At 40.9% G+C, this 116,339-nt stretch overlaps 2 protein-coding genes across 2 annotated transcripts; both read left to right on the top strand.

Moving 5' to 3' along the window:
- The first annotated feature begins 9,733 nt into the window (after nt 1-9,733).
- thap11 (THAP domain containing 11) lies at nt 9,734-13,015 on the top strand. Its single transcript, XM_063067429.1, has one exon. The coding sequence runs from the start codon at nt 9,966-9,968 to the stop codon at nt 10,614-10,616; it is 651 nt and encodes a 216-aa protein (XP_062923499.1). The 5' UTR covers nt 9,734-9,965; the 3' UTR covers nt 10,617-13,015.
- A 35,287-nt stretch (nt 13,016-48,302) lies between these two features.
- Nucleotides 48,303-111,739, top strand: nutf2 (nuclear transport factor 2). The gene is made up of 5 exons (XM_063066788.1): nt 48,303-48,419; nt 78,618-78,738; nt 89,401-89,472; nt 93,189-93,287; nt 110,807-111,739. The coding sequence occupies exons 2-5, from the start codon at nt 78,640-78,642 to the stop codon at nt 110,918-110,920; spliced, it is 384 nt and encodes a 127-aa protein (XP_062922858.1). The 5' UTR covers nt 48,303-48,419; nt 78,618-78,639; the 3' UTR covers nt 110,921-111,739.
- The last annotated feature ends 4,600 nt before the right edge of the window (nt 111,740-116,339 follow it).

The raw sequence follows: 116,339 nt of genomic DNA, 5'->3' as shown, positions 1-116,339 counted from the left end.
AGTAAACAGTTAATGTTTGGGACCAAGACGTTGACTGCTTACTCTTTTCCATAGATGCTGGCTGGCCTGCTGAGTTCCTCCTGCATTTTGTGTGTGTTGCTTTCATCCATATACTGGCAGGTTTTCACCTGGGTTCCTCCGCTGATGCAAAGACTTCTTGGGCCAAGAGATCTCCTTCCATTCCGCAAACTTTCTGTGATGGGTTTAAGCAGACTGGCCATTGTAGGAGTGGGCCAGTGCAGGAGTCAGAGGTCCGAGGCGTTGACTCAAGGGGCAAGGTGAATAGCAGGTAAGATGAGATAAGGTTCTTTTAAAAGGTAGTTAACTAATATAGATACCAAATTACAACTAAGTAGATAAAGTAGGGATGCAGGATCAGGTGATGTGTTGTAGCTGCATGATGTAGGAGCTGGTGGACCTCTTTGTGGATCCTGATGACCACATCTGTAACAAGTGGTGACTGCTCGAGGATGTCAGGCTCAAAGCTGATGACTTGGATACCAGCTTTAAACTCTGCAATGCATCAGGGAGGCGCAGAGTTACCTGGACAGTATGTTTAAGGAAGCAGTCACGCCCATTTGATTAACTATTTCAAATTTAGTCTGTGGCCAGGGACAAGAGGGTGTGACTGTAAGTGAGGTGTGTAGGGGGATCTGAGAGATAGTGCTTTTGGAGCCTCAGCCCCTGAACTTGTCCAGTAGGTCAGAGATCACTGCTCCCTGTGAGGAAGAGAGTGGGGCCGTAGGAAGGATTAACAATTCAACTGTGGCACTGTGGTTCAGAGAGCCATTCAAGAGGATGGAGGGAGAGAAGAGAAATGTAGTTGTAGTTGGGGATTAGTAAAATCAGGGAATAAGCACAATGCTCTGTCTCAGGGATCAATTGTCCCAAAGGCTGTGTTATCTGCCTGCTGCCTGAGTTTGGGATATCTCATCTGACCTGCAGAGGAATTTGGAGTGGGAGAGAAAAGCTCCTGTTCTTGCAGTCCATATGGGCACCAATGACATGGGGAAAACAAGGAAAGAGGTTCTGCTGAGGGATTTGAGCATTGAGAGACTAAATTAAAATGCAGAACCAAACAGGTAATAATAAGATTGTTACCTGAGCCAAATGCAAAATGGCACAGGGTTAATAAGATCAGAGAATTAAAATATGTGGCTCAAAGATTGGTGTGGGAGAAATGGGTTTGAATATGTGGGATATTGGCACTAGTATTGGTAAAGAGGGAGCTGTACCAATGGGGCAGGCTCCACCTGAACTGTGATGGGACCAGCGTCCTAGTGAATAGCATAATTAGGGATGTGGAAAGGCCTTTAAACTAAATAGTAGGGGGCTGGGTTCGACAGCTTGGAAAAGTATGGATAAACTAAAAGGTAAAGAGAATGCAGGAGAGGTTACTGAAGTATCTGGGATAAAAAAGCCAAAAAGTTTAGGAATGGCTAAGATTTTAACTTCAGGTAACACGGAGACAAAATCGAAAAACTTGGTAAATACAGGACTGATTGTCATATATCTGAATGCATGCAGTATTTGTAATAAGCAGATGATCTTTTAGTACAGCTAGAAATTGGCAGGTATGATGTTCTGGGTATTACTGAGTCATAGCTGAAAGATCACATCTTGGAGCTCAGTATCAAAGATACACATCACATCTAAAAGACAGGCAGATAGGTGGGGGTGGGTGGGTCTATCGGTAAAAAATTAAATCATATCTTTAGAAAGAAGTGACATAAGATCAGAAGCTGTAGAATCCTAGTGAATAGAGTTAAACTGAAAGGATAAAAATACCTCTTGGGTGTTATATAAAGAGCTCTGAACTGTAGTCAGGATGTGGGATACCATTTACAATGGGAGACAGAAAAGGAATGCAAAAAGGACAATGTTACAATAGTCATTGGGGACCTCAATATGCAGGTAGATTTGGAAAATTAGGTTGGTACTGGATTCCAAGAGTGGGAATTTGTAGAATGCCTATGAGATAGCTTTTTGAGCCTACTGGAAAAAAAAGGCAGTTCTGGATTTGGTGTTGATTAATGAATCATTCAGTTAGAGACCTTAAGGTAAAGGGAACTTTAGGAGGCAGTGATCATAATGAAATAGAATTCACCCCACAGTTTGAAAGGAAGTAGCTAAAAATCAGATATATCAGAATCACAGCTGAGTAAAGGTAACTACAATGGCACCAGGGTGGAGCTGACCAAAGTGTATTGGAAGGAGACACAAGCAGGAATGATGGTAGAGAAGCAATGTCTGGAGTTTCTGGGAGTAATTCAGAAGACACAGATCAGTTCATTCCAAAGAAAAAGAAACATTATAAAAGGAGGACAAGACAACCATGGCTGACAACAGAAGCAAAAAGAGAAGGCATACAATCTTGGAAAATGTAGGGAGAGGCTAGAGAATTGGGAAGCTTTTAAAAACCAACAGAAAGAAACTAAAAAGGAAATAAGGAAAATAAAAGAAGGCGAGTCAGTAGACGTTGTTTACTTAGATTTTCATAAGGCCTTCAACAAAATGCCACACATGTGCTTGCTAAACAAGATCAGAGCCCATGGTATTAGAAGAAAGATACTATTTGAACAGAAGATTGGCTGCAAAAGGCAGGGAGTAGGAATAAAGGGGCCTTTTCTGGTTGGCTGCTGGGTCTGATACTTTTCACATAATACATTAATGATCTGGATACAACACTTGTGAGTCCCAGTGCAGGATTCCCTGAAGGTTAACTTGGAGATTGAGTAGATAGTAACAAAAGCAAATGCAATGTTAGCATTCATTTGGAGGAGACTAGAAAGTAAAAGCAAGGATGTAAAGCTGAGGCTTTATAAGGCATTGCACAGACCACATTTGGAGTATTGTGAACAGTTTTTGGCTCCATATCTAAAAAGGATGTGCTGACATTGGAGAGGGTCTAGAGGAGGTTTACAAGAATAATTCTGCGAAAGAAAGGTTTAACGTATGAGGAGTGTTTGCAGGCTCAGAGCCTGTACTTACTTGAGTTTAGAAAAATGAGGGGGGAGGGGATCTCATTGAAACCTCCTGAATATTGAAATACAAGGTAGAGTGAATATGGAAATGATGTTTCCAATAGTGATAGATTTCGGGACCAAAGAGCACAGCCTCAGTATAGAAGGATATCCCTTTAGAACTGAGATGAGGAGGGATTTATTTAGCCAAAGGGTAGTGAATCTGTGGAATCAAGTCATTGAATATTTTTTAAGTGGATAGGAATAGGAATAAGGAACCTTGGTTCTCAACGGATATTGCAACTCTGATAAAGAAGAAGAGGGAGTTGTATGACATGTATAGGAAGCAGGGAGTAAATAAGGTGCTTGAGGAGCATAAGAAGTACAAGAAAATATTTAAGAAAGAAATCAGGAGGGCTAAAAGAAGACATGAGGTTGCCTTGGCAGTCAAAGTGAAGGATAATCCAAAGAGCTTTTACAGGTATATTAAGAGCAAAAGGATTGTAAGGGATAAAATTGGTCCTCTTGAAGATCAGAGTGGTCGGCTATGTGCGGAACCAAAGGAAATGGGGGAGATCTTAAATAGGTTCTTTGCGCCTGTATTAACTAAGGAAACTGGCATGAAGTCTATGGAATTAAGGGAAACAAGTAGTGAGATCATGGAAACTGTACAGATCGAAAAGGAGGAGGTCCTTGCTGTCTTGAGGAAAATCAAAGTGGATGAATCCCCGGGACCTGACAGGGTATTCCCTCGGACCTTGAAGGAGACTTGTGTTGAAATTGCAGGGGCCCTGGCAGAAATATTTAAAATGTCGCTGTCTACAGGTGAGGTGCCGAAGGATTGGAGAGTGGCTCATGTTGTTCCGTTGTTTAAAAAAGGATCGAAAAGTAATCCGGGAAATTATAGGCCAGTAAGTTTAACGTCGGTAGTATGTAAATTATTGGAGGGAGTACTAAGAGACAGAATCTACAAGCATTTGGATAGACAGGGACTTATTAGGGAGAGTCAACATGGCTTTGTGCGTGGTAGGTCATGTTTGACCAATCTATTGGAGTTTTTCGAAGAGGTTACCAGGAAAGTGGATGAAGGGAAGGCAGTGGATGTTGCCTACATGGACTTCAGTAAGGCCTTTGACAAGGTCCCGCATCGGAAGTTAGTTAGGAAAATTCATTCGCTAGGTATACATGGAGAGGTGGTAAATTGGATTAGACATTGGCTCAATGGAAGAAGCCAAAGAGTGGTAGTAGAGAATTGCTTCTCCGAGAGGAGGCCTGTGACTAGTGGTGTGCCACAGGGATCAGTGCTGGGTCCATTGTTATTTGTCATCTACATCAATGATCTGGATGATAATGTGGTAAATTGGATCAGCAAGTTTGCTGATGATACAAAGATTGGAGGTGTAGTAGACAGTGAGGAAGGTTTTCAGAGCCTGCAGAGGGACTTGGACCAACTGGAAAAATGAGCTGAAAAATGGCAGATGGAGTTTAATACAGACAAGTGTGAGGTATTGCACGTTGGAAGGACAAACCAAGGTAGAACATACAGGGTTAATGGTAAGGCACTGAGGAGTGCAGTGGAACAGAGGGATCTGGGAATACAGATACAAAATTCCCTAAAAGTAGCGTCACAGGTAGATAGGGTCGTAAAGAGAGCTTTTGATACATTGGCCTTTATTAATCAAAGTATTGAGTATAAGAGCTGGAATGTTATGATGAGGTTGTATAAGGCATTGGTGAGGCCGAATCTGGAGTATTGTGTTCAGTTTTGGTCACCAAATTACAGGAAGGATATAAATAAGGTTGAAAAAGTGCAGAGAAGGTTTACAAGGATGTTGCCGGGACTTGAGAAACTCAGTTACAGAGAAAGGTTGAATAGGTTAAGACTTTATTCCCTGGAGCGTAGAAGAATGAGGGGAGATTTGATAGAGGTATATAAAATTATGATGGGTATAGGTAGAGTGGATGCAAGCAGGCTTTTTCCACTGAGGCAAGGGGAGAAAAAAACCAGAGGACATGGGTTAAGGGTGAGGGGGGGGGAAAGTTTAAAGGGAACATTAGGGGGGGCTTCTTCATACAGAGAGTGGTGGGAGTATGGAATGAGCTGCCAGACGAGGTGGTAAATGCGGGTTCTTTTTTAACATTTAAGAATAAGTTGGACAGATACATGGATGGGAGGTGTATGGAGGAATATGGTCCGTGTGCAGATCAGTGGGACTAGGCAGAAAATGGTTCAGCCAAGATGGGCCAAAAGGCCTGTTTCTGTGCTGTAGTTTCTATGGTTTCTATGGAGGTTGATAGGTACTTGATTAGTAAGGGCATCAAAGGTTACAGAGAGACGGCAAGAGCAGGGGGTTGAGAGGGAAGAATAAATCAGCCAGGATTGAATAGTGGAATAGATTCGATAGGCTGAATGGCCTAATTCTGCTCCTATATCTTAGGGTCTTATCATCACGTTATACAGCACAGAAATGGGCCCTTTGGCTCCACTGGTCCATGCTGATCAATATGGGATTGTACCTGTCCAAGTCTTTTAAAAGTTGTTATTGTATCTGGCACTACCACTTCCTCTGGCAGCTCGTTACAAGTAGAGGTATCACTCTATATGTAAAGAGAATTGCCCCTCAAATTCCATCAAAGCATTCCCTTTCACTGGAAACCCATACCCTCCTGTTTCTGACTCCCGAATCCCGGGAAATATACACCCTCAAAAGGTTTGCATAGTTATCTGAAGAATTTTTCAGAGCTATGTGAATGATTGGACTGTATGAAAAAAGCAGACATTAACTCAACACAAGGAAAGGACAATCTCTGTCTTGTAACAGAGATGCATTTCTATGGTGAAACAGGCTCCCTTTTAACAATGAGCTGTGTAAAGAACAAGTCTAACTTTCCTGTTTCTGAATACTTATTTGTAACTTATTATTATTTTAGAAAAAATCTATTGCCAGATCAGTCATCTACATTTTAAATTACAATTACAAAAAAGTATAGAATACTCAAGACACACAATTTGAGGGTTATCAGTTTTGTTTGAATGTATTTCTGGGGGCTTCATTCACTGTATCCATCTGCCCCAATCAGTGAACTTTTTCCCTCATCTTCCGTATTTTACAATAAATATATGAAAATGTCAAGCAAAATGAAAAAAACGTCAATTTTTTCTAATGAGCTATGAAATTATTTTTCAATGTTATTGTCAACGATCTCAAGATCGCTTAATTCTTGAAGGGTTTTGACCTATTCTGCTGCCTTCTAAAAAAAAATTCCACTGAAAGGTATTGACCTGGGACATTAGCTCTATTTCCCCCTCCACAAATTCAGTCTGATCTGATCATTATACCCTTTATTTTTACACCACTTTTTGTTAACAATTGATACTTAAGTTTGTGAAAAAGGAGAAGTTTAATTCTCCTTGAATTTAATTGAATTTACTTAATTATATTTGGTACAAATCACTAGTGTGAGTTTCTTCTTCCTTCAGTCCAATAATCCTGACTTGGCAGAAGTACATTTCCAGTTAGCTAATCTCGGCTACAGTTTGGCCAAAATAAGATACTTTCTTAATAGCATGCGCCAACTGCAACATGCCAGCCGATCTAGTCCAGAACGATGTAATTGTAGTTTAGTGCTTAATTTCTTTCCACAATAGCATTGCAAAAGATAAAGGTTTAGAAATGCATTATTGGACTATCACAGTCTTGGTCCAAATGTTGGTCAGGGTTGAGTTCTTGAAGTGAACTGCCTTTGATATCAAGATAAGATTTATACTTTTTATACTTTATTGTCGCCAAACAATTGATACTAGAACGTAACAATCATCACAGCGATATTTGATTCTGCTCTTTGCGCTCCCTGGAGTACAAATCAACAGTAAATATTAAAAATTTAAATTATAAATCATAAATAGAAAAGGGAAAGTAAGATAGTGCAAAAAATCCAAGAGGCAGGTCCGGATATTTGGAGGGTACGGCCCAGATCCGGGTCAGGATCCGTTCAGCAGTCTTATCACAGTTGGAAAGAAGCTGTTCCCAAATCTGACTGTATGAGTCTCCAAGCTCCTGAGCCTTCTCCCGGAGGAAAGAGGGACGAAAAGTGTGTTGGCTGGGTGGGTCGTGTCCTTGATTATCCTGGCAGCACTGCTCCGACAGTGTGCGGTATAAAGTGAGTCCAAGGACGGAAGATTGGTTTGTGTGATGTGCTGGGCTGTGTTCACTATCTTCTGCAGCTTCTTTCGGTCTTGGACAGGACAACTTCTATACCAGGTTGTGATGCACCCTAGAAGAATGCTTTCTACGGTGCATCTATAAAAATTGGTGAGGGTTTTAGGGGACAGACCAAATTTCTTCATTTTTCTCAGGAAGTAAAGGCACTGGTGGGCCTTCTTGGCAGTGGACTCTGATTGGTTGGACCCAGTCAGGTCATTTGTGATATTGACCCCGAGGAACTTAAAGCTTTTGACCTGTTCCACCTGCGCACCACTGATGTAAATTGGGTCGTGCGGTCCACTACTCCTTCTGAAGTCAACAACCAATTCCTTTGTCTTGCTGACATTGAGGGATAGGTTATTGTCTTTGCACCATGCCACCAGGTTCTTAATTTCCTCTCTGTACTCAAACTCATCATTACCCGAGATACGACCTACAATTGTGGTGTCATCAGCAAACTTATACATTGAGTTCGATGGAAACTTGGCTACACAATTATGGGTGTACAGATTTGACCAAATGTATTATCAAGGTACCCTGGTAACGTTGAAAACTATTACAATGGATACTGGTCTGTCAAACTCTTGTGTTGAACCTATCTTGGTCACAAAAGAGGAAACCTGCTCAGTGGGAGAGTACAGCTGTGATCTGTTTTAAAAGAAATGCTCTTTGGAATCCTTAATTTCCCTTGCTTCAACCGTTTGCTTCTGCATTGTGGCAATAAGAGAGAGCTCTGTAGTCTCCAGAAAGATTCTCACAGATTATTTTTAAAAATCCTGCAGAAGACTCTTATTTTTTTTTGTTTCATATGAAGACAAGGATTGCTGATTATCGATACTGGTCTATATGTTACCCCAGGCAAGTGCAAACTGACTTGCTATTGTGTAATAATCTCTTTCATATATTTTACTGCAATACTTAATGAGGTAGAGCATGAAATCTCCAATGCAAATTTTTGCAGTAAAATTGTTAATCAATAGCCATTAATGTCATCAACACTCCTTTGTGCTGTAATAACTGCAATAAATAAACCTTTTTGGAGTGTAACATATATACATTCTCAGAATATTAGGCAATGCTTGCAAAAATGGTCTATTTTATTTATTTATTGTTACCCAGAAAGTTTATTTTGTAAGCCATTCATCATTATCTTGAAACCACTAAGCTTTAAGAACTAAGTAGAGTATACTCTAGGTTTTATACAGCAAACCAGCAAAACTATTTCATCTGTTCTTTAACCACCAATTACCAGAGTAACAACATTAATTTTCCAAATTAGCTGTAAAGTGTTTCCAAATCACAACTTCCATGTTGTTAATATGGTGCCTTGATTACAAAACTCAGGATGTTCCAATGATGATGTATTTTCCTATGGAATGGATGTTTTCTATGGTGTCTAAGACCAGAGGACACAGCCTCAGAATAAAGGGGCATTCTTTTACAATGGAGATGAAGAGCAATTTCTTTAGCCAGAGAATGGTGAATCTGTGGAATTCGTTGCCACAAGCAGCCGTGGGGGCCAAGTGTTTATGTATATTTAAGGCAGAGGTTGATAGATTCTAAATTGGTCAGGGCATGAAGGGCTGTGGGGGGGGGCGGGAGCAGGAGACTGAGGCTGAAAGAGAAAATAGATCAGCCATGATGAAATGGCGGAGCAGACTCGATGGGCCAAATGGCCTAATTCTGCTCCTATATATAAACTTAAGTAACCAGTTTGTTTAGGATGCTCGCCTTGTAATGCTGTGTTTTCTTGTGAAATGAACTTATAAAACTATACTTTGAACACCCTTGACTTTATATTAATTCTATAATTTTCAATTTCTATTAATTCTGCTGAATCATAGGTAGATGTAAAATGGTGGAAGATGGCTAAAATAATTAAAATTTGCAGAGTTCATTTGACTTGCGAAATATTGTGTAAAACAAACAAGCATAAATGCTGTTTTGGTAGAACAAGAATGAATGTATTTTTATTACTGTATATCAATCTAATCATTTGTTTTCAGATGACATCTTCAGGAGCAACTCATCCATGTTCTCATTTTGGTGCACTGAAGATATTTTTGTAACTGCTGATAGAGGTGCGTTTTGTAATTTTATAGGGATTTCAAATATTAATATTTTAATTGAAATTATACTGCTTTAAAACGTGACCCAAATTTTTATTTTAAAAAATCATAATTTGTAAAAGTATTTTTAATGGTCACTTGTCATTAATGTGCTGCAAAATGTAAATAAAATCGCATTTCAGTTTAAAACCTGGTCTTAATAGTGATTTCGGTGAACTTGTTTCGTCGGAAGCTTCCAGCATTTTCTCAATGAGTAAGTACTTTTAAACGTGTTAGTGAAACCACTGAACATACTTTGTGCGTATACTGCAGTCAAATTGAACCATAAACTTGCAAAAATTCAAACAGAAATTAGTGCAGACTTTGCTGAAGATATAAGATTTTGGGTCAGCTATAATTAGGTAGCATTGATAACACAGTGTTTATTTTTAGAAAATAAGTTTATTGCCCTAGTATCGTAACTTTGAGGCAGAAAAGGGAGTTGTTTGACCGGAAGTAGCCGTGCAGGGCGCGTGGCATTGTGGGGGATGTAGTTCCGCCGCGCGGCCCGGGCTTCGCAACGAACTCAACGTTTGGGGAAAAAATAAATAAACCGGAAAGTTGCGGGTGAGAAAAACAAACTTCGTGAATAAGAGAGGCGGGGAGGCCGAGACGACGGGGAAGGAGCGCATCCAGGCGGCAAAGGAGGCGGCGGCGACGGTGCGGGCCCCGGGGATCGCGGCGGGAAGATGCCAGGCTTCACCTGCTGCGTACCCGGCTGCTACAACAACTCGCACCGGGACCGCGACCTGCGCTTCTACACCTTCCCCAAGGACGAAGAGCAGCGCCGGGTGTGGTTGCAGAACATCTCCCGTACTGGGGTGACAGGCTGCTTCAGCACCTTCTACCCCACCACCGGGCACCGGGTGTGCAGCGCGCACTTCCCGGGCGGCAGGAAGACCTACTCCATCAACGTGCCCACCATCTTCCCGCTGAGAGGAGTCAACGAGAGGAAGATCAGGAGGTGTCGCAAGAAGGTGCCCCAACAAGCCGGGCCCGACGACGTCAAGCCCATCGACCTGTCCGGCACCTTCTTCTTCTCCTCCTCCTCATCGTCCTCGCCCTCACTCCCCGCGGCGCCAACCGCCGCCTCCGCTCGCCCCGAGGCTCCCGAGTGCTTGGATCATTCCTACTCACTGTCCTCCACCACCACCTCTGAGGAGCTGCTGAGGAAGCTCAACGAGCAGAAGGACATTATTGCCCTCATGGAGGTGAAGATCAAGGAGATGAAAGGCACCATCCGGCAGCTGAAGGTCAGCGAGGCGATCCTGCGGGAGGAGCTGAGGAACAAGGAGAAGTTGCTGTCCATGTCGGTGATCAGAAAGAAACACGGCATGTGACTGGTTTTACTCTGACAGATCGCAACGAACGACTCGACCCGACGAGCAGGAGAGAAAGAACACATATACCGGATCACGACCCCTGTTTGCACGGGATGTCAAGACTATTTTTGAGTGTGATGTTTGAAATCCGGTATAGTTCAGTTTTATACACGTCCATTGAAACCACTTGCATAATTTCTGTGTTTGTTCCGATGGACTGCATCTGTGGTTATTGATTATTTCACTCGACAGTACAGACTTGAGGTGCAAAATATACCTAACATTAGAAGTTGTGAAACAACAGGAAGCAGAGGAAGATTCATTTATCGGCGCAAGTATTTGTTACATAAATATATGTTGTGAATCAATGCGTTCATTTCATTATAATGATGCTATAACTTTAGTGTCTCTACATAGTTTGTATGTTGCCCTCTTCGTGAAGTTACTGTACAACAATAACCATAAAATATAATAATTCTAGTCATGGTTATACTTTGTAAATTGGTTTCATAAGATTGATTTCTTTAAGTGTTTCACTACAACTTTAAGAATGAGGCCTCTGTTGGTCGGGTCGACCATGGATGTTGCGTCTTAGCTGCCTAGTACTGTACATGCAAGCTGGAACACAGGCCAGGACAGTGTGATATGGAGAGCAACCTGTTTCCCATGTAACAGGCTCCCCCTTCTCCACGCAGCTGATGAATACAAGGGAACGGCAGAGACCAATACAGTGGTGTCAGAGGAGTTACCAGTCAGCATTGAGCTCAATGTTGGACTGTCTTAGGGAGTCCAGCTCTGGAATTTTCCTTGAGGTTTACTCCTGAAGCCTTCCTCATGAGTTGGTGTAGAGTTTTCCTTCTCCAAGTTGAGCTGCCAGCTGTGGCTGATGAACCCCATCCCCCTGGAGGCAACTGGCTTTAAGGTGTAAGCAACCTGCCTTTGCCTTTTCTGTCAGTACAAACCGTTCTGCTGGGCTTAGTAGCTAAGGCACATGTGAAGAACAGGAGCTAGACTTGGTTGTCTGAGGCTGTTTGTCGCTACCTTCAAAACCTACCAATGACAAAATTTTGCTCATCCTTCCTGCTATCTTCTTTGACTCTGTATCTATTCATTAGGACTTCTATCCAGCACCTCTTGACATCTTATTCAGTAATATCTCTCTTCCTTATTTCCATTGTTCTAGGCATGATTTAAGAAAGCACAAATCCACACCTGCCATTTGAATGCTAATATTTATGTTATAATTTGAGGAAAAAACAGTCATTTTCAGTCTAATCTTTACAGAATATTATGGAATTCACAGGTAGCAAGTTTATGTAAACAATTCGTTAATGGAACCTTTATTTTGGTGTTAAAGCCTATTCTGGAAATAATAACAAAATGCTCAAGTCTTGTAAATGGTCACCAAATATTTTTATAGTATATAATCTGGTTTGTGAATGTGTTGTATTATATGATTAAAATATATTTTACATGAAATTTATAAACAATTTCTCAATAAGCCTCCCGAATATATGGAATAATGGATGCTCACTGGAGTTACAAAATAATCTTGTTAATAATTCAGATCATAAACCCAAACAAATTTCAAGCAGTTAATACTGCCTCATATTGGATATGAGTTACTTAGGGAGAGAGAGTTTTTGAATTATAGATTTTGTTTGAGTTTATGTTGCCAGCAGTTTTCAGTACAAAGAAATAGTTCTTTTTTTAATGTAAATACCAGAAATAGTACCGGATAGTGTCAGTTTTGAAGATGTTTCTGCTCATTAAATTGTGTTGGTCTGTTTCATCTTATTCAGCATGGTTACTGACTCACAATGATTATTGCAGACCAGAAGAAGAAAATATATGAATTGCCTCCCTCTGTGCACATACAGAATTCTGCATTTTTAGAATGTTCTATTTTTATTTTTTTAAATTTTATGTCGATGCTAATTAAAACAATTGTTATGGAAGTTAAACTGAAAGGTTAATGGTTGCACCTCAAATACTGAGAGTATGACTTAAGTTTTAATTGGTTGCTTGAGCACTCTACTTTTGACATAACTATTACAATAGGCTGTGTGTTATACCTAAACCATACTCCCTCATTCTCAGCATACTGGTCATTGCTTGCAAACTACTGCAGAATATCCTCTGCACATATTAAAATGCTCCACAAGTTTTTCATGCTATTTAATCAATACCAATAAATCAAATTGATTTCATGTTGTTGTTAGCATGTTAGAAAAATAATTGTTGCTGCCAGTTTATTGAATTCAACTGCAGTGCCTCAAATATTAATGAAACACTCAAACATTGGTTAAATTAAATACATTTCAAATTAAATAGTGTGTTAAGTCACTGTCAATTCTTTCTTACTCTATTTGTAATAAAAAATGTAACCTCTTCCACTTTACAACTGTGATCACACAATAAAGTGCAACATAAAATGAAAATTTAAACAAGAAACACGTTGGTAATTGCAACCTTCCTTCAGTTAGACCTGACGAAGGGTCTCGGCCTGAAACGTCGACTGCACCTCTTCCTACAGATGCTGCCTGGCCTGCTGCGTTCACCAGCAACTTTGATGTGTGTTGCTTGGTAATTGCAAATTGTTTTGATACATGCTTTGGCAATGATAAATATATGCTTATAAAATGTACAGAAGGGTATTTTTAGGGTGTGATACAGTAATACTGATGATGAGTACACTGTTTCTGTAATATCCCAAAACACAACACAATGTCTGCAGCAATATTGCCCTAACTGCGAACTTCAAAGTGTCAGCTGAAGGAAACATTGAATATTGCAAGCTCATTGAGCATTGCATTTCAATGGTACAAAGAACACAGGTAAACCTGAGCAAGTGAGGGACAGTTTTTTAAGATCTATTTTAGTTTTGTTAGAAGAAAAAGGGGTTTTATTTTGCTTTGTCATTGAATGGATATCAACACTTAATGCCAAATTTAAAATTGCTCGAAGTTTCATAAAGAGAGTCTACAGAACTTACAGAGTAATTAGGATACTAAGTTAAATTCAGGAATCAAATTGGGTAAACCATAAGATATAGGAGCAGAATTAAGCACAGAATATCCACCAGTTCTCATTTGTCTATTCTGCTTGTTACTTCTTCAAAGATTTCCAATAGATTCATCAGGAAAGTGTTTCCCTTAAGGAAACCATGCTGACTTCGGACTATTTTATCATGTACCTCCAAGTCCCCCAAAATCACATCCTTAACAATTGACTCCCAGCATCTTCTCAACCACTGAAGTCAGACTAACTGGCCTATAATTTCCTTTCTTCTGCCTTTCGCCCTTCTTGAAGAGTGGAGTGACATTTGCAATTTTCCATTCCTATGGAACCATGCCAGAATCAATGGATTCTTGAAAGATCATTACTAACGCCACCACAATCTCTTCAGCCACCTCTTTTAGAACCCTAGGGTGTACATCTAGCCCAGGTGTCTTATCTACCTTCAGACCTTTCAGTTTCCCAAGAACCTTTTCCCCAGTAATGGCAACGTCACATAATCTTTCCCCTGTCACTCTCAAACTTCCAGCATACTGCCAGTGAATTCCACAGTCAAGACTGATGCAAAAATACTTGCTCATTGCTTGTCTGCCATTTCCCTGTCTCCTATTACTACCTCTTCAGCATCACTTTCTAGCAGTCCAATGTAAAAGCCCTCTTTTACATTTTTTGTATCTCAAGAAATCTTGAGATCCTCTTTAATATTATTGGCTAGCTTAACTTCATCTTCCACCTTTTCCTTCTTTATGACTTTTTTTAGTTGCCTTCTGTTGGTATTTATTCCAATCCTCTAACTTACCACTGTTTTTGAGCTATTAATATGCCATCTCTTTGGCTTTTATGTTGGCTTTGACTTCTCTTGTTAGCCACGGTTGTGTATCATCTTGCCTTTAAAATCCTTCATCTTTGGGACGTATATAGTCTGTGCCTTCTGAATTGCTTCCAGAAATGCCAGCCATTGCTGCTCTGTCCATCCCTGCCAATGCTCTTTTCCATTCAATTTTGTCCAGCTCCTCACTCATTCCTCTGTGATTCCCTTTACTCCACTGTAAAACTGATACATCCAACTTTAGCTTTTCCTTCTCAAATTACATGGTGAAATCTATCACATTATGATCACTTACCGCTAAGGGTTGCTTTACCTGAAGCTCTAATCAATTCTGGTACTTTACACAACATCTAATCCAGAATAGCTGATTTCCTAGTGGGCTCAACCGCAAACTGCTCTAAAAGGCCATCTCGTAGGCGTTCTAGAAATTCCTTCTCTTGGGATCCAGCACCAACCTGAATTTTCCCAATGTACCTGTGTTTTGAAATCCTCCATAACTATCGTAACATTGCCATTTTGGCAAGCATTTTCTATCTCCCATTACAATTTGTAGACCATATCCATACTACCATTTGGTGGTTTGTATACATCTCCCATCAGGGTCCTTTTACCCTTGCAGTTCCTTAGCTCAACCAACAACAATTTGTCACCTTCAGACCCTACGTCACCTCTTCCTAATGATTTGATTTCATTTTTTTTTAACTAACAGAACCACCCCACCCTCTCTGCCTGTCTGTCTGTCCTTTCGATACAATGTGTATCCTTGGATGTTAAGCTCCCAGCTATAATCTTCTTTCTACCACCATTCAGTGATGCCCACAACATCATACGTGTCAATCTGTAACTGATTCATCTACATTATTCTGTACACTGTGTGCTCTCAAATACAACACCTTCAGTCCTGTATTCACCCTTTTCAATTTGGTCTGCCTTTTTCATTGCAACTCATTCTGTTGACTGCAATTTTGCCCTATCATCAGCCTCTCTTTGCTGGGAGTCTCTCTACACACAGCCTCTGTTAGTAAACCAACTACCTCATCCTCAGCACTATCATTCTGTTTCCCATCCCCCTGCCAAATTAGTTTAACCTCCCCCCCCCACCCCCACATAGCTCTAGCAAGCCTGACTGTCCATGAGGATACTGGTCCCCCTCGGGTTCAGGTGTAACCCGTCCCTTTTGAGCAGGTTGCACGTTCCCCTGCAGAGATCCCAATAATCCGGAAATCTGAACCCCAGTCTCGCATCAGTTCCTCAGTCACACATTTATCTGCCAAATCATTCTATTTTACCCTCACTACAATGAAAGTTACTCAATCCTCTTATATTCAGTTGCAATGTATTACTGCTGTAGATTTCTCTTCTGTTTACCCTGCCAAGCTATAGATCTCTCCATTAGGGGACGCAGTGTAGAATTGACATGTTGGCCCAGGAAGATCTTGAATCATGGGTGGCTTGTTCTCAAGTAGTGGGCAAACCGAAAAATCTTGTATAGTTGGCCGCGCACTGCAATCGTGGGTCTTGGTTGCTACAGCGCTGGCCCTTTCACTGAGCTTGCTTGTGCTATGCTGACTGGGTACAAGGAGATTTAGGGCCTATGTGAGGATGCTTAGTAGCCTTAACTCTGTTGCTGACTCAGCTGTCAAAATCTGCAAATTGCACCTGCCACACCACTTGCTGCAGTAATACCACCCAACCGTATACTCACCAGTGTAATGAGCATTTTCTCGTACCGTTAATACCATGCAGAGGGTGTCTATTGCTGCTTTAGTTCTTGGCTCTCAGATGCTTGGTAGTGGTATTTCAGTTCAGGAGAGCTTACCGTGCTATTCCACACCCTCACTTTGGGAAGTTTGACCATCTAGCTGTACTTCTACTCCCTGAGCATAGGCAGAGACTAAAGACTGCAGCACCAGTAGTGAGGACCAAGAAGGTATGGACAAAGGAAGCACAGGACTCAAAGCCCCTGCAGGACTGCTTTGAATCGGTGGACTGGACTGTATTCAGGGAGTCAACTTTGAGCCTGGATGAGTATGCCACAGTTGTCACTGACTTCATTAAAGCCCATGTGGATTAGTGGGTGCCTATGAAAATTTACTGTACATTCCCAAACCAAAAGCCGTGGATGAACCAGGAGGTTCATAGACTGTAGCATTTAAGTCTGGCAATCCAGGTCAATAGACAATAGACAATAGATGCAGGAGTAGATTCTGCAGTCCTGATCACAATCAGTACCTCTTTCCTGCCTTCTCCCTTTATCCCTTCACTCCGCTATCTTTAAGAGCTCTATCTAACTCTTTTTTGAAAGAATCCAGAGAATTGGCCTCCACTGCCTTCTGAGGCAGAGCATTCCACAGAACCACAACCCTCTGTGTGAAAAAGTTTTTCCTCAATTCTGTTCTAAATTGTCTACCCCTTATTCTTAAACTGTGGCCTCTGGTTCTGGACTCCCCCAACATCGGGAACATGTTTCCTGCCTCTAGCGTGTCCAATCCCTTAATAATCTTATATGTTTCAATCAGATCCCCCCTCGTCCTTCTAAATTCCAGTGTATACAACCCCAGTCTCTCCAATCTTTCAACATATGACAGTCCCACCATCCTGGGAATTAACCTCATGAACCTACGCTGCACTCCCTCAATAACTAGAATGTCCTTCCTCAAATTTGGAGACCAAAACTGTACACAATATTCCAGGTGTGGTCTCACCAGGGCTCTGTACAACTGCAGAAGGACCTCTTTGTTCCTGTACAGTACTCAATTCCCCTTGTTACGAAGGCCAACATGCCATTAGCTTTCTTCATTGTCTGCTGTATCTGCATCTGTACCTGTACCTTGGTCTGTCTAAGAAAACCAAGTATGACTTGTGCAGGGCTATTTCAAGAGCCAAGAAACAATTCTGAGTGGGGTTAGAGGCGACATCTAACACACAGCAACTCTGTCAGGGTTTATAGGACGTTACTTCCTACAAAGCAAAACCCACCATCATGAAATGCAGTGATACTTCATTACCAGATGAGTTCAATGCCTTTTATACTTGCTTTGAAAGGAAGAATGAAACCATAGCTATGAAGATCCCTGCAGCATCCGATGACCCTATGATCTCTGTCTCAGATGCCGACATCAGGCTGTTTTTCAAGGTGGCAGGGCCTGATGGAGTACTTGGTAAGGCTCTGAAAATCTGTGCCAACCAACTGGTGGGGGCATTCAGAAACATTTTCATTCTTCTACTTCTACAGTGGGAACTTCCCACTTACTTGAAAAGGGCAAGAATTATACCAGAACCAATGAAGAGCAGCATGAGCTATCATCTGGTAGCTCTCACATCTACAGTGATGAAATGCTTTGAGAAGTTGGTAGCGGCTAGAATCAACTCCTGACTCTGGAAGGACCTGGATCCACCACAGTTTGCCTATTGCCACAATAGGTCTACAGCAGACGCAATCTCAATGGCTCTCCACACAGCCTTGGACAATGCAAATACCTATGTCAGGATGCTGTTCATTGACTACAGCTCAGTATCTAACACCATCATTTCTGCAGTCCTGATCAAAAAGCTACAGAACCTAAGCCTCTGTATCTCTCTTTGTAACTGGATCCTTGATTTCCTAACTGGAAGAACACAATCTGGGCAGATTGGAAATAACATCTCCACCTCACAGACAATCAACACTGGTGCACCACAGGAATGTGTACATAGCCCACTGCTCTACTCCCTTTAAGCCCATGACTGTGTGGCTAGGCATATTTCAAATACCATCTATAAATTTGCTGATAATACAACCATTGTTGGGAGAATTTCAGATGGTGACGAGAGGGTGTACAGGAGTGAGATATGCCAGTTAGTTGAGTTTTGTCACAGCAAGAACCTTGCGCTCAACGTCAGCAAGACCAAAGAGTTGATTGTGGACTTCAGGAAGGGTAAAGTAAGGTAATACAAACCAATTCTCACAGAGGGATCAGAAGTGGAGAGAGTGAGAAATTTCAAGTTCCTGGGTGTCAAGATCTCTGAGGACCACATGGATGCAACATATTGATGCAGCCATAAAGAAGGCAAGATAGTGATTATACTTCATTAAGAGTTTGAAGAGATTTGGTTTGTCAACTAAACTACTTGAAACCTTCTACAAATGTACCATGGTGAGTATTCTGATTGACTGCATCACCATCTGGTATGGGGGGTGGGGTACTGCACAAGATTGAAATAAGTTGCAGAAATTTGTAAAATTAGTCAGCTCCATCATGGGTACCAGCCTCCGTAGTGTCCAAGACAACTTCATGGAGTGGTGCCTTAGGAAGGTGATGTCCATCATTAAGGATCCCCACCACCCAGAACATGACCTCTTCACACTGTTGTCGTCGGGAGGGAGGTACAGAAGCCTGAAGGCACACACTCAGCGATTCAGGAACAGCTTCTTCCCCTCTGCCATCCGATTCCTAAATGGACATTGAACCCATGAACACTACCTCACTACTTTTTAACTTCTGGTTTTTTTTTTACAGAACTTATTTTAACTTAACTATTTAATAGAAGTATATATATTCAATGTAACTCTGTTTTTTTCTTTATATTTATTTATCATGTATTTCATTGTATTGCTGCCGCAGAGTTATCAAACTGAATGACATAAGCTGGTGATATTAAACCTGATTCAGAGAATATGCAAGCTGTTGACATATCTTGGCTAAAGGCAGTTTGTGGTTCAGCAGTGGGTCATCTTTGGTTGCTTGAACGGAATGTTTAGACTGGAAAAGCATACTTAGCACGGAGGTAACTCGGGCAGGGCACTGACGTTTTAAAGTAGGTGGGTGTGCCCTCACCACTTTTAATTTACAAGCTTGAAAATGATGTTATTTCTGACATAGACTTTTCAATCTTGTTAAAGTGACTGTTCTAAGTCAGCTTTCAGTCCAGAGTCACTCCAAGGCCAGCTGGTGAACGGTGTGGGCGTCCTAGTTGAGCTCAGCTTTTCAATTGTTTCACATTTTGCAGCGGTGACAGCTTGAGTTTTGTTTCAGTCGATTAGGAGCAAAATTGTGGCTCTTTAAACCTACTTTACAGTTAATTCAATAGATTATGAAATATTATTGATGATATTATCAGAATATGAAAATGCAAAAAGACCTTTAATTTTATTTAGATCATAAAATAATTTGGTTCCTGCTTTAAAGTCTAATCTGCCAATGTGGGCAAAGATACAGAGAGGTAATGCTGCTGTTCTCAAAACAAGGATTTCCAGGAGCATCTGTATTGCTTATTGATGGGTATCTATAACTATTGCCTGTATAAGTATCCCAAACCAAACCTCACATCCAGCCAATTTTCCCATTGGTCTTACCCTTTCCTCTTCATGGAATAATCCTATTCTTCAAGTTCTCCAGGTCTACTACTGACAAAAATGTATGTGTCTTACCAACATTTATCAAGTGAACTGTCTTATAACCTACAATGTGACAAAACGAAGCACAAAAGTAATGGGGATGTTTATGGGAGATTTGCAAGGCAGCTTTCTTTTTTAAGAGTGGTAGGTGCTTGGAATGCACTGGCATAGGTGGGGTGGAAGCAGCTTCCATAGTGACATTTATCAGTCGTTTGGAGAATAGGGAGATAGGCTTCATATTCTGATAGATGGCGTTAGTTTAATTTAGCATTATGGTTGGCACCTTGGGCCGAATGACCTTTTTCCTCTACTGTACTGTTCACTGCTGAATTTCATTCAAATAGTCATCACAAAATGGATGTGGCACTGGACAAATAAGAAAAGAAAATCACTAATTCTACTAGACTGGCCAATTTCAAAGCATTTCTTCTAAAGTGGTAGTAAAACACAGTAATTTTTGATTTGACACTACAATTATAGTGGTAATTCCAGACTAGTAGTGTGCATAAATTTTAATTTCCTTATGTATTATGATAAGGAATTTCACCATTTGCTATTAGTCATAGTCATAGTCATACTTTATTGATCCCAGGGGAAATTGGTTTTCGTTACAGTTGCACCCTAAATAATAAATAGTAATAGAAATACTACTATTAGTAAATAGTAAATAGTAATAGTCATGGAAATAATAAATAGTAATAGAAAAATAGTAATAAACAGTTAAATAGTAATATGTAAATTATGCCAGTAAATTATGAAATAAGTCCAGTACCAGCCTATCGGTTCAGGGTGTCTGACTCTCCAAGGGAGGAGTTGTAAAGTTTGATGGCCACAGGCAGGAATGACTTCCTATGACGCTCTGTGCTGCATCTCGGAGGAATGAGTCTCTGGCTGAATGTACTCCTGTGCCCACCCAGTACATTATGTAGTGGATGGGAGACATTGACCAAGATGGCATGCAACTTAGACAGCATCCTCTTGTCAGACACCACCGTGAGAGAGTCCAGTTCCATCCCCACAACATCACTGGCCTTACGAATGAGTTTGTTGATTCTGTTGGTGTCTGCTACCCTGAGCCTGCTGCCCCAGCACACAACAGCAAACATGATCACACTGGCCACCACAGACTCATAGAACATCCTCAGCATCGTCCGGCAGATGTTAAAGGACCTCATTCTCCTCAGGAAATAGAGATGGCTCTGACCCTTTTTGTAGACAGCCTCAGTGTTCTTAGACCAGTCCAGTTTATTGTCAATTCGTATCCCCAGGTATTTGTAATCCTCCACCATGTCCACACTGACCCCCTGGATGGAAACAGGAGTCACCGGTACCCTAGCTCTCCTCAGGTCTACCACCAGCTCCTTAGTCTTTTTCACATTAAGCTGCAGATAATTCTGCTCACACCATGTGACAAAGTTTCCTACCGTAGCCCTGTACTCAGCCTCATCTCCCTTGCTGATGCATCCAACTATGGCAGAGTCATCCGAAAACTTCTGAAGATGCAGTAGTTGAAGTCCGAGGTGTAAATGGTGAAGAGAAAGGGAGACAAGACAGTCCCTTGTGGAGCCCCAGTGCTGCTGATCACTCTGTCAGACACACAGTGTTGCAAGCACACGTACTGTGGTCTGCCAGTTATTCTCCAGTTATTCCATGTTCATAGAGACAAAAATGTTTTAACTGTAAACACGTGTGGAATTATATTGGAAAAGCATGTCAACCACATTTTCAATTTCCCGTCTGCCATGAGGTCTGAATATCACAGAAAATCAATGTTACTGCCCTTGGACATAAATTAATAAATTGCAGCTGAAAAGCTCGCTCTGTACCAGCCATCGCAGAGGTCAGCTGTACCTAACCTCTCTGCAGAGTGTAATTGAAAGTGTCACTGCACGTTGTACGAGACATGTATCATTCTGAGACCAGTAATGTCAATCATTTTCCATTGGCAATATGGAGGCAATATTCTCTTCAGAAGTAATCTAAATAAATATGAAAAGTCTGAAGGAAAATAATGTTTTATTTCTACATTAAAAATGCTGCAACATAATTGTGGCTGGAGAACAAGAGCAAGAATTATTTGGTGAAATATTAGTGTTATATCCTCCTGTTCACATCTATTTATATCTGAGAATGCCAACAAAGATGGAAGTATTCATGCCCAGTGGCTTCAGGCCATGTTTGTACATAGAGCAGTGGCGATACTGAAGGTACATCACTGCAGGAGACTACCCCACCTTTTACCCCCTCTCACACAAGTTACCATTTCCCAGAGTCACGAAGGCTGTTTTGTGAATGGAAGTTTAGAAATTTGAACAAAGTACAAATTAGTCACACGGTGTCAATGACCAAAATGGCACACGATATTCCAGGCACAGTCTCACCAGAAAATGACACAGAAAACACCGTGGCTGCTTGGTATCTAAAATAAAAGCAGAAGATGCCGGAAGTACTCAGCAGGTCAAGTGCCATCTATGGCCAGACAAGCAAGGTTACTGTTCCGGGCTGAAGATCTTTATCAGAACTGCGAAGGGGGCAAAAGAAGCTTATACAGCTGCAGGGAGAGTGGGCGCTTTATTATGTAACACACAGTACCGCTCCATAAAACAAGCAATTTCACAATGTCTGCCAGTGATATTAAAACTCATACTGATGCTGATTCAAGGTTATGTCCCTGAAAGGGTAAAAACAAGGCAAAAAGCTGTTAACGAGGTTATCTGGTTAATGACTAAAATAGTAGCACTTAGACAGTGAGAACATGGTTAAAAGTAATCCAAGAACTGCAAAATACAGAGCTGTTTTCCACTCTTTTTTTAAAATTTTCTCTCTGAGAATGAAGGGAATGCCAGCCTACTTGCTAAGCAAGTCCTCCAACTCAGCATTTTACAAATCCTACATTCTTTGTCCATGTTCTTTTGTCTGTGTTGATTAAAATAACCTTAGCTCTCCTCAGGCATCATCTCACAGATAACCAGTCAACTCCTAGCTTACTGAAGCCCCAAGTGTGGTGCGGCAGGGGCTGGTCGGTATAGGACATGTGTCTTTCAAATATTGAGTGTAAGGGCCATCGGTAAAAGTGTCAATGACGGCTGAGAGCTGCACCTCTGGGCGTGCACAAGTGCAAACATTATCTCCGTATTGCATCTTGATTGTTGAGGTCTGGGTCACCTTGTTCCTGGCATTCGGTTGCCATGGTTTGAACAACTCCTTGTTCATTCTGAAGATTAGCTCAATCCCTACAGGAGAACTGATGGAATTGAGATACTTCATTATGGCAAGGAACACTGAGAAATGGGACAATGACACAGTCTTGTTTTACACTGGTCTTCGCTGAGAATAGTTCTGTTGTAGACTCGTTGGCTAACATAATGGCTTGCAAGCTGGTGGAGTAACCATAAGATAGAAACAAATTTTTATGAGCAGCTGAATTTGAGGGGCATGGGCATTAAACAGCCCCTTCATTTAATTGACCCAAAGGCTTTGGGTAGGTTGAGAAAGGCCATGGATACTGACTCATGCTGCGCTCTATGTTTTATTTGGAGCTGTTACCCAGTGAGGATCTTGTCCCTGGGTGGACTCATTTAGGGATTTCACACAAGAGTACTCAAAGTGGAGAAAGAGCATTTGGAATGGAATTGGTAAACTTAAGGTCGTGTATGGAGAGCCCACACCTAAGTGCTGGAAGGAGTGGATCACATTACAATCTACAGACCGTCTGTCAGGGATGATGTGTAAGCATGTCTAGATGGCCTTAGGATTGACTTCAATGCCACACCAATGGCTTTTGGGACCATCTGGTGAATGAAGCCATTGAAATAAAACTGGAGGAAAAGAATTTTAACAAAGACAGAGGGTCTTGCTCTAAGTAAGACTGGAATTCAATTGTAAACAAGGTGGAACAGCAGAAACCTGATTGGATGACGACTAACCAATTAGGAGGGACAGATGATGGGGGTATAAATACCACTGGACTAGACATGCCTAGGTATCGTTCCTAATGAAGATGGCAAAGTCTGTCATTGAAATTGTCAGTTAAAATCGATACTTGTACCGGCTGGAAGCCCAAGAAAAGTTTATTAGCAATACTATGTTGGCTAGTGGTGCAAGTCTCCATTTTGTCTAAGTAACTCAATTTAGAAAATCAGACACACAACCTTCTTCTGTGAGCTTAGAAGAGAAAACAGTTTGTGATTGCTTGTCAAAATCAGCCAAAGAACAAATGTCTTGAATTGCATTTCACACCAATGTTTGTTGTTGATTGACTTGCTGTGTAACCCAATTTCTTTTATAAAGCCAATCTCTTAAACTTTGATACCCTTACTAATCAAGAACTTGTCAACCTCTTCTTCTAATATTCCAAATGACTTGGCCTCCACAGCTGTTTGTGGCAATGAATTCCACAGATTCTCTACCCTCTGGTTAAAGAAATTCCTTTTCACCTCTTTTTCTAAAGGGATGCCCTTCCACTCTGAGGCTGTGCCCTCTGGTCGTGAGCTTTCCCACTATTGGAAATATCCACTCTGTCTAATCCTTTCCCCGGTCAGGAGGTTTCAATGAGATCCCCCTTCGTTCTTCTAAATTCCAGCAAGAACAGGCACAGAGGTATCAATCGCTCTTCACATATTAAACCTTCCATTCCTGTGATCATTTTCATAAAGCTCCTCTGAACCCTCTCCACCTTATCTTTTCTTTAATCTCTGTAGCATCTGCAAACCATGTAACAAAACCATCAATTCCATTATCCAGATTATTAACATATAATATGAACAGTAATGGATCCAAAATTGACCTTTCTGGGACACCATAGTCACTGGCAGCCAACCAGAAAAGGCCCCTTTTTTCCCCACTCTTTGTCTCCTTTCTGTCAACCAACCTTCGATCCATTCTGGTATCTCTCCTGTAATAACCTGGGCTCGTATCTTCTTCAGCAGCCTCATGTGTCTATCCTGCCTGTTACTTCCTCAAAGAATTCCAACAGATTTGTCAGACAGGATATCTCTTTATGGAAACTATGCTGACCTTGGACTTATTTTATCATGCAGCTCCACGCATCCCGAAACCTCATCCTTAATAATTATAATGAATATCTTTCTAACCACTTAAGTCAGGCTAAATGGCTTATAATTTACTGTCTTTTGTCTCTCTCCCTTTTTGAAGAGTGGAGTGACATTTACAATTTTCTGGTCCTCCACAACCATTCCAAAAGATCACTACTAATGCCTCCACAATCAGAACCCTGGGGTGTTGTCCATCTAATATAGGTGACTTCCTATGGTTGCCTCATTCTCCCTTTAGAATTCTTCTTCTTTGTGATGAACCAATCCTGTGTTTTCCAAACTGCCACAGAAACTCTAGCCATTGCTGTTCTACTGTCATCCCTACTAATGTACAGTATATAATTTATCATGTATCTAAATTCATTGTATTTTTAATATTATTATTGTGTTCTTTATCTTATTGTGTGTGTGTTTTTGTGCGGCATCGAAGCCAGATTAACAATTATTTCATTCTCCTTTACAATTGTGTACTGGAAATGAGATTAAACATTAAACAATCTTGAATCTTGCCTTATCTTCTGAGTATTTCCAACACTTTCTGTTTTTCTTGCTGGTTTCCAGAATCTGAAGTTTTTTTTGTTTTTTCTTTTGATGAGAAACCGTTTCTTTTATCCAGAAAGACATGAAAAGGACAGCAAAAAAAAAAGGGAATGGAACTAGATATGATAGTTACAGATAACTCGCACCATTTTCAAAATACAAGGGCATCCCTATAGAATAGAGATGAGCAGGAATTGCTTTAGCCAGAGGGTGGTGAATTCTGTGGAGTTCTTTGCTGCAGTTGACTGGAGGCCAAGTCAATGGGTACATTTAAAGTGGAGGTTAATAGGTTCTTGATCAGTAAGGACATCAAAGGTTATGGTGAGAAGGCAGGAGAAAGGGGCTGTGAAGGACAATAAATCAGCCAGGATAGAATGGCAGAGCAGACTTGATGGACCGGATGGCCTAATTTTTGCTCCTCAGCTGTACACTTAGTTTTCTTCTCCCTTTGGTCCCCTTTACCATTCCTTCCTTCCACAGGCCCCATCTGCCCATTATCTCCTCCTCACCGAGTTCCACCTATCGCCTACCTGTCTTTCTCCCACCCTTCATTGCTCGATACTGCCAACCTTTCCTCTTCCCTTTCAGTCCTTACACAGCATCTTGACCTGAAACATTCACTTACTCCTTTTGCTTCCATAGATGCTGGTGACCTCTGGGTTCTTCTAGCTTCTAGTTTCTTTGGTCTGGATTTAACACTAACATTTGAATAAATATTTGAATAGATAAAAATTACAGATCTACGGGAAGAGAGTAAGAGCCAAGAAACAAGTGAGGGGCACAGATGCAGAATGATATTGTTTGGAACTGGATCCATCTACGATTCAGTGATTGTGTGGCATCTAACGATTGTACAACATAAAAGCCTGACCAGCCTATTTTTGAAGGTGTACAAATGCAAAGTCTTCCCCTCTTTAGGACATTATTGTCATGCAGGTAAACTTGTAATTAGCATAAATGTCAGGAGGAAAATTCACTCATTGAGATTGAGAGAAGAAGAGGGAGAAATTTTAATGGATGAGCCAAGTCTGGAGAGGGTTGAAAATGCTTGAATGAGGAACTGTAGTGAAATGAAGATTCAGCATTGGAGTATCTCAACAAGGTACCGATGCCCTCAGGAACACTAGAGTGGTTCTGGTAGTGAAGAATGTGAACACAAGTACACAAAATGTAAGAGCTGCTGTCGGCTAAGCAGCCCCTCAATGGTGCTCAGCCATTCGATGATATCACAGGCTGGCTTTAGTTCCACTTTTCTGCCTTAACCCCTGAATCTGGTGGGAGCAAAGGGAGTTGGGAATGGTGAGGGTGGAGTGGCAAGGGAGGGGTTGGGGGGATGGTGGCAGAGAAGTAGAGTCATGGGCTGGGGGTGGCATGGGTGCAGGCACAAGACGAGATCATTTGATTCCAAACGTTTAGTTTATTGATCATTGCAGAACGTCTCTCTGGTGCTTTCTTCTCTCACCCCTATACCTTCCCCTTTACATAACCATGATTCCCCTCTCCCTGCCTCCTTCCAATTCTCAGTCCACAATAAAGACCCATCAGGTTTATCATCACTCACATATGTCAAGAAATTTGTGTTTTTTAGGTCAGCAGTACAGTGTAATACAGAAAAATGCTGCAGTACTGTGCAAAAATCTTAGGTACCCTAGTCATGTGTGCCTAAGACTTTTGCATAGCACTGTAAATTTCAATATTAAATAATATTTCACTTATTGCTATCAAAATGGATAATTTCAGATTCTACCATGTTATACCTTATCTGCTAAATTTTGTCTACTCACTTAACCAATCTACATTTTCTGAGCCAAGATCGTTATATGGCTTCCTGAATGAGCAGAGCCCCTCCCTGACACCACTTTATAGTAATGGGTCTACCTTTCTGAAATGTTAAGGACCTAGAATATTTGGGTCCCAGCCTTATCCAGAATGCACCCAAGCCTCTGCAATGGCTGTCACGTGTGAAAGTCAGTGAATCTCTACATACCATATGCTACAACTAACCCTCTTTGTTTAAATACCTTGTGTATTCACGTTGTCCATTAACTTTGACTTCCTGCGACATTTCCCTAATTTGATTCCAATTTTTATACTCCTGTTATATTAGACACTTTCCCTTCTTGTTACACTAACAAGCTTTTTAATTGAGGGATCATACCTTAATACCACAAAACAATAAGCCATAGGAGCAAAATTAGGCCATTTGGTTCGAGTCTGCTTCGCCATTCCATCATGGCTGATTTATTATTCCTTTCAACCCCATTCTCCTGCCTTCTCCTCACACTGACTAATCAAGAACCTATCAGCCTCTACTTCAAATACACCCAATGACTTGGCTTCCACAGTCGCCTGTGGCAATGAATTCCACAAATTCACCACCTTCTGGCTTAAGAAATTCCTCCTCATCTCTCTGCTAAAGGGACAGCCTTGTTATTGTATTACAAAAGCAATGAAAAAGGCAAGAATTTTATCATTGACTTAGACTGAAGCTTTTGAACCATGAAGGGACTAAATATGATTCAGTCAGATAGAATACGAGATTAACATAAAAAGATCAGAAGGCCCAAAGGCCAAACCTGTATCCAAAGAGAAAGGTTCAATGCCAAAAAGTCTTTTATTTCCAGAGCCATCCTTCCCTGGACCAGAATCGGAATCAGGTTTTGTTGTAGGGAGAAGAATAATGGGTTAATAACTTGTCAATAAGGATGTGGATTGTGTTAATGTGGAAATAGGGAACCGCAGACAGAGTCTAGAAATAGAGACATGGAATGCAGCAGAAGGGACCGAGTTGCAGAAATGTTACTGGTTGTGTTACAGCATGCACCTATTGGTGTAATATAAAACTGAATTTGCTGTTAGACCTGTGGATCATCATTTTATTTTGTAATCAGGACCCAGACTGCTATGTAATTAAGTTTTCCTAGTGCCAAACACACACCCGCCCTCTGCTGTCATTCGTGTTAACTTCAGCCTTGCTTGGCGCCTCAATTGGAGTGAAGCAATGCACTCGATTATGGGCTTGCGTCTCCAGGCCGTGCACTCCACTCCCTGCCTCAGTGAACTCACTCAGAGACAGCAAAGAGCCAGATTGCATAATTGTCCCAAAAACACACAGTCAAAATATAAATCACAGGCTCCAACTGCACGCAGCTCAGTAGTAGAATCATTTTTGAAAGAAGTAAAAGAAATAGTTTCGTGAACTATCTGTAGGACGTCGCTATTAGTCGCTGGCGCCATCTAGGATGAGACTTGATATTCAGTGGGTACTTCAAAGATTACTGAGCTGAAACATTAATTATAGAATAATAAAATTAAGGAAAATATATGACCCAGAGGGAAATTATCTGACCCATTATGCTGGTGCTAGTCAAAAAGACCCTATCCAACCTAATCTCAACTTCTAGCAGCAGACCATTGCCCCACAGGTCAGGTACCTCATGCACACATCCGAGTCTGTTTCTCTCTCCACAGATATTGCCTGCTGTGTTGAGCAAACCTGGTACTTTCCGTTTTTAAATTTTATTTTAGACTTCCGGCAGCAGCAGTGTTTTAATTTTGAATCCCTCAGAGTCCGTGTTCTGCTCTTGGTGAGTCAGGAATTGACTTGATTGCATGTGCCTTAGGCTGATGGGAGTATTATACTTTTCATTGGTGATCACTTCTGGGTGAAACTGTACACATTGCATTGAACTTGGTAACTCTAGGTATAGTTTATCCTGGGGACCTGATTTTAGTTCTGATGTCAGACATTACGTACAATTGTTTCTGGATGCCCACCCCATGTTCCCACCTTTACCAGCAGGAGTGTAAGCTTTCGTGTGTAACCTATGACCTTGCTGAAGAGTCAGAGTACAACCAATGATTCTTTGTGTTGTTTTGCTGTATTGCGACCATTTAAAGGAAAACTGTTTTGATGTTGGAGACATAACTGGGCAATATCAGAACTACCAGCCTTTCAGGCACCTTCCAATATTTGCAGAATGTGCTTATGTTAATTGGGAGTACTTCTTTCAACATTTGGCTGCTGACATATCCAATGTGTTTCTCAGTAGCAAGTTCACTGGCAGCATACAACTGGCAACCACATTGGTGTAATTTACCTTTAACTATTAAACACAATTTTCCTGATAATACTTTATAACAGCGGCAAATCTAGACATGCATTAAACATAACATATTTCAGTTAAGTAAAATAACCTAGTGCCTTTCCAATTTAACAAACTCGTATTTTTTAACTACAACATCACAATTTCCCCTGGACAGCTGGAGTCCGGCTGTTGGAAGACTCTCCCTTTCACTGAGAGTCCATTTTGATGTTCCTTGACAAACCAAAGAAGCTCTTGCCCCGGTACAGAGAACGGATTAAAGACCTCTAATTGCGTTGCCCGAGAAGCAAAACTGGGAGGTGACTTGGTGCTTTTGTTTAGCCTGTAAGCACAGAACTGAGTTGACAACAGATCCCAAATCATATATGTTTGCTCCCTGAGCACAGCATCTTCTGTGGTTACCTAGTATGTGGGCAGCATCACACCTCTTTTACCAATGCGAACAATGCAAAGGAAACCAATCTACAATACTCTAAATCTAAAGCATGGGGAAAATATGATTCACTTGACGCTCATCAACACAGAAACAACTTTTATCCGTCAACCAACATCTTTTGATGCTCCAGAAAAACCTACAGAATGTAGCTATAACAGAGGTGTGGCACCTTAGTTCATGATTTAGCTTGTAAAGAAGTTGTTTAATTCCGAAATACATCTTAGCTCAATTTGCTTAACTTGAAATGGCCTAACATGGCACATTGTTGCAACAATATGTACTCGATTAAATTAAAATGAATTCTGTTGCAGTTTTCAGGACCTCCAGCGTGCTTTTTAGCTAATTAAGCACTAGATGACTTTTTAATTAAGAACCGATTTAACATGGATCAAAAAGTATAAATGAACCTGGAACATGTAAAGTGCAATCTCAAATTCTGTGATCTCACAAAAAGCGTAAGGACAGAATTAGTCCATTCACCCCACTGTTCTGAACATGATATGACTCCGAATTTCACGTTCTTGCCTTTGTTCCATATCTCTTGATATCATTACCCAGCCAAGTTTCAACTTCTGCCTTTCTTTGAACTGGAAAAGGATAAAAGAGTAAAAGCCCAATAAATGGTCATACAGTAGATTCAATGGTGCAAGAGCAGAAATCAGTAATTAGTCACAGATCAATACCTTTTCTGATTTATACAGTTGGCTCCAAATAGAAGGCATTTGCCAGTAAAGATTGATTGATATTGAAACATGTATTTGTGTAAAAGCCAATTTCAGATCCTGTGTGATTCTTTGATTAGATGATCATAAACCCTATTTATGGGTAAGATACCAGATTCGGTGATAACTTGAATTAAATTAATAATATAACACACAATTCATTAAACTTTAATTATTTCACAGCTTCAGCAGAGACACTGAATGAAACATGATACAGTAAATGTTGCTGTGGGTCGAATTCTCATTCTTCTCAGATGATGATGTCCGAGATTGGTCCACCAGGTCTTGGGTACAAGAAATAGTCAACATCAAGTGACCTGACAAAATTCACAGGTAAAGCATTCTGCAAAGCTATGGTTCTCATAACAGAAGGGTTATTAATAAAATTGCTGTGGTTTTCTCCTATGATTTCACTAAACGGCTGCTACCCTTGGAACAAATGATGCTTCCAAAAGTGAAGCATTGTTTGTGAGCTGATTTTAACTGTACTCGTCAAGCTGGGAAATATTGACATTGGATCCTGATCAGTAACCAATCTATTTGTTTGTTTGTTTGTTTATCTATATATTTATTTACTTCAAACTGCACTGCCTGACAACCCCCGATTTAATCCTAGCCTAATCATGACACTGTCCTGCAGTCTTCCCTGGGACAGGGTGGGAGATGCTTGGTAGAGAAATGATTAAAACACAGATCATGAGGACAAAATATCACAAAGCAGGCAAATAATCAGGAAATGTAACATTTATTGTGGCAATGTACACTCAGTGGCCATTTTTATTAGGTTCCCCCATACACCTGCTTATTAATAAAAATATCTATAGAAACTTCAAAGCATACAGCCATGGTCAAGAGGTTCAGATTTTGTTCAAACCAAACATCAAAATGAGGAAACAGGATTCCACACAGATGAATACACATCGTAAAGTGCTTATCAGGTTGCAGCTCGGGGCTCTTATACGTACTGCTGAAATGTTTTTTCCTGTTCACTTCATCTTGTATTATACATATTGTTGTTGTGTGACTGAAGTACTGGGAGATATGAAGCAGTGTCTTCGTTCGTCAGAACGAGACAGAGAAGCATCAGGCTGATCAGCAAAATGCAACTGTTGTTCTACTCGGTCCTACACATCTCCACGTAACCTTACTAAATTTGGCAGTCGTAGTTCTTTTCTGTGCACTTGTAATCTCTATTGCTTCTCTCTCCGAGATGTGAATCCACGTTAAACCATATCTCACATGCGTGCTTCTATTTTAATTGCTATATAGTTGCAAAGACACGTCACTTCCTGTTCTTCCACTGCCCTCCTCACACTGATGTCTGGCCGTTCATTCCCTCACTATCCCCTTCCTGGTGAGTCTTTACTGTAATCACCTCGGGCAGCTGTGCTACTTCTAACAGCTCCTGAGTGTGCTCGGTCCCTCTCATTGGGACCCTCTGACATGATACCCATGCATCGCCCTGTCTCTCCTCCCTGCTTGGAGCTGTCCCCTCTTTCTGGGCCACGTTACCTTTGCGGATCACAGCTGTTCACTGTCCCTGCCTCGCCCATGTTGTTTCATTCCCGAGTCTAGATTGCACCGTGTGCCTATTCCCCGGATAGTACCTTCACTGTTTGGGCACACCCAAAAGTCTACAGGAGGCTTTCGATCCCTGGGGCTGACTTCTCCCCACCCTCCTTGTTTCACCTCCTACTGGTTTCGGGTCTCACCCCTATACAGGGGGCTACACCGGGAGCACCGAACACAGTATATGACCCCAACAGGCTCACAGGTGAAGTGTCGCCTCACCTGGAAGGACTGTTTGGGGCCCTGAATGGTAGTGAGGGAGGAGGTGCAGGGGCAGGTGCAGCACTTGTTCCACTTGCAAGGGTAAGTGCCAGGAGGGAGATCAGTGGCAAGGGATGAATGGACAAGTTCTACCCATTCAGCTCTCTGCCATGTTCGTGATACCTAGCCACCGACCCGCACATTTTCAAGTGTGATTGCTAATTTCAAAAATAATCACCCATTTAGACTGCTGAGGTCACTGGCCCCACAATGGGTCGCAAAGGCATCCCAATCAAGCCCCCAAATGTTGTGTGAAAGAAGTCACTGGAGAGAAGTACTGGTAGATATGACGCAGTCTCTTTATTTGACAAAATAAGACAGAGCAGGTAACATAGACCCTTTGTGGAGGAAAAAGATCTGTCCGATCCAATGCTACATGACATTTTATCGAAGGGAAGACGACGGCGCGATACAGCTCGCAGCGGCCACTCCGGTGGTGATGTCTGTTATTTGTCAAGTGGGGTGCCGTGCACAATCCTGATTTGATGGAGATGGACGTGAGAACATGGAGGAACATCTGTTGAAATGCCTGCTTCACTGCTGCTGCTGCTACTGTGTGGTCCGGAATCTCCGGAGGAGAAGGCCCCGAGTCCTCGGCTTTGCTTGTTGCTTGGCGGCCGGGGCGGGGTCGAAGCGCTCAGCAGAGGATGGTGCTCGGAGAGGCTGTGTCAGAGGCTCGAAGTTTTCTGACGGTCTCAGAGTCTGCTGCGGTCGGGTGCTTCCAATGGTGCTATATCGGCAAGTTGGCAGCGCTTGGAGGTTCATGGTGGGCAGAGTTCCTCCTTTCTGCCGCCTGCGTGGGATGATGAGTCTATCAGGACTTTGAGACTTTTTTTTACCATGCCCATGGTCTGCTCTTTATCAAATTATGGTATTGTTTTGCACTGTTGTAACTATATGTTATAATTATACGGCATGGTTCTGGAGGACTGGAAGATTGCAAATGTCACTCGGCTATTTAAGAAGGGGGCAAGGAAGCAAAAAGGAAATTATAGACCTGTTAGCTTGACATCGGTGGTTGGGAAGTTGTTGGAGTCGATTGTCAAGGATGAGGTTACAGAGTACCTGGAGGCATATGAAAAGATAGGCAGAACTCAGCATGGATTCCTTAAAGGAAAATCCTGCCTGACAAACTTATTACAATTTTTTGAGGAAATTACCAGTAGGTTAGACAAGGGAGATGCAGTGGATGTTGTATATTTGGATTTTCAGAAGGCCTTTGACAAGGTGCCACACATGAGGCTACTTAACAAGATAAGAGCCCATGGAATTACGGGAAAGTTACATACGTGGATAGAGCGTTGGCTGATTGGCAGAAAACAGAGAGTAGGAATAAAGGGATCCTATTCTGGTTGGCTGCCGGTTACCAGCGGTGTTCCACAGGGGTCCATGTTGGGGCCGCTTCTTTTTACATTGTACATCAATGATTTGGATTATGGAATAGATGGCTTTGTGGCTAAGTTTGCTGACGATACGAAGATAGGTGGAGGGGCCAGTAGTGCTGAGGGAACGGAGAGTCTGCAGAGAGACTTGGATAGATTGGAAGAATGGGCAAAGAAGTGGCAAATGAAATACAATGTTGGAAAGTGTATGGTTATGCACTGTGGCAGAAGAAATAAACAGGCAGACTATTATTTAAATAGGGAAAGAACTCAAAGTTCTGAGATACAATGGGACTTGGGAGTCCTTGTACAGGATACCCTTAAGGTTAACCTCCAGGTTGAGTCGGTAGTGAAGAAGGCGAATGCAATGTTGGCATTCATTTCTAGAGGAATAGAGTATAGGAGCAGGGATGTGATGTTGAGGCTCTATAAGGCGCTGGTGAGACCTCACTTGGAGTACTGTGGGCAGTTTTGGTCTCCTTATTTAAGAAAGGATGTGCTGATGTTGGAAAGGGTACAGAGAAGATTCACTAGAATGATTCCGGGAATGAGAGGGTTAACATATGAGGAATGTTTGTCCGCTCTTGGACTGTATTCCTTGGAGTTTAGAAGAATGAGGGGAGACCTCATAGAAACATTTTGAATGTTGAAAGGCATGGACAGAGTGGATGTGGCAAAGTTGTTTCCCATGATGGGGGAGTCTAGTACGAGAGGGCATGACTTAAGGATTGAAGGGCGCCCATTCAGAACAGAAATGCGAAGAAATTTTTTTAGTCAGAGGGTGGTGAATCTATGGAATTTGTTGCCACGGACGGCAGTGGAGGCCAAGTCATTGGGTGTATTTAAGGCAGAGATTGATAGGTATCTGAGTAACCAGGGCATCAAAGGTTATGGTGAGAAGGCAGGGGAGTGGGACTAAATGGGAGAATGGATCAGCTCATGATAAAATGGCGGAGCAGACTCGATGGGCCGAATGGCCGACTTCTGCCTCTTTGTCTTATGGTCTTATGGTTTTGTCAGTTCTAGTCTAGGTTTGTCCTGTGTTTTCTTGTGATATCATTCTGGAGGAATGTTGTATCATTTTTAATGCATGCATTTCTAAATGACAATAAATGAGGACTGAGTGTCCTCATAATCTAATACGCTAAAGATCAAAGGACAATTCAGGAGAATTCCATATTTACAATACATCCACGATGCTTCCTTTGAACTACACACCGCCCTCTTCACACCCACACTACAGACACCCAAATAATGAATTTAAATCAGCATTGTCTGGTCTTCTAATCAACTGTGGTTCATGATTCTTAGGAACCCATTGTTCAGAGATGCATTTTAAATTTAATCTACAGTCTATGTTCATATTCATAATTGGTCAATTACTGAAGTTATTTGCTATATATGCTAACCCCCCAAAAAACAACCTAACACATACAAGTTGAAATGGACACATAAAAATCTGAAAAAATATCAAACAATTTGATTAAAAACTTGTCGCAGAATGACAAGTGTTGTAGAAATTTCATTCTATAAATATTATAAATGATTAATGCATGGACTTGAATTGCTCAATTATGATTTATTGTTTGATCTGAATATATTTTATCACCCTGTCATTTTTAATTAACTCAAATGTATAGCTAATAGGAACTTTATAATTAAAATAATTATTAAGTGCAGTACTGAATATTCTGCAATAGTTTAGTTTACAGATTATAATTTTGCAGGATCAGTGGTTTCAGTTGTTTCATAAGGGCTTAGTACATCATATTTCATAGGAGGTCTCCTGCTGTTTTTATTTATTTGTATGAAGGTATCATTGAGCTGAACAGTTCAATCTCTTGTGACCCAAAGCAGATATTTGTGTTTTGCACACATAATTATTCAGTCTTTTCAATGCAAATTAAGGAGATATTTGGTGAGATATGAAGTGATAAACTTTATTTCATGGTAAGCCAAACATACAAATAAAGGAATAATGATATCCATAACTAATTTAATAGAACTGATTTTCTCATACAAAAGTCATGTCATATCATGTCATGCTTCAAAATAATGGTGTGTCATCTTATTGACTGAAAAACAGGTTTTTAGTTGTTCTCCTTCATTTTCAATTAGCTACAGTATGTTGTTTTTTCTGGCCAGCCTATCCCGACTGAAATATAATTGTTTTATTCTTCCTCATTTCAGAGCTCCTACACTTTTTTCTATTGATTTGCAGCATCAGCAACTCTGCAAAATAAAAGGTATATGATAGTTATTGATTACTAATACCAAAATATTTAATTCTATCTGTACTTAATCTCTGAGAACAAAGATATGTTAGTTTTTAAACCATTTTACATTTTATTAGAAACATAGAAACATAGAAACATAGAAAATAGGTGCAGGAGTAGGCCATTTGGCCCTTCGAGCCTGCACTGCCATTCAGTATGAACATGGCTGATCATCCAACTCAGAACCCCGCCCCAGCCGTCCCTCCATACCCCCTGATCCCCATAGCCACAAGGGCCATATCTAACTCCCTCTTAAATATAGCCAATGAAGTGGCCTCAACTGTTTCCTGTGGCAGAGAATTCCACAGATTCACCACTCTCTGTGTGAAGAAGTTTTTCCTAATCTCGGTCCTAAAAGGATTCCCCTTTATCCTCGAACTGTGACCCCTCGTTTATTGTTTTCTTTACAAAAGAGATGAATAAAAATTTTTTGCTTAGAAATTCTAATAGTGCAAATACCATTTTTCTACAAATCTTTTCTGAAAAAAAAGTAGCCATTATTAATCCCGGAAGTCTGAAACTATAATGTTTAGAAGTATTTGTTCAATACATACACAAATTATAGTCCTCACAAAGTACATTGAAGTTCTTGGGGCCTTACACATTTATTTTTTCTTTAAACTGGGATATAAGTTAATCAAACAGGAAGGGTTAAATCACAGGATAAGTTTTTGTTGGGATAGTGTTAGCCATGACAGCAATAACATATCAACAATCTGAAAAATTACCTCCATTTCTCTCTGTATTTCTGGCCTCACCTGCTGAACGTTTCCAGTACTTAAAGAACACAGAATACTACAACACAGGTTACTTTTCATCATTATCTGCAACACAGCATTCAACGCTATTATCCCCTTGAAACAAATAACTAAGCTCCTAGACGTAGGCTTCAATATCTCCCTGTGCAAATGAATCCTCAATATCCTCACTTGCAGACTTCAGTCAATTCAGATTGACAACATCTCCTCCACAATATACCTATGATTGTGTGGTGAAGTACAACTCCAATGCCACATTTAAGTTTGCTGATAACACCAGTGTTGTTGGCCGAATCAAAGGTGGTGGAGGGAGGAGGGAGATACAAAGTCTGATTGACTGGTGCCATAACAACAACCTTTCACTCAACGTCAGCAAAACCAAAGAGCTGATTATTGGCTACAGGAGGGAGAAGGGAGACATCCATAAGCTGGTCTTCATTAGGGGAACTGAGGTGGAGAGGATTGGTAACTTTAAATTTCTTGGCATTATGATATCTGAGACTGTGTCCTGGGACCAGTAGGCAAGTGCCATCATAAAGAAGGCATGAGGTCGTCTCAAATTTCTTAAAAATTTGCGTAGATTTGGCATATCACCTAAAAAAACTTTGACAAAATTCTATAGATACACAGTGGAGAGTATCCCGACTGGTTGCATTATGGCCTAGTATGGAAACCTTTCCAGAACAAAAGGACTGGCTGCACCTGAACCTGAGGGGGAACAATATCCTGCTGGCATGTTTGCTAGAGCCACTGGAGAGACTTTAAACTAAGTTGGCAATGGGATGGGAACCAGACTGATAGAGCTGAGGATGGGGCAGTTGGTATACAACTAGATGTAGTGTGCAGTGCATCAGTCTTCATTCTGGAAGACACTAGCTGTATGCCAGTAGCTTGAGAGTGTCAGGGGCAGAAATGAGTGCAGTTGGTATTACCATGGAGAAGGAGCTTGGAAAGCTAAAAGGTAGGAAGGTAGATAAGTCACCTAGACCACATCCCAGGGTTCTGAAAGAGGTGGCTGAAGAGATTATGGAGGCATTAGTAATGATCTTTCAAGAATCACTAGGTTATAGAATGGTTCTTGAGGACGGGAAAATTGCAAATGTCATTCCACTCTTTAAGGAAGGAGTCAGAAGAAAGAAAATTATAGGCTATTTAGCCTGACTTTAGTGATTGAGAAGATGTTGGAAACCATTTTTAAAAATGTGTTTCAGGTACACGGAGGCACAAGATAAAATAGCCCAAAGTCAACATGGTTAGCTTAAGGGGAAATCTGGCCTGACAAATCTGTTGGAATTCTCTGAGGAAATAACTGGCAGGATAGACAAAGGGGAGTCAGTGGATGTTGTTTACTTGGATTTTCTAAAGGTTTTTGACAAGGTGCCTCACATGAGACTGCTTAACATGGTAAGAGCTGATGGTATTACAGGAAAGATACGAGTATGGATAGAAGATTGGCTGACTGGCAGGAGGCAAAGAGTGAGAATAAAGGGGGCCTTTTTCTGATTGACTGCTGGTAACTAACGGTGTTCTGCAGGGGTCAGTATTGGGACACGTAATAGGTCAAGAACTTGGATGGTAGAATTGATGGCTTTATGTCCGGGTTTGCAGATGATACAAAGATAGGTGAAGGGGCAGGTATTGTTGAGGAAGCAGGGAATGGAATACACCCTAGGGAAGTATGCAGTCATGCACCTTGGTAGAAGGAATATAGGCGTGGACGATTTTCTAAATGAGGAGAAAATTCAAAAATCAGAGCTGTAAGGGACTTGGGCGTCCTTGTGTAGGATTCCCTAAGGGTTAACCTGTAGGTTGATTCAGTGGTAAGGAAGGCAAATACAATGTTAATATACATTTCGAGAGGACTAGAATACAAGAACACTGGTCACACTGCACTTGGAATATTGTGAGCAGCTTTGGGTCTCTTATCTAAGAAAAGATGTGTTCAAATTGGAGAGGGTTCAAAAGAGGTTCACGAGAATGATTCCAGGAGTGAAAGGATTAACATGAGGAGCATTTGATGTCACTGGGCCTATACTTGCTGGAGTTTTGAAGAATTTGGGGGGATATCAATGAAACCTTTCAAATACTGAAAGGCCTAGATAGAGTGGATGTGGAGAGGGTGTTTCCTATAGTGGGTGAGTCTAGGTCCAGAGGACGCAGCCTCGGTTTAGAGGGATGTCCATTTAGAACAGAGATGAGGGGGTATTCTATGAGCCAGAGGGTGGTGAACCTGTGGAATTTATTGCAACAGACAGCTGTGGAGTCCAAGTCATTGGGTATGTTTAAAGGAGGTTCTTGATCAGTCAGGATGTTAAAGGTTATTGGGAGAAGGCAAGAGATTGGGATTGAGAGGGATAATAAGTCAGCCATGATGGAATGGCAGAGCACACTTGATGGGCTGAATGGCTTAATTCCACTCCCATGTCTCGTGGTCTAAACTCCAAGCTCACAAATGGAAAGAACTACAAAAAAAAAGTGGATATAGCTGGGTCCATCTCAGAGAAAGCCCCCACCCCCCCAACACGGAGCACATGTACAAGGAGCACTGCCACAAGAAAGTAACATCCATCATCAAGGACCCCTGCCACCCAGGCTATGCTCTCTTCTCACTACTACCACTGGGCAGGAGGCGCAGGAACCTTGGGTCCACATCACCAGCTTCAGGAACGGTCATTACCCTACAACCATCAGCCTCTTGACCCGGTGTGGATAACTCATGTTTCAACACTGAACCAGCTCCACAAGCTATAGCCTCTGGCTCTACACTCATGTTCTCAGTATTATTTAATTATTTTTATTTACTTTTTATTATTTGCAGAATTTGTCTTCTTTAGCACATTGGTTGTTTGCTGGTCTTTTTTAAGTTTTCATAAATTCTATTGTATCTCTTTATTTTCCTGTAAATGCCTGCAAGAAAATGGGGCACCCTGGTAGATAACGGTTAGTCCGATGCTAGTAGAGCTTGGGGCATAAGAGTACAGAGTTCAATTCAGTTCCGTCTGTAAGGAGATTGTTCGTTCTTCCAGTGACCGACTGGGTTTCCTCTAGGCGCTCCGTTTCCTCTGCCAGTCCAAAGATGTACTGGTCAGTAGGGTAACTGGTCATCGTAAATTGTATTGTGATTAGACTAGGGGTTCAATTGCTGGGTTGCTGGGTGGTGTGGCTTGTTGGGTCAGGTCAGCCCGTTCCATGCTGTCCCTCTAAATCAGGGGTTCCCAAACTTTTTTATGCCATGGACTAATACCAAGGAGTCTGTGGATCCCCTGCTCTAAGTAAAATAAATTAAAATTAATCTGAATGTTGTATATGGTGACATATGTGTATTTGATAATAAATTTAATTTGACTTAGAGTCAAATATGAATTTATCATTGATATATAGTGAAATGTGCTATAAAATGAAACTCCACTTTGAACTACTGAGCCCTTTACTGGAGAAAACCTTTCTGAACCATAAAAGGCAATGTCCCAGTCTCAACCATCTTCCGCCGGTTTATCGACGACGTCCTTTCCATCAAAATGACAGAAGCAGAACTATTCAGTGTCAACTGCACAATGTTCAATTACACTTAGACTGCTCAGAAAATAAAAGCAGTTCATACCAGCATGCAACAAGGCCCTGGCAATATTCAAAAATCAGAATCAGGTTTATTATTATTAAAAATGTGCTAAAACAGAAATACTGTATTTAAAAAAAAGTGAGGTAGTGTCCAAAGCTTCAAAGTCCATTCAGGAATCAGATGGCAGAGGGGAAGAAGCTGTTTCTGAATCGCTGAGTGTGTGCCTTCAGGCTTCTGTATCTCCTACCTGATGGTAACAGTGAGAAAAGGGCATGCCCTGGGTGATGGAGATCTTTAATAATAGACGCTGCCTTTCTGAGACACCGCTCTCTAAAGATATCCTGGGTACTTTGTAGGCTAGTACCCAAGATGGAGTTGACGAGATTTACAACCTTCTGAAGCTTCTTTCGGTCCTGTGCAGTAGCCCCTCCATACCAGACAGTGATGCAGCCTGTCAGAATGTTCTCCACGGTACAAGTTTTTGAGCGTATTTGTTGACATGCCAAATCGCTTCAAACTCCTAATAAGGTATCGCTGCTGTCTTGCCTTCTTTATAACTATATCGATATGCTGGGACCATGTTAGATCCTCAGAGATCTTGACACCCAGGAACTTGAAGCTGCTCACTCTCTCCACTTCTGATCCCTCTATGAGGATTGGTATGTGTCCCTTCATCTTGCCCTCCCTGAAGTCCACAATCAGCTCTTTTGTCTTACCGACGTTGAGTGCCAGGTTGTTGCTGCAGCACCACTCCACTAGTTGGCATATCTCACTCCTGTACACCCTCTCGTCACCACCTGAGATTCTACCAACAATGGTTGTATCATCAGCAAATTTGTAGATGGTATTTGAGCTATGCCTAGCAACACAGTCATGTGTATACAGAGGGTAGAGCAGTGGGCTAAGCACACACGCCTGAGGTGCACCAGTGTTGATCATCAGCGAGGAGGATATGTTATCACCAGTCCGTACAGATTGTGGTCTTCCGGTTATGAAATCAGGATCCAATTACAGAGGGAGGTACAGAGGCCCAGGTTCTGCAACTTCTCAATCATGATTGTGGGAATGATGGTATTAAATGCTGAGCTATACAGTATTCAATGAACAGCATCCTAAAGTAGGTGCTTATGTTGTCTAGGTGGTCTAAAGCCATGTGGAGAGTCATGGAGATTGTGTCTGCTGTTGACCTATTCTGACGATAGGCAAAATGCAATGGGTCCAGGTCCTTACTGAGGTGGGAGTCTGGTCATGACCAACCTCTCAAAGCATTTCATCACTGTCGATGTGAGTGCTACCAGGCAATAGTCGTTAAGGTAACTCACATTATTCTTCTTTGGCTGGTCGGTGGCTAGAAAGCGGAGTGCCACACAAGTACAAAGCCCAAAAGCAGACTGCTCACCGTTCACCATCTCTTGTCATTCAACAACAATACTATTTTCAAGGTTCTGAGCATCAGTATCTTGGGAGGGTCATTACTGATCAAAAACTTAATTGGATCAACACATTAAATTCAGTTCCAAGGGCATGAAAGAGATTGTGTATTATATGGTAAGAGGCTCACTTCTTGACATTCCAATGATTGACATGAATGATCTGAAAACTAGCTCAGAGTCAATTGGCCCAATGGCTTCCTTCTTTGTCATATCAGATAATATGATTACACTCCTAAAGTGCTATTTATTTATTGATATACCATGTGGAATAGGTCCTTCTGGCTCTTCGTGCTGTGCCGCCTGACAATCCCCAATTTAATCCTAGCCTAATCATGGGACAATTTACAATGATCAGTTAAACCACCAAGCGATACTTCTTTGGACTATGGGAGGAAACTGGAACACCTAGAGAATACCATGACTTGTTGCCACTCGCAGCTCCAATCTGCTAATTAAATTTGCTGACGACACTACAGTGATTCGCTTAATCTCAAATAATAATGAGGCAGCCTACAGAGAAGAAGTCATCACCCTAACACAGTGGTGTCAAGAAAACAGCCTCTCCCTCAATGACACAAAAACAGAGGAGCTGGTTGTGGATTACAGGAAGAATGCAGATGGGCTAACCCCCATTGACACCAATGGATCTGGGGTTGAGAGGGTGAACAGCTTTAAGTTCTTTGGCATAAACATCACCGCGGAGCCCACGTGGTCTGTACATACCGGCTGTGTGGTGAAAAAGGCACAACAGCGCCTCTTTCACCTCAAAGGGTTGAAGAAGTTTGGTGTGGGGCCCCAAATCCTAAGAACTTTCTACAGGGGCACAATTGAGAACATCCTGACTGGCTGGTATGGGAAATGTACTTCCCTTAATCGTAGGACTCTGCAGAGAGAGGTGCGGACAGTCCAGCGCATCTGTAGATGTGACCTTCACACTATTCAGGGCATTTACAAAGACAGGGTGTGTAAAAAGGGCCCAAAGGATCATTGGGGACCCGAGTCACCCCAACCACAAACTGTTCCAGCTGCTACCATCCGGGAATCGGTACCGCAGCAAAAAAGCCAGGACCAACAGGCTCCAGGACAGCTTCTTCCACCAGGTCATCAGACTGATTAATTCATGCTGATACAATTGTATTTCTATGTTATATCGACTGTCCTGTTGTACATACTATTTATTATAAATTACTGCAAATTGCACATTGCACATTTAGACAGAGAAGTAATGTAAAGATTTTTACTCCTCATGTATATGAAAGATGTAAGTAATAAAGTCAATTCAATTCAATTTAACACATGTGGTCACAGGGAGAAGGTACAAACTCCTTACGGTCATGGTGGGAATTGAGCCTGGCTCACCTGTACTGTCGAGCACAGTGCAAATCACTGTGTTCCCATACTGCTCGCTTTTCAACTCCTTAAACAAGCCATTCAACAATAACTATCAACAGCATTCTACAAGGGAAAATTATTTTCATTAGCCCAGTATAAATCATACGTGAACCTTTCAACCTCCCTTATGTAAACTTTTTAGTGCATTAGTCAGCATGACCATAAAAACCCTTTAAGATGTAGAACTGGACGGGACATTTTCTTTGCTAAAAGGATAAGCAATGGCATCATGAGAATTCAACTCAAATATCTGGGCATAGTCACAATTAATAGCTTTTGATTAAAACTATGTTACTGTGCAACTTTTAGAAAATCTCTCATATGCCTAATGATGGTTTAAGATACAGCTGAACAGCTGATTGACTGTGAAATTGAACCTTTTACTGAAAAAAACACATAGTGCTTTTAAACCAAAATAAACTTTATTCATAAAACAAAATAATTACATGAATCAACTGTGCAATGACTTTTTTTTTCTTATATTCACACACAATGCGTTAAGTAGGACGCTACAATGGGTAGTTAAAACTGCCCAACACATCACCAGCACCAATCTACTCACCATCAAGGTCACACATACTGAAAGGTGCTGGACAAAAGGCCAGCGATATAATGAGGGATCCCACCAGCCCTGGTCACGGACTGTTTGCCCCATTGCCCCACACCCATCGGGGAAGAGGCGACACAGCATCCACGGCAGGACCCCCAGACTCAAAAACGGTCACTTCCCTGCCCCCGACAAGCCGTCAGCCGTCAGGCCAATCAACAACTTCACCCATGAGCTCACCTTACTACACATTAACCCCACCACCGCGACATATGCATCACCTCGCGTCATCTTATGTATGTGCATGTGTATGTACATAACCTGTACACTGTGTTTTACAGTACTGCTTTTATGTTTATATTTATTGTGTATTTTTTAATTGTGTTATTTATGATTATTGTGTTTTTCTGTGCTGCATCGGATCTAGGGTAACAATCATTTTGTTCTCCTTTACCCTCGTGGACTGAAGAACAACAGTAAATGATTATGAACCTTCAATGTAGTATTCAATTACATTTCTTGAAACCCATACTACCGTTGCCACGCACGTGGCCCCTGAAGTGGTACACGTCCACAAGAATTGAGGGCCTTTGCCCTCACCCGTTCATTAGCGGAAGAACCCTATACTGTGGTCCTTCCCCACCGAGCCCCTCACTTTTCGTGTGCCTCTCAGCGCATACTCACTTCTGCAGCCTGGGATGTGCCAGTCAGCAGCATTCCACTCAGACAGCTCGATGTGCTGACAAACCAGAAAGTTTCAGGCAGCGCAAAGGGTGCCTTTCACTCAGTTGATGATCTGTCAAAATCAGATTCAGAATCACGCTTAATATCACCAGCATATGTCGTGGAATTTGTTGTCTTTGTGGCAGCAGTACAATGCAATACATAATAGAACAAAATGTGAATGACAGTAAGTAGATACATGTTAAATAGTTAAATTAAATAAACAATGCAAAAATAGAAATAAAACAAGTAGTGAGGTGGTGTCCAAGGGTTCAATGTCCATTCAGAAATCGGATGGCAGAGGGGAAGAAGCTGTTCCTGTTGCAGCCAGTTTGAATGCTCTACACCATACATTTGTAGAAATTTGTGAGTGTCTTTGGTGACATACCAAGACTCCTCAAACTCACAATGAAATATAGCCGCTGTTGTGCCTTTTTTGTAGCTGTACTGGTATGTTGTGTCCAGGATAGACTCTCAGAGATATTGACACCCAGGGACTTAAAATTGCTCACTGTTTCCACTTTTTATCCCTCTGTGAGGACTGGTGTGTGTTCCCTCATCTTACCCTTTCTGAAATCCACAGTCAGATCTTTGCTCTTACTGACATTGAGTACAAAGTTGAGCAACCTGCTCCTTCTTCCAGGAAAGGGGCTTCCCTTCCTCCACCATCAGTGCTGCCCTCAACCATATCTCTTCCATTTCGCGCATGTCTGCCCTCACCCCATCCTCCTGCCACCCTACCAGGGATAGGGTTCCTCTTGTCCTCACCTACCACCCCACCAGCCTCCACATCCAGCACATAATTCTCCATAACTTCTGCCGTCTTCAATGGGATCCCACCACCAAGCACATCTTTCCCTCCCCTCACTTTCTGCAGGAATCGCTCCCCACTCAATTGTCTTGTCCATTCCCGCCTCCCCGGTAATCTCCCTTGTGGCACTTATCCTTTCAACTGGGCCAAATGCCACACCTGCCCCTACACCTCCCTCCCTCACTACCATTCAGAGCCTCAAATAGTCCTTCCAGGTGATGCCACCTGGCCTGCTGAGTTCCTTCAGCATGGTGTGTGTGTGTGTTGCTAGATGCTATGGGCAACCTGCTCAGGAAACACCCGGATTTATCCATCAAGTCCTTCTGCAGTGTCTGCAGAACATTCCACGCTGACTACTGCTTGATGGACTTGTGGTCAAAAGCACACGAAGCATTGTCGCAGGAAAGCAGTATCCGTCATCAAGGGCCCCCGCCATCCAGGACATATTCTCTTCTTGTTGCTGCCATCAGGAAGAAGTTACAGGGGCCTCAGGACTCACATCATCAGGTTCAAGATCAGTTACTACCATCTCAGGCTCTTGAACCAGAGGAGATAAATTCACTCATCCCATCGCTGAACTGTTCCCACAACCTAAAGACTCACACTCATGTTCTCAATATTTGTTGCTTATTATTATTACTTCTTCATTTTGTATTGGCACAGTTTGTTGTCTTCTGCACTCCGCCTGAACACCCCAGTTGGGTAGTCTTTCATTGGTTCTGTTATGGTCATTATTCCATAGATTTATTGAGTATGCCCACAAGAAAATGAATCTCAGGGTTGTATATGGTGACATATACAACCCGGGAGGGGGGAGAAGATGGCGGCGTGACGGCAGCGCAAGTGGCCACTTTGGTGATGATATCTCTTATCCGTCAAGTAGGGGACTGTGCACAATTCTGATTTGATGGAGACAGATGTGAGAGTACGGAGGAACATCTGGAAAACTTCTGAAATGCCCACTTCGCTGCCGCTGCTACTGCGTGATAACCGGAATCTCCGGAGCTGAAGGCCCTGAAATCCTCGACTTTGCGTGTTTCAGCGGCTGGGGAGAGGTCGAAGGCGCTCGGCAGAGGATGGCGCTCGGGAGGCTGTATCGGAGAGGCTGGTCGAAAGCTCGAAGTTTTCGGACAGATGGACAGTGTTGGCTGTGGTTGGCTGCTTCCAAGGCACCGGCAAGTCGATGGTGCCTGGAGGTTTATGGCAGGGAGTTTCTCCCTTCTGCCGCCTGCTATCGGGGACTCGGGACTTTGAGACTTTTTTTTTACTGTGCCCATGGTCTGTTCTTCATCAAATTATGGTATTGCTTTGCACTGCTGTAACTATATGTTATAATTATGTGGTTCTGTCAGTGTTAGTCTTTGGTCTGTCCTGTCTTCTGTGATATCGCTCCGGAGAAACGTTGTATCATTTCTTAATGCATGTATGCATTTCTAAATGACAATAAAAGCGGACTGAGTGTTCTCATAATCTAAAGTATAGGTGCTTTGAGAATGAATTTACCTTGATCTTTGAAATAAAGCGTGTGCAAGCAAGGAGGCCTACAAACCTGACTCAGTTACACCAGTTCTGTCTGGAGGGATGGCACAAAATTCCAGCAACTTACTGTGAGAAGCCTGTGGAAGGCTACCCAAAATATTTGACCCAAGTTAACAATCTAAAGGCAATGTTACCAAATACTAACAAACTTCTGACCCACTGGGAAAGTGATGAAAGAAATAAAAGCTGAAATATATCATTCTCTCTACTATTATTCTGACATTTCACATTCTTAAAATAAAGTAGTGATCCTAACTGACCTAAGACAGTGAATGTTTTCTAGGATTAAATGTCAGCAATTGTGAAAAACTGAGTTTAAATGTATTTGGCTAAGGTGTATGTAAACTTCTGACTTCAACTGTAAATATGAAACATTATCTCTATTTCAAATGCTGGATTTGGAATAGATGTGCAAAATGAAATTCAAATGGTACATTAGAAACATAGAAAATTTACAGCACAATACAGGCCCTTCGGCCCACAAAATTGTGCTGAACATGTCCCTACCTTAGAAATTACTAGGCTTACCGAGAGTCCTCTATTTTTCTAAGCGCTATGTACCTATCCAAAAGTCTCTTAAAAGACCCTATTGTATCCGCCTCTACCACCATTGCTGGCAGCCCATTCCATGCACTCACCACTCTCTGAGTAAAGAACTTACTCTGTACCTACTCCCCAGCACTTTAAACCTGGGTCCTCTTGTGGCAACCATTTCAGCCCCGGGAAAAAGGCTCTGACAATCCACATGATCAATGCCACTCATCACCTTATACACCTCTATCAGGTCACCTCTCATCCTTCCTCGCTCCAAGGAGAAAAGGCCAGGTTCTCTCAACCGATTCTCATAAGGCATGCCCCCCCAATCCAGGCAACATCCTTGTAAATCTCCTCTGCACCCTTTCTACGGCTTCCACATCCTTCCCGTAGTGAGGTGACCGGAACTGAGCACAGTACTCCAAGTGGGGTCTGACCAGGGTCCTATAGAGCTGCAACATCACCTCCCGGTTCCTAAATTCAATTCCACGATTGATGAAGGCCAATACGTACACCGTATGCCTTCTTAACCACACAGTCAACCTGCGCAGCTGCTTTGAGCGTCCAATGGACTCGGACCCCAAGATCCCGAAGCTGAAACAGAAGAGTTGAAAAATAGTTCTACGCAAGTATTCAGCGCCTTCCAGAAAACCACATTTTATCTCTAAAGCTTTAACCAACCAATTTGCCTCAACTTTACACAGCAATCGAGCCCCACCTCGTGGCTCACGTCAGCACAACTGTACCGGGGAACTGTAGTTACTTCGTTCGTCTAGTTTAAACCCGGGATTGACACGGAAACTACAAGTCCCACAATGCATTCTAACCCGCTTCCCCTACGAGCATGCGTCGTGCTCCGGAGTTGAGTGTGCTTTCTCCTTCCCCCACGCAGCGGCTGGGAGGCGCCTGGTAGCGACTGTCGCCATAGTGCGATCCGCCGGAGTCGGGGCACTGGGTAAGCATTTTCTTCAGTAGCTCGTTAACCTGTTCATAGTTGAGCCTTGACTCACCGAGGTGTGTATGCGGGTTGGGGCGGCCGCTGTATTGGCCGTGTTCTGCGCGCCATACATTTCGACGAGGTTGGCCGACCTGGCCCTTAGTTTGAGGGGTCGGGCCTGGTTTGGGTAAGTGGAGGTATGGGGAGGGGGGAGGTAATATTTAGGCTGAGTGATGGCGCCTTTGGGCTCGGCGGCGAGCGGGTTCCCTGTACGAAGTTCGATTTTCTCCGGTTCTCGTCGGTAAGGCCAGGCGGCCTGTGTCCGGGTGGTGGAAGCGGTAATGTGCCATGCGCCTTCAGCCGTCGCTCGACTGGCGGTCATGACGCTGCGCTTTTAAATGTTAACTTCCAACTATTTTAAAAATAAACGGGCGACTGCGAGTGAGCAGGCGCACAAACACACGAATGGGTTCACTTTCCTGCCGAAAGCTTGGGGCGTTAAGCTCTCACTGAACTCACCCGTCCCCCGTCAACCTGCACCATCTTTTTCCGTTTTGTCTGTGCGGGAGTCGGTTTCGTTTTCCTCGTGTGTGCGGTTTCGGGGAGTTAGTAAAAGTTGGCGTTGTGCTCGAGTGGGTTACCGAGGGGGGACGGCACTTGGCGCCCCTGTGTTTAAAGCATGGAGGAATTCAAAGATGATTTAACGCAGATCCATTCCTTGGCAGCCATCTGCTTTACAGTTCTGATTTTCTGTTGAGACTCTATCCCCGTCACAGCAAAGGCGACGAGTCATTCATTCTACGGCGGCCGCCAATTGACTTCAACCCCCAAGATAACCTATCTGCTTTTGATATTCTCTTCTTGGTTCCATCTCGGTGTTTTTGAGATTTCTGTATTTGTACCGTTCTCTTGTTCTTATTCACGAATTTGATGTCACTCAGTGTAAAATAGATTAGTGCAGTTTGAAAGCTGCCTGCTACGTCTAAGGTAACGTGTATGGAACCCTCCGTGCCGACATGCATCACCAATTCGCGCTCTATGATCGGTGGTTGCCGCTTAAGGTTTCTTATTCCGAAGGGAGCTTTTACGAATTAAAAAAAAGTTGGGATGTGTGACTCAATGGAAAGAGGGCTCTACTTATAGTTTTATAACTCTGCTGTTTTTGATCCTACTGCAATACTGTAAGTATTTAATCGTTAGTTTAGTAACACCTTCACGATCCCTGATCTGACCCATTGAATTTTACTTGAATTTTATACTTTAAACTTGAATAGTTGCCGTTGCACTTCGTTTGTTTTGGAGTCTTAAAAAGTCGTAGTTTGTGTTACTTTCTCGAAAAATTAACAAGATTTTTAACATAGAAAGAGCTGAAAAATTAAGTGGTCCGAAAGGATTTGTCTGACTGTTGCTAAAAAGTTGCTGTGGATAGAACACAGAATGATACAGCACAGTACAGGCCCCTTGTCCCATGACATTTTTGCTAACCTTTTAACCTACTCAATCAATCTAACTCTTCCCTCCTACCCTTCATTTTTCTATCATCCATGTGTCTATCTAAGAGATTATTTGATGTTACTAATGCCCCTGCCTCTACCGCCACTCTGTGTATAAGGAAAACCTTACCTTTGACATTCCCCCCCCCCCCAATATTTTAATCCAATCACAAATTGTGCCTCCTTGTGTTATCTGTTTCCATCTTAGGCAAAACTTTGGATATCTACTTGCGCTATTCCTCTTATTATCTTGTACACTTATATCAAGTCATCCCTCATCCTCCTTCACTTCAAAGAGAAAAGCCCCAGTTAGCTCAACCTATCTTAATAAGGCAAGCTCTAATCCAGCCAGCATCTTGGTAAATCTCCTCTGTACTCTTTAGAGCAGTGTTTCCCAACCTTTTTTTTTAGCTCAATGCACCTTCATACTTGCCAGTGCCCCTATAGTGTAAAAACATGTCGAATATGCTTGCATGAGAAAAATGATTCTGCTTTAAAGTTTTGTGTCTTTAGACCTATTTTACACAGTACCTGTGCACTGTACAGCGGTTTTGATATGAATGTGATCCTTGTACTTGATAGTTTTTAGCAAGAGTTGAAATATCTGGTTCAAGTTGTGATAGCAAAAACTTAAGTCCCCACGCGTAACAATGTCCAAGTGGTTTCTGTTTTTTTGTGTGAGTATGTGGTCCACTACACTGAAGCCTTTTTCAACAAGGTAGGAGAATGGAAATGCAATGAAGAACAGTTTGTCTCCTCAAAGATGAGGAAACTTCGTATGACAGTGTAGCCACATACCACATATACAGGCCAACATTTTTGAAAAGCATTTTGCTTCTTCATCATTCTGAATTTTGATAATTTCTTCTTGCAAGCTCTCTTCCTGTTCTTCCACCATGCAAAGAAATGGGTTAATTACCCAGTAATAATTTCCAGATTATTCAAATCCTTGAATCGATTCTGAAAATCCTCTTTCAGTACTGCAGGTGTAAGCAGTACTTTTGCAATCACCGTCTGTGATGCCAGGAAGCTGTGAGAACATTCTTCTCCCGATGTTTCGCTTATATATTTCCAATATCCAATAAAAGTGGTCACTGTACTTTTTGCCTGGATTAAATTGAAATTTAGAATCTTCATTTGATCATACAGATTGACAAGTAATGCCACATCTACACATAGAAGTTCAATCTTGTTTCCCAAGCACTATAACTTAAAGCAAAAATTCAATCACAGTATCAGAAAGATGGAAGAAATGTTTAAGCAGCAGCCATTGACAGCCAGTGCACTACAGTGTGAAGAAGCAAGCTTTCAGACTCTTCATCGATATCTTGATATAACTGGTGAAATATTCAGCTATTTAATGGAGGAGCTTTAATTTTGTTGATGGGAGATATTACAGGAGTCAAGCTTGGGGGGAAAAAGGTCATTGCTGAGGTTTTCAGCTGTGAGATGTTGATGATGAATTACACAATGGATTGCAAACAGACTTGGAATTTTTTTTCATAAATGCCACTAAACCAGCATGGTGCTCCATCTGTTGCACAAGAAATCATGTTCCTATCAGAATACTTTTATCCTCAATATACATTTTGATCTTGTCATAGATTGATTCTCCATTGATGTGTTTTTTTCTTTTTACAAGCGAACCTCTTCATAAGCCTTTCCATTTTTGATAAACTATACATATGCCATTAGCAATGCCTTGTTGTCTCGCACGGTTGACTCATCCAATTGCATCACAAATTCTGTTTTTTTGTAGTTCTGTGCATAGATTATAGTCAATGTCTTCATTCATTTTGTCAATACGACAAGCTACAGAGTTATTACTCGGAGGAATTGATTTCAAAATACTGGTATCCATTTTGAGAACAGTGGTGAACACTTCTGATACAGCAGGCATTATTAATTTTCCACCAATTGCATGAGATTTTCCACACTGCTATAATTTTGGAAATGTTATAGGAGGTATGAGAAGGTCATCTTTAGCTTTCTTGGCAAATGACTTGAGTGTGCAGTGCTTTTCAAATGTTCTTTCATCTTCTGAAACTGAGTAATACCACAAGTAGCCTTTTCAAAGTGTCTTTTACGTAAGTTTTCCCTGCAATCTTGATGGTTTCATTCCTTCATTGGACAATGCAGATAAGACACATGGAGCATCGCTGATCTGATGGGAACAGAATAAAACCATGCTCCAAGTATGTAACATTGTCTTGACGTACTTTCTGTGGTTTCTGTTTCTTAGCAGAATTAGAATTCAAGGCTTCTCCACCTTCAGACTCATGGAGATCACGCCGTACATATTCATCCATCATTAACGGGGCTAAATTAAAAATTAACATAAACTGGGAATGCCTATCAGATGTTGGCAATGGCAGCAAGTTGACACGGTTGGTCAGGCCAGGATGTCGCTTACTGTCCCCCCACCCCCAAGAATCTTGAATGCCCCCCCCGACAACTTTTATTTGCCCAACACCCCCCCCCCCCAGGACACACAACTGCCCCCTTGGGAATCATTGTTCTGAAGCTTTCATAACCTTCCGGCAATGAAGTGGCCAGAACTGAACACAATATTGCAGGAGTGGTCTAACCAAGGCTTTACAGAGCTGCAGCACCTTGTGGTTCTTGAAATAATTTACACAACTAATGAAAACCAATGCACCAGCTACCTTCTTAACAATCCTATTAACTTGTGCAGAAATTTTGAGGGATCTATGGATGTGGGATTGCCGTTCTTCCACACTGCTAAGAATCTGCCATTATCCTGTATTTCAGTGGTCCCCAACCACCGGGCCTCAAAGAATGTGCTATTGGGCAGCGAGGAAACGATGTGAGTCAGCTGCACCTTTCTTCATTCCCTGTCACGCACTGTTGAACTTGAACATAGGGTTGCCAACTGTCCCGTATTTCCCGGGACATCCCGTATATCGAGCTAAATTGGTTTGTCCCATACGGGACCGCCTTTGTTCCGTATTCCGCCCCCCCGCTAAGGTAGAGCGTTCCTATGAAACCTTTCGTGCCGAAATGGCGTAAAGCAAAGAAGCAATTACCATTAATTTATATGGGGAAAAATTTTGAGCGTTCCCAGACCCAAAAAATAATCTACCAAATCATCCCAAATAACACATAAAATCTAAAATAACATTAACATATAGTAAAAGCAGGAATGATATGATAAATACACTGCCTATATAAAGTAGAAATAATCTATGTACAGTGTAGTCGGGAAGATTAAGTCAAAACCAATTTGTGGAAAAAAGAAATAGGCATGTACGTGCATGCACACACAGGTGCCCATGCAAGGCTTCATGGTCATGGTAGTGTTTCTCGGGGTAAACACTGTCCGGTATTTGACTGCTACTTTTGTCCCTTATTTGAGAGTGAGAAAGTTGACAACCCTAACTGTAAAAGACATGTTGAGGTGAGTTTAACACTACTTGAACACCCCCACCGCCCAGGTCGGCTGGTCCGCGAGAATATTGTTAATATTAAACCGGTCCGTGGTGCAAAAAAGGATGGGGACCCCTGCTGTATTCTGCCTTCAAGTTTGACCTTCCCAAGTGAATCACTTAACATTTTTTTCAGTTTGAACTCCATCTGCCACTTCTCTGGTTAGTAAGATCAGCGGTCTCCAACCACCGGGACGTGGACTGGTGCCGGGCCGCAAGGAAACGATATGATTTGGCGATAGGAGTCAGCTGCACCTTTCCTCATTCCCTGTCATGCCCACTGTTGAACATGAGCGCACGCGTCATCCATGTCAGCGCAGGAAGGAGATCAACTCCTCGAGCTTGCAAATGACGACGGGCTGAAAAGTATGTTTGACATAACATCTCTGCCGGCATTCCGAATCAAAGTCAAGGCTAAATATCCTGAGATAGCCACGAAAGCACTGAAAACGTTGCTTCCATTTCCAACATATCTCTGCAATGAATGCAACGAAAACTAAATTGCGGAATAGACTGGACATAAGGAACCACCTTCGAGTATCGCTGTCACCCATCACCCCTCGATGGCACTGTTTTGTTGCAGGGAAATAAGCCCAGGGCTCCCACTGATTCAGCGATATTGGTGTGTTGCAATGATTTAATATGTTCATACGGGGAAAATATGTGCTGTGTGTTTGATATCCAAATGTTACTTAAAATGTTGTGATGCTATTGACTTATAAGTGACTTATATAACCATATAACAATTACAGCACGGAAACAGGCCATCCCCGCCCTTCTGGTCTGTGCCAAATGCTACTCTCACCTAGTCCCACTGACCTGCACTCAGCCCATAACCTTCCACTCCTTTCCTATCCATATACCTATCCAATTTTTCTTTAAATGATAATATTGAACCTGCCTCTACCACTTCTACTGGAAGTTCGTTCAACACTTACTCCAAGCTCCCCTGTTAATTGATTTATCACTATATTCATGCGAGGAAAATATGCGCTGTGTGTTTAATATTAAATTCGTTAGATAAACCCATTTAGAAACGAAATTGAGTGTATTAGCCACTTATCACCTATATTCCGGACATGATTAACACCCCCCCCCCCCACCCCGGACACGGAATCGCCAAAAATATTTGTAGAAAAAAATCAGCATGTACACACATGCGCACTGGTGCCCGAGCAAGGCTTCATGGGTATTGTAGTCTTTCTCATAGTAAACACAACGTATTTGACTGCTACTCTTGCTGTTGGCAACCCTACCCCCCCCCCGGATCGGCCGGTCCGCAAGAATATTGTCAATAATAAACCAGTCCGTGTTGCAAAAAAGGTTGGGGACCCCTGGGTAAGATTTTGGAGTCCATTATTAAAATAAGGTTTTGAGGTACTTGGAGACATATCACATAGTTCAAAATAAATTTTATTATCATTGTACATATGTCACATGTACAACCTGTGATTCATATTTTGTGGTCATGCTCAACAAATCTATAGAATAGTAACCAGAGTGTGATGAAGCCAGTCAGTGTACTCTGCACCACACATCTATAGAAGTTTGTCAAAGTTTTAGATGTCTTGCTGAATCTCTGCAAACTTTTAAGGATGTAGAGGAGCTGCCTCAATCTGTTGTAATTGTGTTTGTGTGCTCGGCCCAGGACAGATCTTCTGAAATAGAAACTCAAGCAATCTCTGATCCTCCGGTGACGACTGGCTCGTGAGCCTCTGGTTTCCCTCTCCTGAAGTCTACAGTCAGTTCCTTGGTCTTGTTGACATTGAGTGAGAGGTTGCTGTCATGATGCCACTCAGCCAGATTTTCCATGTCCCTCCTATATGTTAATTCATCACGACCTTTGATTCAGCACATGATGGTAGTGTCATCAGCAAACTTGAATATGGCATTGGAGATGTGCTTGGCCTCAGTCATGAATGTAAAGTGAGTAGAGTAGACTGAAATAGGCTGACATCAGCATGGTTTTCTTAAGGAGAAATCTTGCATGACAAATCTGTTGGAATTCTTTGAGGAATTAACAGACAGGATAGGCAAAGGAGAATCAGCGGATGCCGTTTACTCCTTTCGAACAGAAATGAGTAATTTCTTTAGCTAGAAGGTGGTGAATCTGGAATTCATTGCCATAGATGCTGTGGAGGCCAAGTCATTGGGTATGTTTAAAGCAGAGATTGATACATTCTTGATTAATAAGAGTCAGAGAATGGTTGAGAGGGATCAGTCATGCCGTGATGGAGCAGACTCGATGGACTGAGTGGCCTGATTCTGCTTCTGTTTTATGGTTTTATGGTCTCAGCCCAGTTCTGCCTCCTGTCAGTGACCCATTGTAACTTAAGATAAATGTCTATACTATTCACAACTCCACCAACCTTTGTGTCATCTGCAAATTTGCTAAACTGCCCTTCCACTTCCTCATCCAAGCTACAAATAAAAATCAGAGACAGCAAGGGTCCTGGAATGTATAACTTGCATGTTGTCTGGGAGAAGGGGGAAGCATTAATTCACATGTGTTAGTATCGCAGTGGAATAGAGAAGAGCTTGCCCAGGTGGGTTGGAGGAGGATAGTGGCGGGGATGATGACAGAGCAGAGATGGCTGAAATTTCTGGGAATAGTTCATAAGGCGCAGGATAGATATGTCCCACAGAGGAAGAAGTTCTCAATTGGCAGGAGTAGTCTACCGTGGCTGACAGAGGAAGCTTAGGACTGCATGAAAGCCAAGGAAAGGGCATATAAGATAGCAAAAGTGAGTGGGAAGTTGGATGATTGGGAAGCTTTTAAAATCCAACAAAAGGCAACTAAAAAAGCTATAAAAAGGGAAAAGATGAAATATGAGGGCAGACTAGCTAATAATATAAAGCAGGATACCAAAATTTTTCAGTTATATAAAAGTAAAAGGGAGGTGGGAATTGATATTGGACCATTGGAAAATGATGCTGGTGAGGTAGTAATACGAGACAAAGAGATGGCAGATGAAGATGAACTTAGTGGGTACTTTGCATCTGTCTTCACTGTGGAAGACGCTAGCAGTGTGCCAGAGCTTCATGAGTTTCAGGGAGCAGGAGTGAGTGCCATTGCTATTACAAAGGAAAAAGTGTTGGGCAGACTCAAAGGTCTTAAGGTGGATAAGTCATGTGGGCCAGATAGATTACATCCTGAGAGAGATTGCTGAAGAGATAACAGATGCATTGGTCATGATCTTTCAAGAATCACTTGATTCTGGCATGGTCCCGGAGGATTAGAAGATTGCAGGTGTCACTCCACTATAAGAAGGGAGGAAGATACAAGAAAGGAAATTATAGGCCATTTAGCCTAATCTCAGTGGTTGGGAAAGTGTTGAAGTCTGTTATTAAAGGATGAAGTTTCAAGGTACTTGGAGACTAATAGTAAAATAAGTCAAAGTCAACATAGTTTCTATAAAGGAAAATCTAGCCTGACAAATTTGTTAAGAGTTCTTTGTGGAAGTAACAGGCAGGGTGGACAAAGGAGAGGCAGTGATTGTCATTGACTTGGATTTCCAGAAGGCATTTGATAAGGTGCCACACATGAGGCTGCTTAACAAGATAAAATCTTGTGGAGTTACAGGAAAGATACTGGCATGGATAGCAGAATGGCTGACAGCCAGGAGGCAGCGAGTGGGATCAAAAGGGGCCTTTTCTGGTTGGCTACCAGTGACTAATGGTGTTCTTCAGGGGTCAGTATTGGGACCCCTACTTTTCACATTGTTTGTCAATGATTGGATAATGGAATTGATGGCTTTGTGGTAAAGTTTGCAGATGATATGAAGATAGGTGAAAGGGGTAGGTAGCGCTGAGGAAGCAATGCGATTGCAGCAGGACTTGGACAAATTGGAAGAAAGGACAAACAAAGTGGCGGATGGAATTGTATTATAATGCATTTTGGTAAAAGGAACAACAGTGCGGACTATTATCTTAATGGGAATAAGGTTCAAACATTGGAGCTTCGGAGGGACTTAGGAGTCCTCGTGTAAGACTCCCAGAAGGTTAATTTACAGGTCGAGTCTGTGGTAAAGAAGGTGAATGCAATGTTGGAATTTATTTCAAGGGGAATAGAATATAAAAGCAAGGAGGTAATGCTGAGTTTTTATAAAACATCAGTCAGGCCACACTTGGAATATTGTCAACAGTCATGATGGAATGGTGGAGCAGACTCAGTGGGCTGAATAGCCTAATTCTGCTCCAGTGTCTTAATGGGCTAACAGATCCCTGCGGAACACTGCTGGTCACGGATCTCCAGACAGAATATGCACCATCTACAACTGCTACAGCCAATTCTGAATGCACATAGCCAAGTTTCCCCGGATTTCATGCCTCCTGACTTTCTGAATGAGCCTACCTTACGAAACATCTTACTAAAATCCATATACACCACATTGGCTGCTCTGTTTTCATCAATGTGCCTTGCAAATCCTCAAGCAATCAGAACCCTTCACAAAGCCATGCTGACTATCCCTAATCAGACTGTGCTCCAAGTGTCATTAAATCCTGACTCTTAAGAATCTTCTCCAATAGTTTGTCCACCTCTGAAGTAAGACTCAATGACTGAAAATTCCCAGGGCAATCCCTACTCCCTTTCTTGGTAGTCAGAGCTTAAGTGCTCTTTTGGACTAATTGGTGTTATCAAAGAAGGAGTTTTACTCTGGTTAGCAAAAAAGAAATGGGCACAGTATGGATGCAAGAACTGCAAGATTAGCCACTTCAGGAGAATGTACAAGTTGAGTGACACTGAAATCTGTCTCTTCTCTTAAAAAAAATTGAAATTTAACTTGAGTACAGTAAGACAAAATAATGTCGACCTGTTACAAGGTTGATGGAAAGCAAGTCTCTAATTATGTAGTTGGTGTAAACTAGTGGTCACCAACCTTTTTAAGCCGAAGGGCCCCTACCTCGACCTTAGTGAAAGGCAAGATCTACCTACTAAATCATTCAGAGAAAAAACAGCTCAGATTGTACTGCCAATTTGAGGCCTTTTATTTGGGCTAATTGTATTTGAATTACACAAAATACTTTTTTCTAACTTCCAAATTAATTCAAACAAGAAAACACTGTAAATAGCATATCTTTAAGAATATTACAATACTCAACACCTTTAATTCTAAGTTTCAATATTTAATTTTATTTCAACACGAAAAAATAAATGAATAAAAATTGACTGTTGCACTCAGTGTGATGACTGGGGCTGAATACTTATTGCTAGTTCCCTGAAATTTGGCTCATAATTACAGTCAGCCAGTCTGAGACAGTCTGTGAGGTGTCTGTCAGTAAGATTTAATAATTTTTTTTATCTGTGAAAATGCAATTTCACATAGATAAGTTGACCGGAAGTAGGCACTGACTTTTAGTGGTATAAAACCAACGCATACACTGCGCATTGCTGGGGCCCCATCAGTAGTAATTGTCACCAGTTTATGAATGGGGTTGTCATTTTCACGGACATATTTTTTAAACATTGTAAATATTCCCACCTCTCGTTCTCTCCTTTAAGTGAGGAAGTCCTTCTTTGTTGTAAAATCCTGGAAAGCCATTCTGACAAATATAACATGCTGAGCTGTTTGCATTACATCCAGGGATTCATCGAACTGTAGTGAAAAATATTCACGTCCTCTAACAGTGACTCTACCCTCCTTGTCACTGTTGCAGGGCCAAGCAGTATATTATGTATTGCGGTTGTGATGTCGTTTTTGTTTTTAAAGTCGTTAAAAACAGTCTCCGCAGTAATGGCCGTTGCTTCCTTGAATAAATCGCCATCTGTAAAAGGTTTCTTGTGTTTAGCCAAAAGGTGATTTACATGAAATGATGCTTCAACAGTGGCCTTATTTTGAGCAGCATGTTTTGTGAAAAACGATTGCTGGGCCTTCAACCCTGATTTCAGCTCCTTAACTTTCCTGGCATGAATTGCGCTCTTTGGGGGTAGGTGTCTTTAAATTTCTGGTGGTTGGTGTGGTGGTGCCGCTCCAAATTCCCTCTTTTAGTCAGTGCTTGTGTTTGGTGGCACAATATACATACACACTTGTCTTTCACCAAGGTAAATAGAAAGTCCTCTTCCCATTCTGGATGGAATTTGTACGTTTTCACCTTTCATGGAGCCTCCGCCGTGCTATCAGGATATCACGAGCGAGTGCTGTATATTGATGTTTGCGACAGTCTGTACTCTTATCCAGTGGTCCCCAACCACCGGGCCGCAAAGAATGCAGCGGTACAGCAGTGGCCGGAATGCACCCAGCACATCTTTAAGAAAAAAAAGCTGAAATAAAGAAGCTAATTAATTAGGTGCTGCCCGGCAAGTAAATGTTGGCCAAGATCAGAGGTGTCGCAGTCGGCAATCGCCTCTGATCTGGGCCAACATTTACGTGCCAGGCGGCACCTCATTAATTAGCTTGTTTATTTCGGCTTTTTTCTTAAAGGTGCGCTGGGTGCGTTCTGTCTACCGCTGTACTGCTGCATTCTTCGCGGCCCAGTGGTTGGGGACCACTGCGTATCTAATTTAATTCGTCCCTTTGATGCAGCACAAGCTACGCTGAAAATGCAGTGCATGGCGGGGGTGCTACACACATGTGCACTGGGCAGAAAGAACGGAACGAAAACCCCACAACCTGGAAACAATCTCTCTTTACAAACAGCTTTGTACCAAAAGTATTGCTATATTACCTTTATCCTAATTAGTATTACTTATTTTTATAATGCTCACATTACAACAGTATTTGGATTTATTTTTTGATTTTTTTCGGGATCTACTGGGAAAGTCTCAAAGATTGACCGGTCGATCGCAATCGACGGGTTGGCGACCCCTAGTGTAAACATACGTACTTAGTGTACCGTATGAAATTTTTGTCCTGTGTAGGGAAGGATTTAATTTATTTGCAAATGATCTGGCAAAATGTTGATGAATTGATTCCCATGGCTAGGCTATTGCCTATGAGAAATGATGGAAATGAGAAGAAATCTTATTGAAGTATTACTCTGTAATTGTATGATGTAAACATTTATTTCTGAGTTTATTACAGAAAATTAAGACGTGAAAGAATAGGACCTATCAAGTGTGACAGTGGGAAAGTGTGTATGAAATAGTAGGGGTACTTAATGGATACTGTAGTATTCACTATGGAAAAGGATCTTGGTGATTGTAGTGCTAGCTTGCAGCAGACTGAAAAGCTTGAGCATGTAGATATTAAGAAAGAGGATGTGCTGGAGCTTTTAGAAAGCATCAAGTTGGATAAGTCGCTGGGACCAGATGAGATGTACCCCAGGCTACTGTGGGAGGCGAGGGAGGAGATTGCTGAGCCTCTGGCGGTGATCTTTGAATCATCAGTGGGGGTGGGAGAGGTTCCGGAGGACTAGAGAGTTGCGGATGTTGTTTCTTTATTCGAGAAAGGGAGTAGAGAGAGCCCAGGAAATTATAAACCAGTGAGTCTTACTTTAGTGGTTGGTAAGTTGATGGAGAAGATCCTGAGAGGCAGGATTTATGAACATTTGGAGAGGCATAATATGATTAGGAATAGTCAGCATGGCTTTGTCAAGGCCAGGTTGTACCTTACGAGCCTGATTGAATTTTTTGAGGATGTGACTAAACACATTGATGAAGGAAGAGCGGTAGATGTAGTGTGCATGGATTTCAGCACGGCATTTGATAAGGTACCCCATACAAGGCTTATTGAGAAAGTAAGGAGGCATGGGATCCAAGGGGACATTGCTTTGTGGATCCAGAACTGGCTTGCCCACTGAAGGCAAAGAGTGGTTGTTGACAGTTCATATTATGCATGGAGGTCGGTGACCAGTGGTGTGCCTCAGGGATCTGTCCTGGGACCCTTACTCTTCGTGATTTTTATAAATGACCTGGATGAGGAAGTGGAGGGATGGGTTAGTAAGTTTGCTGATGACACAAAGGTTGGAAGTGTTGTGGATAGTGTGGAGGGCTGTCAGAGGTTACAGTGGGACATTGATAGGATGCAAAACTGGGCTGAGAAGTGGCAGATGGAGTTCAACCCAGATAAGTATGAAGTGGTAAATTTTGGTAGGTCAGATATGATGGCAGAATATAGTACTAGTGGTAAGACTCTTGGCAGTGTGGAGAATCAGAGGGATCTTGGGGTCCGAACCATAGGATGCTCAAACCAGCTGCGCAGCTTGACGCTGTGGTTAAGAAGGCATACGGTGTATTGGCCTTCATCAATCGTGGAATTGAATTTAGGAGCCGAGAGGTAATGTTGCAGCTATATAGGACCCTGGTCAGACCCCACTTGGAGTACTGTGCTCAGTTCTGGTTGCCTCACTATAAGAAGGATGTGGAAGCCATAGAAAGGATGCAGAGGAGATTTACAAGGATGTTGCCTGGATTGGGGAAGCATGCCTTATGAGAATAGGTTGAGTGAACTTAACCTTTTCTCCTTGGAGCGACGGAGGATGAGAGGTGACATGATAGAAGTGTATAAGATGATGAGAGGCATTGATCGTGTGGATAGTCAGAGGCTTTTTCCTAGGGCTGGAATGGTTGCCATAAGAGGACACAGGTTTAAGGTGCTGGGGAGTAGGTACAGAGGAGATGTCAGGGGTAAGTTTTTTACTTAGTGGTGAGTGCATGGAATGGGCTGCCGGCAATGATGGTGGAGGTGGGTACGATAGGGTCTTGTATGTGACTTTTAGATAGGTACACGGAGCTTATTAAAATAGAGGGCTGTGGGGATGTCTAGTAATTTCTAAGGTAGGGACAGGTTTGGCACAACTTTGTTGGCCGAAGGGCCTGTATTGTGCTGTAGGTTTTCTATGTTTCTATATTTCGTTTTTTTTTCTTTTTTTTTAATTTTATTTTTATTTGGATAAGGAATTCACAATTATCATGTACTTTTTTCACACATAACCTTTTCCATTTTTTGTATGTATAAAACTACAATTATTTATACATTCTTAAGTACACATTGAGATGATATAAAAGGAAAATAAACATTTAAATAGATAATTATGTACTGTGGTAAATCTAACCTATTAGGCTAAATAATGAAATTAGTTGTTAAGAAAAATGGTAATAATAGTTTCCATACAACCCTTCTGGACCATTTCCACTGGTCCAAAATGTTGCATACAAGCCTATATACCAACCATTTGTAGGTGTTTATATCCCAATTTGTTCATGCTTGTTCCTGCCCGCAGACATAATTATCCAATCCCTATGTACTTATTTACTTAATTTTTTCCTTTTTTTTTATCCCTTTCCCAAATCTTTCCCTTTACTTGTGTTAATTCTCTATTTTCCAAAAAAAAAACAAACATTTAGACTAGGGGTGTTTACGTTAGCAATATTACTGTGTTGATGAGAAGAGCAATATAAATCATTAGGAGAGTCATCTAAAGTCTGCTCGCATTGGGGTTATATATTCAATCCATTTATTCCAGATTTGATAAAATGTTTCTTTTTGAGTTCTCAGGGAGTAAGTCAACTTTTCCGTTTTAAATATTTCCAAGATAATTTCGTACCAATCTTCTAATGTAGGTGGTATTGGATTTAGCCATTTTCTAGTGATTGATTTCTTACTTGCTGCTAAGAGGGCCTGCAGCAACTTTATATCTTCCTTCTGTTCAAGGAACAATACATGCCCCAAATAGAGCGTCTCAAAGTTCAGAGGTATCTGGGACCTAAGTACCTTAACTAATGTTCTATGAATACCTTCCCAAAATAGACTTAATTTAGGGCAATCCCAGAAAATATGAAAATGATTTACCTCCTTGGAGCCGCACCTTCTCCAACACATCACATTTGTATCTTTATATTTTTCCTGATGTGGGGTCTTGAAGTATCTTATAATGTTTTTCCAACAATGTTCTCTCCAAGTCAAAGAATTAGTCGAGGACCATTGAAAGCTGCAGATTTTCCCCCAAGCCTCCTCTGAAAGTACCAACCCCGCTTCTTTCTCCCACTTCTCTTTAATATACAGTGTATTTACATTTTTAGCATGGGAGAGTGCATTATATAGGCGAGAAACTGATTTACTAGGTATTGAACTGCAAGCCGAATTCAGAATCTTGAAAAATTCTAATTCTACTTTTGATAGGTCTGTATATCTACAACTCTGGTTAACATAGTTTCATATTTGAAGGTACCTAAAAAAGTCATTATGTTCTAGGCCATGTTTGTCCTGCAGGATTTGGAAACTTTGTAATACTCTTTTATCTATAAATGAGAGGTAGGTTGTAAGACCTTTCTTTATCCATAGCTCAAATCTTTTATCTCCTCTGTTGGGAAGGAATTCGGTATCATATGCACACCATCTAAAGAGTTTTAACATGTTATTAATTCCACATGAATTAACCACCTTCTGCCATACTTTTGATGTAAGATTTATCCAAGCATTATTAAATTTTTCCAACTGGGCCATCAATCCTTTTTCAGCTATTGAGGCCTGAAGAGGAAAACTGTCAACTAATCCAAATTCTATTTCCTTCCATCTAGCCTTATATTCCCTATTACACCAATATAACAGAGGGGTTATCTGTGAGGCATAAAAATAATTTCTCAGGCAAGGAAGAACCATACCTCCTCCTTCCTTCCCTAACTGTAAGGTGTTATATCGAATTCTAGGTTTCCTTCCTTGCCAAATGAAGCGGGAAATCCATTTGTCCCATTCCCTGAATTGATTATCATCCACCTCCACCGGTAAAGTACGGAAAAGATACAATAACCGAGGAATAATATTCATTTTTATAGTATTTATCCTTGAATTTAAACTTAAAAAGGGGATAAGATTCCATCTATGCATATCTGCTTTTACCTCTGAGATTAATGGCCCATAATTTACCTGTGACAGTGTTGAAAGATCCTTTGGCAGGGTTATTCCTAAATATTTTAATGATTTAGCTTCCCACTTAAGATCGTATGTATCCTGCAATTTTTTGGATGGTGTGTAATTTAGGGACATAACCTGCGTTTTCTTTACATTTATTTTATAACCTGATATTTTCCCAAAGTCATCCAACAGTGTAAACAATCCTATAAATGATTTTTCTGGTTCACTCAGATAGACCAAAACATCATCTGCGAATAACGCCACTTTCTGTTCAATCCCTGCCACCTTGATACCTTTTACGATTTCGCTCTGTCTTATTAGTTGGGCAAGTGGTTCAATATATAGCGCAAAAAGGAGAAGAGAAATTGGGCATCCCTGTCTAGTGCCTCTCTCTAAAATGAAGGAGTCAGGGAGGTCCCCATTTATCTTAATTCGGGCTGTAGGGCTGTCATATAGAGTCTGAATTACTTTAATAAACCTTTCTTGAAAGCCGAATCTTCCTAACACTCTGTATAGGAATGCCCAACTAACCGAATCAAAAGCTTTCTCAGAGTTCAATCCTACTACAATTGTCTCTGTCTCGTTCTTATTAACCTGTTCTAATATGTGCAGAGTTCTCCTTGTATTGTCCTGTGTTTGTCTTTGTTGAATAAATCCAGTCTGGTCTAAATGGATTAGGCCAGGTAAAAAGCTTTTCCAATCTGCGCGCTAATATAGGTGTAAATAGTTTGTAATCTAAATTAAGAACACTAATTGGCCGATAATTGCCACATTCTAGTTTATCTTTACCCTCTTTAGGAATAACTGAAATAATCGCTTCTCTCCAGGAAGGTGGAGTTTCTCCTCTCTGCAAGATCCAATTAAAGGTGTTAAGTAGTAATGGGGCTAACTGTGTCTTCAGGGACTTGTACCACTCTGAGGTAAACCCATCAGAACCCGGGGACTTTCCAGCCTTTAACCTAGAGATGGCCACGTTCAGTTCTTTGACAGTTACTGGTTCTAATAAACTTTCATTTTGTAAATCTGTAAGTTTAGGTAGATCTAAAAAATTCAATACACTGTCTATATAGAGCTCATTGGGGGCCCGGGGTTGGGAGTACAGCTCTCGATAATATGTTTCAAAACTCTCTTGAATTTTCCCTATTGTACTCTCCACAAGCTTTGTCTTTGGATTCTTTATTTTATGAATTGTATTGTCTGCTTGTTGTTTTCGTAATTTATATGCTAATAATCTAGCTGATTTACCTCCTACTTCATAATTCTTTTGTCTCAGGTAAAGAAAAATTCTTTGAGTTTCCAACGTATAAATATCATCAATTTCACTTTGCAATTTCCTAATTTCCTGTTTTCGATTTGAATTACTTTTGTTGCTATCTACAACTTGAAGTTGTTTTAATTTTCCTTGAAGGTCTGCTAATTTTTGTGCATTGATTTTTTTCATGTGAGTAGTAATGGAAATAATTTTCCCTCTCAGTACAGCTTTCAATGTATCCCATAAAATCACTGGTGATGTTTCTCCCGTGTCATTAAGGTCTAGATATTCTTTGATTTCTCTCCTTAATCTCTCCATTACTTTCGGGTTATTGAGTATATGTGAGTTTAGCCTCCATAGTGTTTTCCTCATTTTCCTTTCCAGGATTAGAGACATAGAGACTGGGGGATCCGACAGATCAATTGTTGCAATATTACAGTTTTTTATCCTGAGTCTATCTGTATTAAAGATAAAAAAATAGTCTATCCTTGAATAGGCTGAATGAGGGAAAGAGTAATATGTATAATCTTTACTAGTAGGGTGTAATTCCCTCCAGACATCTATAATTCCCAACTCCTCCATCAATTAATTCACTTTCCGAGTCAGAGGTTTATTCTGAGTAACTATTCTTGAAGAATCTAATATAGGATTTAAGCTAATATTAAAATCCCCTCCACAAATTACTACCCCTTGAGAACTGACTATTAGGTCAAAAATGTGTCTATAAAATGACCATTCACTACCTGGAGGAGCATAAACATTCAGCAATGTTTTTTCTGTACCTTCTATTCTTCCTGTGATTTTTACAAACCGTCCTTCTTTGTCTCTAGTCTCTGAAATATGTTCATAATTAAGAGTACTTGATATTAAAGTAGCTACCCCTCTTTTGTGACTCAATTTATATGATGAATAAAATATATGCTTAAAGCCCATTCTTTTTAATTTTCCATGTTCAGATTGGCTCATATGTGTTTCCTGGAGGAAAGCTATTTGTACCCTCTCTTTTTTCAATTTAGACATAATCTTATTTCTTTCAATTGGATTCAAAACCCCATTAACATTATAGGAAATTATTTTTACCAATTCAGTTTGCATTTTTCTCTAGTAGAAAAAAAAGCACTCTCCTTTTCTAAGCAATCCCTTCTCAACAGTAAACCAAGACATATAACCACACCCTAGACATTTCTGAACATATAACATTTGAAAATTTTTCCCGACTTCCCACAGTGAGGCCTGAGCACCGACCCGCCTCAGTTCAGAGGGATAACCTCTATCTTCACCCTGTGTTAGAGGGCCCTCAGCAGTTTGAATAATCATAGAGAATTTTCTCCTATTTATGTCTCGACCATATTGCTATCATTCAAGTTATTCCGCCTAGTTTATTTTCAGTTACCAGTTTTCATTTTACTTTTAAGTCCGATTTACTCTTTTCAGTCATTTATCTTAATTAATCTGTATTCTCTGTACATTCGCGTCTGAATATTTGCAGCTTTTCCTTGTAGTTTGACACTCTGGTTCGAGTGGAGCGTCCTCGCCCCACTAACTGCCACGACTTCTGCTGAATCTTCTCCAGTAGCGACTCCGGTTGGGTGATAACTTTAATAGGTAGTCCCCGGTCCGCCAGGTCCAACGTTGCCTCCTCCACCGTAGCGTAAGTTTTTGTCCCTTCGTCGTAAAAGACTCTCAGCCGAGCTGGATACAGGGTCTGGAATCTGATGTTGTTTTCCTTCAGGACCCTCCGTGTTTCCGTATATTCCTTCCGTCTGGCAAGAATCCCCGGTGCGTAGTCATGGTCTAAACTGATTTTGCAGTTGTTCCACATGAAACCTTTCTTTTGCCATGCTCTTTTAAGCACCTCTTCCTTCGTTCTTTAACTGAGAAATCTGATCAGAATCGATCTGGGCTGGGCGCCTGCCGGGGGCTGTGGTGCCAACGCGCGGTGAGCCCTTTCTATCTGTAGGTCTTTTGCGGCCGGTATATCAAGGTTCTCTCTAAGCAGCTTCTCCACGAAGGGAATCATCAATCCGGGTTTACCTTCGGTTCCTTCGGGAACTCCGTAAATCCTCACATTTTCCCTTCTCGAGTGGCCTTCTTGATCTATTAGCTTCCACTGGAGCTGGTCTTGTAGCTTCAGCATTTCTGCTATCACTTCCTCGGTGTTTTGTAGCTTCTCTTCAATTCCAACAATCCTCGCTTCGGCTTCATCTATCCGCAAGTTAGTTTTTACTATTTCTCCTTTAATATCTTCCAGCTGTTTGCTGTTATCTTGTCGGAACTCGCGAATCTCTCCGAGAATCAAAGACAGAGTCACCGATTCCCCCTCATTATCTCCGTCCTGGCTTGCCGTGGGGGAGCTAGGCCCGTCGCCTTGCTGCATCTCTTTATGTTTATCAGCCTTCGAAGCGGACTTTTTATTCTTGTTCTTAGACATCATCCTTGCCCCTTTTATTAATATAGTTATGCAATATTAAGTATTTGTCTAAATTCGATTTTGGGGCAGTTTACCTTCTTTTTTGTCGAGAGACCTTTTCCTTACGCCGCCATTCCCTTGATGACCCGGAAGTCCTCCCTCGTTTCTATATTTCTATGTTAGAATTACTTTTGATGTGAAATGGAAGTGCTTTAGGTTGCTTGGAATTTAAAGTGAAAGTTGGAAGTAAAATTAGAAATGGTTACTACTTCCATATAGTGTTCAGAGGTAGCTTACTCTCTGCTTGCTTCCCCACCCACGTACACAACCTTCCTCACCCTGCCTGCCTGAAAAGAAATTTTTTAATTCACTCAAGATTTCCCATTGCTTTCAGTTTTAAGACAACTTGGAGGTAATGTCAAGCATGCTGATACAGTATTTATTATAGATTTTTAGGATATTAAAGTTGGGCAGGTTTTGGGGCAGCTTAGGTTAAAGTTGTCCAATTTCCTGACTGTAGTTACTGAGTTAGTTTGGTTCCTATGTCTTCGGAGTTTTCATAGTAATTTTTAAGTAGTATTGAACTTTAAGAATGTCAAGTAATGCTTTGCGTACTTCATCATGGAGTGTTTATGTTTGCAGTGTTGTAAAGTGCCACAACTATTGAAACTAAAGTTGTCTCTGACATGAGCAATTTGTTTCGCAATCCAGCTTGTTGTATTGTGTATCCCACTGCATACCTTTGCAAAGGTCTGAGATTGGTTCTTGAGGGTAGTAGTTGGGTAGCAAATGGTGGATCTTCTAAGTTTGTTTGTATTCAGATATACAAGCACACCTTTGCAGTGCTGTTTAAGAGCTGCTATGTGAACTGGATGTGACCAGTGTAATTGGGTGGATCTGATTAGTATATTCTAGTTCACTTTATTTAAAGTTTCGGATTGGGAATAATAAGGGTATCAGATGGTGGTAGTCAGCTTAACTGCTCTTTTGACCAAATGTTTTGTTAAACATGTTGCCATTCTGTACAGGATGCTTTGTGTGGTTCTCAGGCAGTATTTCAAATTCTTTGTAAGGGCATAAAATAGATCACTGGCAACATATGGTGGCTTTAGGTAACTCACAAAACTTCTACTGGATATACTTATGAACTGTGATCACTGCAATCGACAAACCTGTAATTTTCCTTTAACTAATTTACTTTTGAACAATCTAAACCAGTTGTTCCCAAAGGCCACAAGACATATCAGAATTAGGCCATTTGGTCCATCGAGTCTAGACACCAGACACTAGAGCCCTTCAGCCCTCGATGTTGTGCTGACCCATATATTCCTTTTTAAAAAAGTACTAAACCCACACTACCCCGTAACCCTCTATTTTTCTTTCATCCACGTACCTGTCCAAGAGGCTCTTAAATACCCCTAATGTTTTAGCTTCCACTACCATCCTTGGCAAGTCATTCCAGGCATCTACAACCCTCTGTGTTAATAATAAAAAAAACAACTCACCCCTGATGCCCTCCCTAAACTTCCCTCTCTTAACTTTGTACATATGCCCTCTGGTGTTTGCTATTCGTGCCCTGGGAAACAGGTACTGGCTATCCACCCTATCTATGCCTCTCATAATCTTGTAGACCTCTATCAAGTCCCCTGTCATCCTCCTACGCTACAAAGAGAAAAGTCCCAGCTCTGCTAACCTTGCCTCATAAGACTTGTTTTCCAATCTAGGCAACATGCTGGTAAATCTCCTCTGCACCCTCTCCATAGCTTCCACATCCTTCCTATAATGAGGTGACCAGAACTGAACACAATACTCTTAAGTGTAGAGAGTACTCTGTACTCTTGAACTCAATCCCCCTATTAATGAAGCCTAGTATCCCATAGGCCTTCTTAACTATCCTATCAACCTGTGCAGCGATCTTGAGGGATGTATGGATCTGAACTCCAAGGCCCCTCTGTTCATCCACACTTAAGTAACCGACCATTAACCCTGTACTCAGCTTTCTGGTTTGTCCTTTCAAAATGCATTACCTCACACTTATCTGGATTGATCTCCATCTGCCACTCTTCTGCCCAACTCTGCATCCTGTCTACATCCTCTTGTAACCTTCAACAACCTACAGCTCCATCCACAACTCCTCCAATCTTCGTGTCATCTGCAAATTTACTCACCCATCCTTCCGCCTCTTCATCCAGGTCATTTATAAAAATCACAAAGAACAGGGCTCCCAGGACAGATCCTTGCGGCACTCCACTAGTCACCGACCTCCAGGCAAAATACTTTCCTTTCACTACTACCCTCTGCTTTCTTCCTGTAAGCCAATTTTTTATCCAAACAGCCAAGGTTCCGCTGATACCATGCCTCATGACTTTCTGGATGAGTCTCTCGCGGGGGACCTTGTCAAATGCCTTGCTAAAATCCATGTAGACCACATCTACTGCCCTACCCTCATCGATTTCTTTTGTTACCTCTTCAAAAAACCCAGTTAGGCTCGTGAGGCACGAGCTTCCTTTCACAAAGCCATATTGACTATCCTTGAGTAGACTGTACTTCTCCAAATGCTTGTAGAGTCTGCTTCACCATTTCATCATGGCTGATCCATTTCCTCCTCAACCTCATTTTCCTGCCTTATCTTTCACGTCCTAACTAATCATGAACCTATCAGCCTCCGTCTTAAGTATACCTAATGACCTGACTTCCACATCCACCTGTGGCAACGAATCCCACAGATTCACCACCCTCTGGCGAAAGAATTTCCTCCTTATCTCCATTCTGAATGGATGTCCCTTTATGTTCCCTCTGGACCTAAACTCCTCCACCAGAGGATTATCCTCTCCATGTGCATTCTATCCAGACCCTTGAACATTCCACCAGTTTCAATGAGATCCCTCCTCATTCTTCAAACCCTGGCAAGTACAGGCCCAGTGACATCAAATGTATGATAAACATTTCATTCCTGGAGTAATTTTTGTGAACCTCCTCTGAGCCCTGTCCAAAGTCAGCACATCCTTTCTTAAATAAGGGGCCCGAAGCTGCTCATCGTGCTCCAAGTGCAGCCTCACCAGTGCCTTATGAAGCTTCAGTATTACATCCTTGTTTTTATATTCTAGTCCTCTTGAAAAGAAAGCAAACATTGCATTTGCCTTCCTCACCAACTCAACCTGTTAATTAACTTTTAGAGAATCTAGCACAAAGCCTCCCAAGTCCCTTCGCGCCTCAGTTTTTTGAATTTTCTCCCATTTCTCTCCAAAATAGTCTATGCTTTTGTTCCTTTTACTAAAGTGCATGCCCATTTACCTCCCGACACCATATTCCACCTGCCCCTTTTTTACCCATTCTCCTAATCTAATTCCATTGTAGCATCTCTGCTTCAACACTACTAGCCCCTCCAGCCATCTTTGTATTATCTGCTAACTTGGCCACAAAGCTGTCAATTCCATCATCCAGATCATTGACATATAAGATAAAATGTGGTCCCAACACAAACCCTTGAGGAATGCCCCTACTCACCAGCAGTCAATCAGATAAAGGCCTCCTTTATTCCCACTCTTTTGCTTCCTGCCAATCAGCCAGTGCTCTATCCACGCTCGTATCTTTTCTGTAATTCCACTGACACTTATTTTGTTAAATAGCCTCGTGTGCGGTACCTTGTCAAAGGCCCTCTGAAAATCCAAGTACACAACATCCTCCAATTCTCCTTTGTCTATCCTGCCTGTTATTTCCTCAAAGAGTTCCAACACACTTGTTAGGCAAAATTTTTCCTTAAGGAAACCATGCTGCGTAAGACTTATTTTATCATTTGCCTTTCAAGTACCCAAAACCAAATCCTTAATCAACTCCAACATTTTCCCAAACACTGAGGTCAGACTTACTGGCCTATAATTAATTACCTTTCTTCTGCCTCCCTCCCCTTTTGAAGAGTGGAGTGACATTTGCAATTTTCCAGTCCCCTGGAACTGTGCCATGCCAGAATCTTGTGATTCTTGAAAGATCATCACTAATGCCTCCACAATCTATTCAGCTACTTCTTTCAAAACCCTGGGGTGTAGTCCAACTGCTAAAGTTTAAGGGAACAGGGGATTCTCAGATTCCTGTAAACAATGGATTCAGTACTGACTGTCTGTGACTGCAGTGTGTTTGAATAATATCTCACAGCTGCTTTCTTTGGAGCAAGATAAGGATTAAAGTTCACCCGGAACCAAACCCCCGCGGATAAGGAGGGCCGACTGTACTGCTAGTCTTCTACAGTGAGGACTGATGCAAAGTACTTACTCAGTTCCTACGCTATTTCCTTGTCCCCCATTATTACCTGTCCAGCGTTATTTTCCAGCGGTCTAATATCTACTCTCGCCTCACATTTAGTCTTTATATATCTGGGGGAAAAAACGGTTTCCTCTTTGATACTATTGGCTAGCTTACCTTCATATTTCATCCTTTCTATTCTTATAGTTCCATCCCTGCTAGTGTTCCCTTCCAATCTACTTTGACCAGCTTCTCTCCCTTTCCTCTGTAATTCCCTTTACGCCACTGTAAAACTGATACATCTGACTTTAGCTTCTCCCTCTTAAATTGCAGGGTGAATTCTATCATATTGTGATCACTGCCTGCCTAGGGTTCCTTTACCTTAAGCTACCAAATCAAATCTGGTTAATTAGACACACAATCTAGAATTGCCTTTTCCCTAGTGGGTTCAACCAAAAGCTGTTCTTAAAAAATTTTCTGTCTTGGAATCCAGCAGCAACCTGATTTTCCCAATCTACCAGCATATTAAAATGCTCCATGACTATCCCCCATGCTCTTTTGACATGCCTTTTCTATCATAAAGGACAAACCAGAATTAACTGTGCACTGATGATATTTCTTTGTCTGGTGAGGAAACATCTGCACTGAAGGGTTTCGGCCGGAAGCGTTGACTAGTACTCTTTTCCATCGATGCTACCTGACCTGCTGAGTTCCTCCAGCATTTTGTATGTGTTGCTCGAAGTAAATTGTCAAGATTGGAGAACATGTGAACCCAACCATCAACCACCCAAGCTACCCATTTTTCCGAATTATTTTCAACAGGTTTCAATAGGTATATTTAATGTCAGAGAAATGTATATAAAATACATCCTGAAATTCTTTTTCTTCGCAAACATCTATGAAAACAGAGGAGTGCCCCAAAGAATGAACAACAGTTAAATGTTAGAACCCCAAAGACCCCCATGCATGAGCAGCAGCAAAGCAACGACACCTCACACCGAGCACTCAAGTGTCCAGCAAAGTATCAATAAGACACAGATTTGTAGTACCCCAAAGACTACTTGTTCATCTGGTAATTACATACCGCAGGCTTTCTCTGTCCCTAATAAGGAAAAAAGTGTCCCCATTTCACAGCAAGAGGGGAGACATAACAAAGCAATTCACTGATTGTGGTGTTAAAATCTGTTCTGTCACTTTTTCCAAGCTCTGTGCACAAAGAACTGAGGTCTCGGCACACAGCCAGCAGCCAGCTCGCTGTTTATGATCTTTCGTCTCCCACAACACGTCAGGCGGTGGCACTGGCCTTGAATCTGCCTGCCTCCAGAGCCACGAAAATCCAGCACCCTGAAGGCGTGCTGGTCTTCCAGGCCGCATCCTTGGCATATCGAATAGGGACCGGTCATGAGACCCTGAGAGCAGGTCCCATCTCTGCAAAGAACCAAAGTCAGCATGTAACTCTAGGTCAGGGGAAAAAAGAGGGTTCAAACATGGAGCCATTTCCGAAGACGCAAGATGTTTCTGTTAAGGCGCCATCATCCTCCTAAGCTCTGCCCACCATCTCCTGTTGTAATTTGTAGCCATATCCTGGCTACTGTTAGGAAGCCTATATACAACTCCCATCAGGGTCTTTTTACCCATGCAATTTTTTAACTTGACCCACAAAGATGCTATATTTTCCAATCCTCTGTCACCTAAGGATTTGATTTCACTTTTTACTAACAGAGCCATGCCAACCCCGCTGTCTACCTGCCTGTCCTTTCGATATAACGTGTATCCTCGGATGTTAAGCTCCCAGCTGTAATCTTCTTTTAGCCATGGCTCAGTGATGCCCACAATGTTGTACCTTCCAATCTGTAACTGCGCTGCAGGATCATCCACCTTATTCTATATACTATGTGCATTCATGTTGACACCTTCAGTCCTGCATCTGTCACTCTTTTTGATTTTGTCCCCCTTTTACACTGCAACTCATTCCACTGACTGAAATTTTGCCCTATATTCTGTCTGTCCTTCCTGATGTTATCACTACAAACAGCTTCTGCTTGTAAGCCAACAGGCCTATCCTAAGCCCTATCTCTGTAGTTCCCACCATCCTGCCAAATTAGTTTAAATCCTCCCCAACAGATCTTGCAAACTTGTCTGCAATAATCCCCCTCAGGTTCAGGTGTAAAGCCCGACCCCTTTGTACAGGTCATAACTTTCCCAGAAGAGATTTTCAGTGATGCAGAAATATAAGTCCTTGCACCAGTTCCTCAGCCACCCAATCATCTGCTGAATCATCCTATTCTTCACTTCACTGGCATGTGGCACAAATAGCAATCCAGAGATTGCTACCCTGGAGGTCCTGCTTTTCAACTTTTACCTAGCTCCCTAAGTCCTCTCTTCAGGAACTCCTCAGATCGTCTACTTATGTCATTGGTGCCAATATGTACCAAGACATCTGGCTGCTCATTATCCCCCTTTAGAATGTCATGGACCTGATCTGAGATGTCCCTTACCCTGGTACCTGGGAGGTGCCATCCAGGTGTCTTATCATACCCACAGAATCTCATGTCTACACCTCTAGCTATGGAATCCCCATTGCTGCCGCTATCCTCCTCTTCACCCCCACTTCCCTTCTGAGTCGCCGTGTCAGACTCAGTGCCAAGACCTAGTTCCCCTCTTCCTCCCTCCCCGCTGCCCCCCCCTTTCCCAGTAGGTTGTGCTCTTCAACAGTATCCAAATAGTTTATTTTTTTAAGGGGAATGGTCATAGGGATACTCTGTACTGGCTGCCCAATTTCCTTCCCTCTCCTGACTCATTTACTATTGGCTACTCTTGTGCAAGATGTATGTAAGGGTGCAGTTGCAAGCTGATTTTAAACAGCAATGCGCAAGAAAATAACCTTGCATTCTGAGAGAACCTTGGTATCTTGGAGGATTAAGAAGCTATCTTACAAACCTAATTGCACCCAGAAATGGGAAGGATAAGATGGAAATCAGAATGTGGAAGCAGTATCTTTGGCTCAAAGCGTTCTATTTGCTACTTAAAAGTTCTGAGATCACAAACTTGCATCATCACATCTTTCCTTAAGCCATTTATCTAATTGAGATGTAATTTTTGCTTCATTCATTAGTTCTGATGTTACATTATTTTAGCTCTAAATCACTATCTTTATATGTATTTTGGTGACTTCTTGTAGCCACGTGTTGGGGATGCTTTAAAGTTCTCAGCGCTTTCACATCGCAAGAACCTGGAAAACGTACTTGATAAAAACCTCACTTATTGACATGCATTCTGCCTGCCACTTTTGATATTCTTTTTGATCTTCAGAATAACTTGCTGTGTAGCCTGTTTTAGTACTGTCCAAGCATTTGGATATTGTGATCTCTGTATATTCAAATAATATTTTAAATGGAATAGAAATGAACCCAGAATCCTCCGATATGCTGCTGCTAAAATTCAGTTTCTGTGTGAAACTTCTGTACAATCTACTTATTAAACAAAAACTTTGTATTCATAAAAGTTATAACAGCTGTAGCCCTTATGGTATCGTAAATTTATTCTCGGACATACTTTGCGGTATTACTCATGCAAGTTTTGTACACAGTCCATCCAGTTAGTTGTGATGCATGAATCAACATTATAGATAATCCATGGGTGCCCATCTCTGCCTCTTGATTAACTCTTAGAATTATCTGAACTGTGAAAGATGACATAACTTTTATTAATTTGTACAATTAATTGCAGCCATTTAACAAGATCAAAAATTAGCTATAATTGTCTTCACGCATCAGATTAATACCTGGTGAGAAATGTAATGTAGTCCCTGTGGACAAAAGTTTTAAGTATCAAATGAGATTTTTACAGTACAGGTATACATACACATTCGCTTGAGATTTTGCTAATTACAGTGGTAGAGTTATAGGAATTAGCAAATCACCCTTTGGCTATGTAAGGCCAAGCTTAATAGTTCTATAGCTCTGTCTATTTAATACTTTCTGTGCATACTTTAAAATCTTCCTTTTTGGATAACCATTTGATCATCTCACTATCAATCTGCCGTCACCGGCATCTCTTACATTTCGTGCACTTTTTACTTTCCACAGGGATTGCTACCTACGCGACTCCCCTGCCCATTTGTCCCTCCCCATGGATCTCTCTCCTGGTACATATCCTTGCAAGCAGAATGAGCATCACATATCCTCCCTCACTGCCATTCAGCATCCCAAATAGTCCTTCCAGGTGGGGTGACACTTCACCTGTAAGTCTGTTGTGATCATCTACTGTGCTCCCTATGTGGCCTGCTGTATATTGGTGAGACAAGACATAGATTGGGACACTGCTTCGCCAAGCACCCACACTCCAGAAAAAGTGGGATCTCTTGGTGACCACCCATTTCAATTTTACTTCTCATTCTCGTTCTGACATGTCTATCCATGGCCTCCACTACGGTCGCGATGGAGGTTGGAGGAGCAACACCTATATTCTGTCTGTGTAGCCTCCAACCTGATGGCTTTAACATTGATTTCTCAAAATTCTGGTAATTCCCCCCCACCTTACACCATTCCTCTTTTTTTTCGCCAATGCTGATGAAGGGTCTTGGCCCAAAACGTTGACTATACTCTTTTCTATGGATGCTGCCTGGCCTGCTAAGTTCTTCCAGCAATTTGTGTGTGTTGCTTAGATTTACAGCATCTGCAGATTTTCTCTTGTTTGCCATTCCCATTTGACTCCTCTCACCTTATCTCCTTTTCTGCCCATCACCTGCCTCCTTCTCCTTCTCCTTCTCCTCCTCCTCCTTCCCTAGTCTTCTACCCCTTTGATCAGATTCCCCCTTCTCCATCCCTTCATCTCTTTCACTAATCAACTTCCCAACACTTTACTTCACCCCTCCCCCTCTCCTGGTTTCACCTATCACCGACCACCTTGTACTACTTCCTCCCATCCCCCCACCTTCTTGCTGTGACCTCTCATCTTTTTTTCCAGTCCTGATGAAGGGTCTTGGCCCGAAATGTGGACTGTTTACTCTTTTCTGTTGATGCTGCCTGGCCTGCTGAGCTCCTCCAGCATTTTGTGTGGCTTGGATTTCCAGCATCTGCAGATTTTCTTGTACAGCATTTGACATTTTAAAAAATTGTTTAATAATGTTCCTAAAAAGTGCATGGGATGCTTTGGTGTTTATAGGTGCTATATAAAAACAAGTATTGGAACCTGGATTTGCTAGGAACTTTTTCACGTGTTTGAGTATCTAATGGAAGAAAATTAATTCCATAAAGCTATTGGACACGAGTAGAATTAGACAATTTGGCCCATTGAATCTGCTCCACTGTTTCATCATGGCTAATTTATCATTCCCCATTCTCTTGTCTTCACCCCATGTAACCTTTGAACTCCTAATCAAGAAGCTATCAGCTTCCACTTTAAATGACTTGTCCTCCACAGCCCTTTGTGGCAGTGAATTCCACAGATTCATCATCCCTTGGTTAAAGAAATTCCTTATCTCTGTTCTAAATGGACAACCTTCTATTCTGAGGCTGTACCCTCCGGTCCTAGACTTCCCGCAGAATAAGAAGCATCCTCCCCACATCTACCCTCTCAATGAGGTCCTCTCCCCCCCTTGCCAATTTTTCTAAACACCAGCGAATATAGGCCCATCAAATGCTTTTCATGCATTAACCCTCATGAAACTCCTCTGGACCCTCTCCAAATCCAGCACGTCTTTTCTTGAGATAAGGGGCTCAAAACTGCTCACAATACCCCGTGTGGTCTGACCAATGCCTTATAAAGCCTCAGCATCACATCCTTGTTTTATATTCTAGTCCTCTCAAAATGAATGCTAACATTGCAATTGCCTTTCTTACCATTGACTCAACCTGCAAGTTAACCGTTACAGTATCCTGGACGAGGACTCCCAAGTCCCTTTGCACCTCTGATTTCTGAATTTTCTCCCTGTTTAGAAAATAGCCTATGCTTTTATTCCTTCTACCAAAGGGCAAGGGCATGACCATGCACTTCCCTACTCTGTATTCCATCGGACATTTCTTTGTCCAATCTCCTAATTTGTCTAAGTCCTTCTGCTTCCTGATTCCTCAACACTACCTGCTCCTTCATCCATCTTTGTATTGTCTGCAAATTTGGCCACAAAGCCATCATTAGCTCCTTAGCAGCTGTTTTTATCTTTAGACTATGCCCATGCCAAGACAGTAAATGAAGAGGTGACATTTCTAAATAACTTCTGATTTTATTAAGGTGTCAATAACACTTGAATGTTCTTGTGAGGTTGTGTCATTATTGTGATTTTTTTTTGTTCCAGGCAGGGAAAAATTTTGCTTTTCTGTATATAAATTTACATGATACCAAGCATTGATCTTTGACATCCCATGGTGTAGATCATTTTGAATGCCTCTGCTTATATTCAATAGTTGGGGAAACTATGCTTGTTTAATGTGGATAAAACGTAGTTGGGATTGGTTCCCTAGTCATTGTGAATCTGTTCATTATTGTAGAAGCATGGTAGCAGCAAAATGTCTAGAATAGTTCTAAAAGTCTCCGACAAAGTGAACAATTTTAAACTGAAATATTTTTCTTTGCATCTGTTTAGTGCTTGAGGCTGACTGATCAGAATGAATGAAAAGCCTCTTTGGGAGCAGATTGGAAGTAGCTTTGTGGAACATTACTATCAAATTTTTGATACAGATAGGAGTCGACTAGCACCATTATATGTAAGTATGAACTTGGTTCTGTCTACTATTTGTAATTTTTCTTCACTGGGGTATGATTAGAAAAAATAAACTTGCTTTCACAATGAGTGCTTTTTTCCAAAAAATGTTCCAATGTTTCACAAAATTCATTTTTCTAAGGCATTCTTTTCATGGTTCACCATTGTTGTGTTTCTAGGCCTCTGGCTCTTTATTGTTTATAGTATTTATAGTAGTTGAAAGCCAGTTTTTCAATAAAATGAATGAATTATGTTGCATTATATATAATTCATTGCAATCAAATCATTGATAAAATTATCAGAAGTAAAACTGGGACATTTTAATAGACTAATCTAGTTTGCCTAGGAAGCTATAGAGATTTTTGCTTGCATTGTGAAGAAAAAAATGTTACTGAACTTAAAGTGCATTTTGGCATATAATACAGAAAAATATACTTTTGGTTTATTTCAAGGCCATTGTCTGTTTGTGTAAATGAAATGGATTCCTTTTAACACTAATCTAAAGCGTAGTGTTCTCCCAAGAAAAAGTACTGTTCATCTGTTTGTAAAATATGCAGGATCTTTGGTGAAGATACCATTAGAGCCATGAATTCAAAATTGTAGTGTCATTGCATTGGGAGTGAGTTGCTTTAATTCTTTTTTTTTTGTAATTTATTTTTTATTGAAGTTCATCATCAAACAAAACTCCATCAGATGTATTTCAGATACTGTACATATATATCATAGTCATATTTGTCACAAATCTCCACATAGTATTTATCTGAGGTATACATTTGTAGAAAGAAGAGGAAAGAAAGAACAATCAAAAGAAGAAGATTATGTACAAAGTAGGGAGCGATCTTTTTTTAACAACATTCATTGACTTGTGAGAATAAAATCAGGCCTATGAGGTGTTATGTAGTTAAACCCTTTTTCCCAGTATGAATCAAATTGTTCCAACTTATGATTAACAGATGCTGTTATCTTCTCCATTTTGTAAATGTCCATTGTAATTTCCATCCATACATTTAAAGTTGGGCTCTCCTGTGATAACCATTTTCTGGTAAGGGTCTTTTTACCAGCCACCAGCAGTATATTCGTTAAATATTTATCTATTTTCAACCATTCTTGAGGTATATACCCAAAATATATAGTCTTACTCTCTAAGGGTATTTCACATTTAAAGATATCTTGTAGGGCATTATGTATCTCACTCCAATAGTCTTTGATAATGGGGCATTCCCAGAAAATAGGATAATGGTTTGCATTTTGATTTCCATAATTTCTCCAGCAAACAAGGAGGTTACTATCATAATGGGATTTCTGAGAGGGTGTAATAAAATACCGTATCAAGTTTTTCCACCCATACTCCCTCCATTTCGGTGAACTAGTGGACTTCCATTGATACCTCCATATTATTGTCCATTCTTCCTCAGATATTATTATCCCTCCTTCCTTCTCCCACTTTGTTTTAATGTATGAAGTCGAATGTGTTTTAAGATTTGACAAAGCCTTATACATGCTTGAAATTATTCTGCTACCGTTGTCTGAATTATATGCTTTTCTAAATAGCTCTATCAAACATGTACTTGCCTTGGTTACATTTTTAACCCTCCTATTGACATACTGTCGCATCTGTAAATATCGATAAAAGTCTTGTTTTTCTAATAAGTGTTTCTCTTTGAGCATTTCAACACTGAAGTGTTCCTTCTTTCATTATATTGCAAATAGCTGTTATTCCTTTAGCTGTCCAATCCTTAAATCTAGCATCCAGTTTGTTCGGCGTAAAATCCGAGTCATATGCACACTATTTAAGAATTGCAATGTCTCTGTCTCGTTTATATTCTTTTATGATAGTTTTCCATATTTTAAGAGTCCATTTCACCCATGGGTTATCAATAGTATTTATGTAACTTTGTAGATTGTTAACAGCCAAAATTGCCTGTATGGGGATGGAAAGTATCCTTTCCTCAATGTTTTTCCATTGAGCGTCACATGATGGATTGCACCAGCATATCACAGCTCTCAACTGTGCTGCAAAATAGTAATCTCTAAGAGAAGGTAGGCCCCATCCCCCCTTTTCCCAAACTTTTGAGATGAATTCTAGGCCTTTTACCTTGCCATATATATCTTGATAGCATCTTGTTCCATTCATTGAATTGATTTTGGTTAATCTCTATTGGTAGGGTCTGAAAGAGATATAGTAGTCTGGGCAGTATATTCATTTTAATAGGTTCCATCTTGTTATATCTTCCTTAATTTTTTATACATAGGCTGATAATTGCATTCTGATAATTTTGCCAAATCTTTTGACATAATGATACCCAAATATTTGACGGACTCTGTCCGCCATGCCCAAGGATATCTACTTTCAATTTCTCTTGGTGGGCTATAGTTATATGAAAGTAGTTGGGTTTTATCTGTGTTGATCTTGTATCCTGATAATTGGCCATATTGTTCAAAGGATTGCATTAATTTAGGTAAAGAGTATGTTGGTTGCCCTAGATAGATCAAAATGTCATCCACGTAACAGGCCAATTTATGTTCTATCCCCTTAATAGTAATTCCCCTGATACCTTCATTTTATCTGATGTATTGAGCTAATGGTTCCAGATATAATGTGAAGAGTAGTGGTGACCATGCATAACCCTGTCTTGTGCCCCTTTCTAGGGTAAAACTATTAGATAAATGTCCATTGATTTTAATCCTAGCAGTAGGATTGTCAGATAATGCCTGTATAGTTTTAATAATTGTGTCATGTGGACCAAATCTATGTAAAACTCTGTAAAGAAAATTCCAATTAACCGAATCAAATGCCTTTTCAGCGTCCATGCTTATCACGATTGCTTCAATTTCATTTTTTTTATATGATCCATAATGTGAAGTGTCCTTCGTATATTGTCTTGTGTTTGGCGTTGTTGTATAAAACCTGTCTGATCATTATGTATCAGTGCGGGTCGAAACTCTTCTAATCGTTTGGCCATGATGGAGGTAAATAATCTATAATCCACATTAAGAACAGATATTGGTCTAAATGACCCACATTCCATTTTATCCTTGCCTTCTTTCGGTATAGCTGAGGTTATCGCCTCCTTCCAGCTGGGTGGCATTTGTGCTTTTCTCAGGACCCAGTTCAGTGTGGGGAGTAAAACAGGAATTAACTCACTTCTAAACTCTTTATACCACTCTGCCGTATATCCATCTGTTCTTGGTAACTTGCTTAATTTAAGCCTACTGATTGCAGTTTTTAGTTCAGCTTCAGTTATGTCAGCAATATCGTTCTATTTTGTTCCTTACTTAAAGTGGGTAACTCTAAAGAATTCGGGAAGGTGTCAATTTGGGTTATGCTTCCCCCTGGAACTTTGGAATATAGAGTTTTGTAAAACATTTCAAAAGCTTCTTGAATTTCACTTAGCTTTTTTTTTATCACTGTTGTTCTTGGATCCCTAATTCTATGAATTGTATTTTCTGCTGTTCTTTTTTTTCAGTTTCCACGCCAGTATTTTCATAGATTTAGATCCACTTTCATAGTGTCTCTGTTTCAGAAACATTAAATTTTTTCTAATTTCTCGTGTAGCCAAACTATTAATTTCATTCCTAATTTTTATAATTTCCTCTGGTGTATCCTGTGCCAAGCTCAATTTGTGTTTTTTTTCTAGTTCTTTCAGCTTATTTTGTAGTTCCTCTAAGGTTTTATTCCTTTTTTTTTCTTATATGAAGATATTGCTATAATTTTCCCTCTTAAGACAGCCTTTGAACCAACATGTCGAGGAACCGACTAGAGAGCAGGCTATTCTGGACTGGGTTTTGAGCAATGAGGAAGGGTTAATTAGCGATCTTGTTGTGAGAGGCCCCTTGGGTAAGAGTGACCATAATATGGTGGAATTCTTCATTAACATGGAGAGTGACGTAGTTAATTCAGAAACAAAGGTTCTGAACTTAAAGAGGGGTAACTTTGAAGGTATGAGACGTGAATTAGCTAAGATAGACTGGCAAATGACACTTCAAGGATTGACGGTGGATATGCAATGGCAGGCATTTAAAGGTTGCATGGATGAACTACGACAATTGTTCATCCCAGTTTGGCAAAAGAATAAATCAAGGAAGGTAGTGCACCCGTGGCTGACAAGAGAAATTAGGGATAGTATCAATTCCAAAGAAGTAGCATACAAATTAGCCAGAGAAAGTGGCTCACCTGAGGACTGGGAGAAATTCAGAGTTCAGCAGAGGAGGACAAAGGGCTTAATTAGGAAGGGGAAAAAAGATTATGAGAGAAAACTGGCAGAGAACATAAAAACGGACTGTAAAAGCTTTTATAGATATGTAAAAAGGAAAAGACTGATAAAGACAAATGTAGGTCCCCTGCAAACAGAAACAGGTGAATTGATTATGGGGAGCAAGGACATGGCAGACCAATTGAATAATTACTTTGGTTCTGTCTTCACTAAGGAGGACATAAATAATCTTCCAGAAATAGTAAGGGACAGAGGGTCCAGTGAGATGGAGGAACTGAGCGAAATACATGTTAGTAGGGAAGTGGTGTTAGGTAAATTGAAGGGATTGAAGGCAGATAAATCCCCAGGGCCAGATGGTCTGCATCCCAGAGTGCTTAAGGAAGTGGCCCAAGAAATAGTGGATGCATTAGTGATAATTTTTCAAAACTCGTTAGATTCTGGACTAGTTCCTGAGGATTGGAGGGTGGCTAATGTAACCCCACTTTTTAAAAAAGGAGGGAGAGAGAAACCGGGGAATTATAGGCCAGTTAGCCTAACGTCGGTGGTGGGGAAACTGCTGGAGTCAGTTATCAAGGATGTGATAACAGCACATTTGGAAAGCGGTGAAATGATCGGACAAAGTCAGCATGGATTTGTGAAAGGAAAATCATGTCTGACGAATCTCATAGAATTTTTTGAGGATGTAACTAGTAGAGTGGATAGGGGATAACCAGTGGATGTGGTATATTTGGATTTTCAAAAGGCTTTTGACAAGGTCCCACATAGGAGATTAGTGTGCAAACTTAAAGCACACGGTATTGGGGGTAAGGTATTGGTGTGGGTGGAGAATTGGTTAGCAGACAGGAAGCAAAGAGTGGGAATAAACGGGACCTTTTCAGAATGGCAGGCGGTGACTAGTGGGGTACCGCAAGGCTCAGTGCTGGGACCCCAGTTGTTTACAATATATATTAATGACTTGGATGAGGGAATTAAATGCAGCATCTCCAAGTTTGCGGATGACACAAAGCTGGGTGGCAGTGTTAGCAGTGAGGAGGATGCTAAGAGGATGCAGGGTGACTTGGATAGGTTGTGTGAGTGGGCAAACTCATGGCAGATGCAATTTAATGTGGATAAATGTGAAGTTATCCACTTTGGTGGCAAAAATAGGAAAACAGATTATTATCTGAATGGTGGCCGATTAGGAAAAGGGGAGGTGCAACGAGACCTGGGTGTCATTATACACCAGTCATTGAAAGTGGGCATGCAGGTACAGCAGGCGGTGAAAAAGGCGAACGGTATGCTGGCATTTATAGCGAGAGGATTCGAGTACAGGAGCAGGGAGGTACTACTGCAGTTGTACAAGGCCTTGGTGAGACCACACCTGGAGTATTGTGTGCAGTTTTGGTCCCCTAATCTGAGGAAAGACATCTTTGCCATAGAGGGAGTACAAAGAAGGTTCACCAGATTGATTCCTGGGATGGCAGGTCTTTCATATGAAGAAAGACTGGATGAACTGGGCTTGTACTCGTTGGAATTTAGAAGATTGAGGGGGGATCTGATTGAAACGTATAAGATCCTAAAGGGATTGGACAGGCTAGATGCGGGAAGATTGTTCCCGATGTTGGGGAGGTCTAGAACGAGGGGTCACAGTTTGAGGATAGAGGGGAAGCCTTTTAGGACCGAGGTTAGGAAAAACTTCTTCACACAGAGAGTGGTGAATCTGTGGAATTCTCTGCCACAGCAAACTGTTGAGGCCAGTTCATTAGCTATGTTTAAAAGGAAGTTAGATATGGCCCTTGTGGCTACAGGGGTCAGGGGGTATGGAGGGAAGGCTGGGTTCTGAGTTGGATGATCAGCCATGATCATAATAAATGGCGGTGCAGGCTCGAAGGGCCGAATGGCCTACTCCTGCACCTATTTTCTATGTTTCTATGTTTCATAGTATCCTATAGAATGGGAGGTGAAACCTCTCTGCTATCATTGAATTCTAAGTAAAGACCAATTTCTTTTTTAATTTGTTCCTTAAAATAGGAATCACTGAGTAGACTTGAATTTAGTTTCCAAATAGTATTCTTTGGTTGTAGGTCAAGATCAACAGATAAATATATAGGTATGTGGTCACTTACGTCCATTGTCCCAATTCCGCAGGTGTTTATTTTGTCTTTATCTTTTCCAAGTGTTATGAAATAGTCTATTCTTGTATATAGGAAATGGGGGGCAGAAAAATGAGTGTAATTCCTTCTATCGGGGAAAAGATCCCTCCATACATCAATTAGACCAACATCCTCAAAAAGAGTGTTAACTTTCTTATGGAAGGAACACACATAAAAGTTACTGGTGAATGCAGCAGACCAGGCAGCATCTCTAGGAAGAGGTACAGTCGACGTTTCGGGCTGAGACCCTTCATCAGGATTAACTGCAAGAAGAGATGGTAAGAGATTTGAAAGGGGGAGGGGGAGATCCAAAATAATAAGAGAAGACAGGAGGGGGAGGGATGGAGCCAAGGGCTGAACAGTTGATTGGCAAAAGGGATATGGGAGGATCATAAGACGGGAGGCCTAGGGAGAAAGAAAGGGGGAGGGGGGAAGCCCAGAGGATGGGCAAGGAGTATAGTGAGAGGGACAGAGGAAGAAAAAGGAGAGAGAGAAAAAGAAAGAATATATATATATATATATATATATATATATATATAAAAAATCAATCAATCAGAGGTGGGGCATTAACAGAAGTTAGAGAAGTCAGTGTTCATGCCATCAGGTTGGAGGCTACCCAGACGGGATATAAGGTGTTGTCCCTCCAACCTGAGTGTGGCTTCATCTTGACACTAGAGGAGGCTGTGGACAGACATATCAGAATGTGAATGGGATGTGGAATTAAGATGTGAGGCCACTAGGAGATCCTGCTTTCTCTGGCGGACAGAGCGTAGGTGTTCAGCGAAACGGTCTCCCAGTCTGTGTCGGGTCTCGCCAATATATAGAAGGCCGCATCGGGAGCACGGGACGCAGTATATCACCCTGGCCGACTCACAGGTGAAGTGTCACCTCACCTGGGAGGACTGTCTGGGCCCTGAATAGTGGTGAGGGAGGAAGTGTAAGGGCATATGTAGCACTTGTTCCGCTTACAAGGATAAGTGCCGGGAGGGAGAGCCAGGTTGGAGGAACAGCACCTTGTATTCTGTCTGGGTAGCCTCCAACCTGATGGCATGAACATTAACTTCTCAGACTTCTGTTAATGCCCCACCTCCCCCTTGTACCCCACCCGTTATTTATTTATTTTCTCTCTCTCTCTCTCTCTCTCTCTCTCTCTCTCTCTCTCTCTCCCCCTCATTCTCTCTCTCTCTCCCTCTCATTCTCTCTCTCTCTCCCTCTCATCTCTCTCTCTCTCTCTCTCTCTCTCTCTCTCTCTCTCTCTCTCTCTCTCTCTCTCTCTCTCTCTCTCTCTCTCTCTCTCTCCCTCTCTCTCTCCCTCTCTCTCTCCCTCTCTCTCTCCCTCTCTCTCTCCCTCTCTCTCTCCCTCTCTCTCTCCCTCTCTCTCTCCCTCTCTCTCTCCCTCTCTCTCTCCCTCTCTCTCTCCCTCTCTCTCTCCCTCTCTGTCCCTCTGTCTATACTGGCCCATCCTCTGGGCTTCCTCCCTCTCCCTTTCTTTCTCCCTAGGCCTCCCATCGTATGATCCTCTCATATCCCTTTTGCCAATCACCTGTCCAGCTCTTGGCTCTGTCCTTCCCCCTCCTGTCTTCTCCTATCATTTTGGATCTCTTCCCCCCCCCCACCCACTTTCAAATCTCTTACTATCTCCTCTTTTGGTTAGTCCTGACGAAGGGTCTTGCCCCGAAACGTCGTCTGTACCTCTTCCTAGAGATGCTGCCTGGCCTGCTGCGTTCACCAACAACTTTCATGTGTGTTGCTTGAAATTCCAGCACCTGCAGATTTCCTGGTGTTTGTGTTCTTATGCAAGGACTTTGTTTCATAAGTTTTTCTATTGGAAGAGTCTAACTTTGGTTGTAATTGTGAATTTAAGTCTCCCCCACATATCAAGAGACCTTCGGTTTCTGTTACATAATATTAGGAATTTTCTGGAAGAAACTTGGTGGTGCGTATATATTCAATAAAGTAACTGGATTTCCATCTATATTTCCCCTTACCAGAATATATCTGCCCTCCTTATCTCCCATTTCGAATACTTTTTCCAAAATTTAGCTTGCTTGAGGTGAGAATAGCAACTCCTCTTCTATGTCCTGATTTATATGAGGAGAAAAACAGATTAGTGAAGCCCATTCTCTTTAATTTTCCATGCTCATTATCACTTAAGTGAGTTTCCTGTAAATACACTACATGGGTTTTTCTTTTTTCATTTTTGATAGAATTTTACTTTGTTTGATTGGATTTAACAGCCCATTGACATTAAAGAAATGAATTTTACTTTGTCCTTAGCTAAGTGTATTTATCTGTTAGTATATCATTGAAGTTTGCAGAATATAACTTAATTGATCTACTCCCTGCACAAATAAGAACCAAGAAATGTGAATAATTGAAAAAAAGGTAACAAAGGTGTGATTCCAAGGCTGGGGTCTCTAGATGACTCTGGGTTGAGCTAGAGGAAACGTCTAGCCGTGGGGGATAGCCCCTCCTACCTGTGAGTTGAGGGCCCCTGTTGCAGTACCTATAAAAGTAAGTTAAAAAATCTATGTCCATTACACAGAAATGATTTCCCTGTTTATTCCTATATATATATATATATATATATATATATATTCTCATTTAGGTGGGGAAAAAGGAGTGAATGAATGAATTAAAAAAAATTGAGTAATATAAAATCCACATTATAATACGTATTTCTCGAGATAGGTATATCACCGTCTATTTTTGCTCCTGTTTAGTTTATCTGCACTTCTAAAGTTAGCGAAACCTTATGGCTGTTCTGGAGGAGGTGAGGGCTGTGTTTGGAGAACTCTCAGTCTCTTTCTAATATCCTTCTCTCATCCTCCTCCCATTCCCTGCTTTCTCCGTTCTCTTACTACTTCCCAAGCAGATCGGGATAGCTGCTCTGCCAGACTTTCCCTTGTTTTGACCACGCTAACGGGTAGTCCTCTGTTGTTCATGTCTGTAGTTGCCTCTTCCACTGTCTGATATAGCTGTATCTCTCCTTCGTAAAATTAATCCTTGGAATTTAATCTTTTCTTGCTTTAATATTCATTTTGCTTTGGAATATTTCTTCCGTTTCTGTAGAACCTCCGGGGGGGTAATCATGATCGAAGTTTATTAACTTCCCATTCCAAAGCACCTCCTTCTTACCCCAGGCCCTTCATTGAATCTCCGCCTTGCTCTTGAATCGAAGGAATCTAAGTACTATTGAGTGTGGCTTACTTTCTCTGTCTCTGGGAGGCTTCGGGATGAGCAAACGATGCGTCCTTTCAATTTCAATCTCCATAGTTGGGGGAATCTGCAGTGCTTCCCACGGCAACTTTTCTACAAACTCTGTCATCGACAATCCCTCCGCTCCTTCGGGAACATTATAAATCTTGATATTTGTCCATTGCGATCTTCCCTCCTGGTCAAGCAATTTACTTTCCTGTTGATTTAATATTTTTATCGTCTTACTTAGTATCCGTTCCACGTTTTGCAGGTGATCTTCCACCTTCTCAATTCGAGTCTCTGCCACCGCTATTTTCTGATTGACGTTGGCGAGTTCTGACTCTATATCATTTAGTTGCTGTTTTATATCTTTTTGGACTTCCCTTATCTCTTCCAGAATCCTTATCATATTTGCCGCTTCGCCTGAACGAGGCCCAGCGTCAGCCTGGCCACCACGCGCACGTGTAGGAGAGCCACGTGCTGCACCTCTCTCTTCCATAGGCTCCGCAATGATGCTTTTTTTATCTCCATTCTTTTTCCCCATTCTTGCCCCCCTTATCAATTCAGATATTTTTGGAAGATCTTATACTTAATGGATTAATGGGGCAAAATATGCGTTTTTCCGAGGAGCTGTTGATTTAAGCTGCCATTCTGGACGATGACGTCACCGGAACTGGAGTTGCTTTCATTCTAATTAAAACATGAAATCCTTGGATATTTATCGGATTTGCAGAATGAATTATAGGTTAATTGTAATGGCTGTTGAGAGCTTTAAAATTTGTGTACTTGTCAGTTTGGCGTGATTGAAAACATTTTGAACTTTTCTGTCCAGAATTTTTCAGCTGGTGATACTTAATGTGTTTAAATTGACCGGTGCCCAAATAACATACAATTTAAATAAGGAGGGTATATTCTGCTGAATGTTTGTTCCATTTAGTGTTTTTGCAGAGAGATCATTGGTTTGGTCTTCCAGTGGGAACCTGACATAATGTTGGAAGATATGGCCCCTGATTACCTAATTGTAGTCTTTGAAACATCTTTTCTCTAAAAGAGAAACTGTTATTTTCTTAATACCTGTTGAGGCAGATTTGACTTAATTTTGTAATTGTGCTTTTGTTTTAGATTGAAACTTCTTGCCTTTCTTGGGAAGCACAGCAGTTCCAAGGTAAAGATGCTATTGTGGAAAAACTTACTGTAAGTATGCTTTTAAAATTACTTCATGGTTTGGACATGGTAGGATGGGGCAAGTAAGGCTATGTCCACACTAGACCAGATAAATCTATTACTGAAGCTTCTTCTCTTCGTTTTGACTCTCCGTCCACATTGAAACGGCGTTTTCCTCCCCCGAAAACAGAGCTTTTCAGAAACGCTCTCCAGAATGCTTAAATTTGAAAACGCCGGTTGGCGGTTGTAGTGTGTACGGGGTAACCGGCTATTTTTCAGACCGCTGTTATGATGTGCCGGAGCAAATGGTGGTGGCAGCACGGCATTTCATTGTCTTCTGAATGCAACCTCTAAGACCACAACAATATCTGACAATAGATGTGTAACAGCCTAATGTAACATTGTATGGAAATAGAAGATAACACTGATGCAGACATGTTTTATACATTTAGCAAGGTGCTTTATTAATGTATTGCTTGTGCAAACATTCAGTAGATGCAGTTGTCACTTTTGCCCATTAATAAGCCTGATTGCATTTAGTTGTAGCTGTCATCCCTTTCATCGGTGAAGAGACTATGGGTGTAGGAAATGTTTCTGGACAAATGCGCACCAAGTCTTTCGTTTGGCAATTTCCTTTTTGTTTTGGCGTGTGCGTCTGCGTGCGTGCGTGTGCGATGTTGGCGGGGCAATGTCTTTTTCATGCCTTTACAAGGCGTGGAGGGAGAGAGAGAGACTCTTCACACAGACATTTCGCAGTATTTTTCCCTTTTTATTTTATGAGGTCGAGTTGCGATCTCGACACTCAACCTGGCAGGGATGGAAAGCGTGCTTGGTTTTGAACCTGGGAACCTCCGTTCCAGGGTCCGGAGCTGATGTCATTGCGCCACCAGCCGGCCCTGGCAGTTTCCTTTTCAGTTTTTATGGTCTGTAAATGGCCAAACGTGCACCAAGTATACCGTTTCCTCTTTGCTTGTTTTCTGTGTGTCCTGCACATACCCAGTAGGAAGAGATTTGCCCACATATCGGTTTTAATGTGGACAGAGGTATTTTCAAAACTGCCTAGTTTGGACACCTGTCGTTTTTTACGTGAAACTGGCGTTTTTCAAAATGATCCGGATAATTTTGAAAATTAACCATTTTCTCTTCATTTTGACCGTCCGTCCACATTGAAATGGTGTTTTCATCCCCGAAAACGGAGCTTTTCTAAAACACTCTCCAGAGTGTGTAAATTTGAAAACGATTGTTGTGCATTGTAGTGTGGACGGGGTAAATGGAAATATTTAAAAACGCTGCCATGACACCACCACAACAACAATGCTTTTTCTGCTTCTGCTTGGTACTGTGCAAGCACTGCCGGACGGCTGTTATAACGCGCAGTCGGTGTGAACGGCGTGAGAGTTAAATTGTAAAGTGAGCTTTTTTGACTACATAATATTCCGGAGTATAAGCTGACCCCCCATTTTCAAGGTTAAAAAAGTGACCTTTTCATGTTACCTTTGTATAGGCCTACCCCTTTTGTAGATGTTTTTGATTTAACCAGAAAAGATCACAAGATCTCACATGCCGGTTCTCAGCTTTGCTGGATCCGGAACCTGGAAATTATGTGAACCAGTACCTGCTAAGAAAACAGGCCTACACATTGTAGAGCGTTATAAGTGAATTCTTAATAAATAAATCAGGGAGGGAAATTTTGGATTAGGTCTCCAATGGTAAAGAATCCTCTGAAATGTAACCCCTGTGAAACCATTTAGCGCCCATCGTAATCTCGTTAAAACACAACACGGGGTGGCGGGATCAGTACATGTACTCAGTATTGAGTTTGCGACCACCATGTACAAAAGATTAAAACGAATGCAATATGATGCTGGCTTCAAGCTGAAGGTTGTTGATTTTGCTAAAGGAACGAATAATTCTGCAGCTGCTAAGAAGTTTAGTGTAAACGAGAAACAGGTGAGAGAGTGGAGAAAGGCAGAGGACACGCTGAGGGAAATGCCAAAGGCGAAATGTGCAAACCGCCGGAAAACATGACAGTGGCCAGAACTGGAAGAAAAAGTTTTAGAGTGGGTGAATCACCAGCGATCGTCTGGATACATTTTTACCAGAGAAATGATTCGAGTTCAAGCGTTGAAATGGGACGAAAAACACCGAGAGGTCAGTGAAAATTTCAAAGCTACGCGAAGTTGGTGCACCGGTTTATGAATAGACGTGATCTTGTGTTGAGACAAAAAACAAAGATTGCTCAGAAAATTTCTGCGGGGTGTCGTTGTTTATGTCCAAAAACGCAAGATGAAGCAGGTTGCTTGAAGTGGGTTAAAGAGGTGTGACGTCGACGTCCCGAAGGTTTCGGGAAGGAAAAGTCGCTACTTGTCTGGGACGTGTTCAAAGCGCACTTGTCAGGTGAGACAAACGCAGCATTGAAAGCTGAAAATATGGACATTGCAGTCATCCCCGGTGGTTTGATGTCCGTGCTCCAGCCACTAGATGTGAGTTTGAACAAACCATTCAAAGAATTCATGCATCGACAGTGGAACGAACTTGACTCAAAAATAGCCAATAAATGTGACCTGTCTTCTGTGTATTTGTTTTTCCAAAGTTGGCACCCTCTATACAAGCCGAGCCCCTAATTTTAGGACCAAAATTTAGGGCCAAATTCTCAGCTTATACACCTTTATTTACGGTATTTAAAATCGCTGTCATGACGTGCTGGAACAGATGACGGCAGCGCGGCATTTCATTGTTTTCTTGAACGCAACCTAACAATTTCAGAACAGACGACAACAAGACTGAAGCCAGAAGTGTTTGAAATGTACTCACCAAATACTTTGACCCATAGCTTACTGAATAAATAAGTATACTCACTTTGCCCTGTTTTCTGTCCTTGCTTATATGAAGGTAGTTTACCTATTTATGCAAGTACTTCTCTGACAATAGATGTGTAACAGCCTAATGTAACATTGTATGGAAATACAAGATAACATTGATGCAGACATGTTTGATACATTTAACAAGGTGCTTTATTAATGCAACAGAGTTGGTCAGTTTTTCAATGTTCGTTGTCAGCTGGGTCATACTGTCTGTGAACTCCCCGTTGGTTGCCTCCATACGCTCCAGTATTTGTTCCTCCTGCGCGAGAGCCAACAGCAATTCCTTTGAAGTTTTTCTAGTCTGTAACTGGACAAATATGCACCAAGTGTACCGTTTCCTCTTGGCTTGTTTTCTGTGTGTCGTGAGCATGCCCAGTAGGAGGAGATTCGCCCAAATATCCGTTCTAATGTGGACGGAGATATTTTGAAAAACGCTTGGTGTGGACACCTGTCGTTTTTACTCGAAACTGGCATTTTCAAAATTATCCAGTCTAGGGTGGGCGTAGCCTAAATGTTGTTCCTTAATGGTCGTATTCACAGATTTCTAAGGATGTGTAAATTGGAATGAATAGGGTGCAGATAGAGCAGTTAAGCTTAGAGTAAAGTACTGAATATGGAAGATGCATAGAAAGCAAATGTTTTTGATTAAAATTTATTTTTTGAAACCCATAACAATTAAAAGCTGTCTAATTTCTATCTGTAGAGAAATAAAGTTTATACTTAGCAACTTGGTTCTGTATTGGCTACTTACATCGTGGTCAGCAGTGAAGCCCACTGGCTTATTGCTGACCTTAATATGCAGGCAGAATATACATAGATAGGGTGTTCATTTTAACAGTTTTCTCAGCTACAACAACGGTAATCTCTTTTTTTTAAAAACAGAGCCTTCCATTTGCAAAGATACTGCATCTGGTAACTGCACAAGACCATCAACCCACACCTGATAATTGCATTCTGAGTATGGTAGTCGGACAACTTAAGGTAAGTGTTTTTCTGTACATTGCACACTGTTTCTGATGATAATAAAAAGTTCACTTGATTGTCCTTTTATGTCCTGGTTTCCTTTCACATCCCAAATGTGTGCTGGTAGGTTAATTAACTACTGTAAACTGACTTTCCATAGCAAAAGAATCAAAAGGGGATGTTGGGCATGAAAGAGAGAATAGCTGCATGACCAGAAGTATAAGCAGGGAGAATGGAACTAATGGGGTTGCTGTGCTGGGAGCTGTATAGACTTGGATGAAATAGTTTGTAAGAATATACATTACATGTTTATACGTATGTAGAGTTTCAGAAACTGTCCCAAGTTAGCAAGATAAAAAAGCTAGTTTAAAGTTTGTTTAAATATTGGGACAGGAAAACATAGCTAAGTTGTGTTCCATATCCAAACCATTTGCTTAAATCCATAGATAGCTATTTGGTAAATTATTGTTGCTGAATGTTAGTTGTCTTAAAATAAATTTAATCACTTTATGTTTTGTGTGCTCTTTCCCAGTAGCCAGCAGATTCAGCTTGTAATATTGTATTGCTAGAATCTGGATTCATTCCTTTGACAAAATATGATCCCAGAAATAACACTGATCTGTAGATTTCAATAATATGTTCTGTAGTCTATTGAAAGAACACCACTTGTGTTGCAGCATTTACACACACATTTGTTGTAATGCTGCACTAGCAAGGAAGGTATGTTAAAGGGGAAAATTATAAAGCAAGTTGTTTTTATTAGAAATACACATTTCTGGAGAAACAAAGTCTGTAAGAGTTTATTGACTTGCACTATGCATACAATATGGCATGAATTTGCCTTTGTCAGGTTCTGTTTGATGACTATGTTTTTATTAGTTTAAGTAGCCTGAGTATTGAAGTTGTTGATTCTAGATTTGCAAGTTGGAAAATATGGACTTTTGTGGTCCATGTCTCTGTTTCATTGAAATACCAATGGCAGGACTTGTTTGCTGCTTTTAAAATGTGAAAGTCGCTTTTGAAAAAGTGGACGAACTTGGAAATGAACTGTGGAATGTTGATTGAACCACTGGCATGTGACTAAAGGCAAAGTCCTAGAATGGGCTAATTTTTTTGGGTGGGGGGAACAAATTAACTGGGCTATCATAAGGGATAGTTCCAAAGCCTGTGGGATTATTGGATTGGAGTAAGTACCCGCCACAAATGACTGTCATTAAAACTTCGTTTTCTTTCAAACTTCATTCTTTCTGGTGATTACATACATCTTTTCCATTTTGTCTTATTTCTTCCTGCACTTAGTCATTTCACCATTACCACACCACTGATAAATATTTTTGCCATTTGTCAACCCTGAGACATTGTGTTTTGTCCCTTAATTCATAATGGTATGTTTTGTGTAAAGGTAATGGATGTTTTGTCATCCAGAAGATTGCAAAGACAATAGGTCTTGTCCTACAGAGTTTCTGAGATATTGTTAGTTTTTTGAGCCAAGAAAAATTGTCCTTGAGGTTTGAGGAGATTTTTTGAGTCACTTTTTATAGTGAGAATTTTAGTTTATTTTTATACTGAATATGAGGTGCTGTCAAGCTTTATGCCATTTTTTTCTGAGATCAAAGCTGTATCTGGACAGATGATCTTAGAGCAAAATCTGTATAGAGTATTTGGGGACGTCTCCACCTTTCTAACTGGCATAATCTGCATCAATCCTTTCCATCAGCCTTTCTGTTTTTGTATTCTTCCTTATCTTCTCTGTTACAAAAGAATGAAAGAACTAGAAGCAGGAGTAGCCATCTAGCTGAACCTGTTTTCTATTAATTGAGATCATCTCATTTGCCTTGATTTCCCTTAGTAACCAAAGGTATATTTAACATTATGTTCAAACCAAGTAAAACCAACTCTCCCAGTAAAAGTTCATAGTACAAAATGCAAATCAATTGTAATAGTATTGTCCTTGGTTTCAACTCTCTTATTAGTTGAAAGAATTGTTTATGGTCAAACATTTTGATAGCATATGTCATTTGAAACCTCAGAACCATTACCTTATCCATGGTTGGAAAAAAAGTCTGTGGTTCATGTTTTACTTCATAAACTTTGTTTCTTTTGTTATAATTCCAATGAACTTTATTTTTTTCTTTCCAGTAATAGCCCTTATTACTGAATATCCATAAATTGTACACAGTTCTGTAGCTGTGAGCTATCTAATGATATAGTAAAATTTAATATCCTCCTTTTCATATTCATACACCAATGTGCAAAGCAAAAAGCACTAACTTTTTTATGTGCGTTACTTTATTTAATAACATGCACTTGTGTGGATAGTTTTTTTTAGTTACACTTGGTTTAAATCCCTGCATTGAAAGAGATTGCCATGCTAAAAATTAACATTCTTCCCTGAATGTTTGTATCTATGCAAAGTATACACAGCTGACGATCCTGGCAAATTGAGGGAATTAATAAGTGGGAGGGGTGGTGGTTGTGAAGATTCATTTTCAACTAGTTAGTTTTATATTCATGTTATATATTGTCTTTTAGTAATTTGCAGTCAGTGTGGATCTGTTTTCTGGAGTCCAATATAAACCTTGTGAAGCATAATGTTTGGTTTTGTAAAACTCCTGCAACGGTTTAACTTTTCCTAACAGGTTTTCAACATATTTGTTTATAGAAGGCTAATCAAATATTGATTTGAATGTAATTTGAAAATACAGGAATCTAAAATCAAACTTAGTAACCATTTATTATTTCATCTTTTGCTCAGGCAGATGATGACCAAGTTATAGGCTTTCAACAAACATTTTTATTGAAATGTCTTTGTAATACCTGGGTGTGTACAAATGAGGTCTTCAGGCTAGCACTTCACAACCTTTAGTAAATAAGAAGCTCTTTTTCCTCAGTCTATCTTTCCCATCTCCCAGTAAGCATTAAATTTTGCAATTTTGCACGTTTGTGGCACTTGCAGACATTGTCAGCATGTTCATGGCGTGCTTTGCTGCTAAATGTTGAACTGATCTCTAAAAATTTAATTTGCCTCGGTGTTAATAGAAATAAATATAATTCATATCAAGAGTGCTGAATATAAATATATTTTAATTTGTAACCCTTGTGCCAACCTACCATTCCAAAAAGAATAATCATATTCCATATATATATTGCTTGCTTGTATGATTGCTGACTGTTTATTGCTAGATACGTGGGATTATGTTAAATTGCACTGAAGTGACTCTTGAATAAACTGTTAGGATTTACTACAGCAGTATTTTATGGAATATGAGAATACTTTCCAGGCATGTAGTGTTTTCTGATTGATTTTCTTAAAAAGTTAATAGTTTTAATTATTTCTAACCAGTGTGAAAATTTTGCTTCGACTTATTCTGGGCTAGTGCTTACAGCTTTCTTGGATACAATTGGAAATATTATGCATGTTTTGATAACGTTGCATCTATGTAATTTCCAAGTGTGATTTTAATCAATTTAAAATGGATGTAAATGGTTATAATCATTGGCTGTTTTCCTGTCTGAATCTTAGGAGTTCCATGCTGAAATTTCATTCCCCCTAGTAGAAGCATTTGCCATAACAATGCAATAAAATAATATAGATCTTCATGGGATTACACTCAGAGTTATGACATGAAAGTACAGTGGATTCCAGGTCATTGGGACACATCGGGACCAGTGCATTTTGGTCCAATTAATCCACTGCCCCAATTAGCCGAAGTTTCATGGAAATTGTTAAAAGGGTATTATAAAAATTAACTACCTTTTAACTGAGTAACAAACTATGTTGTGGAATATGCTCTTCGAGCCGTGCAGCCAGCAACCCTCAATTTAACTTGAGCCTAATCATGTGACAATTTTCAAAGACCAATTAGCCTACTAACTGGTACGTCTTTGGACTGTGTGAGGAAACTAAAGTAGCCGGAGGAATGGCATGCATTCCACGAGGAAGGCGGACAAACTCCTTACAGAGGACATCAGGATTGAACTCAGAATTCCACCCCAAGCAGTTATGGCATCGCACTAAATGGTACACTAACGTGGCACCCTTTAAATGAAATACATAACAAATTGGAACACTACCAATACAACCACAGTACTATATAGCTGTATTAGTGCCTACTGTTGTTCATGGAGGAATTCATACAGTGTATGCCGCTGTGTTCTTTTGACTATAGGTGAACACAATCAGTGCAAACACCTAGTGCAGTTAATGGACTGCCTTCATACATTGCTTTTGACAATTGCATCATCTAAATCTTCATTTTCATTTTAACATTCAAAATGATTGTCAATATTTTTAACTTCTTCATATTGCCTTAATTGTTGAAGTGGTGAAATTGTTCCATTTTCACTCCCAGTTGTTTCTGGCTTCTCCAAGTCTCAATGCTTGAAGCCACAGTGAGGAAAGTGTTGTGAATTGTCTTTCTGATTATTTATTGCCAACTGTCAGTGACTGTCAGTTTTTTTTTTGAAGTGAATAGCCTGCAACTTCCCTTTGGAGTTCAGCTTGTGAACCACTTATGCGACCTGGCGTTCTTACGGTGTGAAGTGAAGTCTTGGAAGATGCAGGAAGGTTGTGGCTTGTAGGGGTTGAATCAAGGTGGCAGTGCCTGGACCTGAGAGCAGAGAATGGACCAATGTGCGGCCATTGCTGGAGTGGACTTGGGAGGCAAATCGAAGTGGTAGAACAGGCGATGCGGGGTTGAGGTGGTGGGGCCTGAGATTGAAGAACAAGCCAGTGTTTGACCGATTTAAGCATTGGTCTAAATTGGAAAGGTTGAGTATAGGCAGCATCAAGGCAGCAGGTCCCAGGCCCAAGAGTTTATCAAAGCAGCAGGGGCTGGTTCCAAGAGTGAGAAATGACCCATTGTTTAGCCAAATTATGTGCTGGACCAGATTGTAAAGGTCAGGATATCAGGGCTGGAAGTGAGAGACAGGCCAGTGTTCAGCTCATTGCTTGTGAGGTTTACCCATCTCTGCGCTGAACTGAGGTGTGGCCTGTAACAACGGGCTCCTGGATCAGCTGTAGCAATGAACTGGCTTCATGGCTGTGAGCTCACTTTCATGAACTTGCAGAATACCTATCTGCAAGGTTGACCCAGAGATTCCAGGTACCTGTCACTCTTAACTCTAACCCCTGATTTTTGGTCCTTTGTTCACTTCCAGTGAAGTTCAGCATAGGAACCATACCTTGTCTTTGGGTCTCGGCATATTGTAGCCCACTGGATTCCATAGAGAATTCAATAATTTCAGCTAACGACCCTTTCCTACTGTTAAGTTCAAGTAATATTTTGTGAACTCTACTACCTGCTTTACTGATTTCTTTTATTTCAAATTCCAAAAACTGCTTTGTTCTGCACTTTACAATTCTAGATAGATGTTATGTTTCTTTCCAATTGCCCTCATTTTTATTAATATGGCACTGAAGTAGTTGCCACCTGGACAATCTTAGTCTTCACCCTTATTGCAAGACATCTTAGTTCCCTCCAACCCTTCCTCTCTTGCAGCATAGGACACAGTTTTTTTTTAAAGTTCTGAAGGATAATTGATGTGCAATATTAAATTCCTTTCTCTTATAGGCTTTCTGGCCTGTAATATCTCTATTTTCTGTTTTTCTTTCAAAAGTCCACCAAAATTGCATTAGAATATGTGGGAAGTTTGTACTAATGGAAACAATTACTTTTGAAAGAATTAACAAAACAGTAGTGAATTTAGTTGAGTTGATGTTTCAGTAAAATTGTAGATACTTGAGGCTCACCGTATTGATGTGAATTTTTCCTGAAATGTTCAGATACTTCATATGGGTGCACTTGGTCTTTGGAAATTTCAGCAACATAGCGTTTGGTTGTTAAGTTCTTATAAATGATAACATTACCAGTAAGTGTTCAAATATGCAGATACAAGTTTCAGTTTGAGCATTAATCTTGGATAATATTTTATTACATTGCTAAGAAGTAGTTGTATCACTTGATATTTTAAATGGAGCTATTTTGGGTTCTTGTTTTGGAGTTGACGTGGCTATAAACACAGTATTCCTATTGAAGAGTTTAACAGTTGGGGAACAGGTGCTTTGAATTTGTGATTCAAAGAACTAGCTGGTAGTATTTCTTTGCTTTTGGAATATTGTTCTGCCATTTGTTTACATGTAGTGATCCTTAAACATATTTGAAATATGTGGAGCTTTAAACCATCTTAATGATATATAACTACATTTAGTGCTATATATTTTCCATTGAGAAAGAATAATTTGAATGGGATTGTAGTTCTCCAGGTATTATAAACTGATTATATTTCTGCTTGTGTTTACAGTGCACTTTTAATTTGGGTGAATGGATTGTTAATCCAAGGTTATACTGATGAGGAAGGGATAAAATGTAATGGTGAAGTTTGGTAAAGTGTGCTAGGTTTTAGACATTTTGGTAAAAACATTGGACTTAAGTTTAGATTGATATCACTTAAAGGGGACTAGGCAGGAGCAGTAGGTGTTTTGCAATTAGTGGTTTTTAGCTAAGTGGACCTGAACAGATATTTTTGAAACTACACGTTCTGTTCTTGACTAAAATGATACTTACAGAAATTGCTAAGTTATATGATAAAGCAGGATTTCAAAGGTATTTGCAGAAGTGTGATATAAGACCAAAATTTTATAATAATGCAGAAATGTAACTTTAAACTTTGCCCATTTGGTTAGTATACAATAAATATTGGCCATTTTATGAGGTACACCTATATACCTTCTCGTTAATGCGAATCAATCAGTCTTGGCAGCAACTCAATGCATAAAGGGACACAGGCATGGTCAATCAGTTCAGTTGTTGTTCAGACCAAACATCAGAATGTGGAAGAAATGTAATCTAAGTGACTTTGACTGTAGAATATTTGGTGCCAGATAGGGTGATTTGAGTATCTGTGAAACTGCTGATCTCTTGGGATTTTCACACACAACAGTCTCTAGAGTTTACAGAAAATTGTGCAATAAACAAGGAAATCCAGTAAGCAGCAGTTCTGTGGGTGAAAATGCCTTGTTAATAAGAGATCAGAGGAGAATGGCAAGGCTGGTCAAGCTGACAGGAAGACGACAGTAACTCAAGTTATGCGTTACAACAGTGGTATGCAGAAGACCACAAACATACAGAAACACACTCAGTGGCCACTTCATTGGGTACAGGAGTGACCACTGTGTGTATCTTAGAAGTTGGATTCAGTTTATGAATATTAGTAACACTTCAGTACTTCCTGTCTTTTTGAGAAAAATGTGCATCCATATGGCATGGCATGATATTGAGTATAGAAGGATTTGTTGGGAGCAGCTCCAGGTTTACCTAAAAGTGAGGAACTAAGCTACTAAAACTACAGAACAGGACCAGACGTATTCTAAATTGTATGGAGTAGATAAATTTCTATCCTCCTCACCACATTTACTTGTAAATAAAACAGCATTTACCCAAGATTCCCATCATCACAAAACAGTCAATAGTTTAACTTGCTTTGCATGATATAAGGAAATGACTGACAGTACTGGATACGACAGTATTATGGGACTAGACAATATCCTCGGACTCCAGAATATGTTGAGTCTCTAGCCAGGCTGTTCCAGTATAGATTAAAGCAGTGGTTCTCAACTTGGGGCTATGGACTTCAGTTAATGGTAGGGGTTCATGGCATTAAAAAGGCTAGGAACCCCTGGTTTAAAGACTGACATCTTTCTGATGGTATGAATAAATTGTCCGGTATGTTTTGTTCACAAATGCAGGGCAAGTTCAATTTGACTAATTACCACCCATATGGTCTTCCCTTCATCATCCACGGAGGCTTGAAAATCATTGACATTGGTATTATTAAGTAATATTTTTGCACCAGTAACCACTTTAGGTTTCACCTGTATCACCTTGGGTTCAGATCCCATCATAGTGTTTATCGAAGCTTGATCCGAGTTGTGAGAATCATGTCTACTATGCCAACACGAGGAATTCTGCAGATGCTGGAAATTCAAGCAATACACATCAAAGTTGCTGGTGAACGCAGCAGGCCAGGCAGCATCTCTAGGAAGAGGTACAGTCGACGTTTCAGGCCGAGACCCTTCGTCAGGACTAACTGAAGGACGAGTGAGTAAGGGATTTGAAAGTTGGAGGGGGAGGGGGAGATCCAAAATGATAGGAGAAGACAGGAGGGGGAGGGATGGAGCCAAGAGCTGGACAGGTGATTGGCAAAAGGGATATGAGAGGATAATGGGACAGGAGGCCCAGGGAGAAGGAAAAGAGGGAGGGGGGGGAACCCAGAGGATGGGCAAGGGGTATAGTCAGAAGGACAGAGGGAGAAAAAGGAGAGCGAGAGAAAGAATGTGTGTATATAAATAAATAACGGCGGGGGTACGAGGGGGAGGTGGGGCATTAGCGGAAGTTTGAGAAATCAATGTTCATGCCATCAGGTTGGAGGTTATCCAGATGGAATATAAGGTGTTGTTCCTCCAACCTGAGTGTGGCTTCATCTTTACAGTAGAGGAGGCCGTGGATAGACATGTCAGAATGGGAATGGGATGTGGAATTAAAATGTGTGGCCACTGGCAGATCCTGCTTTCTCTGGCAGACAGAGTGTAGGTGTTCAGCAAAACGATCTGCCGGTCTGCGTCGGGTCTCTCCAATATATAGAAGGCCTCCTAGATGGATGGAAACATCACATTACGATTTAGGAAGCACCTGTTAGGCCACTGAGAGGAGATGCTTGTGAAGGACTGTGGTAGTGACTTCCCCTGTCACAGACAGCAGGGAGACCCCTCTAATTTCAGCTGTATTTGTCTCCTTTCTTGAATAGAATCACTATGATTGTGGCTGTAACCCCTCAGTTTATCTTCCTTTTCCCAGCTGCAAACAGTGGGATTCTGAGCTAATGGATGAAGATCTTCATCCCCTAGTTTAGCAGTCTCACTTCCTGACTTCAAGTTAGGAATATGATAGAGTTATCTCCACTTAAAAGGATGAGGAGTGCAACACCCTTTGGGCAAAGCAGCTCTATTTGACTGGTATCCTTTCTGTCACCCTGACCTCTCTTCAGAAGGGAGGAGCAGGCTGCTGTTCTTCAATTATGTGATTGGCTAAGTATGTGCCAACTCAGTCAATGAAAGGAAGGTGGGGAAAAGTGGAGTGGCCATAGTGTGAGTGGGCCAGTGTATGAGTGGAAATCAGAGGCTTTGGCAAGGAGGCACACGTGAGTAGCAGGCAGGACTGTTAATGTTTTTATATAGTAATTAAATAAAAAGTCACCAAATTACAACTAATTGAAGTATGGATGCAGGATCAGGTGATGTGTTTTAGCACATGTGGGAGCTGCTGGTCCCATTGTGGTTCCTGGTGACTACATCTCCAGCAAGTGTTGGGTACTTGAGGAACTTGGGCTCTGGATCCTGAGCTTCAAATAATGTGATGTATCAGGGAGGGACAGGGTTACCTGGACACCTGCGCTTCAATTACAGCTTTTAGATTAATTACTTCAAATTCAGTCTGTGGTCAGGGACAGCAGGGTGTGACTGTGAGTGAGACAGCTGGAGGAGTCTCAGCCCTGAGCTTGTTTAACAGATCTGAGATTCTTGCTCCCTGTTTGAATGGAAGTAGAGGCTGTAGGAAGGATAATGAACCATGGACCAGGAAGCCATTGAAGAGGGGAAAGAAAAATTAATGTAGTTATAATTGGGGATAGTATAGTCAGGTGAATAGATATAATTCTCTGTTGCAAGGACCAAGAATCCCGCAGGCGGGTTATTTATCCAGTGCCCAAATTCAGATATCTAATCTGATCTGCAAAAGCATTTTGAGTTGGAAGGGAAAGATGCAGTTGCCATGTACCTTATGGGTACTGAGAATGTACAAAGAAAAAGATTCTGTTAAGGGAATTTGAGCAGCTAGGGACTAAATTAAAACAGAACCCAATAGATAATGATCTCTGGGTTTCCTGGGCCATGAGCAAATTGGCACAGGTTAATAAAGTCGATGAGCTAAATGTACAGCTCAAAGATTAGGAGAAGTGGGTTTGAATTTGTGGGACATTTGGCACCAGTATTGAGGAAGGAGGGAATGGGCTCCACCTGTTGTACCATGCTGGGACCAGTTTCCTAGTAAATCTCATAACTAGGACTGTGAGTAGGGCTTTAAACTAAATTTGGGGGGGGGGGTGTCAACAACTTGGCAAAGTATGGTTAAACTAAAAGGGAAGGAGAGTGCAGAAGTGATGTTTCCTGAATGAAGAATAAGACTAAGTTTAGAAAGGGAGAAGAATTTAACTTCGGGTAATGTGGAGACAAAATTGCGAAGAATGGTGGTGAATGCAGGACTGGTGGCTTTATAGTTAAAGGTACATAGTATACCAAATAAGATAAACTAGCTTATAGCACAGCTATAAATATTGTGGGCATCAAAGTCAAGGTTGAAAATGGATCACAGTTGTGAGCTAAACATCCAAGGATACTCATTGTTTCAAAACGACAGGTAGGTGGGCAGAGGGGGTGGTGTGGCTCTGTTTTTAAAAATGAAATAATATCCTTAGAAAGGAGGGACATAGGATGAGATGATATAGAATCGTGGTAGCTAGAGTTAAGGAACTGCAAGTGTGAAAAGACCCTGATGGGAGTTGTATATAGGTCTATAGTAGTCAGGATGTGGAGAACAATCTTCAATGGGCGAAGAAAAAGGCATGGAAAAAGGGCAGAATTATAATGGTCATACTTGCTTTCTCACTTAAGGCCATCATCCCTGCTGGGCATAGGCCTCTGAGAGTAGCTCGCCAGAGTTCTCTATCATGGGCCAGTCTTTCAAGTTGTCCCCAGCTGTATCCTTTCTCTCACGAGGCTGAGGTCTTTAAGGCTTCTCTTGGCATTTTTGTGGTGTGCGTTTTTTACAGGATGGGGTTGCTGGCCCCATGCCCACCTCACCTCCTTTCACAGCCACGCTTGGGACCATCCATGGCGGGGTTATGGTCATGGGGGATTTCAGTATGCAGATAGATCAGTTTGTACTGGATCCCAAGAGAAGGATTTTGCTTATGTGATGGCTTTCTGGAGCAGCTTGTGATCAAGCCCACTAGAAAAAGACAATTCTGGATTTTGTTGTGCAATGAACTGATTTTGATTAGGGACCTTAAGGTAAAGGAAACCTTAGAAGGCTATGATCTTAATATGTCAGAATTCACCCTATAGTTTGAGAGCGAAAAGATAAAGTCAGTGTTACAGTGGAGTAAAGGGAATTATTGAGGCATGAGAGAGGAGCTGGCCAAAAATTGATTGGAAGGGGTCACTAGCACGGATGATGGCAGAGCAGCAATTGCTAGAAATACGATGATTAAAGATAGGTGAAGGGGCAGGTAGCGTTGGAGCAGGGAATCTGCAGAAGAACTTGGACAGATGAGGAAAATAAGCAAAGAATTGGCACGTGGAATACAGTGTAGTGAAGTGTATCGACTAAGTTGGAGGAATAAAGGTGGAGACCATTTTCTCTGTGAATTCAGAAATCAGGGAGAAGAGAGACTTTGGAGTCCGGGTGCAGGATTCCCTAAAGGTTAATTCACAGGTTTTGTTGGTTGTAAGGAAAGCAATGCAATGTTAGTATTGATTTCCAAAGGACTAGAATATAAAAGCAAAGATGTAATACTGAGGCTTTATGAGGCATTTGTCAGACCACATTTGGAGCATAATGAGCAGTTTAGAGCCCCTTATCTAACAAAGGGTGTGCTCGCATTTGAGAGGGTCTGGAGGAAGTTTATGAGAATGATCCCGGGAATGAAAAGTTTAACATATGAGGAATATTTAACTCTGGTTCTGTACTTAATGGAGCCCAGAAGAATGAAGGAGAAATTTCATTGAAACCTACTGAATATTGAAGGGTGGATAAAGAGAGGATGCTTTCAATATTGGGAGAGTCTGGGGCCAGAAGGCACAGCCTCAGAATTAGAAGACCATCCCTTTAGAATAGAGGTGAGGAATTTCTTTAAGCAGAGGAATATAAATCTGTGGAATACATTGCCACGGATTGCTGTGGAGGCTGAGTCACTGGGTATATTTAAAGCGGAGGTTGATAGGTTCTTGATTATTAAGGGCTTAGAGGTTATGGGATAAAGGTAGGAGAATGGGGTTGAGAGGGCCTCTGGTTTAAGATGGTACTGGTGAAGCACAGCGATAACTTGCTGACAGCAAGCAAAGCTAGTTACTTTATTAATCACACTTACTCAAACAACCATTGCAGTCAATAACCTGTAACTTCCCTTGCGGAAGTTGAGCTTTTGAATTGCCTGGCATTTTTTGTAGCATGAACTGAAGTCTTGAAGGTGCAGGGTGGATGTGGTGTGTGTACGGGCCGAATTGAGACAGTGGGGCCCAGGCCTGAGCGTGAGGAACAAGCCAATGTACGGCCATTGATGCTGCAGGCTTGGAGCTAATTTAAAGCAACACAACTGAGTTGAGGCAGTGGAGCCAGAGCTGGAGAAAGAGGAATGAGCTGCAGTTTGGCTAATTTAAGCACTGGGCCGCATTGAAAAGGTCAGAGTGTTGGGGCTGGAGGCAAGGGATGGGGCGATGTTCAGCTTGCTGCTCGCCGGGTTTAGTTGTTTCTATGCCGAATTGAGGTTGTGGCCTGCAATTATTGGGATCTCTAATTTGGCTGCAATGGTGAACTGGCTTTGTGGCTGTGGATTCGCTTTCGTGAACTGCAGTTCTGAATATTGTTAGCTTACTTCTATTGTGTGCATGATGTTTTTTCTGCACTTGGTGTTTGTCTTTTTGTTAATAGGTTCTATTGGGTTTCTTTGTTTTGTGGCTGCCTGTAAGGAGTCAAATCTCAAGGTTGTATATATACATACGATGGTAATAAGTGTACTTTGAACTTTGAAAATAAATCACCCATGTGTGAATGGTGGAGCAGACCCGATTGAGTTGAATAATCTTATTTTGCTCCTATGTCTTATGGTCTTAAAGCTGGTTATTAAAGCTTTGTGTTTGTACAACCTCTGGAATCTCTGAAATAAGAAGCCGTAGGAGCCTGAAGATGCTGGAAGAGCAACAAACAACATGTGGAAGAACTCAGCTGTTCCTGCATCTAGACCAATAAACATCCTGTTGCAGGGTTCTGATCTGAAACATTGGCAGTTTGTTTTCTTCCGCAGGTGCTGTACGACCTGCTGAAGTTTCTCATGTATGTTGTTAGTTGTACCCTGGTTATGACTTAAAACTGTACATCAAATGTTGAGTAGGCACCATAATTTTCTTAAGTTTACTGTGTTTATACCATGTGGCTATGTCCTTTAGCTTCTTTGCTTTTGTGATACAATTGCTTCAATAGCATTTGATGAGATTAAGGTTACCTGTTAATATATTATTAACTGCAAAAGATGGCTGTGTGAAGTTGTTGGCCAGAACAGTTTTCCCATTGTTCTGGCCTCCACATTGATTCTTAACTGATAATGCAACTGGTCATTTGCCTTTTTGCATTATTCTGTGTGCAAAATGACTGCTTTGTTTGCATCCATGAATGCACGAATCATTCATTTGCTGTCGTGCACTTTTGGAGACTCAGCATAAATAAAATACAATTTTATTCTACTATTGAGTTGGAAGAAGAATTTGAGCATTAACAGAGCATTACTGCAAATTTCAGCTTGGGAAAACAGTACCTGTAAATAGTTGTTAATCTTGGATTTCAGCAATATAAGTTTCTATAACTTCTGTTAGTTTGTTAGCTTATTATTGTCAGGTCTATGCTGGTACAGTGAAAAACTTGCACACTGTTCATGCGCATCAATTCATTATAATAGTGCGTTAAGGTAGTACAAGGTAAGACAATTAGAGTGTAGCGCTGATAGACAATAAGGTGCAAATTCCTATCCAGGTAGATTGCGGGGTTTAAAATCCATCTTATTTTACTGGAGAACAGTTCAACAATCTTCTAACAGTGGGATAGAAGCTGACCATGAGCCTAGTGGTATAAGCTTATGACTTTTGTATTTTCTGTCAATGGGTGTGTTTTCAAAATTGATGTCTGTTCTTAAATCAAAGGTTCAAAGGTCCAATTTAATGTCAGAGAAATGTAAACAATATACACCCTGAAATACTTCTACTTCCCAAACATCCACGAAAACAGAGAAATGCCCAAAGAATGAATGGCAGATAAAGAACCCCAAAGTACCCCCCCACCCACACCAGCTCTCCTCCCTCCCACACGTAAGCGGCAGGGAGCAACAATTCTGCCCCCCCCCCCCGCCACTGGCAAAAAAAATTATACCCTTTTGGCATTATCTAATTCATCCTTTGAGTAGTTCCTAATATTATCAATTGTTTTTGATAAGATTGAGTTGCATTTCAGTTCACTATTATATCAACCAGTTAACTTAGGAATCTCCATTGGAGTGCAAGCAGTACTGAAAAGAACAGAACCATGTATGGTATTTTCATGATTCATGATGAAATGCCTTGTAGTGGAAGCCAACTGCAAGAAAGAATTAATTTAAGCCCTTTCACAATGATATCTTTTGCTGAGTTGATGTTTCGATATATCAGAAGCTGACTGAACATTGGTCTGACATTTTGACAACTGGGAAACAATATGTTAAACGCAGACACGGGGAAATCTGCAGATGCTGGAATTTCAAGCAACACACATAAATGTTGCTGGTGAACGCAGCAGGCGAGGCAGCATCCCAAGGAAGAGATACAGTTGACGTTTTGGGCCAAGACCCTTCGTCAGGACTAACTGAAAGAAGAGCTAGTAAGAGATTCGAGAGGGGGAGATCTGAAATGATAGAAGAAGACAGGAGGGGGAGGGATGGAGCCAAGAGCTGGACAGTTGATTGGCAAAAGGGATATGAGAGGATCATGGGACAGGAGGCCTAGGGAGAAAGAAAAGGGGGAGGGGGGAAAACCCAGAGGATGGGCAAGGGGTATAGTGAGAGGGACAGAGGGAGAAAAAGGAGAGAGAAAAAGAATGTGTGTATATAAATAATGGATGGGGTACGAGGGGGAGGTGGGGCATTAGTGGAAGTTGGAGAAGTCAACGTTCATGCCATCAGGTTGGAGGCTGCCCAGACGGAATATAAGGTGTTGTTCCTCCAACCTGAGTGTGGCTTCATCTTGACAGTAGAGGAGGCCGTGGATAGACATGTCAGAATGGGAATGAGACGTGGAATTAAAATGTGTGGCCACTGGGAGATCCTGCTTTCTCTGGCGGACAGAGCGTAGAATTTCCAGCATCTGCAGATTTCCTCGTGTTTAGGAGATTTTCTACTTACTCTTAATAGCTCTTCTTTCAGTTAGTCCTGACGAAGGGTCTCGGCCCGAAGCGTCCACTATACCTCTTCCTAGAGATGCTGCTTGGCCTACTGCGTTCACCAGCAACATTTATGTGTATTGCATGAACAATATGCTAAATCCTGCTCACCATGAAAATCCAAAAGAGTGATCAAATTGTTTTGTGAGTCTAAATATTAATAAACTCCAGCTTTGATTGCAGTCCTGGTAATGGCTGTTGACCAAATTTACATTTTAGTCAAAATCTATTCTGTAAAATCTTTTGACTTAGTATCAGTTTTGATGTTACCTGTTGGATGTAGATTCCATAATATAGAATTAACTTAAAACTAAACATTGAAATGCTTTGTGGCTACAAAATCTTTGTTTTAATTCTGGTGGATGATAGGAATGTTCTAAGTTTAAATGGAGCTTCAGGTTTCCACAGCACTATAATATTTTTGTGAGCTGTGGTTATGAGATCATGGTAACCATACTTTTCCGTCCTGTGCAGCTGAAGTGGTGGTTTAGCTTGGAAAAGGTTATTCCATTTGGTCTTGTCAATATCTCCTTCTCAATGAACTCTACCATGCCACCTTTGAGAATAGTAGCTAAGAGATGTCTCAGACTGTAGACAGTAGTAGATATTCTGTTTCCTTGCACCAACTTGAGAAGCCTGGAATTTGGAATAACTAGTTTCCAGGAACTTTAAAGTACCCATGGGTTTTTGATGTGAAATAAAATTCTTGTGCTGCAGAATGATTTGCATGTTCTGGTATTATTTCAGTTTTAATCATGGTGTATGACTAACTAGTTGTATTCTTTGTTTATAAAAAAAAATTTAAAAGGAGGTTTGCCTTTTAATTTTCACTGTGTATAAGATAAACTTTAGAGATGTTCTGCAAGGAGCAGACTAATTACTTACCAAGAATTGATCATGCAGGCTTCCTTTTCACAGGGAAGTTCTATTTATACAAATAGGAATTATTTATTTTCTCTCAATTCTCCAAATAATTTTGTTTTACAGTAATTCTTTTGATACTGAGTATATACGGTAGGCTTATTCAGAAAGTCAGAAGGCATGGGATGCAGTGAAGTTTGGCCAGGTGGATTCAGAATTGGCATGCCTGCAGAAGGCAGAGGGTCATGGTGGAGGGAGTACATTCGGATTGGAGGGTTGTGACTAGTGGTGTCCCACAAGGATCGGATCTGGGACCTCTACTTTTCGCGATTTTTATTAATGACCTGGATTTGGGGGTAGAAGGATGGGTTGGCGAGTTTTCAGACAACACAAAGGTTGGTGATGTTGTGGATAGTGTAGAGGATTGTCGAAGATTGCAGAGAGACATTGATAGGATGCAGAAGTGGGCTGAGAAGTGGCAGATGGAGTTCAACCTGGAGAAATGTGAGGTAGTACACTTTGGAAGGACAAACTCCAAGGCAGAGTACAAAGTAAATGGCAGGATACTTGGTAGTGTGGAGGAGCAGAGGGATTTGGAGGTACATGTCCACAGAACCCTGCAAGTTGCCTCACAGGTAGGTAGGGTAGTTAAGAAAGCTTATGGGGTGTTAGCTTTCATAAGTCGAGGGATAGAGTTTAAGAGTCGCGGTGTAATGATGAGGCTCTATAAAACTCTGGTTAGGCTACACTTGGAGTACTGTGTCCAGTTCTGGTCACCTCACTACAGGAAGGATGTGGAAGCATTGGAAAGGGTACAGAGGGTATTTACCAGGATGCTGCCTGGTTTAGAGAGTATGCATTATGATCAGAGATTAAGGGAGCTAGGGCTTTACTCTTTGGAGAGGAGGAGGATGAAAGGAGACAAGATAGAGGTATATTAGATATTAAGAGGAATAGATAGAGTGAACAGTCAGCACCTGTTCCCCAGGGCACCACTGCTGAATACAAGAGGACATGACTTTAAGGTAAGGGGTGGGAAGATTAAGGGGGATATTAGAGGAAGGTTTTTTACTCAGAGAGTGGTTGGTGCGTGGAATGCACTGCCTGAGTCAGTGGTGGAGGCAAATACACTAGTGAAATTCAAGAGACTGGTAGACAGGTATATGGAGGAATTTGAAGTGCGGGGTTATATGGGAGGCAGGGATTAAGGGTTGGCACAACATTGTGGGCTGAAGGGCCTGTAATGTGCTGTACTATTCTATGTTCTATAATTTTGCCATTAACCATTTCAGCTATTCATGTTTTGTGTATGCAAAAAAAAAAACAAATCAAAAGAAAATCCTTTCATTCTCAGAATCTAAATTTGTTTTGTTCTCACGTTAGGTTGATGAAGACCCAGTCATGGGATTCCACCAGGTATTTTTACTGAAAAGCATCAATGAAGCTTGGATCTGCACCAACGATGTCTTCAGGCTATCACTGCATAACTTTTCCTGAGAGTTCTCTTTCTGCACGTCCTTATATCCACTCTTCTAGTCTGCTATTAATTGCAATAACTGGATTCTAAATATCATGCACAAATGTGTACCCAACAGTAAAAATTTGCAACCTGAGCAGTCTCTAATCACAGTTTGCTTGAATTAAATTATTTGTGCATGATGTTTGGAAAGTTGTTAGTTTAGCTGACAATGACAAGACAGTACCCCATTGTGTTGTACCAGCACGCCTTAGAAGATAAATCATACCACATTATTTTTTTCTTTCCTGTGTATTGGTAAGTTGCTATAGCAATCCAAAGAAACAAAATAAGAAAGAGCAGCTTCTTACCCAATCTTTTGATATGTTCATACTTTTTATTGATTTAGGATACAATAAACCATGTTCTTTTCTTAAGTTGGAAATGGTTTTGTTTGGTTTCCTGGCAATGTTTGTCATTTTTTAAAATGTACTTGACCATTAATACAATCAGAAAATAAGTTATTAGATAGTACTTGTGCTGGTTTAAAGGATTAGGTCAAATGTCTATCAAGAGGAAGTTACAATGCAAGGTAACTCAAAACATTGTTATTCAGTATTTATCATGATTGAACTTTGTTTCAGGTGCTGTCTTGACAAATTGAGGCCACAAGAAAAGTTTTAGATTACATTTTTAAACTGCAACACGAGATTCAGCAGGATGTGTAAAATTTGATTCAATCTCAATCCATAATTATATCTAATGACTTTGTTAAAAGTAATGCAGATTTCCAATTTACTTATCAAATTTTGGTTTCAGTCAAGCAAGCCAATGCTTGGAGTATTAGCTGCCTTGTAGTGGACACTCATAGGGGTTATTTTAATTATCCTAATGGTGTAACTTCTTTCAGTTTGATGAGCTGTGTCATGTAACCTGTTGGTTGCATTGTGATCATTGGCATTTGTGCTAGAAGTGGATAAAGAATGTCAGCTTTTATCTGAATGCATTGTATTTGTGAATTTAAGTTCCATCACTACTCATCATTTAACCTCCTAACTACAGAGCTGGGAAAATAGTGCTGTATCTATTCGATTACTGCATCACCCATTTCCTTTTTTTGGAAGATGATGGAGCGAATTTAGTAATCTGTCACAATGTAAAAGAAAATGGAAGCAATCCATTCACAATAGCCTATATCTTGGTATTGGAGCTATAGAAATGCATTAAGCATTTGTGAACAAAATTTTAAAATAACATTTATCTTCGAGAATAATTGTTGGTATGGCTGTCTTTAAGAATGCTAATACTTCTCCTAAAGTGTTTAATCTGCGTAAACTAGGTTTTGGATTCACTTTTTGAAATAGTGATGCATGTTGGGTATACAGTTTTATGGGCGTCTCAACAAAATGGTCATGCATTGTGTATACAGAGGCATTGAAGGTTATTGCAATCCAGCCAAATACAGTCTCCATGTGAATTACAAATATTTCTACTTCATCAGTGTTAGGCTACTTGCATAAATATATAATCTCAACAACTTGGGAAAAAAAATTCTACTTGGCGTTAAAATGGGATTTCTGAAAATTTATCCCTCTTGAGAATGCTGGTTTGTGTTGGACTCAATTTCCTTTTACTTTCAACATGACAATTAATTCTCTGATGTAGGTAAACACCATTCCTTTTCTCTCTAAGTTATTTGAAAACTTGATAAGTTGCACAATTTTAACATTTAAATGCTGAGAATTGATAAGTGAGTTAAATTTGAGTCTTACCAGTAATGAAGAAATAGTTAACATTCATAATTTTCACACAGCCTTTATCCTTGTGAAATTTGATGGTCATATTGAAGGTTGCATTGCAAAGTACAAAGCCTCTTGTTTGTAGCAGTGAAAGTTGGGGTGATTTCTGAACTTGCAGGCATCTGTCTGAAACTATATACAATATAGATTGGAAAATGATGTTAGAGTATCCAAATATGTATGTAGAGCAATGTGTTACGAGTTAGGATTTCCTAATTTTGGTTTGATGTGTTGCATAATGAAATTATTATATAGAGACTGTCCCAAATGTAATTCGAAATCTAGAGTTCTGAAGATACCAAATTTTCTGGACAAATTATTGTCTTTAGTGTCCCTTTTTCTAACTGCATGTAAAGCTTCTAAAATATAACAAAATAAAGTTAGTTCCAATTTGATATCTTCTACATGTTTTATTCCAATCAAGGATTATGGCTGATGTAATTTAAACCTATCTCTGTTTTGCCATAAATTGAATCAGTTCAGGTCTATCTTGACTATGCATAATAAAGTTTCCATGCTGAGGGGAGTTTGGAGAACAGCAATCTCAGAACATTATCAAGCAATGTTTGAAAATCTGCCTATAGTTGTTGGGCAGTTGCAGTTATATACTTAATTGTTATTAATTTACCAAAGTGGGAACTTGTTTTACATATTAGATGCATTGGTGTCCTTTTACATTTTTGATGCAAGACTTTTCCTTTGGCATTATTCTTTATGAAATAATCATTGACAAGAATTAATTTTGTGGATTTAAGTTCTATAATGAAGCAATGCCACTATATCACCACTGAAAGCAATTTATAGCCTTCTCTAGTATTTCTTGCAATTGATGAGTACTTTCAGTTCTGTTGTTAGTTTGTGGAAGCTTACTGTCTGTAACGGATAGGATGGTTCTGCTTTATTAGTTTTCTGTGCATTCTGTTTTCCACATTCACACAGCCTACTTCAATCCAGAGGGTATGAAGGTCATTTTATTTCATGATGGTCAGAACTCAGATCACTACGTAGTAGGCTGATGGAAAGTTCATTCACATTGTTGTTGAAATAGCAGGACCAATTCCTTGTTGCAATGTGACTGTGTACGACAATTTGGCTGAGAACTTTAGCTGATATTTGAGTGTCTCACTTAAAAACTTTTGAGTGCAACTGAAGCCTTTTATTACAAGATTGTAGGTGGCTTTAACCCTCAGTGCTTTTATATCAGCATTTAGAACATGGCCCAAGAATTTGAAGTATTTACATTAAGATAAATATAGAATACATAGAATATATGAATATGTCTACACAAGTGCTCCATCGTGATGGAACAAATAACTTCTGATCACTAAAGTGTTTGGAAATGTTATTGTTGTGATGCACAAAACAGTTGAAAGTCTATGTGCAAACATGAAATGACTGAAATGTGATCTAACCAGTTGCCAATCAGAATGATGAATTGACGATATATTTATATAATTATAACCTACAGAATCAAAGATAAAATGCAAACCATAATCATAACATTTATATACATTAAAAGTGTGCATCTTTGATTGCTTTATGGTTGCTGAATAAAAGTAAAATATGAAATATCTTAAATCGGTACATTAAAAGCAGACATGAAAGAATGGATACTTGGATAATTAGTTGAGATTGCCTTTCACATGGATGTAACTCAACGCTGCCTTCAGAATTCTTGGCAACTGTGTAAAGCACCATTGTGCGGCTTACACTACTGTACTGTGAATTTGTATTAAAAAACATATGTTCAAAATTTATTTAAACTTAATATTTTGTGCCATACAGGGTATGTTATGTTTGCATTAGAGATTTTGCTGTTTGAAAGCACTATTATTGTTTTTTTAAAAATCTAGATCCCCTTTAAGACATTATTCTTTAGTTGTGTGAATTTTTTGGGTCCTCTATGTCAACAAAGATGCAAGACTTTAAAGGTCTTTCAGCCTCAGATATAACAAAATCCTGGGCCACCTCAAGCTGTTGAAGCTATGATGCTTGATTGGACTTGTGTTTGCAGAAACTGATTTTTGATCTATTTTAGGAAAGAAAACTGCTTTTGGTAATAACTGATGCACGTTCATTTATTTGCAGTGTAATACCATTATTTTGTTTCTACAATAAACTTTTATCAAATGGCTTTCTACTTGTACTTAATATTATTACATCAGCGGCAGGAACAATTGCATTGTAGCAGGTCATTTACAACAAGTTTTGGCATGTTCACCCAATTTGACAATTTCTCATTTAGTAACTGCTTTAAAGGAAAGATTTAAATAATTCATGGTTTTAGAAAAGGTCATTTGCTCTATCAGAATAAATTGAAATGTGAAAATTATGAAAATATTTAATAAGCAGAATTTTAATCATAGAATTGCTGTCAATGATTTTAATTTTGAGAGGGCGGGGGTTTGTGGGGTAATGTTACAAATATTGATCAGGCAACTTTTCAAAAAAAAACTCTCCAAATCTATCTTTTGCTTTAAAAACATAAATTTGTGATTGACTATGATTAATCTCCTGACATGGCCCCCCCCATTCACTGTTTGAAAAAATTTATACACTTCCTAAGACTTGCTGGCAAGCCATATATGCCACAGTGCCAGGAAAAGACAAGTGCTTTTATAATGTTTCTCAATGCTCTCAAGTCTTTCTATGTGACATTGATGACTGCGACCTCGCTCCACTTATCATTTATAAAACTGCTTTTCCTGTTTTTTCAATTCCCTGTCTCCACTGCATCTGTTCTCAGGAGGGGGCTTTCCATAGAACCATAGAACATTACAGCACAGAAACAGGCCTTTTGGCCATTTTTCTGCCTAGTCCCACTGACCTGCACCTGGACCATCTCCCTCCGTACACCTCTCATCCATGTACCTGTCCAAGTTTTTCTTAAATGTTAAAAGTGAGCCCGCATTTACCACTTCATCTGGCAGCTCATTCCACACTCCCACCACTCTCTGTGTGAAGAAGCCTCCCATCCCACAAATGTTCCCTTTAAACTTTTCCCCCTTCGCCCTTAACCCATGTCCTCTGGTTTTTTTGTCCCGTAGCCTCAGTGGAAAAAGCCTGCTTGCATTCACTATATATACCCATCATAATTTTATATACCTCTATCAAATCTCCCCTCATTCTTCTACGCTCCAGGGAATAAAGTCCTAACCTATTCAACCTTTCTCTGTAACTCAGTTTCTCAAGTCCCGGCAACATCCTTGTAAACCTTCTCTGCACTCTCAACCTTATTTATATCCTTCCTGTAATTTGGTGACCAAAACTGTACACAATACTCCAAATTCAGCCTCACCAATGCCTTATACAACCTCACCATAACATTTCAACTCTTATACTAAATACTTCTGATTTATAAAGGCCAATGTACCAAAAGCTCTCTTTACGACCCTATCTACCTGTGACGCCACTTTTAGGGAATTTTGTATCTGTATTCCCAGATCCCTTTGTTCTACTGCACTCTTCAGTGCCCTACTGTTTACCTTGTATGTTCTACCTTGGTTTGTCCTTCCAAAGTGCAATACCTCACACTTGTCTGTATTAAACTCCACATCTGCCATTTTTCAGCCCATTTTTCCAGCTGGTCTAAATCCCTTTGCAAGCTTAGAAAACCTTCCTTACTGTCCACTACACCTCCAATCTTTGTATAATCAGCAAA

Source organism: Mobula hypostoma, chromosome 14, assembly GCF_963921235.1.
Source record: "Mobula hypostoma chromosome 14, sMobHyp1.1, whole genome shotgun sequence".
Classification (NCBI taxonomy): Eukaryota; Metazoa; Chordata; class Chondrichthyes; order Myliobatiformes; family Myliobatidae; genus Mobula; species Mobula hypostoma.
The sequence above is the reverse complement of the archived record's forward strand: the minus strand, read 5'-3'. Positions and strand labels throughout refer to the sequence as shown.

Coding starts and splice junctions, on each gene's coding strand:
- thap11 (XM_063067429.1), top strand. CDS start 9,966: ATGCCAGGCTTCACCTGCTGCGTACCCGGCTGCTACAACAACTCGCAC.
- nutf2 (XM_063066788.1), top strand. CDS start 78,640: ATGAATGAAAAGCCTCTTTGGGAGCAGATTGGAAGTAGCTTTGTGGAA. Junction 78,739..89,400: donor GTCGACTAGCACCATTATAT/GTAAGTATGAAC, acceptor CTTTTGTTTTAG/ATTGAAACTTCTTGCCTTTC. Junction 93,288..110,806: donor TGGTAGTCGGACAACTTAAG/GTAAGTGTTTTT, acceptor TTCTCACGTTAG/GTTGATGAAGACCCAGTCAT.